The sequence below is a fragment of the Rhipicephalus microplus genome, chromosome 7 (genome assembly GCF_043290135.1).
Source record: "Rhipicephalus microplus isolate Deutch F79 chromosome 7, USDA_Rmic, whole genome shotgun sequence".
NCBI lineage: Eukaryota > Metazoa > Arthropoda > Arachnida > Ixodida > Ixodidae > Rhipicephalus > Rhipicephalus microplus.
The window spans coordinates 26510177-26654355 of NC_134706.1; the positions used below are offsets into that span (position 1 = coordinate 26510177).

The following is a 144179-nucleotide window of genomic DNA, read 5'->3' on the forward strand; positions in this document are numbered from 1 at the left end:
GACCCGCTTGTCCCCACGTGTTAGATTGCCAGGATGGCTTCAACTTTTTCGCCGGGGGTAATTGTAGTGAATAAGAAAGACGTTGATACCATCAGGTCAGCTATTATCAACACAAGAAAAAGGCACGAAATCGGCGATCAAGCACCGTCATCTGGGTCCGCCTGCGTTCCTTTAAGCCGCGTTCACACTGAGCATTCCGGCCGCCGAAAGTGCTCCGAATGCGGTTCGGCGGCGGCGAGATCCGCCGAAAGGGCCCTCTCCACGCCGATCGCTCTCGGACCGATTTTTGCGGCGTCTGCCGCCGAATCGGTCACCGCGGACCAATAGGAGCGCTAGTCCAGGAATTTTGAAAAATGGCGGCCAAGCCCTACTCACTTGTTATGCCGTAGTGCACGTAACTGAATGTTGAAATCAACGGGAGTTTAACCTACTCTGTGCCTACTTCGCGTCCGTATTTCGTGAAAGAGGTGACCGAGCTTGCTGTTGGCGTGACCCAGCTTGTTGCGGTATTGCAGAGCAAAACGAACCCACCAACGCCACTGGCGTCGGTGGTTTTTCTGCTCTTCGCGCATTACAAGAAAGCCACTTGCCAGCAAAGTAAGCAGTACTGTCTTTTCTTGCTTCTTGCGTACGAGAATCGTCGAAGTATACACCACCGGATAGCATAGTGGCGTTTGCGAGCCGTGACAACAACCGGGTGACAGCGCATCCATCCCGCGTTCGCCCCTAGTAGATGGCATATTCGGCGGCGCGGGGCGCGTCCACTGTGAACGACGCTGCATTTCGGCGGCAGGGGAATTTCGGTCGCTGTAGAAAGCGGATGTTTCGGTGTGAACTAGGCTTTAGAGCTACCACCCGCTTGCTCAGTCCTTCAATGAACCCCCTTTACATTATTATTATTATTATTATTATTATTATTATTATTATTATTATTATTGGTACTTTCCTTTTATCTCATGTTTCGACCACCCCTCCCCCCCCCGAAAGAAATACTGGGTGCGCTAATGAGACCAACACTCCAAAATCCTCATGACGCTACCCCTCGTTTCACATTAGATAGAGAGCACACGATGTTTGCCAATCAACACAAACTTTATTACGACATCTCCAGCGTTAAATTAAGCACGCAGCGTTAATTAAGCCTCTGGTCTTGTCGAAGAAGTTGACGGTATGAATTGGGAGTACTCGGGCCCAGTAACAGTGTAGATGGTCATTTATGCAGATCATTTTTCCGAGAAGCCCGTCCTCCCAGGACCGATCGTTCCCTTGAATTGACTCTGAGAACCTCATCCTGGACGACTGCGGATCATCGTCCCCAAGGTGATCAGGGATCATAACACGGACGTCTTATTGGAGGTCGTCCCTCCACGGATGAGCTGTTCTCCTGTATTTACAAAGAGGACCTCCATGACGTTCGCATGGGACGACACTGCGACTGGATCCACGATGATACCTCCGGTGAAAATGGTGTCGTTCAGGACGACTCCGCGAGCCCTTACGCCCCGTTCCTTTTTCGACGAATGCTTCAGCGACGCTGCCTGGCGATGATGACACAGCTAATACGTTAAGTGTCACTTGAGAGCTGTGGTGGAGTCGTCGGAAGCTTGATTTTTGAAGAGGCACGCGGGAAAGAGATGGTGTTTTTGTCGCTGTCCCAGGAACATTGAACCGATGCCGCCCGTTGTGCTCATCCTCTTGTGGCCGCGTCGCGAAAAGAGTGGTGAGCTGTGGAAGGCTTGCTCGGGCTTTGAAGGACGACAAGATGCTTGTGCGTCCGCTGCTGGTGCGACCATATACGGACGTCTTTGACTTCAACTTCGTCCTCCTTCGGTGGTGCTTCGAAGAAGGTACGGTTGACATGTCCCCGGGCGTTTGCGCGACCGGGGCTACAAGGTGCAGTTTAGGCGAGATGCTTTCGGGAGCATTTGGGGCACTGGCAGCCAGGGCTACAATTGGCAGCGTGAAACAGAATTCACGGCGAGTGGAGCGTGCAGCTCGAGCATCGACAGAGCAACGAAAAGCTCGGTCTACGAATGACGTCAGTACGCGCGTGCACATGCGAGCTCGTGGCACGCCTGGGATGCCAGCTCGGCTTTCTCTTCTTCGGGAGACGCGAGCACGCTTTTCGTTGCTCTGTTCTGACCTCTAAAGCAAAGCCTTTTTAATTACCCGCGTGAGTATACCTGCAAAACGCGAGTGTGCGTGAAATAACCATAGAGTGTCACTCCATAGAATGCTAAGTATATCTAATAGATGGACATTCGCGGTTTACTGGGATACTGTTGCAAAATACCCACTGCGCATGTGCGACGCGCATGTGCGACGCAAAAAGACAAGACAAGGTCGCGCATGCACACGCGAGCTTGTCTTGTCTTGTCGTCTAAAAGATCTTGGCTCATACCCACACTGGGGGATCGGCCACACTGTACCTCATAATAGAAATTTTTATACAACGCTTGCTAAAAAGAGAGAAATTAGATAAGAACAATAATAATGTTCTTTTAAAAAAGGTGGAAAAGTTTAGAAAAATTCGGTGAACCAGAATATATAAAACAAATTCGCAAAAATGAAGAAGGGAGAGAAAGAATTCGATATATCTGGTAGTACCACTAGCAGCGTATCCTTCCGCGAGCTCGTGGCATGCCTGTGATGCCAGCTCGGCTTTCCCTTCTTCGGGCGACGGAAGGCGTCATTTTCTACCTAAGTTTCAAACGCTGAAAAAAGTTCAATTTTCAATGTCAAGCCGAATAAAGCTGAAATGGTCCCATTGTACAAATATCTGACCACAGAACAAGGTCATTGGTCGTAGTACCGATGGGCGCAAATCAAGCGGCTTGTTGCATCACGGCTCGCGAGTGGAAGGGGGGATGAAAAAAAAAACGCTTGTTACCGAGAAAAAAAATTGAAATGAGGGTTAGAAGCACGTGGGTGGGGCCCCTAGTCCAGGGCTCCACTGACCTCAGCAGCCCGCCGCGCCTGGTCTAGGGGCGCCATTTGGGCCTCCATTTCCTCGCTGGCGAGCAAGGTCTCCCACTGCTCCATTGTGCACCAATGTTGTCACTCACATGTCTTCATTAAAAATAAAGTGCTCGAACAAATTCGCTTTTTTTTTGTTAAATATTACATCAATAAAAGCATGCGCTGAAATTTTGTCAGCTTGTTTGTGAACACCCAAGGATTAATTCACATAACGCAAATTATAAAACGAGATTTGCTGGAATTGGCTCTTAGATGCCAGCACGAAGCTGCATCTGATAAGATATCATTGCCCACTCTTCGTCTTCTTCTCGAGCGCTGAGAAGTGCTGCCCGTATCGTCATCGGCACGCGCCACGTCCGGTGCAGAGCCCAGCCTTCGATTGCCACGAGCCGATGTGAAAGAGGACGTCCCCGTCAACGGAACTCGGTTGACCGAAGGGAGCGAGTGCTCTGATCGACGCACCAGTACACGAGTGCGGGCGACCAGCCGTCTACATTCCACCCTAGACTTCAGCTCCCGAGAGAGGGGTCCCAACCCTTGACTCTCCGACGCATCCAAACCTCCTAGATCCACCATGCCCGCCAAAAGGACCCCGGCGCCTCGCCGAGTCGTCAGGAATCCCGTGGACGAAGAGTACGCCGAGCGGCACTTCATGTTTCGCGCCGCGGCCCTGCTTGGGGTGTTCCTCATTGTCACCTTGGTGGTGACCGTCGGCGTAACTGTCTACATGACCTTCATCAAACCCGGCTCGTACGCCAAGTTCCGGTAAGGGCGAAAGGCGAGGACTCCGAGATGCCCGCGTGCGAACCACCTAGCGGTCAACTCACGAAAACCCTTGCTTCGCTGCTGGTCGGCCATATTGGTTCCTGACTTTTCATCTACGCAACACTCCTTTCGACAAACGTGCCATCGTGCTCGGTGCGTTTTCTGCGCGGGACTTGGACGAAGCGACGATGTTGTGACAGAAAGCAAGACTTTTTGTGCAAGTCTCACTCATGTCACGCGACGAGACGGCGACGTCGTGAGGTCGTCGTGCCCGCGAGACTGGTTCGAAGGTTTTGTCTGTTCGGAGTCACGCACATTTCGCCGACTCGTGTCGCGGCGCGGGTGTGTTTCGGCATGGACGCGGTGCATTAAAGGATGACTTGCGAGAAAATTGCGCTGCCTTGTCGCCGTTTTTTGTCCTTGCCCTCATGAAGAGAGTGTTACTGTAGACCTTTCCAAGGAGAGGCGGAGGACTGCAGACTGTAGCACGGCAATACAAAGGCTGATGTTGCTGCTCTCGCAGTGCATTTTTGGATGCCATGCATCTTTACCACAGTCCAAGGGGGATCATGGTGACACACGGGGAGTCTCTTTTGAAAATATGTATAGACTCTCTTACAAAGGACTCCAATCCTTCTCCCAATTCCAAAGTATTGTCAAGGCTGTGACGTCGCCATACCACAGCCATGGCCGGTGGATGAAAAAGCGCACGGACCCGTGCGCTCCTTCATCCAGCGGCCGTGCTACAGCCCAGAAAAGAGGCACGGGAGCACTGCTGGTATTATCACAGAACACCTAGTATAATCTCTTGGTTTTCATTTCTTGCGTCAGAACGAAACGTACTAGACCTCATACTTTCATTCAGTCTAGAATGGAGGCGCTTCTGTTCTTTACTGGCTCTCTGCATGATGGTTGTTGCATATGCAGGCGGATGATCTGCAGTCTAATATGTGTTTTTTTTAATGAGCCTGTGTCCCATGGCAGCTTTCCTCAGCCAACTACTGGTATTTGCTGTCTAACACCAGCACTGATTAGCGTTGTTTGCTGATGTTTGTGTTTTTGTTATAGACCATGAGTGGGTACATTTATACTTCCAGTTAAACTCTTCTTGGTTCCTGTTGGCTTATAAGTGGAACGATGCAGTCACGGTTTGTGAGTTAACGTGACCACTTGGTGTCCAGCTGGAACCATTTGATTTCCAGTTGTATTCCTGGTTACATAATTCCACCTTAGTTTCAAATTGGTGCCTAAAGGGAACTACACTCTCTGACAACAGCGGATACAAGGAAGCTAGTTCGTTGAATATATACGCAGTATATAGCGTCCTCAAGCAGTTCAGAATACGTGCCTTGAAAAAGATAGCAAATCGGCCTCGTATTGCAAAAAAGTATTTGCGTTTCTCTCAAAGAGAACAGTGTCACTGGGGCATCATCCCTACCATCAGCTTATGTGCAACAGCTTTCACCAAGATTTGCACATATGCGCATAAACTTGAAAGGTATGTTAAACGACTTCAGATGTACAATGAGGAGGAAGAGGAAATAACCTTATTATAAGAAACCAGCAGGTTTAGGTGGCCGGGTCTAAGCTTCCCATGAGGGGTCGTCTAGGGCTTGCCTCGACGCTGTCTCACGGGCATGATGAGTCGCCCAGGTTTGGTCGTAAAGAGCGGGGCTCCGCAGAGCCTCATGGAGCTTCGACGAAAGGGTCGTGGCGTTAGTGTGTCTGTACTGCTACGCTTCCGCACATGCTGTGGGATTGCCCGGCACAGTACAGATGTAAAATAACAAACGCATTGTTCTCTCCTGGAACTTCCCATCTTTATGGCGCGATTTGTGACGCCACCAATCTATCCACGTGACTTAGTGAGGAAACAAGTTCTTGATTGGTTAATATATTGTGATAAACACCATTTGCGAATCACCTCCTACGCTCCTTTGCCTTGCAATATCCAGACTATTCTGCTTTGTATTGCATGACTGTCATGCATGGGCGTCTGGAGGGAGGTGCAAGGGTGGTGGTAGCCCGACTCTTGTTATTTTGGATAATATTTTTCTATGCAGTAGCAGTAACCTAAACAGTTTGGTTAGTACACTCGTGACTCGTACGTTCGTGAAAGATAGCCTTCAGGATTGCTGATATGACCACGCGTTATATGGTCATGTCATGGAAATTAGGTTACGTACTTGCGGTGAGTGTCCCCCACCCTTATGTTGTTTGCCTATGTCCCCCCCCCCCCTCCTTGAAAAAAAAATCTCCGGATGCTTTTGCTGTTGAGCGCAACCAACTGATTGTGCTGTGCCAGCCAAGCAAAATCATCATAGGCTGAACGTTTAGCGTAAGCACTGGAATTGTCCACGGGGACAGTGGCATACACCCTAGCTGGGGGATTGGCCAAGAACCGGGTAGTTTTCAGAAGAAATTGTTAATTTGTTTATTTGAATGTCGTCCAGTTTAAAATGAAAGAAGTAGTAATGTAACAAAATTGCAAATACTATTAATAGATGAGTACAAACATAGGTAGTAAGGCGACAAGTATGACCCGCGCGTTTGTCAGGTGCAGTTCATCCTGACCTCGGTTTCACGTTTCTATAATCCACTTTCCCCGAATTACGCTGGTCACACGCGTAAACACCGTAACTACGAACGATTACCGAAATTTATCTAGAGCAGGAGCGCGCTTTTCTGCCATGCGCGGGTAAAATGCGCACGTATTCGTCGTCTTATACCGCGTAGCAACGCCGTTGCTCTTAGAAACGACGCCAGCGCCATCGCTACCGCCACTAGTCAACAATGGCGGACGAAAACATTTACTGCGGTAGTTGGAAGGCAAGTAAACTCAATTTCTCGCTTTCAGGGCCATTTATAAAGCGGCAAGTAGTCAAAAAGCGTAGAACACTTGTTCACCTTTCTTAACGAGTTGTTCACGACTTGCATGCGCCCTTTTGTTAGGCTTCAGCGCTCTTACATTCTAGGACCTTCCATCGCCGCAGTGACATTTTAGCACTCTCTCTTGGGAGCAGGGTGGTTTGTTTACATCCTTGCGTGGTCTCAGTGTTTGGTGCCTGTCTCGGCCTCACGTCTTATCCATAACGAGCGCTCCCGATTAGATTGGATAGCGAGTCGCCGAGAGAATGGTGCAGAGGGGAGCGTTTTGGCCGTTCCTTTTCCTGGGCAGCTCCCCCGATATTGTTTTTGTTTACTATTTTTTTCCTCCTGCACAGCTGATGTAGATGCGCTGCTAGCGTTCCGGAAAATACCCGGCGCCGAACGAGCTCGTATCACTTTATGAGTACTGCCTCATTTGTGTCTCTCCATTTGCTCTGGTGCTGGTTTTGTTTGTTTTCCTATCCTCTAGTTTCGTTGAGCGGTCAGAGCTGCAGCTAAGTGCTGACGGCAAGCCTACCGTTTCATTTTGTTGTTGTTGTTGTTGTTGTTTGATGTATTCGCTTTCGTTGTTCGCGAGACGGTGTCACTCTCAAAGAAAAGGGTTTCTTTCACGAAGAGAAATGTGTGCTACCGGTTCCTTGGCACGGGACGGCTGTCGCGTCATAAAATCCGGCCTGTGGTTTCGCTTGCCGTCAGCGCGCGACGAAGGGGGATTAAGCAGCGCTAAAAGCATAAAAAAAATGCGGCAGACTCTGCTTTAGTTTACGATTTGTAGGAATCGTCGGCAGTTGTTGACCAGACTTGATGTCCGCTGAAAGTAGCCTAGATTGCTTGTACGGACTATATAAAAAGTAATAGTTCATTTGCGAAAAATCGAAGGTGCGGGTTGGACCGGCAACCGCTTTTCGATGGGGCTATTTGCAAAGAATGCACGTGTACTAAGATTTAAGCGAACGTTGAGGACCCCCCCCCCCCCTCCGCTGCCGATGTATTTGATATTTAAATCTACAGTCCCCCACTCGTTTATCGCGTCGTGGTTTTTACATGTGAATCCCGAGTTCTTATTATGTATTTGCTTTCCATGGGAAGTAGTAATACATTAATGCGTGTTATAGTCTACATCAAAGCGAGTGCATTATCAGTTATCAGTAAAAAGAAGATTGGTTGATTTTATTTTTCTTTAGTCCACTGTCTGTTTGCTACTGCTAGTCTAAGTGCGCAGTGTAGCCAGCTGTTTGTTGAATAACTGCTGGCTGCCATTGCGATGTGTCTGTGAATTTCTTTCAGCGTGAAGGAAAGAAGTGGGAATTCTAGGGCTTGTTTTCATTTGTCAGACACAATATCAATGAGAAATAACACACAGTGATTACAGAAAAAGCATAGGGGATGTTATCCGTCGTAAATGTAATGTAAATGTCAAGAAAGAAAAGTGGACATAAAGATAACTTGCTGCAGACAGGGACCGAAGCTGCGAACTTCGAATAACGCGTTCGATGCTCTACGGTCTGAGCTACTGTGGCAGCCATCTCCCTGTTCACTTTATGGGGTACATATGTGCATTTAAACGTGATAGCATCTGTTAGCGCCACCAGCACCAACAGGCAGAAAAGGAGCGGCTGCATTTGTCGTTATGGTTGCTGGTGGCCCGTAAGGTTGGTGGGGAGATGGCTGCCACGGTAGCTCGGTTGGCAGAGCATCGAACACGTTATTCGAAGGCAACAAGTTCGGTTCCTGCCCTCGACAAGTTATCTTTTGGTCCACTTTTCTTTCATTTACTACCAATAACAACCCAAATACTTTCCTTGCCATCATTGTCTATTTGTACTGATTAATATTACTTTGAGCATGCAACTTTGCTTAAGTTTTAATGTTTCTTTTTTTATTGCAGATAACAAAATGCATATCACTTGCGGCGGGCACGGAAGTTACAGAGGTGGAAGGGTAATTTTGTGTTTTTTCATTCTGCCTTGTTCTTGTTGTTGTTTCTGCTGTTATTGTTATGGTCAATTTCTAAGATGTGGGAACCTTCAACACGTTCAAGCATTGCAAGCCAAAGAAGTGGTTGGTGCACATAGATCGTACGTTAATGGAGGTGCTTGCAATGTTTTCAACCACTGAGCATTGCTAAAAGACACTTCGAGTTTTATACGTAAGGCCTCTGCATTTTTACCCACTGTGGTAACTTAGACGGCTGCCGCGTCAAACTGCTGAGCTCATTCTATACAGGGGGGTAACAGGGCTTCGACGAAGGCGAAATTGCGAGGGAACCCATGTTCTCGAACTCGGGCGTGCATTAACAAATCATGGGATTCTGGAATCAAGGGTGGAGTCCAGATATGAGCAGCCCGTAAAATAAGCTTTAGGTACAGATGAAGTGGACATGGCCATTGCAAGGCTTTTGCTGGGCATGCCCATGTGTCTGGAGCCGTAAGCTTCCTAAGTATGAGAATAGCCTACTAGTTTGTTGTGGTGTTGTACGTTTCATTACTTATGAATACGCTCAAACCTTTATATAACGAACCCAGATATAACGAATCATTGGTTATGTTGAAGTAAATTCAGAACAGTCTGCAATAGCTATAGTGTTTGAAATACCATACTTTTATAACAATTTTTTGGATGTAATGAGCCTATTTTTGGGTAATATTCAACCTCGTTATACTGAGGTTTAAGTGTATTCCAGATAATGAAAAGTTCTGAAAACACGATAAACTCGGCTACTGTTAGTGACTTTTTTTCGAGCCACTGCTACCGTGGCTAGACTCTCTGACGCAGCAAAATGAGTTTGGCAAACATGCTCGCCAGCAAGTGCGCTTTGTAGCGAGTGTCATTAAACATTTTCATGTGACAACGTGCGAATGACACTGGCGACCAAGGGCACACCCCCAAAGTGCATTAAAAGATGGCCACTGTGACAGAACAGGTCTTTTAGGTGTTGGATAATCTGAAACCGGTTCATCCCTGATTTGCCCAGCACCGTTTTCACATTGGACGAAAGTGGCGACCTGTCGTGGACTATCCCAGACCATGCAGCCCAGATGCCTTTTTTCAGCTGCGAGACTTACGAGGTCAGTGGGGATTACATCAGCAGTTTGGAATTGATGTTTTGTGTGTGTGTTATAAAATGAAAGCTGGCCGTGTGCTAGGTGGCATGCGGCACGGTTTTATTTGGATTAGACTATTTTATGTGTTCTGCAATGGAAAGGCTTCTCCTAGCGGTCCGATATTTACCTGCTTGATTCGATTTCATGTTATGCCCGCTGGTTTGTTTTCGTCCTCTTCTAACAGTCTCTGGCTGCATTTTCCATACGTCTGCATCCATTCTGTCACTTTAAGTGACCTCGGGATATCTCTCCTTTTTATGACGTGAGCCTCTCTGATCCATTTCTTTTCTTTCATTGCCATTATCAACTGTCCTGGTTCGTTAGCTGATCCACTGTGCATATTAAGAGGACAATAAAAGATGCCATGCTGATATTGCCCAAAATCAATGTTCTACGGAAGGGTACAACTTGTTATCAAATTGTATAGTTACGCATCACTTACACTACTCCCAAAAAATATTCTGCATGAATTATCTTTTTCTTTCTGAACGAACATGCATTGCTTGATTTGCAAGGCAGTCGATAAGAAAGTATTACTACATGAAGCTTATTCATAAGAGTATAGCGGAGGCTCTTTGTAGGTCTCAATTGAGGTGTACGAATTGGCACATCCTGAATGAAAACTGAGTGCTCTTGTGTATGAGTTTCACAATTTAGGACACGTATAGTTACCACTCATTGACAGCATACTTAATGACGTGCTGATTGATTGATTGATACATGGGGGTTTAACATTCCAAAACCGCCATATGATTATGAGAGACGCCGTAGGAGGAGGCTCCGGAAATTTCGACCTACTGGGGTTCTTTAACATGCACCCAAATCTGAGCACACGGGCCTACAACATTCCCACCTCCATCAAAAATGCAGCCACTGCAGCCGGTATTTGATCCCGTGACCTGCTGGTCAGCAGCCGAGTACCTTAGCCGCTAGACCATAGTGGCAAGGCTTAACCACGTGCTGAAAAAAAAAGAAAGAAAATTAGGATTTTGGTAAAGTAATTCATGGTGTGGATGGTTTAAAGTCAATCCTCACTGTATCACATTTGTACACTGATAATGGTGCCTCTAAATATATATAAAACACTGTAAGTTACACGGAAAGCACGCTGTTTCGTTGTTGACATGCCAAAATGATATTCCGGAGACAGATATTCTATCAATGTTTTGCTTAATAATTAATTTTTATACTAATTGTATTATAAGTCAAACAACATTTCCTTTTTTCTTGGACAATGTGCTCGTCATGGCTGTAAAACAAGAGAACGTACTGTTATAACTTTTTCACTCGCACAAAACCTTCTGCAGGCATTGCAAGGTTATGACGTTTTCTCTTGTGTGCAGTGCTAAGTTCTTCGGTACTTCCGGCTTCTCCTTTTTTTTGGCTCAATGAAAAATTCATGATCACAGAGTCTTGTTGGAGCCAACGTTTCAACTACACTCAAACCTCATAACATAGTTGTATAGTACATGAAAATAGGCTAGTTATAATCCAAATCTTGTGATAAAGGCATATTACTAACACTATATGTATTGCAAGACTATGCTTCATGTACACTAAAACCTCGATATAACGAACACTCATGTAACAAATTATCGGTTACAACAAAGTTAATACAAGACAGTCTTGTAAAAAATACAATGTTAGAAATATACGTTTGTTACAAATTTATGGATATAATGAAGTTCTTATTATTTGTGCAGATGTGACTGTTAAAATGAGGTCTAAGTGCACGTCCTTATATCCAAGTTCGTCATATTGAGGTATGGGTGTGTTGGGTTTGTGTTCTTCAAGGCTGCAGCTTGAAAAAGACAAGTCCGCCCGTGGAAATGTCGGCTCCAGTTACAACCCATGTTCGCATGTTTCATCTCGTCGAGCTTCCACGTTCCTCTGACCTCCTGCTTTCTTTCTGGATTTCTCTCCCTCCTAGGTTTTTCTTGGGAACCCTCACTACATACGGTTCTTTGGCACATTTGCCGGACACATGATCGAGTTTCGGGTAAGCTTATCTCAAATTGACTTGCACAACTGCTTTTTCGAGCTGCATTAATAGTTCCTCCAGTTAAGTGAACAGATTTGCTAACCCACAACATCGGCGGCGGTGTGATCCTTGCTTGTAGGTGGCGCATGCCGACGAAGATGGCATCAACCTCATCTACGAAGGATGGTGCGTGTTGCAGTGCGTCAAGGCAAGTGTGTATTGCATTGTAAGGATTGATTTGAAGTGCTGTCCTTTCGGCCAATACTTTTCAGCTAGGGTGGACTAGATATTGCGAAGTGATGCTGCTTTTGTATGGCGTAAAGCTAAAAAATTTTGTGCACCAACCTTTTTTGTTGCATGGAGAAGAAAAAAATGTTAAGATGCACAAACACATTCAGACAAGAAATGTGTTAGTTAAAAGTTACGTCAATGTGCTTGCATGGGGTATACCAAAGCCACATGGGCACATAAAATGACATTCGCTAGTTAAGGCATTGAGTTCCTGAATGATTTTTTTTTACTGCAAAGCTACCATGCATCTCAATTTAGTGGCATTTAACCGGATGAAGTTGATAACAGCAACTTTTAAAGTGAGCAGTTTTAGCATAATTGGCCTAGTGTGCGACCGATGGCTGCGCTGCGTGACACCTGTATGACATTGGCTCAGGGATTCGTGCACCTTTGAGGCCCGGCGTTGTATATGCCACTGTTGTGGTAAAACACGACAAAGAAGCAGTTCAGTTGGTTATCTTGTGTGTGGCGTCTACTGACGCTGTTTGAACAACCGCGAATCTCCGCTTTTAACGTTCATTTTAAAAGCATACCACTTAGTTCCTTAAAACTGTGGCCGCTTGTCTCTGTGGTGAGTGCTGCGCAAATGGTAAAGTACTGCTTTGTGTCCCCTGTACAATCACCCGCCTGCCAATAGGGCGTTAGCTTTCACAACTATCCTAAAGACCCAAAGCTCACGCACGGTATTTTGACGTTTCCATGGTCTCTCCACGCAGTCACTCTGTTGGTGATGCACAAGCAGTCATTTTGAATATTTGTAAAGACGTGCAAGCGGCCATTTGGGAAGTTTTCGTGCCTAACATCATCGCAAATAGCCAGATGGCTGGGCGAGGTCACCAGATTTAGTACTGTAGCCTGATGTCAAGATAGTGTCGATGTCGATCGGTGTGTCATGGTAAAATTGACTTTATCACCAGAATAAAATGTCTCATCAGCATTTGCTGAGCTTCACATTTGCTCAGTCTCCTTATACAGGAGACTTGAATGGCGGTGTAAAAATTTTCTCCGAAAAATGGTGTCTGTACCCCATCGAGGCATTAGGAAATTAATGCCATGTTTCGTGCTCATGTGGCACAGGTATGACATGTTGTGCGGCAATGCTTGCATTTCCGATTAAGTTGCTTTCAATGGATGGCGCTTGGACCTCTTCGGTTTGGCTTCTTCTAATGTTGTTTCACCAAGGCCTGTTGTCAAAGTATTGTGAGTAGTGGCACCAATGCTTTCACATTTAGCTGTGCCTGTTGGTAAGGTTACACTGCCGCCATGAAGAAGGCACTTTTTCGTCTTTCGCCTTGAGCTGAATTGCCTGCGGCCAGCTCGTATGCTCGATCGGAAGCTCCAGTGGGACTGCCGGAGGACACCTTTCCGTTTTTCGGAAGATGCCTTTGTCCCCAGAGCACTGCACAGAAACAGTGTGTGCAAGTGAGTTAACCTGCCAATTCTGCAGCTTGTTATGTGGACATTTCACTGGTCGTACGATTTGGCTAGTTGGCTGAGAAACAGTATAGCAAGGTAAAATAAAACGTGGGTTTGCACCACATTGTATGACGTACTTTCCTTTGCTTCTCGATTGCAAGAGACCTCGCAGCTTTCAGTCGTGCTCGTTCAACGAGAGAACTGGTGTCCGTTTTCCGGTGCAGCTTGCACAGAAAGAGGTCGGCTGGGACGAGCCGTTCTCCTACCTGCCCGCCCTGAACGAGGGATACTTTTCGGACACCGTCATCACCGCTGAAGGCGGAAAAGAGGTGAGTCTTGTCATGGAGGGGTCTGCAATTTTTAACACACACAGTCATTCATTTAAATGTGTACCAGTGTGGTGCAGAAGCTCATTTGCTAACATGGTGGTGAATCCAAGAGCAACCGCAGGGCTCTGCTATTGGGCTAGATGGTTCTTGTTTTAAACAGGGTGAGTAAAAACAAAAGGGGACAAGTAAATTATTAAGTGCGACTTATGTGCATTGACTTGTACGACTACGTTGGCCTTCCGAACTACATAAATCATACACTGCACACACACACACACACACATAAGACATAAAAAACCCTGACATTTTGAAGGCAGTTTTTCTTTTTTTTAATGAACTTTTGGTAGGACTTTTTTCATTTCTTCAATTCTATGTCATCCAGGCAGACTTCGGCCAAAGGGTCACCTCTAAAAGCTTCTGCAACTAACTTTGTTTTGCTGTGCTTTCAGGACCATAAGCATTTCAGGACACAAACTAAAGGCTTCACCTGCGCAGTGTTCTAAATCAACTGGACAGAAGTGATTTCACTGTTGAGGAGGTATTGGGACCATGGCGCTTCTTAATTCAATTCCAAAAGGAAATGAAAGCGCTGTTGCGTTTTCTCAAAGACACTAGCCTGTTTCATCGTTTGTGATGTGAAACGGGAAACTGTTACGCGTCAGCCCAGTCAGTGATTTTTTTGTTCTACTTTATAACTTTCCTTCCCTCTCTCACCCTCCCCATTGCAGGGTAGCCTTCCGGGCTCAGCCCTGGTTAAGCTCCCCGCCTTTCTCCTTATTCTCTTTCTCTCTCTCTGTGCCTGACCTTTGACTAAGCAGTAGTGTCATGATGATATCACTGTGTGATGTCACGTTGCCTGATGTCTCATGATGATGCACAAATTTTGGCAATCTGTGAGATCAAGATGACATTTATGACGACATCGTCACGTGACGACAATCTGACGGCATTGCTCGTGTTAATGCCCTCGATGGGGGATTCCAGTCAACCTTTGCGTTTGATGAGACATATAAGGCTCTTGTCTGAATACTTCAGAAGTGTTTAGCAAACGCTAAATTACAGTTGCATTCGACTGTGCAGCCAACTGACTACAATAGACCATTTTCATAGTTCGCAAGTGTGCTTCCTTGCGCAACATATTCGACTTGCTAATAGGGGCACCTATTGTGCCTAAAGTGTAGACGAGGTACTAGTTGCCCCTTCTGGGACTTGTCTATAATGCACATTTACATCAAGAAAACCGAGTCCGCATTTCGCAAGTCGTACTGCAAACTACGCCCCAATATGCTGTTTGCAGTGAGCGGCTGTAGCTGCCATTAGTCGGGCGAACTTCACAAGCAGGAAAACTAGCTTCTCAATTATGAAAAAGGTTTGTTGAACAGCGCTTAGCTTTTTTTCCACTGCAGTTTTCCGTTCACCTGACCCTTCTGCGGCTAAGCTGTCCAGCTGTGGAGTGGGCCGAAGGCAAGCCCAGCCCTCTGGACGGGTTGCCCGATGATGTCGTCGCAGCCGCCTTGCACTGTATCTACGCCGACTGCCTACCACCGACGCTGACCGAGGAGACGGCAAGGGCGTGCGTCTCACTACTGAGCCCACCGGCTGCCACCGGATTTGAGCGGCTTGTCCACCTCTGCGAGCTCTTCCTTCGCAACATGGCCGTCAAGCAGCGTGAGTAGAATAGTTCGCGCCGTTGAAACACTTCGTATGGGTTGCAGCAGTCTCGTGCTCTCTCCGTAACCTCAAGGTCACTGTGGCTAGCATTCCTCAGTCAAAAAATTTTGTCTTCTGCAAGAGCTGCGACATGGAAAAAATGTTGGAGTGCATCTCTTTATGACGCGGCTTTCAACATGGGAAACCTCAGAATCTTTTATGCTTTCTATACACCACTTACAGAAATGTTGAGGAATCGATAATAACTTGCATAGTGTTTCTGATATTGTATGGTAATGTTACAAAATTATTTGGACGGCATATGGAGCAAATAACAAATGGATTTGGATGTGAAGTCTTGACGAAACGTCTCAGTTTGAGATGGTTCGCCTCTGCTGTAAGGTGATTGTGGTGCTCAGCTGCTGGTCCGAAAGTTGCGGGTTCTGTCCCGTCTGCGGCGATCACGTTTCGATGGATGTGATGGAGGTTTGCGTCCAGTGCATCCGAGAATGTCAAACACTAGATGTTCAAAGTTTCCTGAGGCCTCCGCTACAGTGACCCTCATAAGCAGGTCATTGTTTTGGTTCAAAAAACTTTAAATATTACTCTTTTGTAGGCTCATTCATGCCTGCGACTAGCACCGGTGGCATGCCAATTTGCGACTGGCGACCGCCAAGCGATTCAAGTTGACCGTTTTTCACACCTGTATGTAACTTATACTCAGAATCGCTGCCTGCTCGCATTGGTGCTGTCCTGTAAAGTAAGCTTGTGTCCTGTTTCTGCTCGTCTTATTGCTGAGGACAATTGAGACTAGACACTGACCACGGTAACAACAAAAAGCAAGATGTTTCGACTCCTGTACAGAAGCCTCGTTCACAGAATCGGCTTTCTTTTTGCTTTTATGGTGGTCAGCGTGTTGTTTTAATTGTCTTCATGTCTGTTCTTGACCAGGTGAGTTTCCAACCAACTTAACTCCTGGCATCTGATTGATCCAGAGGTTTGTGACAGCATAGTCAAGGAGCGATCTATCGAGCCAAAGCAGTTGCTTTGCGACCAGAGCAGGCATTTGTGACCAATTTCGTTATGCGACTGGTGCTAGTCGCAGGTGTGAACGAGCCTGATCAGTTTGAGGCAGGCGTGTTGCTTTAGCAAAGGCCAGCGCAGTGCCTTCATCTCATCGTCTCGCGCAGGAGTGATGTCGCTCGTCAACGACATGCACCAGTGCGCCGCGACGGTGGCAGAATGCTTCAGCGCTCCCTCGGGAAACGGAAGCGAGGGAGAGGGCGGGGAAGGCTGCGCCTCGCCCACGGCGAGCCCGGCGCGGCTCTGCTACGTCGTGGGTCAGGCCCTGAGGGAGTGTGCCGTGGCAGCGGCCAAGCTGCTGCTCCTGTGCGGCGTGTTCTCTCGGCACAAGCACCTGCTCTCTCGGGAGGAGCGGCAGGACCTCATCAAGCACTGCGTCTCAAGGTGCGTTCGCGTCGTTCACTTGTTTCTCGCGCCTCAATGATGACATAACGAAAGCAAAAACAAAAAGGGGCAGCTACGCACTTTATTCGGTTGCAGCCTGATAACACAAGCCCTGCCCCCATAGCTGCAATATGCTTGCCATTTATATGTGTCGCAGTTTAGTGTTTCCGTTGTAATCGTCGATGCTTTTTCGCTTCCATTGTAAATATTACACATATTAATACTAACTGAGAGGGCGTCATTTCTACTTAAGATAATACATTGCTCAAATTAAGATGTCTGTCATTGCTGAAGTTTACCAGGAAGTTCCAAGTCTTTTTTTTTTTTTTTTTTTGGCTGAAAAAGCGATGGTTTGGACGGGTGTCTGTATGTGAGAAATCATTCACCTGAAATGTGTGAAATGTGCCAGACGTCATGAAAATGAGCAAATGCGGTTAAAGTGAATTGCTTTAATCAGTGTGTCTAGCATTTGTGGAAGTCATATTGATGCAATTTATAAGTATTTAGCTTATAAGCGCCTCTACCACTTGGGTGTACTAGTTAATAAACTTTCCTTCTTAAATGGGGTATGTTCACAAATACTCTAATAAGAGAATAGCAAAGTTTTTAACGCATTAATTAATCTCATCTTAAAGATGCGGAGAGAAATGTGTTTGCACAGCTGTTCACCCTTCACCACGGTCGCAAGCTTTAAAGCAACTTTTCTGCCAGCACCGTCGCTGGTGCAGAAGAAAATGTTTTCGCCACATCTAATCAATCCTCTGACAATGATGACACACTTTTTTGTTTTCAGGCTGCCCACTTTTATGAATCAGCTGCAAAAGCTTTTGGAAGCCGTGAAGAGGACGTTTGGGAACCTGTCGTTTGCGGAGAGGACCGTCATCGCCGCGTACGTCGTCCCTGAAGTGAGTCGCTCACTTGCCCTTGTGCCTGTCAACGCAGGTTGGGTATGGTGCTTTCTTTGGTTTGCAAAGCATCGTTCGCATGAAGCTCCTCGCACACTGAATGTGCGCTCAAACCTTATTATAACAAAGCTGCGCCTTAAAGTTCGCTATATCCGAAAATTCGTTATACTGGTATATTCCTAACACTATATCAACTGCAAGACTGTTCATCATTCACTTGCATAAAGCCCCTCGCACTCTGAATGCGCACTCAAACCTCGTTATAACAAAGCTGTGCCTCAAAGTGTGCTATATCTGAAAATTCATTATACAGGTATATTCCTAACACTCTATCAACTGCAAGACTGTTCTTCATTCACTTCTTTATAACCATGATTTCGTTTCACTCAAACCTCCATATTCTCATGGGTTCGTGATGGGGACGAAGGAAGCAGACTGAGTGTTCAGGTTATACTGCTTATTGGGCCGAACTTGTGGCCATGCAAAAGGAAAGTCGGATTACAGCAAGCCACTGGCACTGATAACGGCGAATCGACTGAGAAGTGATGACGCGCGTCGGCATTTATGCATGTGTCGTCGAATATTCCAGCGCTATCGCTAGCAGCGACGTAAGTTCCAGAAGAATCTGTTCTCCTTGTGAGCATAACCGCATCCAAAGTTATCTCAATAGTCCATGGACGTGGCTGCACAAGGAAGCACATATACGTGTAATGTGGCGATAAGGAAACTTTAGAAAGGAGCGTGGCAGTATAACGAAATATTTGTTATAGCGAAGTAAATGCAGAATATTCTTGTAATAGACAGTATTAAGAATACACCTGTATGTAATGAATCTTTGGATATAATGAACTTACTTTTGTGTAAGGTACGACTTTGTTTAATAACGTTTGATTGGTATATCTGAGTTTGTTACATTGATTTTTCAGTGCACCTCCGAGATGTGTTGTCTGGTCATATTTAACTTGTGGTACTAATTATTTCCGTGTGTCCTCCAGATTGTGGATGTGCAAGAAGCAAACGAACGCATCTTGAAGGTGGGACTTCCGGTACAGAATCAGATTCTGACATTTACTCGTCTCTCTCTCTCGGTGTCCTACTGAACTCCGACGTGTGTGTCGCCATGTTGTCAATGTTTTTGGAGGAAAAGTGTGCTGTAGGGTCAATACATTGCTATGAAAAAACATAAATAGTGTTTGGAATTAGTGCAAAGCTCTCCACCCCATAATCCACGATGGCCAGGTTCTTCGTTTGAAACTTTGTAAATCTCATCGATGAGAACAATGAGTTAGTTACGTATTGTCCGAGTCTTGAAATTCAAATTTAGCGCTGGCCTCGGTGTTCGGTTCCAACAGTTGTGACTGCATTTGAGGCCGAGCTAGGTGTAGGCAAGAACGCTGATGCAACGCGGGCTTCAGTTCACACTAAAGCTTGCCAAGGGTTCGAAACCTGGAATACCCCTCTTCCCCCCCCCCCCCCCCCCCCCAATGTCGTTTCTCGTAGTAGGCCTTAGGTTTTCCCCCATAACACCACGTAATTTGACATACCATTTCTTTTTTCTTGTATAACAAGCCCTAAATGTATAGAAGCTTGACAGTAATGCAAGGAAGGCAGCTTCATGCTAATAAACGAATATCTTACCTTTGATCTCAATATTTTTCTTGCTTAGTTGTCGATGTCACAGATTATACGGGGATTTTGAGCGAACTTTAATTGGCTTAAATTATTATGAGTGGTTTGGGGCCTTTTAAAGTGTCTGAAGACTTAAGAACCAATTTAGCGCAAAATAGTTAAAACACATGGTTTGCAGGGGCAGGTTAGAAGTGAGAAAAAAATCAAGTACAGTCGAGCCCGTTTATAACGAACCCCTGAGCATGACGGGGCATCTGTTCGCTGTATACCGAAGTTAGTAGTAAATGAAACACTGCTTTTAAAAAAGGTTGGGAGTGAAAACAAACTTTTTTTGCCCCAAAAATTCCGTAATGCACGTCTTTCAAAGAGCAGAAACGATAAGGGCGGTCTCGAGTTCATTTAAAACGGCAGGCTGCTCATTCGCCGAGGCCCATGGCATAAGTTGCATGAGGCGCTGGCTCCAAGGCTTTGTCGTTCTCGCAATCCGATTCCTCCAAATCGCTCTCGCCACGTACTTCATTCACAATGCCCCAATCCGTACACAGTTCCGCAGTGTCGTCATCATCATCGGCCGTAATTAAATCATCGCAACAGATGTCCTACCCGTTCTCCCAGGTCGGAGTCAACGACGCGCTGCCACAAATCGCCGCCGCAGTAGTCCTGTTCGGAAGCTTCATGCTCGGCATCGGGCTCGACGATCGACGAAGTCGACTTCGCGAAAATAGTTTCGCGCACATGTAGCCGTCACCAGCACCCACGAAATATTCACCACCTCCACAACTGAATACCGAGACGCCCGAAGCGGCAAGTTGGCTGCCAGGTCGTCAACAGCTATGAGCCAGCGCTCCGCAGCGCGGCACCTAACACACAGCTTACCCTCAAGCCAAGCGGTCACAGTTCCGACGTGTTTTTATTTTATTTTTTTTGAGCGGCAGGAAAAAGCGTGCTAGTCCTCCCGTCGGCCATCATGACCACACATGCACACCAAGAGCGAGCAAAACGCGCACACGCGTGTAACAGCTCTGGGCACGTTTCCAGTCGGAAAACCAAACTAATTTAAGCCAGCGTGGCGGGTGTTGCGGTGGAGATGGGCGAAGGGGTTGTGATCAAGAGAGGAGAGCAGACTTGCGAGAGAAGGGCAAGGAGTTGCGATAAAACACGGAGGAATGAAAGATTCCTTCCTCCGTGCGATAAAGAGAGGGGAGAATGCGGCGGGAGGGCGACCTTAAAAATCAAAACACACGGGAAGGTGGGTAGCTTGCTTGAAAGGTCGGCGAAACTCGCACGTAGAAAAACTTAGAGTGCCAGCACGTGCAGAAGTCAAAGCATGGCCGCCTCGTTCGGTGCGCGCGGCGGCATTCGAAGAATCGGCGGCCGTGATCAAGAAATCGTTTTGTTGCGCCGGCAGGTTTGCGTGGCCTCGCGAACTGTGATAATTCGCGATTCGTTTCGCGCAAATTAACAGCCGTTTTTGCGCTCCCTAGTGGGAAGTGAGCGAGAACAAGTCCTAAACATGAAAAAAAAATCGCAAATTATCAGAGTCGGTGGGGAAGCATACGTGCGTGCACTAGACGCAGACTATCGGATACAGTCGGTGGTCGACGATGTTGGCATATGGTCTGGTCACTCCAGACCGGTGACGCCAACGACAGTACCAGCAATCAAAAACAGGGTACGTGGCGACCGGTCTTCGAAAGATCGGCGACAGTGTGAAAACACGGGCCTCGTCTGGTGATGCGGGGTGCTCAGAGTAGCTGGGGGACAAAGGACGGAGGGGTGCGTAACAAAAAGCGGTTGTGGAGAGCAGCAACTAGAGGGGCGCGGAGGCAGAATCGGCGGTTAACAATAGGAATGTATGGGCACCTCGCCGATGCCTGATTGGTGGTCGAAATCGGTTTCCCGGGAAGTCGGCAGACCGCTGATTCTGTTCGCTGTAACCGATCAGCGGTGCTCGAAGACATTCGTTGTAAGTGCGATTTTGTGCCATTGAACCAATGTATATTTTGACAGTCACGCCGACATTGTTTGTTTTAAGCGAAAGTTCGTCTTAAGTGGGGCCGTTATATGTGGGCTCGACTGTATGTGAAAGATTTTTTAGTTTGAAGTCAGCAGATTCATGCATCGCAGATCGAGTCTTCCCTGGAGTCCCTGTTCCAGCTCATTGCCGAGGCCAAGCGAGCGCTGGACCTGATCATAAGCCGAATGACCAACGACAAGATGACTACAGAACCGTATGTCGCCGACCTGCCCGTTGGCGAGCTGCTTAACCGGAACCTCAGAAACGTGAGTGTACCTAAATCTAAGGGTGTGCAGAAGCTCCTGAAGAAGAATTGTTCAAGTAGCAACGTATTCGTATATTTATGTTCATTCCTGCATATTAGTACAGTCAAAGCCTGATATATCGAACTTAAAGGGGATCGCGAAATAGGTAGGTATCATATTGATAATTTGAAAACAAAATATGCATATTTAAGGTCTAAATAAAGCATTTCAGGCTTGTAAATCGTTACAAGCGCTAACATAACTATTCCCTCACAGTGTAATGAAGAACAATGTGTGGACTGCAAGTTACCGCACTTTATTTTCATGAAATTAGTCCTCAAACTTGTCTTACTTCTTGCGCGCCATCATGTTGCAATCGTCTTCAGTATCATTGAGGCTTTCCAAATCAGCTAATTCAGCTCCTTCAACCACAACAGCGTTGATTGATGCAGAACGCCGATGCAAGCTTTGTAGCATGACCAAAGGTTGGCAGTCGGCAGCAGTGAAGGCGTGGGCATATTCATAAACGCACTGGTGCACTCTTGCAGCACCAGCAACGGCAGCCACGATCTCTACGTCAATGCACTCACAAACAGCTACGCCATCTTGTGCACCGATGAAGTTGCTCACTGTCCTAGATGGTGCCCGCAAACGCTGACAAGTCGTACAATTCGCTGAGGCACCATACGTCATCGTCAGCCGTCATGATGCACTCGAAGTCGTCACCTGGCCCGCAAGGAAAGTTTACGACGGTGCTTTACCTGACATTGCTCCAAGCGCCAGTCATAATTTTTATCGCTACGTGCGGGTCAAGGTTCTGTTCAACTACCGAATGAGGATTTATCAGGAATGAGGTGACAAGTACAGAAGTCCACAAGGTGTCGTATGGTCGACGTATGGTAGGCATGTTTGCAATATCGATTTTACTTGTGGCTGTGTAGCTGGCAGCCGCTGCTTTCAGCTGCTTTGATGGGAAAAACTAGAAAAAAAGAGCGTGGCCTCCGCCACATGCGCTTTAGAACTAAAAAACATAATATATGTCACAAAGTTGTACATTTCGAAGACCATGATTTTCAGGCTCACATGTCATTGTGCGTTAACAAAAAAGAAAAGGAATGTGAACATAGCAACGAGATCGCAGAGTCACTTCACATTCTCATTTTGGTATCCTCGGCAATCAGTATTTTGAAAAACACTATGCCGGCTCATTAAAACCTGCAGATCGCACATCAAACATACCAGAGCACTCGCAAGCGCTGTGCAACAGACTAGATCAGTGTGATGGAATAATACTGCCTTTTTGTCACCTGTGCATCAAAAGGGATCGGAACTTGTATGAACATGGCGGAACGTTTGATATAGCAGATGTCCCGCTGTGCGGGAGCTCAACATACAGGGCACGGTTCCATACTTTTGCATGGAGTATCTAAGGGGGTTTTTCAACTGTTCGATATAGCCAATAGTTCGATATATTCGAGTTTGATATATTTGGGATCGACTGTATTTGATTGTGGTTCATGGTCTGTGTTTAAATGGGAGCTGTGGAGGGCCGCTTGTAATTGTGATGAATTGTGTGCGTTTGCAACTGTAATGTCCAATGTTAGCATCTCTGAAACTAAAAGCGCACACAATAATGCAGTGAGTTTTTAAATGGAAAAATATGTTAAATAGGAGCGTATTTGAAGATACGTGCCTAATCCTTTTGCCTCCCCTTTTTTTACCATTAAACTTGCATAATTTCTAACCGCTGATAGTTTATAATGTTTCAAATGAAGGGTCGAATGCGAAATTATTAGGATGTGCATACAAAATTCCTAATAGATGTGAAAAATTTTAACGTGGGAAGTCTGTATTTCTCCTACCTTAGTGAAGGTTCACAGAGAATTTTGGTTTAATATAATAAAAATACTGGAATTTAGGCAACGTAATTGCAATTCATAATTGCAATAAACTCAAACTCAATTCTCGTAATTCGAAAAAAAAAACTTGGGCAAAATTTTATGCAGATTTTGAAAAAGAAGGGGCACATTACAAAGTAATATTATGGCGATATATGCGTTTTAAGAAAAACGAATTTTAAAGTTAAAATTGAATGTTGTTTTTTGAAAGTAGGTGCAATGAAATTTGCTCACAAAAAAGTGCAATCCTTCTTGCAGCGGCCACTGCTACTGTGAGGAGTTTCGCTCAGGCATTTCGCTCACAGACAAGGCCATGAAATGCTTGCCAAACTTTGTCCACTCCATCCGGCAGAGCCTTGTGCCCACTGAAAGCTAGGTCGAAATTCGACAGGACTTATCGCAGTAGCGTTGAGAGACATACATAACAGTGCCACTGCCGCTGTGGCTCTTGTGGCCGTGTTTGGGCCACGTACCGTCGTACATACCGGCAGTGTCGTCCCCGCTAACTTCCCTCGCAAAGAGCTTGCTCAGTCTTGCAAGATTGGCGCACATGGCATCCATTTCTGCCTCATGGAATTTTCGGCTGATGGCTGTGTGACTTACAATGCGTTGGTTTTGCAAGCAAGGAACTGTCGCAAATCGGACCGCCTGCTCATCGTCCATTCCTACAGAGTGCGCTGCCACAACAGCGTTCACGTCGACAGCGTAGCTATCACACAAGCTATGGCTTTCTTCATCCTTAATGGAGATACACACACGAGAAAGGCGTTGTTCAGCTGCGCTTCTCCACGAGACACAGACCCTGCAAGTAGGCTTCACGGCACACACAGGTGCGCAGCGGCTATTGGCGGTTCCTCGATCCATACTGCTTGATTTAAAAGCCAGTTGCAGTTCTCTAAAAATGCAGCAATTGTGTGCTTCTTTTAATCAGTTCTCACGCTGCAGCAGCGCGGAAAACCGGTGTTATTTCAAAAGCGAGGCTTGGCGCTTTGCTTCATCTGATCGACAGTGGCGAGGGGCGGCGCACTATCAGCGGCAAGTTGCTCAAAGACTGCACACTTTCAGCCTTTCAACAGCCACCTCGTGCTATTTAGATGCAATTTTAAAAGCATTTCCAGTGAATTCACCACACATATTTATTTGTTGTTTTTTTTCAGAACAGTAGAGGTATTAATCTAAAAAAAAAACAGGTGAAAACAAAACATCGGTAATTTTTTTGATAAACTCTCGTTCTTCAACCCCCATCTCCCCTTAAAGGACTGTCTACCGCTCGGAAAAATTTTTCTGATTGTGGTGCAAATGAAAAGATCGTTCATCGCATCAGTGGCAACCAGCATGCTTTTGGGCCAGAAATAAAGAATTATAATTTTTACTTGATGTTGAAAGTCAATAAAAAGTGACCACTCGCATCACCCAACAGGGAAGGTGGTCAATCTTCACAATCTATTGGTAGGACCAGAAATCCTCCCCGGTAAACTAATTTTGCTTAAAAACAAAAAACGTTTAACTTTACATTGTATTTTATGCACTTGAGGCAGCTTTAGGTTGCGCCAAAGACCAATTTTCGCCTTTTTTTTTTCTTGCCTGCTCAAATAGGCGTCCAGTGGCACTGCCAGCAGTGTGTTCGCTTGCCTGCATGCCTACCTGCAAACGGCGGAGAAACACGACTATGGCGTCCGCCATCACTCATGAGAACAAAAAAGTGTGTGTGCCTGAAACGAACACCAAGATATTTTATTATTAAGCAAACTTGATGAAGCTTGCAAAAACTGCACACAGTTTCAGTTTTTTACTTTCACCGGCACCGACCAGTGTTGTGGGCATTCATCCCATCGATGGAAGGAGACTGTGATGCAGGGTTCTTGTTGCTGATTTGTTTTTCTCCCGGGCTGAGCCTCAGAGAGTTTTTCTAATAAGGACAAAGCCGTTCGGTTTCCAAGAAACACACAAAAAGTTTAATTGAAAAGTAAAAAGGCAAAGATTCCTCACAAAACAAAACACTTAATAAACAGTTGACTGGACATGACGAAACACATCTGTAAACACCCAACAAAAACGTTCAAAGTCAGTAACTAAACCAAACGTTCGAAAGGGGCTGAGTGATGGGAGTAGCGCAAGATATCTGTTCGGTCTCACCCACACGCTGAATTCCGCCGACGATGAGCAAACCGGAACGCGGTGATTCCGGCTTCAGGACGCGGGCAGGACGGGGATGAAGGAACGCTGGCTGCTGACGACACGTCGAGAAACCAGGCCGGAACGTGGTGGCTCTGGCTTTAGGAGTGTGGACCCGTCTGTGACGAGAGAACGCAGGCTGGTGGTGACGCGTCAGAGAACCAGGGTCGACCTAGTCAAGCAGCTGGGCGCACAGCTCGGGCCCGGAGCCCGACGGCTGTAGCTCGCCTGCCGGAACCAAAGTCCGCAGGCCCTGGAAAGGAGTTCAGGACCGGATGGCCACGGTCCTTTGGAGCGGGAACACGACGGCAGGAGGCCCCGGCCGGTTGAAGACCTGCAGGCTCGGGTCCTACGCCCGACGGCCCATCTTCAGCGCCCGGTCCGGTGACGACCTTCCGCTTGCCCCGTCTTCTTCGAACTCTCCTTGCTCTGGTCTGCTCAGGCTCCTGCTTCCGCTCTGGCCCACTTGTCTCGTTCTCATTGGAGATACTGCTGTCTCGTGGTGTCAAGCCATTGGGCCTTGAAATCTCCGTGTTCGCTGCCCATTGGATGTTTTACCTTTTGTTTACTTCACGTCCTGCCACGCATCCTCGTGCTCGACGCTCTTTAACGTCGTCATTCTTGTTTAAGCAGCCCCGCACGTGCACTCTGGTATTTCTCCTTTTGTTTTTTTGTTTTTTTCCGTGACGCGCACTTTTCGAAGGCGCGCACTTTGAACGCGCACCACACATCACATACGCCCCCCTTTCATTCAAGTTTTTTTTTTTTTTTTAGAAAAAAAAAACTGCCGATGAGTGCGCGTTCTGCACTACGTCACAATTACACCACATATTTGCACCACGCAGTCCAACACATCACCGGGCTACAGTTCGCTACATCGTCCAAATGTCCACACTTAAACTTTAGATTCACCCAATTGCATTTAAAAGTTCTGAAACCCGGAATAAACCTTTTTACTACAAAATCGACTATGGACAAAGCTACTTGTGTCCGCATCTAAAAGTCGAAGTCCAGAAAGAGCTACCGGTTTTCTAACCCTACACTCAGGTTATCGCGTCCCAAACCAGACGCACTGCCCTTCTCGCACGTTTCGAAAGTAACTGTGGCAAACATGCTTTTATGCACTTTCGCTGAAACGCGTGTCTGCGCCCCCGCCGGCCACATGAACGCTTACCGGTCACAGAGGAACAGGGCGCGGTCTCGAGCCGTCGGCGTCGACACGAAACGCACTGAGACATGAATGTCCAAATGCCACAATCTCTCACACAAATGCTTTCTTTTAGTTCACCATCTAATGAACACAAGCTCGGGGTGCCCTCAGCAAGCCCAAACGCTCCGACAAGCGTGTGAGGTTCCTGGATTCTTGAGAAGGGATGCCGTTGTGCTCGGTCATTATACAGCTCATCTTGAGTGGACTTAATTATAGGTTCAAAACCAATCACGTTCTCAGGTTCAAGACCCTGTCTGGCATTCTCCATACCTACTATCGAGCCCACCTCCGATTCGATACTGTTTATTTTGAAGAGTGCTTCAGCACTCCCATCGTGTTTTCTCGGACAAATAGCAGTTACGCTATCCTGTGAACTAGAATCCCCTCTCTCTCTGAGTGAGATATACGTATGGTCTAGGACCATTGACGTGGTGCCTGCTGCTACCTCTGTCGGTACAAAACAATCAGTGGCCACTATATCAGAGCCTTCATGGCATTCGCTGCCATCTTCCCAATGACGTTCTAGCGCTCCTTCCATGGAGCTATTGAGAGGTAGCCCTACCCCTTCCCGAAATGTGCTCGGCCTCTGAGACGTTCTGATACACACCTCATTCTGAATGGAGCGTCTTTGTTCCCTGCTATCGAAGCTTTGCTCCACAACATTTTCCACAGCTTCTAGGTCGCCCATATCCAGGCGCTCTTCTTCATAGGTGCTTGGCCTCTCAGAGGTCCCCAAGCAGCTAACGGAAGTAATATGTTCCCAGCCAGAGAAGCTTTCCGTCGCTTCAACAAACTCCTCATGACTCCTGCCTTCTTGGCTGTCCACCTCTCTGCCTTCCTCTATCTGAGCTTCTCGCTCCGAAGTAAGGCTGTCGCGAGGCTCGAGGCCAACCTTGCAGGAATCGACTTCCCTCCAGCAAACGCTGCTATCGGAGCAAACATTCACCGCTTGCTCGACCTTCTGCATCGCCAGCTGCCCCCTTTTCGCCATCGCAAGCTCGAGTCGCCGCTCGAAGTCCACCCTCTCTAATTGGAGCTGCTGCTTCAGTATGCGTGTCTGACGCTCTAGCAACACTTTATTTTCACGCGTTACGCGCTCTAGCTCCTCCTTCTTAGCTCTAAGCACCAATTCAAGCTTTTCCTTCGCCGCCTTTCGTTCTGCAGCCCGTTGCTCACGCTCCCTCTCCATCCGCTCCTCGTACCATACTCTAAACTCCGCTCCCGTCAGTCCCATTTTATCCGCCAACTCAATTAACTCCCACGTGTTCGTCATCGTGTTAACCGCGTCAAAAAATCTACTGGAAAAACAAACGACTTTGTCCTGTCGCGGACGCCAGTTTGTGATGCATGGTTCTTTGTTGCTGATTTGTTTTTCTCCCGGGCTGAGCCTCAGAGAGTTTTTCTAATAAGGACAAAGCCGTTCGGTTTCCAAGAAACACACAAAAAGTTTAATTGAAAAGTAAAAAGGCAAAGATTCCTCACAAAACAAAACACTTAATAAACAGTTGACTGGACATGACGAAACACATCTGTAAACACCCAACAAAAACGTTCAAAGTCAGTAACTAAACCAAACGTTCGAAAGGGGCTGAGTGATGGGAGTAGCGCAAGATATCTGTTCGGTCTCACCCACACGCTGAATTCCGCCGACGATGAGCAAACCGGAACGCGGTGATTCCGGCTTCAGGACGCGGGCAGGACGGGGATGAAGGAACGCTGGCTGCTGACGACACGTCGAGAAACCAGGCCGGAACGTGGTGGCTCTGGCTTTAGGAGTGTGGACCCGTCTGTGACGAGAGAACGCAGGCTGGTGGTGACGCGTCAGAGAACCAGGGTCGACCTAGTCAAGCAGCTGGGCGCACAGCTCGGGCCCGGAGCCCGACGGCTGTAGCTCGCCTGCCGGAACCAAAGTCCGCAGGCCCTGGAAAGGAGTTCAGGACCGGATGGCCACGGTCCTTTGGAGCGGGAACACGACGGCAGGAGGCCCCGGCCGGTTGAAGACCTGCAGGCTCGGGTCCTACGCCCGACGGCCCATCTTCAGCGCCCGGTCCGGTGACGACCTTCCGCTTGCCCCGTCTTCTTCGAACTCTCCTTGCTCTGGTCTGCTCAGGCTCCTGCTTCCGCTCTGGCCCACTTGTCTCGTTCTCATTGGAGATACTGCTGTCTCGTGGTGTCAAGCCATTGGGCCTTGAAATCTCCGTGTTCGCTGCCCATTGGATGTTTTACCTTTTGTTTACTTCACGTCCTGCCACGCATCCTCGTGCTCGACGCTCTTTAACGTCGTCATTCTTGTTTAAGCAGCCCCGCACGTGCACTCTGGTATTTCTCCTTTTGTTTTTTTGTTTTTTTCCGTGACGCGCACTTTTCGAAGGCGCGCACTTTGAACGCGCACCACACATCACAGAGACATAACACAGACAGAAAAATTCTGTTTTAAAAATTTCTACGCACTTTCCAAAGAAACTGCTGCAAGGTTACACACTTCACATGGTACGCTTTTTATTGCGACACAAAACAGGAGAGCAACGAAGGACGGTAGACAGTCCCTTTAATATTAAGCTCAGGAGGTCGACTTGTAACCGTGCCGACTTGTAAGTTCATGATGATAGTGTTCAACGTAAGGGTCCCTGATACTAAATGTGCACATAAGTAGTGCTGCAAGTTTCTGAAGAGAAAAAAAATAAATTATTCATAAGGTGACATATTTGAATATGTGCTCTGAATCTTGTATTCTGCTGTTGTTATGTGGTTCAAGGATCAGTTTTTCATTGGTAGCTAAGGATAGCGGCTCGTAATCACTATGAGACGAGTGCACTTGTGACCTTAGTGTCATCGAGTTGTCAAGGAAAGGTCTCGAAATGAGGCTTGTGCAAATGGTGAATTTTTGGTTCGAAGCGAACTGTGATTTTGATCGAATAAATTCGAATCAAGTTTGAATGGTATATATGTATGACATATAAAAAAGGGGAATATTTATTATGACCCAACTAACCTGCACAATATTTCTTTTGAGTGCAAAATAACAAAAACAAAAACGCCGACCAAGGTGAAATACACAAAACTTAAAAAGACGTTTCGGCTCCCCACACGGGAGCCTTGTTCACAGTGACCGCAAATGGCGTAGTGCGCTCTTCTTACGCATATTTCAACACGTGTTGCAGACATCGCGCGTACACAGGGGGGAGTGTCCCAATATTTCTGTTCAACGTATGCGCAGTCGTTTGAATGGCCAGAGATTCCATGTGCAATCGTGGTAGCACTATGTTTGTCCCCGACCAGACGGGATTCCGTCGGACTCTTGACAATATTTCTTTTAAATTGAAATGAGGGCTCTATGCAAATGCCTTTTTTTTTTGTTCAAAGCAAGTCGAAACAACCTTGAGCAGTAGTTTGGGTAGGTGAGTCATAACCTGTAAGATACCTCACGTTTCAAAATTTATTATACTTAGAGCATATAAGCTGTCAGAATAAGCTTATTAAAATGAAGAATTGATTTTAGCATGACATGTTCTTTAAAAGGGGCTCTGCAACACTTCTTCTTGTAGCCATGGAGCCAGTAAACATTCTTATTGCCTCACAAATTTACCGCAGCTGTCACACCTGTCCCGTTTATTAGGGAGGCGATCGCCGGGCTAATTCCAAGAGCCGAAGTATCGGCCCCCCGAACCGCACCACGAAAGCGTGGACAATTTAGGAGTGGTCCTTATTGGTGCGCCAGCGGACGCCGGCTGTGGCCCAAAGAACAAGACAGAGCCGAGAGTTGATAAACAAACAAAATTATATTCTCATTAACTGCAGATCAAAAACAATACACACGTATGCACACTCCACAATAGTTACATACAATACGTCACCAAACAGACAATGTACTACACAGTACAATCAACCACACTTGAAACAACGGACACAGACAACAATACGCACTACAATGCAGTCGCATGCATTGAACAACCAAGACACTTAAAGACTAAAGAGATATAAAACCTATTCAGTCCAAAGTCCTTGGAACAAAAGTCTGAATGATACTCTTCCGAGAATCACTCACTCAAAGTCCAGCGTTGTTGTCGTTCCGTAGTTCTCGAAGTTTCTCTTCCAGGAAACCTCGCGTCCTCAAATGGCCACTCTTCAAACTTCAACTTCTTCGCCGGAAATCCGTCGGCTTCACACACGCAGCTGTTGCCCGCGTCTTCGCTCGATAGCGGTAAACCCACGCTCTTGCCTGTAGCTCGAGCCGTCCCTACGGACCAAAAACTTCGCCGACTACACGGCGGACTCTCTACGCACTCTGGCGCTCACTTCCGTCTCCTCCTGTTCTGTCACTACGGGCAGAACCTTCGCCGACTACACGGCGGAATTCCTACGCGCTCCGGCGCTAACTTCCGTCTCCTCCTGATTTCTCGTCTCGGCCGCTCGGTTAAATACCTTGCGCGCGACATTCCAGATGTTTCTTGTCGTTTCGTCGGCGCGATGCGCAGCGAAGGCTGGGGAGAGGCGAGACGGTTTGTCTGCCCTCCGCGTCGGATGACTCAGCTCGGTCTGACCCCGCCCCGTTCGTTCTGGAAAAAACGCGGGCTTGCTCGGCCGCCGCTGTGGGGTGAGGAGGTTCATCGCTTCGCCGCTTCCGAGAGGAGAGGCGTCGCGCGCCCGGGGAGCCCTGGATGCTTGTTTTTTCTTCTTTTTTTTTTCTTTTTGACCTCGCGGCGTTTCTTCGGCCCGTTGTCGCAAGAATTTGGCGGCGCGCTCATTTTTAGCGCTCGTTCTGTGACAGCAGCAAAGTTTCTAGAATCAGTCCAGTACGAGCGTAGTTTCAAAAATTTATCGCACGCTGCAATTGCATTCTCGCTTCTCGCCCGGACGAAATAGGTGGAAGCTAAGCAGGGAGGAATGGCACAATAAATGAAAATACGTCACACACACCTCGGAACCTTGACCTTTTTTTTTTTTTTTTCAAATACGTGGTTTTTTACACAAGTACTCTAGGACAAGCGGTAACCTCCCGTGGCGGCCCCGGTAACGACGAGGGCGCCATGCTCAAAATCAGCGAACGGCTGTGACCAGAGCTGTATATTCCTTCTTGGCTGTGACAAGCGATTTTTGAACTTGTAGCGTCATTTGCCGAGGGAAGAAAGCAATTTCGAGCTTCGAAAATTTATTGTGAATTGCAGACCGCGTGCTGCACTATAACATTTGTCTCGCGTGTTCTCGGTAGCCTCGACTACCGATCGGCAGCGTTTCCTGACCATGTTCAGTAAGTGTTGCAGGGCCCCTTTAAGTTTGAAGGGGTTCTTTGCGGCAAAACGAATTTCCCCTGAATGAGTGCTTTCACGGCTTAGCATTCTTACATTGCAGTGAAACCACCTTTACAGGCAGTTACATGCGGTTTAATATACATTTATTCGTTCATTGCGAATACTTCGAAAATATTCAATAATTTAAATTCGAATCGAAGCGAATTTGAATAAGCAACTATTCGTTCAAATATTCGAAGCATTCGAATATTCGCACAAGCCTACTCGAAATATAATCTATTGAAAAATGCTAGCTGACGCTCTCATGGGATGTTCGTGTTACACAGCCTCGGGAATATTTCCGCCAAAGAAGATAAAAATAACCACACTTAAGACTGAGGAAATCTCCGTACCTTTAGTGGTGTCACTTGTATCTGCAGACGAAGACCCATAGGTGTTATGATTAGATTTCAAGATGTGACTGATGCACTCCTAAATGCAAAATGTTTTTTTTTTCAATTTCATTTTGTTAATTGTAAATATAGTCTTTTTCTGCTAATTTTTCTTTCATCTTTTCTCCCGTGCAGTCCCTAAACGTACGAGAGTTGGTGAAGTTGCGGAGCTTCTACGAAAAGGTTTTCATGACTTTCATCACTCTCATGCGGAAAAAGTGAGTGTGTCTTACGAGTTCTTGCGCGGCGTGTTTCCAAATGACTTTTAGGGCGGTACTCTCGAGCGATTGCCCCCAGGGACACGATCGCGTTTATCGGATTTCTAGCTACTTGGCCACTGAATGTGCCACAAACTGTGGTGTTCGTGCCGTGCCGCGTGTGCCATCAGCAGCAAACTTCAGTTCGCCTCTTGCCCAGCCACGTGAAGTTTTGCGACATTGCTCGGAAATGTCGCCCACTAAGGGTTGCCTCACGAATCTGTTTCTGCAAAATTTTCTCGAATTCGCCAAGACCAAATGAAGTTATGGGGCTTTGTTGCACACTTGAAGGGCTTCCTATATTCTTTTGTCAGATGAGCGTAACAAAAGGTACAAGGGGAGGAGGGATGACCAGAGGGAGAAAAGATATGCCACGTGGGCTTTGTGACCTTGAGTACGCATCATAAAATTTGATCGCCCTCCCTCCCCTGTGCAATTCCAGTGGGCCTAGTGTTACTACTACGTGATCTTAGCCAGCTGTAGAGTGTACCCTGTGGCACGTAGCGCATCAGGTCCAAATGTCTTACTCGGCTCTCCCAAGCCACCTTCGTTGTGGCCTGAAAACATCTCTTAATCTAGCCATTCGTTCATTCACTACTTTGTTTTCTTTTCAGGGAAAGCTTCTGTGACATGGGAGGCGGCAGCAAGATTAGATCTGTGGCGAAAAACTTGGAACAATTCATCGATGAGGTGGGAGTCCGTCTTCACCATCCTTTGTATCGCTTATGAACTTGCCTAGTAACTCGCGCCCTTGCTCCTCGGTAAAACGCTCTTTTTAAGATCAATTGTAAGCGTGTGTCTATGTCCTGCATTAGTTTATGCCCGAGATCTCTGGTTAGCGAACATTCGTTTTGCTTGTCCAAAAAATAAAAGAAAAAAAAAACTAGAACACTATACTGTGACACTATTTGGCCAACGGTGAAAGCTGGGGAAGTCCATAATCACACACACTACACAGCGCGGCAAATTTGCCTACTCTAATTACAGTCTACGCCCATTACATTCATTTTGCTAAACAACCAGATTGCGACAGCAATATTTGTGTGTGCACATACGCAGGCACATGTGCACTCACGTACACACACTAACACACGCACACAGACTATCACTTTCCAAGTAGTTTGTGTGCCTTTGCCCTCGGGCTGCTACCCTTATTGTAAACACCTCAAATTTTCTTTCCCAAACAATGCTGCTTTTTTGTCTTGAATCAAAGATGCCGACGCCACCGACACTAGAATTTCACCGAAACGAGCTCTTTATTGCTGTCGCATTGAAATCTGACCGCTCTCCAGACCAACGTTTGCTGCTGTCAGAGCATTCATATGACAGAAACACTGTTAGCAAGTGAAGAGCATATAAAATTAGGAAATCAGTTTCGCTACAGCAGAGTCACAGTGTTTTTATTTATTGACATCTATGTACATGTGTATATCAAGTGTAATAAATAAACAAGGCTCCGCAGCAGTAGCACGCGGACCGCAGTCGCTCCCCAGTGAGCGCCATCCGTCGCATCAAACGGAAACAGCTCAGCCGGCGAACACAATATGGATGTGGTGCCAGGCACAGTGTCATCACCTAACGCATTCTTGTACCGCGGTCCAGACATTACACGCAAGTTCGCACCCGAGCACAGTCACTGGTTGCACAAACACACAAAAAAAAATGGACGAAGCGAGCCACTTGTAAACATCACTGGATTAGCTTGGCTCGCCCGTGCCAAAGATCCGTTTGATACCAACAATGTTGCCAAAGAACTTAAACTTGAATTAAGACTGTTCTAGCCGATAGTCCACTATAGCAGGGTTCACTGTGAGCGGAGTGGATGTCATTTAAGGGAGAAGGTGGGGATCGAAGGCGAAATTCTGTAGTTTTCGTTGTACAGCAATGAAATTTGGCATAATTATTGCAAATTGCGTTGAATAATAAATGACAAAGTTTCATTTAGCTATCTCTAGTAGTTTTGGAATTATGAATTTTTTATGCATCACTGTACTACCCAACTTACCCAAAGCCTGGTATGACAACAAAATATGGTATAAGCCCATAGTTTCTCTTATATACCAGCCATTGGGATGGTTGATGTTGTGACATTCTGCAAAAATTTTTATGACTTAGTTTCTGTTGTACAAAGAACATTTTATACACCTTTCTAAGTGCAGTCGTTATCACAATGTGAAATTAGCTGACGAGTAATAACAATGAGACAGTAATTAACAAATATGGAAACTTCACGACACAGGAAATTCATTGAGGAACACAGTGCATCAAAATCAAAACCACATCAAAATCCGTCGAACCATAGTCATGCAAACATCGTGGCAAGTAGGACAGTCGGGTCAAAACACAATTCTCAGAAAACTGGCATAAAGTTGAATAGTCAGTAAAATCCCATCAAAATGCCCCGGGACTGTAATATCTTGTGTTGTTGCTTGCGAGGGGCTTCTTACGTCTCTGCTGTGTCATTTTTTCTGCACTGCATTTTTTTCTTTTTCTTTGTTTGTCCTTTTCTTGAGCTCTTTGAAGGGCGAGGCTGGCATGTTTGATGCCCACAGACTTGCACATTTCAGTGTAGGCTCGCAAATTGCCGAAATTGTACCGTGCAACTGCTTTATGTACAGCAGTTTCCACTGCGAACAACGAAGTATGCTTATCCTTTGAAGTGAGTGACGAGATCACTGAATGTAAGCTTTCCGCTGCATTCTGCGTTTTGTTGCCTTTGCATCGCTCCAGCAGTTGTTGGTCAGAGAGACGTTGGTATACCAGCAACAGAGCCTCCGCTACACATTTTGACAGGCTATACTTGTGAGGTGGTGCTGGCTCCATTTTGGCCTGTGCTGAACGATGTTTGCACCAGCTATCAGGGCCAGGTGGGCTGAGCTCATGGCGAGGCTCATGGTCGGTGGATGTGACATGGTAAAAAGTGGCCATCACGGCCCTTTGCATGTCACTGACGCTTGCGTGTTTTCGGAAGGCTAACCCGTAGTAGCTGGTCAGTTTTTTAATCAGCTCCTGTGTCGGTCCACCCCTCCCACCCAATGGCTCCCCTTTCTTTGCTCGTGCCACCATTGTGCAAAGAGCGGTGCCCATTCTCTTCTGCACATGGTTAATTAACACAGTCTTCTTTGGTCAGTGGCATAAAGCCGTACACCTCATCTTTGCACAAAGCAAGATAGGTTCGGCTGTCACCATCGCATATAATGTTGGTGTAGCGGAGGCCATACGTGCTGACAGAGCGCCTGAAAAGTGTTGGAGTAGCCTCCACTTCCATCTGTGTGGAGCCAACATCAGTATTTTTCTGACATTGATGCTTCTCAGCCGAACTGATGAAGTTGGGGTCACTCTCTGCTGGTTTTTGACAACACCCAAGGCAGAAGTTGGAGAGGACTGTGCAATCCAGCACAAGCCCCGTATAAAATTCAATAATGCAGCCCAGCACGATGTGCGAGCTGTGGCCACTTGTAAGTCACGTGCCATCATACACAACTGTGATGTTGTTTCGGCTTGATGGCTGCATCTTGCTGTACACGTCTTTTATTGCATGCACGGCATCTGCAAAGATGTTTTGTGCAGCTTCCTCTGCGCCTGGTTTGAATGTTGTTTTTAGGTGTTTTTGATAGGTTTTGTAGTGAATGCCCCTATGCGAGACATTCATTGTAGCCCAGAAGTCATTCAGGGCAGTGGGTCCTTTTCCAGTGGACTTTATTGCTTGCATGGCTCTTAGGTTGACTTCAAAAGCCCTTTGTTAGGATTTTCTGCTGGATGATCAAGGAGAATGAACAGGGCCACAGGAAGCACACAAAAGCACCAGTTTTACTGCCAGGCCCAGTTTTGTCCCATGCTGCACTGACAATGTCTCCTGACAACATTTTGGGCAGAGTGCAGGCCCTATTAGAGAATTCATAGCGGAAACTTGAACTAGGGTCAACTCATCATCTTTTGGCGCCATTGTTTGCTCCGTCTGCTGCGGGAACCCGAACTTGCGCTCCATTGCCGACACCTCGCAAAGCGCATCGCGGACACTGCTGGCTTGCTTATCGGCGGCTTCCAAGGACACGAAACGAGGTTCCAAATGTAATTGAACGGTACGCTTACGCTGAGAAAAACGATCGCCGACATCCTGGACAGCAGGCACCACGTCGTCGTCCGCCGAAGCGAGATCGAAACTTCTCTCGCGTTCACACCGCACCGCGACGCCGCGGCTACTTGATGGCCCCGGGTCATAGGCCTCACTGCCGACCACCAACTCATCATCATTCCGAAGGGCTGGCACAATGTTGTCATCTGCCGCCACGGAAACGAGACATCTGTCGCGCTGGAACCCTGCTGCGATGTCGCGGCTAGTCAACGGCTCCGCGTAATAGGCCTCACTGCCGAGCAGCGGCATCGAGCAGGTGTCGGTTTCTGACGACGCATGGCTTAGTGGCGACGCGGTCCTCGGTTCGTCTGAATCAATCACTGTTGACTGCTTCGTTTTCCAACAGGGGGCTTGCGTTTACACTTCTCGTACGTGTACTTTGTCCGGTACCTGGTTTTGTGCTTCCGGCCCGCGTGACGATCCATTGCGTGCGCTACATAAGAGTATTAGCGGCCGTACCGCAGTAGCAGATTCGGAAACTATTGTGGGCCAGCGTGTGCACAGCAGGCGTGCGCAAAACAGACGACCAGCGCAAGCGAGCGTGTCCCAGCAGCCACTCACAGAGCGCGCTCAGTACCACATGACAGAAGCGACCAATCAGTGCGCGTCCAAAGTGTCGCGGACGCCTTCGCATTTTTTTCAATTTGTGCGTTTATCTTCGTTCGTACACACGTGGTTTCACCGAGAGAAGTACGGCTGTGAAACAAACTTTCCAGTGACACCCAACTTTCCGCGAGCGTCGGCGAAGGCACGGGGTTATCGCGCTCGAAAATGGACCATTTTCGCGCAGATTTCAGCTAGCCATTGCGATCCGCGGTCAGAAAACATTTTTTAAGCTTGTTTTGGGATTGTTTTCGGCGGAAATATTTTTAGATATGATAGAAATGGTCATGCATAATCTAAATCTGCCCTTATCCGAAATTCGTTTTTTGCAAGAATTTTGCAATTTGATCCCCGCATCTCCCCTTAAAATACATGGTAACCAAACAAACCTACGGATGTTGTCTATCGTAAACGGAAGTCTGTTGTTGCTGGATCTGTTGTAACGGGCGTCGACTGTAATACGTGTTTGGCGTGGTGTACAGGGATAATAAACGAGCACTGATTGGAAATCTTTAGGTGTCTTTTAATCTAAATGTGATGACAAACAATGCTGATAATAAGGAATAAAGTAAAGATTGGTTGTTTACTAGGCTAGTTGTTCATTGCAGCTTGTGTAACAGCGGCTTAAACTGGAGAAGGATGAGGACACAGATAGAACGTAAGGAGCACCGGGCATTCTTTGCACTCCCTCTCTGTCGTCGTCCTTTCTATGTTTTGTGCGCTGCTACTCTCGTCGAATACAGACGGTCTGTTACCGCCAGAATACATCGCACGTCTGGACAACTCGCAGATTCCCATGCTGTTGCTTCGGATCGAGGAACTGCGGTCGGCCGTGCTTGAGAAGCAGAGCTGCAAGGAGTGGAAGTTTCTCTTCAAGTTGGGAACGTCCAAAGTGGTGAGTTTCGAACGCTCACTGCTTGTTTTCGTGTAGCAAAATTTGTTTGTGTCTTGACGGAGGAAAAAATTCAAGGCAGCTTCACACTGGTGTCAGGCTTGAAGGAGCAGCTTGTTTCTCTTTATTTTTCCCTCTTCTCTCTCTCTTTGTTTTTCGCTATCTCTTTTCTGTCTCTCTTTCTTTCTACTTCTTTCATTTGCTCTCTGTTGGCTTATTTCCTGCATTTTCTGTCTTTCTTCCTCTTCCTTTCCTGTCTTCCTCTCTCAAGTTCTCACTTTTTCTTTTTCTCTCTTTTTCTCTTTTGTTCACTCTGTATCTTTTTGTATTTCCTTTTCTTTCTGCGTGCCAGGCACATGTGTTTGGGGATGTAGCAAAAGACCAAGAAAGGGCGTGCCGTGTGAGGTATTGTATTGCATGCGCTAGGCTCGCTTGTGCCGGGTGGTCGTTAGTTAACGCACAGTAACATCATTGCTAGACGCAGTTATTTGTCCACACCACTAGCAAGCTTAAACAGCTCCATTGTTAAAAGAAAAAAAAATGTGCAGTACAGAAAAGGAAACGTCTGATCCAGTAGCGTGCACCTCTACTTGTTTGATCTTCATGGTGAAAACAGCGCGAAAAACGCGGGACAAAGAACGGCTTAAGACAGGCGCTGAAAAACGTGCTGATGTATGTTCCAAACAAACCACCACAAAATATCTCATGCTTTTGTCTGAGAGGTGAAGCGCACAGATAAGGATACAGTGAAAGTTCGTTTATTCATATTTCGCATGACCAAAAAAAAAGGTGTCCAAATAATTGGAAGTGCTGACTCATTGAGAGCATCTTGTCTCTTGCATCAATATTCTATTATTTTTTTACATAATTATTCAAGTAACTTTCTTCTTTTGCATAAGATTTGTGTATAGAAGGCACACTTTTCATCATCCTGCTAGTACATCTCTCACATGCAACTGCAGCTCTTTGTTTTAATTAATTCGAGACATGCTTTGCACCTCTTCCTTTTAATGTCCTGTCTTGTACTTGTTTCTCGTATTCTTGTGTTTTTTGCACTTTGAGGTGTAATGATGAGCAGCCGGTGCAGATGAAACTGCAGTTGCTGTCGGCGCAATAATCGATGGCAGACGTGAGAGAATAGGAGTATAGGGGTCAATGAAGGATAAGTTAGCGGAATACTGACTAACTCGAGCCAATTTGTTGGTAATCACGTGATCTCATTAGAGTAGGAAAATTTTCTGGAATGAGGACTCTGTGAATATAACACTGCACAGACGCTTGGTAGCGTTATCCTTCGATTTGAAAGCACTCGAACACATATCTTGTACCTGCACAGCATATGCAAGTGAATGGCAGGGACTGGCATCCTTTTTCGAGCGATTTAATGGTAGGTCATTGAGTTTGTGGCAAGTTGTTAGTAGAACTGTGCGAATCCGAATATTGTAGTGTGAGTGTGAATACAAAATTTTTTAATATCTCTTGATTATAATATCTTTGAGATATACAGTAAAACCTCGCTAATTCGAACTCTGATAATTCGAAATTTAGATTAATTCGAAGAACTTCTACGGTCCCATGTTTCTCATTGCAAATTTTGCCGTATTATTTTAACAGCCCGCGGGGTTTCATTCGGATAATTTGTAATTCCCGCTGGTAGCAACGGACGTGAAACAGCCTTCCGGCGATGCTTATCTTGGAGGTCATAATAGTTTGAGTTCCGGAAACGGGTTAAAATGCAATTTTCGTTTTGTGTTTTCCACGTGCGCGTTTTTCCACATTTTATCGTTTTTCGTGCATTCCATTTTGTGTTTTTCACGTAGCTTGCATGCTTCCGACCATTAGTCGTGTTTACTTCGCCTCCTACGCCTGCTTGTGTCGCGCGCGAAGTCCTGACCGCTTTTTAGACACACGATGCCGAAATACAAGATGCTGACGCTGCGGGAGAAGGTGTCCCTGATCGAGGAGGCTGAGAAGTCAGCGTGCACGAAGACCCAACTTGCCGAAAAGCACAAAATGCCCTTGTCGATGCTCTCGACCATTTTTGAAGAACAAAGAAAAGTTGCTTGAGGCATATGGGAAAGAACATTTGTCAAAATGATCAAGGATTCGCTTCCCAACATACTTGGACGTTGAGGTCACTTTGATGAAATGGCTGCAGCACGGAAACGCAGCTCATCTTCCCGTGAACGGCACCATCCTTCGAGAGAAGGCCGATGACCTGGCACTGCGCCTTGGCCATGAAGGTTTCAAGTGCAGTAATGGTTGGTTCGCCCGATTTAAAGAGCGAAATAACTTTACATACTTGACCGTGTGCGGGGAAAGCGGCAGCGCCAACACGGACGTCGTTGACGACTGGCAGATGCGTACGCTGGCACTGCTGCTTCAGGAGTTTGGCGAGGACGATGTCTACAACTTGGACGAGACAGCCTTCTTCTACGAGATGCTTCCCACGAAAACATTTGCTGCCAAGGACACTACTGTCTCTGGGAGAAAGTAGCCCAAGGAGAGAATATCTATTTTGTTCGGTGCGAACATGTCTGGAAGTGACAAGCTTCCACTGCTCGTAATTGGCCGATCGAGTAAGCCTAGGTGCTTTAAGAACGTGCGCCTTCCTCCGAGGGATGTTGTCACATGCAGGCATTAAAAGAAGGCCTAGATGACGGCGGCGATATTTGATGAATACGTGCTGTTCCTCGACTGGAAGTTTGCGGCCAAAGGCCAGGAAGTGCTCTTTGTTATTGATAATTGCCCGGCCCACGAGGACATCAGAAACCTCGAAGCCGTCAAGACCGTCTTCCTCTCGGAAAGTACTACGGCCATATCACAGCCGATGGATCAAGGGGTGATCCTGCAAACGAGGAAGATTTACCGCCACCACCTATTGAAGCGGTTCTGCTTTGCTACGACAATGAGAAGCAATACCACATCAATCTGCTTGGTGCTATTTGTGTAACTGCCTTTGCCTGGAAGAAGTTGGAGCCAAAGGTGATCAAGCGCTGTTTTGAACACGCCAGGTTCTGCAAACAAGGTGGCGAAGATCTTGATGAAGATTGCAGCTTGTCCAGCCTAGACGACGAGGGAGACTCTTATGTGCACCCGGATCACTGACTCCGGCGATGGCGAGGGACTAGGCTTCGTGGAGTATTCCAGTGTTGAGGCGGGTGTACAAACGTCATACGCTGATGTGAACGAGGACGTCACCGACAGTGGGCAAGTCGGCGATAAGGGTGACAATAACAAGCCCACCTGCGCGCCCGCTTTGGCCTCAGTTGTTGATGCCGTGAACATCTTCAGCAGCTTTGTCGAGTGCAGCGGTGGTGACAGTGAAATGCTGAGTATTGCGAGCAGGTTTGAGAACATGGCACTTGGGGCAGGGAACTACCGCAATAAGCAATCCGTATCACCGATTATTTCAAATAACCTCATTCTTGCAAAAAAAAAGAATGTGGTTTTAACTTGTAGTGCTTGTTTGCTTTTTTTCTTCATTTTGGTCAATTTGGAAATTTCCTTAATTTGAAGAATTCTCGCGGTCCGGCGGGCTTCGAATTATCGAGGTTTTACTGTACTTTGTTGCGCAATTGCAAAAAAAAGTTGGAGAGTATTTCTAAGCATATTCTTATGAGATAACAACATGAAACTGTTCCTTCTCATAAGGTGGACGAAGCATTGAGGGGGTAATATTTCCTAGTTGTCATATCAAGAAAGAGGCAATGAAGAGGCTGAATTCTATTTATGTACATCATTTGATGCAACCAAAGTGTTGCCTACAGTACTTTACACGTGAAAGTTAAAGATTATGTTTTGTCAGCCTCGTCTTTTTCAACTTCTGTAGAAGCCGAACTGGTGTGAAAAACTAGGTTGTGTCTTCGAGTTGGGAGTTCCAAATCTGCCTCGGAGGTGGCAACATACAAGAACATTTGAAATTTTGGATGCTAAAAATTTTCGTCGTCCGACTTTTCGGACTTCCTGCCCAAATTTCAGGTTGAAAACGGCCCTCTGACACAGCTGATATCTCTATGTTGGAACCAGTGATTTCTTGAGCCAATAAATTTGTGACCTTAGAGGAACTTGGAAAGCAGCTTTGCCGCAATACAGGAGTGTGATGAGGTGAAACATTTGAAAAAAAAAAATTTGGAGACATTTTTAATTGGACGTGGACGGTCTTTGGAAAGTTCGCCTAAAGTAATGTGCAACAGTCTCGGCAGAAAACGGCACTTTCAGATAGGTGGAGAGGCGCTGGAAGTTGTAAAGGAATATGTCCAGGTAATAACCGCTGAGCCAAACCATGAAAGTGAAATAAGTAGAAGAATAAGGATGGGGTGGATCACATTCGGCAAGCATTCTCAAATTATGAATGGTAATCTACCACTAATCCTCAAGAGGAAGATATGTGACAGCTGCACCTTGCCGGTATTTGCCTATGTAGCAGAAATCTGGAGGCTTGCTAAGAGGGTTCAGCTAAGGTTGAGGACGACGCAGCGAGCGATGGAAACGAAGATGATAGATGTAACCTTAACAGACAAGAAGAGAGCAGAGTGAGTCAGGGAACAAATCGGGGTTAAAGATATCACAGTTGAAATCAAGAAGAAGAAATGGACATGGGTTGTATAACTGCTGGTTATTAGGGTAACCAAATGGATTCCCAGAGAAGGCAAATGCACGAGTGGAACAGAGAATGTTAGGTGGGCCGATGAGATTAAAAAGTTTGCAGGTCTAACGTGGGAGCAGAGAGAACAAGACGGTTTGATTGGCGGAAACCATGGGAGAGGCCTTTGCCCTGCAGTGAGTGTAGTCAGGCTGATGATGATGATGGGCTTTGGAAATTTCGACCGTAGCAGAGCTTCGAAGGCAGCTTTGCCGCGATACGAAAATGTGATAAGACGAAGCACACAAAAAAATTTAAAGGGGTCATTTTCAATCGGATGTTGACTGCATTTGTCTTTGGTAAGTTACAATGGTTCGAAGGCTAAAAATTGCAGTACGAATCAAGTCGAACAGCAAGCACTTTTTGAATATTCGTACATCCCAAGTTGTTAGCCTCATGCCACCAGTGCGATTGTGGCCATAAGAGTGGTCACAGACTTTCCACAAGCCTCTGGACTGGTTCCACAGTTATGGCATTGAACCAACTTGACAAGACTGTGCATACTCATCTCCCTCATCATCGCCATTCGTCACTTTTTCTCCGTTCCCCTCCTTCGGTATTGTGCAGCAGGCAAGAGCGTACAATTACTCGAGCTCACTTCTCTGCCTCTCTGTAAATATTCAACTTTCCCTCTCTGACTCGTATGGTCACTGTTGTGATGAATGTTAAAAAAAAAAAACTGCAGGCATGGGTACTGAACAAACTGGTAAGCCACCGCGAGACGCTTCATCTGGTGATGACGCGTCTCTGCGACCTGGTGGCGCGAGACCAGTTCACTGCGGCACTCGTCGAGCTGGGAATAGTCGTGCCGACTGGAGAGGTGCACCAGAATGGTGTCACCGGAGACGAAGATGACCACGTCGTCAACGGCTCACCCGCCGGCACGATGACGGAGGTCGGGGGCGTCGTCTGTGGCGAAAACGCCGCCGGACTTGCCGCAGCCTCCGCCGAGCCCGATCGACCGCAGAGCGAGCCGATTGAGTCCCTGTGCCAGCCGCCGCCTGCCAGGAACAGCCGGTTGGCCGAGGACAGCTTGCGGCTTTTCCTGGACGGCAAGGACACAGACATGTCCTTTGAAATCGTTTCAGCACCGGGTGAGACTGTTTTCATTGGAGCCTGGATGCTCCCAATGCAAAAATTACGAATTTTCTGTTATAGCAAAGTAATTAAACAATAACCTTTTCATTGTCGCATGCTACAAAATTATGCGTATTACAATTTTTTACATAAAGAAGTCATTTTCGTGTGATATTTGACTTTGTTATGTGGTTTGGACTATATTTATAACTAAGCAATCAGTATCAGTTGCTGTGCACTTAATAGAGGGGCTGCGGCACAGCCACTGAACCATTTGCAGCTTTCAGTTAAGAATAGTACATGGTCCATTGGGCGTGCAGATACGTCAAAAATGTACTGTGGATGAATATTTCAGTGCAAAATGCGCACAAGAAGTCGCCAGCCGTAAACTCTGCCCACCGCCTGTGACTGTCATTTTGCCTTGGCGTGTATGACGTGATGGGCCGCATGGAGAAGAGCCAACGTCTACTATAAAGTGTCGTTTGCTGCAAATAGGTCAACTTGAATGCTAAGCAGTTAGTAAAGCTAAACTAGCTTGACTGCACGTGCAGCTGATCACAGCAAAATCTTTTGCTGGAATGCAGATGCTCGCAAGCAAGCAGCTTGTTACACTATCGATGACAAGACTGTCCAGTGCTGCCCGACATTCGGGCCACTTGAACATTTATAAAAATATTAAAACTTAAATAAGTGCTCGACCAAATCCACTAAAATTTAACCAGTTTGTTTCTGAATGCACAAAGGTAAACCCACACAACACGGATTATGATCGAAAATTTGGTGTCTGGTCCCTTTGATGAAAAGTTATGTATACATAATTAGTATTCAAGCCAACGTAATTTGAATACATCATTAAATGTTATGGGAAAAGTAGTGTCTCATGTGAAGTGTGTTGCGCACCTCTACAAACAAAAGCCTCCACAAGTGTACACAATGCATTGGAAGCCGTTTAAAAACATGTGGTACGTGACGCGCCTCTGAAGTTTATGTGTATATGCGTACACGTGGCACCTGAAGGGGTTATGTACCAGGCATACCTGCATATAAAATTAAGTTTTTTGAAATGTCAATGTACGAAAAATTCTTGAATGTACACTCGTACCTCATTATAACAAAGTTGCATCTTACAAGAAAATAACTTTGTTATATTAGAATTAGTTATAAAAGTTATTCCTGACACTATCTATTGCAAGACTATTTTTCATTTACTTTATTATATCCGTGTTTGTTATATTGAAGTTTGACTGTATACCGGAGTGCACACTTGGTCAACATAAGGCTTCCCTCCCGATCGCTCATTCTTCCCAAAAGGCTACGGTGGCGATACAAGTCCGGAGCCGGTCAACGACACCGTTTCGGGCATGCATTGGCAGATTGGAGCCCACCGCGTCGTCGTAGCCACCCGCTGCAACTGGTTCAAGAAGGCACTCCTCAGTGGCATGCGGGAATCCATTGACCGGTCAGTGGCTGCACCTTGTGAAAAATGTTAAAGGGGCTGACAACTGCTTAGAACGCGGGATCGTGGAAAACATACGTTCAGGACAGGATTGTGACACCGTGAATTATAGTTAGATTCAAGCATCTTTCTCGCAGTCTGAGTAGGATTTAATTTTTAAATCCTGTTTAAAGTAATGAAGAAACAGTATGTTGGGCAATCTACTGGAAGAGCCTTGAAGCTAGATTATGGGGTAGTTCACTTTACCGTACGTCATTTGACTCTTTCATGTCCACCAGAGTGAGAGTTAAAATTAGAGCAGGTATATTGTTTCCATCCCTGCCCTGTACTGTGCTGCTTAAGAGGTAAAGGGAGTTGACTCTAAAAAGCAGCGCTACATCTGCGCAGCGAGCTACAGTGCAGCAACACAAGCCACTGCAGTGCGTACTGCCCGTTCCTTGTAGCACGTGTTGTGTGTATGGACCTCACATTCGAGAAAGTGGGAAATACTCTGACCATAATTTTCTCGTAACATTTTCCGCACTACCACTCCATGAGCAGGCACTCTGATCGGTAAGCTTTCCATGGCACTAAATAAAGCAGGCACCATTAAAATTGGTTGTTGGTTCTTGTAACGTGAGTCAGTCAGCGCTCGTCGAAGTGGCTGTTCTTGCCTTGGAACGTATTTTTTTCACTGCGCGCAGTCATCATGCACACAAGCAGTCAAATTGAAATCAAGTGCGCAATTATAGAACAGTGGTTTTCGGAGAGTGCGTTTAGACATTGGTGTGAACACGAGTGCATTGCAGACGAAAGTGGAGTCGGGTGTGAGAGTCGGTGACGTGCCAGTAGACGTAAAGAAAGACGAGCACGAATGTGACGTGAGCTCTGGCTAATGTGTGCAAGCACGGGGACAGAAAGTGAGGATCAACCATTTGAAAGCGGAGATTAGTTTGAGTGAATGTATGTAGTAGCACTAAATTTGTATTTTTGAAAAATACGTAAGGAGGAGCATGCTCTCCGGGACAATAGCATCGCGCAGTTTCTCTTGACAATCATATCGCGAATGTTGGTGCCGGGAAATCGTCTGAAACGGGACTGCATCAACATGGTTTTAATATAGTGTGAAAGAACATCATAAATCGAGGGTCAGCTTGTCTCAGTCTATGCCCTATGGTACATACGGATGCACTCAAGCTCTCAGATTCACATGGACATACGCGCTTACCGCGCACATACCATCCTGTACACATGCTCATTACTGCCTATTCTGCGCTTGACGTCTTGTCTTTATGTGTGTGCACTTTGAAACTTTCGTCACAAAGAAATTCATTCAAACAAGGCCATCTAGCCATATTTTATCCGACAGAACTGCCGTGTTGTGTCGGAGCACACAGACATGCGCGATGGTTTGCGCCTTGAACATAATGTCAGAGTTTGTTGTTTCTATTAGAGCTTACTATTCCTGCTGTTTCTCGCATTTACTATTTCTGCTGTCATCATCCTTGCTTTTCACCTTAGGAAGAGATGGCTTCCGCGTCGACTTCAACCCAATGCGGCTCTCACTTGGCAAAGCTTGTCACCACCGCTTCCCTGGGGGAGGGGGGGGGGCACTGACAGTGAGCTTCTTCGATTCACCAAGTCCCGCACTAGTCGCCTGCAATCCATGGATGCCTCGGCTCACAGGTTGCTACGTAATATTCCATCATTATCATGTGATCCAAACTTCCCGAGCCAGAAATACAAAATCTGTAAAAGTGCAAGAAGTCGACACAAAGCAACAAAAGAGCAAAAGTGCGTCGAAAATTTCCAGTGATTATGTTAAAATGGCTGCACGCGTGACGCACCGCCATGCGTACCGCACCGCCATACGTACCGCATCATCGTCTGCCGTCTGCCAGAAAGAAATTGTTCGGACAGTATGGGCCGTCCGCAAGTGGCCAGACACTCGAAAAACAAGCCTGCATGCAAGCGGTTCTGGACCAGTGGGCTTAGCTTCTGGTTTGTCCCTGAAATAAAGGAATGCGATGCCGGCGTCTGTAACGTGTAAATCGAAAAAGCTCTTTAAGGGGCCCCCGATTCTGACAGACATGTTGCGCCATCTTGTGGGGTCAAATGAAACATCGGGTTGGCGGCGATTTCAAACCTAGGATTCTACAAAGCGTGCGTTATGCAGCACTTTATGCGGGATCTTAGGTTTTGCTTCTGTGAGCTAAAAGGTCACACTGGTGGCCTAGCAAGCATGTGCATGTTAGTTCAGGCGCTGCAATTGGTACAGCTGTCTTTATTAAGACATGTGTGTGTGCCCCAGATTAACTAACACAACCCCTGAGCTTTCATTGTATGTCTCTGATTTCAAAGTGCAAGCAAACGCAGGCGCATTACAGTTCCAAAAAGGACAGACACAGCAGATTCGCTGGTCTAAGTCTTTTGTAGATTATCGACAGTTGGATGCATACAATTAGTGTGTCCCTCTGTCGCCATTTGCCCTCGTCTTATCCCGATGCAGGAAAATAACGGTGCACGACACGCACCCAGAAGTGTTCCACCTCTTCCTCGAGTACCTGTACCGCGGCTGCCTCGACTCGCGGCAACTCACCACCGAGCAGCTCGTCGAACTCATGCAGCTCGGCGACCGATACGAGGTGAGTTCGGCGATGGCTCACAGCGAGCCACGATTCTGCCGAGCTGGTGCAGTTCTCGCTGAGCATGCCTAAGCGTCATGAAGCACGAAGGTTTTGAAATGAGGTGCCATTTGGCTGCTTCATAAACGTAAACTCCCTGTGCTAAGTCCTTAGTTGAGGGCGTGTAGCGGCTGCTATCTGACAGAACTCGTATGACTAGAACAAAAATGTGATTGTGCGTGTGATAGACAGTCTCAAGCATTGGAGCTCACTCAAACTCACTTGAAAAATATATTTTGCGCCTAGGGCTCACTCGAACTTAGTATGTATTACAAAAAACTTCCCTCGACCAGAACGACTCAAACTTGGACTTTCTGCACTTTCTCACACTCACTCATGGCTTGTTATGAGTCAACACAACACGAGTCAGTTTGTACGCTCCGAAGTAGAATGCAGTAGCCAGAGTTCCTCTTGTCCGTAGTGCATGCCTACACGGTCGTTATTATGTGTTCAGGTGTGCATGTGCATGCGTGGCACTTTTTCTTTTGCGCTCTCGTCAGTGCACGCGTGCACATAATGTTCACGTACCATTGCCAATGGCTCATAGCCAAGTAAGGCCGATCGTAGCGAGTTTGAACTGGCTTGTAGCCAGCCAGCTGTGCCATTACTGGTGTGGTAAGGTTGTCATTGAATCAGCCTGGCTGTGGCAAAGCATTAGAGTATCTTGATTGAGGAACTGCTAGCCACTTCCTGACTGCAAAATTCTGTGCAACTCTATAAAGTCCGTCAACGACACCCGCAGTATCTGCTACCTTGCTGTACCGGTTACAACCTAAGAAAAACGTTCGCTCTATGCACAAGATTGCGGTCAAGTTGCGTTAGCTGATTTTCATTCAAATTTTAAGTACTTTTTTTTTCAGCTAATGTGTATATTACACATGCAGAGGGTTAAAAGTTTGTTGTTACTACCTAAATTATTACTTTTGGCCTAGCAGCAATTTAAGAATCTCCGACGAAATTGACCAAGGCATTCCAAGGACACGAAAGTGCACCAGAATGGGCAAGTCAACTATCTGGAAAGCTTGAAAAGTGCTTGAGGTCGCAGATATGTGTGGGCGTTATCGGACAGAGCATTTTTGCAAGTACTCGGTGGGAGGGACGGCTATGGCTGTGGGTGGAGCGGTCACTATTTTTTTTTTCAGGTTAAACCGAGTATAACTGCCACTGCACGAATCATGCAGGCTGTAGACAGGTTGCTCGGCAGTACTACGCCTTGGCGGTGGTCCAATCGTCTGTCCTTCGAATCCGGTGCACCGTGCCAATCACAGAGGAACAGTCTGTGCAACTGCCATTTTTATCGTCCTCGCTACCATATACCGTCTTCCGATTCTGTTCCTCTTGCTCCCTCAACACTTCCTCGGCATGATGTGGCAGGCTGGAACGACAGCACACGAGACAACCTCTCTACCTTGTTTCACTGGGGTTCCATTCTCCCCACAAAAACCCTGCCACCTTACTTGTGTCATTCTGTAAGTACTAATGTTATAGTCACATTAAGTACAAGTCACGGTAGCTCAGATGCAAAAGTGTTCCGCTGGTGATGGAAAATCGCCAATTCGGTTCATGCTTCGCTACTGTGTTCCAGTGGCTGTGGTGCTCAACCATGGACCTGAGGGTCATGGGATTGGATCCCAACCGCGGCGACCGCACCTTGTTGGAGTGAAAAGCTAGAGGCCTGTCTGCTTACATTTAGGTGCATGTTAAAGCAGCCCAGGTGGTCAAACTTTCCGGAGCTCTCCACTACAGCGTCTCTTATAATCATATCGTTTTTTAGGATTGTGAAATACCCAACAATTGTATGGTTGAGTTCAGTTGCCAACCATATTTCAGTTTAGTTCATCGTTCACTTCGCTTTTCCTCTTCAGTGGGTATGGTGCTCGAATGCCCTCTGTCCCTTTCGTTTTCATTGCTCTGATGATTTAAACCGTCCTGCCCCCCGCCCACTGCCAACCTGAATTTGCACAGTGTTTGCACATTGTACTACCATTGCTTATTCATCACCCTTCAAGTGAAGCTGCAGCAATTTGTCTCTTTACTCGTCTGCAATCTTGCCGTCCTGTAATCCAACAGGTTGACTTGCTGAAGCAGATCGCGGAAGACGCTCTTCGTGACCATTTGGACGAAGACTCGGCCCTCTTCCTTCTCAACTTGGCCGACCAGCTCAATGCCAGAAATCTCAGGGTAAGCGTAGCAGGGCACATCAGTGTTCACAGGCACAGCGGCGTTTACGGAGACATCGATGCTTACAAACATGAACGCAGTTACACTTGCAGTTAACGAGACTCTAGCACGACGTTGTTGCTTCACGATCTTGAGCAAGCTTTTTCGACATGAGGCAGACGAGGACGAACGAGCAAGAAACGATAAGACGCAAACGAGCACTGACCATTTGTTTCTTACTGTTTCTCAGTCTTCTGTCCTGGTTTGTTACGCGGTAGAAGAAACTTGCTTCATTTACGGACACAATGATAATATATAGACATGTCAGCGTTATAGGGAGCTGTCCAGCCACACAGCCATAAATAGAGTAACATTCACAGGTGTAAAAAGATACCCATGCACCTGGGCTTAGGACCACATTACAGAGCTGTGAAGTCAGTTGATAGTTTGTGCACATGCTGTCATCTTTCTCGTCCCTATCGTTACAACCCTGTGGCCTCACTTGCAACATTGATTAGTTCTGTCACTGTAGCATGTTCTCGTTGTCGTTAAGAAACGCCCTTAGGTTGAAGCTTCAGGTTTTTTTCAAGTGCTGATATACTTGCGCTTTTCCTTCAGAATTCGGCGCTGGAGTTTGTCGCCATCAACAAGGACGTCGTGAAAAGCGATGGCTACTCGGAGCTTCCGGACGACCTGCAGACCGAAATCATGGAGACCATTACCTGGTTCGAGCTCAGGTGCGGGATCATTCTCGTTTGTTTCCAGCGGCATTGGTGACAGTTCTTGGTGATGTGAATGCAATAATCGGCCCGCGTTGCAGCCACCGCTGTTCACCATCGGTGAGCACTGGAAATGACGAGCTGGCTCTTTGTACTATACAATTAAAGTGAGAGCCAAATAAAACCAACAGACAATGGAGCCAAGCAAAATCACATGTGGTAAGAGTTTAGTAGTAATGATGGCAGTAATAACCTATGCTTTGCGTTGGTGTTCTTCTGTGGCCTTTTGATAATTATGCAGCTCTTACTCTCCATAACGTACCTACAGTCCAAAAAATTAAGAAGATGCATGAAAAAAATGAGCGCATGTTGTGTCGAGTGCAACTTTCTTGGCGAGTAGTCTTTTTCCGCTCTCCAGAGTGCAATCTTGCTCACGTTTTCTGATACAGTGAAATTTCGGCATAACGAACTTCAGGGGGCCGCAGCAATTCGTTCGTTATTTCGAAAGGTCGTTATAGCAGAAGCCCAAAAATTAGCCATAAATACTTATTTTCCACCAACCAAAACGACTTACCTTTAAAACGGAACTCGTTTTTTGCGAGAAAAAAACAATTGTACAAGTGAACACTAAAAGAATGCACGTTTACATTAAAAAAGTCTGCATTTTTTTTTTTTTACGCGTGGAGCACAAACTTTGCAGCACGGAGGCCTCCAGCTCATCCACATTCCTGTGGTGCAATTCGGTGGTGCGATTCACTTTCTCGCTTAGCGAAAACTGCTTCCGCTTTTTGGTCGCAAGCAGAGTTTAACTCATTGTAGTAGTACAGCAGCGCGAACGCCGACTTCCTTTGCGGACGTGATACGTAATCACCGAAAAGAGATGAACACGACTGACAAGGCCTCCTGGAGCACATGTAGAAGTTGCAAAGATCAGAAAAACCCCAAGCATATGGCTGTCATCGCCTTGTCCGAAGAAAAGAAACAGCAAAAAAATAAAATTTCTTGCGTTTCGTTTTCTGCTCCCTCGCTGTCTCAGATTTTCGGCGCCCATGCTTCCTGCTCTGCAACTCCCACTCTGCCACATAGCCCTTTCCCCTCCCGTGTTGCCCTCGCCTCGGCGCTTATAAACCTGCAGCGTCGGCGTTTCAGCAAAAAGAAAGAAAAGAAAGTCGTCCTTTTGTGTTTTTTTCTCTCCGCACCGTCGCGCATGTTCAGAGAAACAAGGCGTCCGTTCATTGTGACGTCTGCTTGCGTACCGCTCCGCTGGTCGCTGTGGATTTCAGAACATGAGTTCCCTGTTCTAGGGCGCTGTTAATATAATGCGGAACTAAATTAGTGCTCGTTATTCTGAAAAGCTCAGTATTCTGAAGTGGGTAGTAGTGAAATAATTTTACTTTGAAACTATTAGCAGTTGGCACGGGATTTTTTATAAGTTCATTAATCTGAAAAGTTTGTTAATGTAGTGTTTGTTCTACCGAGAGTTCACTGTAGAATGTTCTGTCATGGAATGTTCTATTGCACCTCATGGAATTGGTCAAGGCTTGCTGATGGTCAGACGTGCGAACAGCAACGAGAAAAGGCAGTGCAATCAGTCATTTTGTCGTCTGCTGGGCAAAGCGCTGTGCCGCGTCCACCTCTCGTCTTCGTCTGTGTTTCTCACGCTGTTAGCCCCGATGAACCTGCACCAACTCTCTCAGTTTTTCATCTCATTTAGCGAATGGCCACAGAACGGATGGAGACGCCATTTCATCCAGTATAAATAAATTGTAAAAGTTATTGCGCTCTTCAGTTTCAAGCTTTGAAAAGCAATGCCCTCCAACCTTGACATTCTGTTATAATGATTCCAGACTTCTTCAGGTATTGAAAACATTTTGGAACTTTCACAACAGACGACCAAAATGTGACATATTTTTTCGGGGCATTCGTTCTTCGCATACTGGCTGTTTGCTTCCTCTTGTCCTCTCACCGCGTCACGTTCCATTCTGTCACAAAACGTGTGCAAGTCTGCACCCCTGGGTTCTTTACAAAGAACACAGTGCTTACTGACATGGTATCCCCTGTCCCTCTCTCTTCCATGTAGGAGTTCCCAGCGACCCGAAGACGTGATACCGTTTGGGTGCCAGTTCGAGCCTGCCAGTCCCAGCTCGGCGTCGTCCAGCCTACTTGACATTGACGAGTTTGCCTCGGCACTCAGCATTTCTGGGAAGGAGACGGACGCCACACAGGTCAGTTGTCGGGTCGCAGCAGGGACCGTATACCGTAAACATGGCATTGTGTCTTGGAGAAGCACTACATGTGGCGCGAAATTACAGCATACAGGTTTTTTTTCAGAAAGTAAAAACAATTTTAAAAACAAGAGGGTTCATTCTCAATTCTAGTACACCAACATTGTAGGCTTTAAAATGTGGCCCTTGTGCGTGCAGCGTTTCTAGCAGTTCCCTGGAATCGAGAAACTGAAATACTCATCAGCTCCTTCACTACAACCTCGTGAGTGACCTGGGTCATGCAGAAATCAAGAGCACCCTCCCTCTTAGCGCCTCGTTTCCGGCTAGTGCGTGTGCCAGCCCCATGCGACTCGAGCATACGGCCTGCTATAACGAGCCACTGTGCGTGCTGATCCTCATTAGCCACTAGCGACAGCCATCGAGTTTCCTGAAATTAATTAGAAGGGACTCTGCCACTGCGACCGTTCAGCGACCATGGGAAGGGTGGGTAGTACACCGATTTGCCTAGTCTTTGTACTTGCAGACGGTGAATCGCACTTGTGGCTTCGCTTATTGCCGTGTTTCGATTTTGTTTCGAAAGAAAGAATGAACCCTTTTTAGCTTTGTGACCCGATTTGAAATGGTAAGCCTGAAAGATTAAGGTGGCGAAGCGCAGCCGCTGAACATTTGCTGATTTTGTTTTGTGAGAAGACAGCTCCAATGCACACGAACCCACATGGAGCCAGAAGTGCGAGAATCAGACAAATTCGTGTACTACCCATTATTCCCATGCTCGCTGAAGCGCCATGCGTTGTAGCTCCCATAGACACTAGCACCAGAGTTTCCTCGGTGACAGCCCCCTCTCCACATTGAACTCGCTGCTGTCTGGCGCTTGTTTACCACAAGAGAAATGCTCGCACGCCTGCGACGAGAGGTCATGCTCTGCCATTGCAGGTGACTTCTTACTCGAAAGCTTTACTGGTTTTACCTTTCTGTGGTAACCGTCGCACTGCAGGCCAGTGTACTCGATTAGTCTTGCGGAGTTACCCTAATGACCCACAATTCTGTGTTTGTCTCTTCTGATGGAGTCCGTTCTCCTGCCCCACTCGTTCTTACCGCCGCGTAGTTGAGTGTGTTCTCAGGCGCGATCACGAACTTTGCACATTGATGCGGTTTGAGGTTGCTTGAAGCCAACATGACCTAACCATTACTTCTCAGATGCACAAGGGCGGGACATTTTCCCAAATAGTTGGAGTGCGGCAACTTCTGGCTGCTATGTGGTTGCGCTTCTCTGCAGGTTTTTATGTTATTCTGCCGTAGCGTTATCTCTGAAAGCAGCAAGAACGACCTGCGTAGCATATGTAAGCCACCGCTGCTGCTGCCTGCGTAGCTCCACATCACATCATACGAGTTCACCATCATTTAGCTAAAACCACAGGAGTTTGTTTACCAGCGATGCTATTTTGAAACATGTGCGAAATACAGTAGCACATGTGGAAGTAACGTAACGTTACTGCCATTTGATGCTTTAATGCACGCTAAAGCACTCGGCGGAAATCATCCCTAAGGACCCTGAAACGGTTTTGACGATTTTTTACAAAAACATTTGGCCGGTAGACCAAGTCCTAAGGGTAATTTAGAGACTGATTTCAGCTCTCTGCGTAAACTTTGTAATTTATTACAACGCTTTGAAGCTGCGACTCTCTCCAGATCACAGATCGCTGCGACTCAGCCAAACGCATTTTCAACCGCCCAAACACCAAGCGACACGATCTGCCCCTCTGACGTTATCATTTCCAGCTGATCTGATTAGCTGTGGAACGCGTAGCACAGACTGCCAGTATCGGATCAGCGGCGGGGTTCACGCGTATGTGGTCTCACACCACATCATGATGCAGGCGCCGTGAAGGCGGAGCTTTGCTCCGTGCGCTCAAAGGAAGACTTGAGGGCAGTTGAGGGTGGAAGGTGGAGCGGAGGAGGAGGGTACTCTTTTAGTACTTGTAGCTTCGTTGATAATTTGTGTTTCGATTGAACTCTAGTGGGGATGATTTGCTCCAGTAGTGGTATAATCAAAAACGGAATGTGAAAAAACGGTTTCAGGTACCCTTTAAGCTAAGCTCCAAAGCTGTTTCACTTGAGTGTGCTTCTTTAGAGTTTAAAGCATGCAAACGCACTCATTGCTTGCTTAGAAATGAACATTTGCTACAAGAACAGACCAACGCTTAATTACATATCTATAAGTAACGGGAGCGAAAGTAAGCTCACTGTTAGGTTTTTCACATTCCGCAGGCGGACCAGGGAGTCGCGCACTCCAGCGCCTGGAGCTCTCTGGAGGAGCTCCCGCTCACACAGGACTCGGCGCAGCTCGAGGTCTGCGTCGAGCAGCTGCGCGACGTCGTCGGTGAGGCGGTGCCTCGCGAGGCGCTCGTGCAGGTCAGCCTCGCAGCCGACTACGACGTCAACCGAGCCCTCAACTTCTTCTTCGCCTGAAAATGTTGAAAAAGAGATGAGGCGAGGATGGGCCGTACAGCAGCGTTTGAGGAAAGCGAAAGTTTGGGGAAAGTTGGAATGGTGCGCCCCACAGGGGGTGCTGGTAATTAGTCGGCACGAGAGGAGATAGTTTCCGCTAGCTCGGATCGCGGTGATCGGCGATGTTTTTCTTCAATCCACGAAAGAGGGGCGTTGTAATGGCGCTTTTACGCTAGCACAACAGATCGACACTATATGCACTCTAGATAGCCCGGCAGATAGCCCGCCTGCCTTAAAATGAGTGCAGGGCATTTTAGCAGTGCTGCAAAGGTAGTGAACGCTTACACTGTTAACGCACAAATGCGGTTGTTCGATTGAACTAGCGCCAAGGTTGTTTTTGTTGTTAAATTTTCATTGCAGGTGTCATGAATTTCAAAGAGGCGTGTTAATGCTTTTGTCGAAGAATCCAGTGCTGCTGGTTGCTTCACGCTTTGTTTTCGTGTTTGTGCACATTTTGTTGTCTGTTGACGGTATCGTTGATGGAATGTAACGTAAGGACAAAGCAGATGCGGTGCAAAGAGGAAAGGAACAAAGCATAGAAGCGTACCGACAGGCATGGTCGTTTTTACGCTTCGTCCACGTTTTTTTTTTTTTTCTGCGCCTTATCCGTTTTTTGCCTTAAGCATGAATCATCTAGCTCAGCAACAAGCCCTTTCGGACGCTATAGTTTGTCACAGGAAGCCTGCCTAGATATTGGGTTTTGGAAAAGCCAGTGCCCTTTATCCCCAGTTGCAGGATCTGAAATTTTGAAATTTTCAAGGCTCCCAACTGTTCAACCTCATGGCATATCTCCAAGTAGAACCATTTGACTCTTTTATTACCTCTGAAAGTGGTAAAACTTATTATGGATACATGCTCTTGATATCGCAGCATTTCTTAGAAAAGCACTGCCCTATTCGAGACGAGCGCGCACTTTTTTTGTGTTAACAAGTGCTGTGCCAAGCAACGGGCGCGACGACGCTCGTGGGATTGTAAGTTATCGGGACTCGATAGTGAGGTGTGTGGGGGTTTTGTAGAGCATAATGCCAAGACAAGGACTGCAAAAGCGACCAAAACTCTTAGCACTAGAAATACTAGATAGTTTTGAGTCTCTCTCTTTACGGGGCACCAAAGAGGAAACCCATCGTCCTCGTATTGGTAAATTATTTTTTCGCATTTCTGAAATCACCATGCTTGTTGTGAAAGGATGCACAGTACGTGAGAAAACGTGCAAAAAAGTAATGGTAGTGGGCGACGCCACCTTGAAATTCTTGTACCAAATGCTGCAATGTCATAGATTATGACGGTGTCTACTAGGGCCTACAGAGTTCCTAATCAATACAGATGAAGTGCATTATCCTCTGAGAGGGATATAGACTTGACATGCCAATTTTAGGAAATATCTTCGAGCCAATGGTACGAAAACATGAAAGATCCTCAGCGAACATTGTTGAGAGCCTAACTCGAATCCATGACTTCGTTGGTGGAGATTTGACCATGACGTGCGGAAATTAGATTTTTACTTATATTTTCTCCTTTGTTAATTAATCCTGTGGTAGAGGCATTGTGTTTGTATCTGTGGTTTTGACATGTGAACCTAAGCACGGGTATTTAAGTGTTATTGTGATCCTCAGTGAACACTGTTGGGAGCCTAACTCGGAAATGCTTGGTAAAGCCACGCACACTTGAAGTCTTTGTATTAGCTTTTGTTTTCAGGCCTGCTTTAGCAAGTTGTTCTGTTCTAGAACAAAATGCGTTCATAATTAGGCGTTGATTGCCAGCTCCACTGGCTGTTGCTGGCTCCCGCGTTAAAATTACAAAATTTGCAGGGTGTGGTTGCATGAATATGCTGCTCTCGCATCGTCACTGTAATGTGCGCCTCTGACAAGTGATGTTTACTGTGCGCAAGACACACTGCACAGTTTCCTCTCTGTAATCTTTCTCTGTGTTCGTTCCCGTCGTGGCAAAGACGCAGGTCAGACGAACGATTGAAAAGACATTCTTGTTCAGGGTTCCACTTACGCGGAACCCGCATTTGTGTCGCGTTGTGTCTTCGAGTGATGGTGTAGTGCGATACGAGTGGTCACGACGTGGCTGCGACTGGTAGTTGCGCATGACTCGGACCGTAACGAAGATCGTACATTCCGCGAGTGCCAGCTGCGAGCATCGTTGTTGTTGCCAATTTCCGAGAATCGCCGTGGCCGCTGCCTCGTCTTTCGCATTTTACGGTCGCACCCTCTCTCGTAGCGAGAGAATGGTCGACGGGACAAGAAAACGTCGGAAATACAAAAATGGTGTGAGTGTCTTTCAAATCTGCTGCGCTCTCAGTAAGCAGCATCGCGTGCTTTCGGGTGCAAGCCCTCTTGTTACGTGTCTACTTGAAAACCCGAGCTTTCTGGGCGATGTCTTAACTTTGCTCTTTGTGTGGAAGCGTTTGTTGGCACATACGCGCACAATTGTATGGAATCACGGAGATGGTGGACACCTAGTAAATAGTGTGTCAGTGTTAACGGGCGCAAGACTGTGGATTGTGGGTTATGGTTGCTGATTTAGGCCCAGTTTTGTCATCAGTACTCCAATGCATCGATTAAGCAAACCTCGTTATTGCAAGTTATAGCTTGAACAACAGCAGTCTCCCACAGTGTTGACTAGGAAACTGCTTCAATATTTTGACGTCTCGTAAACCGGGTATGAAGTGTGACAGTGCTAATAATAATACCTTCGACTAAGGCATTTGCGACTTTCATATGTGATCCTCCTGCATATTCTTGTTGACGTGTTTAAGAAACAGGAAAGCTGTGGCTGAAAATGCAATTGTGTCCTAAGGACACGTTTTTGTCACTAGTCCAGTTATCCTGAACCGAGTGTGAACAGCATTTGTCGTCTAGGCTCTGCCAGGCATCGTAGTCAATTGGAAAACCTGACAATAGTGACAACAGGTCTTAGGAAAGTGATTCATGTATGTGTGAATGTGCGAATCATCTGCCAAAAAGGTTTACTGCACGAGCCTTCCGTCTTTTTGTGGTGTAGCCCTTAATGAAGCCTGCGAGATATGATATAGAGTCTCATACAAGTCACTTCATAAGCATCATTCTTGTTGCCACGTTTGCTCGCGTCGTGTTATGTTCAGTTTCGTCGGCGTGACTTTCTAGCTTGCTTCAGTGTACAGTCGTTTGCGTGCGTTTTCGGTCTCCAACTTCATTCATAACCAAGGGTCGTCATTAGGCTGGCCTGCGCGACTCGACGTGTACCGCACTGCATTGAGACACTACTGAAGTCTGTCTGCTTCTACTTCACCCTTGTTCTCGCGCCCTCGTCTCAATGCACTGGCATAGTTAAAGCGGTCAAATCGCGTCGATTCCAAATCGGGCGGACCGTTGAGATTTCCCGACATTTTCTTCGACTTGAGGGAAGTGGAGAGAAATGTGGTCCAAGCAGAATTCCGAGTCGTCACAAACAGTGACATACAATCTCTTTGGACTGTGGTTTTCGAAAGTATTGCGAAACGACGTGCCACGGGGGCCACTGAATGCAGCTGATTCGTGTCCGTGTTGCCTATGTTTTGATGGAGCCTGCCGGCACTCCTTGCAGCCCCAAATGTGCATTTTAAAAGACTCTACTACTAAGTACAAGCACTTTCTCGTCCACCTTGACTATGCTGCTTGACACTCACACACATAAGTTGCAACTGAGCCTTGCTTGTCACTTCATCGCTTTCGTATGTGCTAAAGCTTGCGTATAGCTGAAAACCATTCAGGCTCATTTGCACTACCAGGACTAACAAGTTAGCTCAGGAAATTGTCGTCAGTCGAGTGTAACTAATAGGTCTACCAAGCATTTTTGGTTTTAGCGTGCTTTATCTAGTCACTACACTCTCATTCTTTTTTTATTTCCCGCACTCTTCTCCTAGTGATCCCTGTTAAGAGCTTATGTTGCTTGTACGTTAAACGGCATTTGTTGGCATAACGTAACTTCACTAGAATACATTAATGGCGACACCTGACAGCTCTGGCAGTGTGTGCAGCTGTGGCCCCAGTCAACGTTGACTCAGGCTACTGTCATTACTTGAAAAGCTTTCGGTGCAGCAATGCCTTCGACCCATTCGAAGATTTTTCTCAGGCACACTGTTGCATGATGTGTGCCAATATCTGCCGCATTGACAGTGTTCTGAAACACTAGATTTTTGTATAGGTGTCTATAGCTTTGTTCGTTATCTCTAGGTAATGGAAGACGTATTCGAGTTGATATATGACCGTTGCATTCGATAGTGTATCGTCACGTTACGTGTGCCGGTGCATTCGTGACAGCGATAGAGGTCAGAAGCAAAAAGTTGGGTTGTTAGAAGCCATTATAGCTGTGTTTTGCTGAGGCGGCGGTGAAAAGTGTATTCAACGTGATATTTAATTGTTGCCTGTATTTGCTTACTCATATCGTGACATCGCATTTGTCTATGTCTTTAGGACAGCGTTGCAGGTGATGACCGTTGTAGATTTGTGTTGTTGCATCCATGTTTGTTTTTTCCAAGTGATAGAAACCACATTTCACATGAGGGCACTTTTGCTACACATATTCAATATTTGTTATAAGTGCATTATCACGTGTGTCACTGGGCTAAAGAAAAACGTGTATTTATTTTGCTGTACGTTCAAACCTCATTATAACAAAGTTGCACCTTATATGAAAATAAGTTCGTTATACTTGAAGATTCGTTGTAAAGGTATACTATTAACACTATATATCTAATGCAAGACAATTTTTCATTTACCTTGTGTTAACCGATAATTCATTATTGAAATGTAAAAGAGAAACTGCTGACAGAAGTGCATGCACCGAGTTCTAGTGCGCTTGTTTTGCAAGTGAAAAAAAAAACGTTCGTACAGGGCATATGCCGTTTCTACAGAGTGCTGTGACGTGACAGCCGCTCCAAAGAAAAACAAGGAACAAGCTCTACTCCTTGAAGAGTGGATATGTATCACCCTTGGCATTAACCTTTCCCGTGCCGCCCTCACGATAGTCTCCTTAAGGTTTCATGGGCGATTTGTTTTCTGCATTTGCAACGCATTACAAGTTTCGGGTGGCAACAAGTTTTCTCGTTCGTCGAAATGCAGCGATATTTGACCCGGGCGACAAACACGAGAGACAACTCCGCATGTATTAGGCTTGTCAAACAAGGACAGCTCGAAAGTAGTGCTCACTTGTGTTTCTGTCTCCGAAAGTTACGGAGGACCACCTCCCTCCACTTCGTCAGGAAAGAATTCTTGCTATAACGGCTAAATGACAGAAAAAGTTTGTTTCTCTTTTTTTTTTTTCATACTCTTCCATTTGTACGTGGCTTTGCAAGCGAAGATTGGTTGATTCACGAATTATCGGCTCTGCGCTGCCACGTGTTGGTAGGGTCCAGTAAACCCCGTCGACTGCATCCAGGGAAAATTGTGCTAAACTTTTCTCATTTGTTGCTTGAAAAAGCCATGCCACCTTTACTAAATGTTTTTGTCTGTGTCACAACATAGTGAATCGTGTTAGAGCTCTGTTAATATTAAAGTGAAGTTCCAGGACGTTTAAGTGAGATCAGTGAACAATAAGCGTTTCTTTTAACCAAAGGGATTTGCATAGCATTTCTATCTGCCAGTTGCGCTTCCCTGTCACATTTCGTGTACTCTTTTACAGCCTACGCTACTAAACCAAAGATATCAGTTTTATTTTTATTGCTGTCTCAATGGGAGGTTTTGTTTTGTTATTCATGCTGTGTCATGCTTCTTGAAATCGAAGCTTGTTTTTTTTTCTCTCTCTCTCTCTCTCTCTCTTTCGAGGGCATTGAAAATGAAGCTGGGTCTCTCAAAAACCTGTGGGCCCTATTCTTTGTACAGTTGGTTTTAATGTAACTAAGAACTTATGATGTCACAACTTATTTCCAGTTTTCTTTGTGTACATTCCTGATGTTGGCGCTGTTTCGAGCAGCTTGAATTGAAATGTCTCTGTTTATGGTAAACACGCTTTATCGGGCTTGTACTAAGTCGTGGATTTGCGTCCAGTTGGTCGTAATAGCCATGTATCAGCTGTTTGTTCTTCAGTTTCATCCCCTTCAAACCTGTCACGCAGTCGTCAACTGGCAAGAAAGTGTGAACCTTGTTGTGGAGTGATTAGATGTTAATAACTCGTGCTATGATTGTCTATGTTCCAATCTCATATTTGATCATATTTTGAGCTCCCAGATCGAGATGTCTGAGGAGACTGTGAGCCTTATAGCGAAAAAGGTAACCTGACAACATGATGGGCACTGTAGGCTGAACTCTTCCATTTCATGGGCTCAGTGCTTGTGCCATTGTACTGCTTGTTTACTTTCATCACTTTAATCTTTCATGCTCACTCCAAGAAAACTAGCATTTTGGTTGTGAACATTGACGTCATGTAGCCCTGTACAATGGTATGACCTCAATGGAGTGACTTGCACCTAAAAATTTTAACTATAACCAACACCTTGCATAGACACACTACTCAGCGGCCCAACACTTTTTCAAAACCTGCTTTTAGCTCAGGCTTGGCCCATTTTTTGGCCTAACGTTAGGCGTAACAAACCTTGGGCACAGAGTAAGTTGGGCTTAGCGAAACAGTCGGCTTAACAAGTTATTTAAGCATGGTAGCAGTTTGTTAATATGAATTGAGTTTCTCAGCTAAATGTAGCTGTTATGTGTACAAGTGGGCCGATATCATTCATTGTAACCTATCGTGACTTCAGTGGATTACAGTTACTCAATTTTCCTAATGCTTAGTCCTGTAACCTTAATTTGAAAGGCAAGGGTAAGTTTTCGGCGTGCGAATGCAGGAGGCTGGACCTATCACGTGGAAGTGCTCAGCAGATGAAACTTGGGGCTCTACAGCTCTTCCAATGCTCTCGTTTAGCAACTCTCCTATGTCATGGCGCGAAACAGCAATGCTAATGGGTCCTGACGGTTAATAACTTGACAAGAGAATGACAGCTTGCCAGTTTGCATTTGTGTAAATGCGCTAGATGATCATGAAAGGCATACACTTATACGTTGCTCTCTTGTGTCCATCTAGACTTTTAGCATTGTTGTTTTTGTTTTTAATTCTGCACACATTTCTGTGCAGCGCTTTGGTGTACACGCTTGAAACTCTGATCTTTCAGTGATTTGATGGACGTGTTGCCAAGTCGATGTGGATGTTGCCTTGTAAGATGTCTCTCATTATGAACAAAAGCAAGCCTGTTAAGCTTTTATGTAATATGGCTTTACGATTAGTGCTATACGCATATCATGCACGCATCGACAAAAGAGCTTACCTTCACATGCGACGCATGTTTAGTGCATCTCCACAATAATCACCGAAGCGCGCTTTCCCTCTGTTTTGTTCTCGTTCAGAGACTGTCAATGCATTCACTATGAAGCACAGCTTATCTGAGATCAACATTTTTTTTGTTTGCAGGCTTTCTTCGTTTGCTCATTTGAAATTTTAAGTTTGTGCCCTTTGATAAGAGATCCGTTCCTTTTAACACAACACAAACCTTTAGGGTCATGTTCGTCCACTTTCCGCGGACCTTGGCAAGAACCTCACGCGCTGTCCAATGTTAGGACGGTGTCCGCCATTCTTAACAAAATCTCGGACGCTAGACAATCTGGTGACAATACAGCATGGTTGAAATTCTTGTTGATGACATTTCGATTGTCAGTTTCACGGTAGAGAATTGTTGGAGGGGCCTTTGTGCTTTTTCACTCATTTTGAGATGCGGAATGGGTTACTTGAACTGTCTAAAAGCTCTTTGTGTACACATGTTAAAGAAATGACAACCTTTCATCAAACTAGTAAAAGGGCAAAACAATTCTTTAATTGTTGTGCTGGTTCTAGCTGTGAGGTGAAATGTACACGAAACTTGTGCTAAGCTTGTTGGGCACTCCCTCCACACCTAAAAACTTTGTTTTAGCACTGTGGCCCTTGCTGCATTGAATCTGATAAAGCTTTAAGAAAAATCTAATGAGCGGAATTGTGCTGTAACTCTGTGAGCAGCTGCTACATCATCACAGGTACTGATGGCTTGTAACGAAAGGCAATTGAACTGTATGAATATATATTAGCATACCAGTCTCATCATTTATGCTAAACACAACGATGTGCTAAAAAATCTTTCCGCAAGATTTGCAGTTACAGTGCTTGTTATCATTATTACATTTATTGTGCTACAATGCTTACATAGCCTTAACTGTGGGCATTACGTGGGCTGGAGACGTATAAACCGTATTCACATTTGCCAACGTTTCTTGGTTGTCAACAGCAGTGCTTTTAAAGTATAACAGCGATATTAATGAGCTTTAAATCTTGGTATTTTGCTAAACCCCCTTTTCCTGTTACTATCGTTGATATTATTTCAAAAATTGAAAAACACCCAAATTAGGATCGCACTACACTGTACTTTGAGATTATCTTATTATGCAAGTGTGATAGTGCCTGAATATTTAATATAAAAAGAAAAAAAGTAGGATAGACCCTGGTATTGTAACTGTGCAGTGTAATAATCTGTGAAGGAAATCCTTAAATTGGGCTTTAAGTTTGCATCCTTGCATCTCAGTGTTTTATCGGTATCATAAGTTCATTGTCTGCCATTCAGCACCTTTTGGTAAACACTCATCCTGACCAAATTAGAAAGAGCGGTGGGCCCTATGATCACCCATAGAGTGGGAACATAATAACTAGGAGCCAGGCTTAGGAGTTCTGCATAAAAGCTTGTGTACTGGAACTTATATGCAAATCACCAAGTTGGAAATGTGATAGCCATTATAACCGTGTGACGTTAGGTCACTCGCATGGGTGAATCTCAACGAATCGCCCAAAAACTCGTGGCTGAATTGGATAGAGCGGCCGAATATTTGGTTGAGTCTGAAATTTTGCGAAGTCGGTGTGGTGGCTGTTGGCACCATACTTGTAGGTGCCACCGAAACCTGAAAGACCTGGGAAGGTCTTGGCAAGAGTTACATTTTTCAGGACTTTGTTTATAGGAATAATGAGCAGTTGTTTCACTGCATAGAGAACTTTTCCTGAACTACAATATTTCCCTTCTTTGACAATAACGCAGACTTGGGACAGTTACTAGTCACTAACAAAAGCATTACTAGGAACCAGTTACTTTCTCAGGCAACTTCAAACTGTGAGGCCTACTTTTTGTGCTATAGCAACAGCGTTACTCTATCGCAGTTGACAAATGCAAACGACTGTCGAAAAAGTAATGACTTTTCGTGAATGAAGTAACAAAGTTGTACAGTGCTAAATATTCACCTGTCACAGAAACGTAGTGATCGCTCATTGCTATAAACCTAAATTCAAACAAACAACATATAATCGGTCTGTGGCATTTTAATTGCTGTATTAACAATGAACATCTCTTGATCAGCTGTGACCCTTAACTGTACTATTAGACCTCATCACAAAGAATTAGACGTGAAAATAATTGTTATAACCAAAAATTTGTCATGAACATATATATACTTAGCGTTGCGATTGATGGCGAGACCTTTCTTCATTTGGTACTTTGTGATATCCAGATTAGCTATATCAAGATTTATTCGTAAGAAGTCACCCTGAATCAAAACTTGTAACTGTGACGGGGTAACTTTTTCTATTTCATTTGAATCGGACTGCTATACCGCTTTTATTTTTACTTTTTTCTCTCTCCCTCTGGTAATCGGTACGGGACTGCTGCAATACATTTGCAAATGTGTCTTTCAGTCTGTGACTATAGAATCGCTAGGCTTGACACTTCTTTAGGGGCAGATCTGACGCATTGGTGAGTTTCTTCTTGGCACGTCACTTATGATATTCAATGTTATTATCACCAACTAAAATAGAGCGAAGGGAACAGGTGCTGGTGCTCATTACAGTATCACTATGTTGCTGCGTGTTATGTTTAAGCCTAGTCGCAGCACCGCGACTAGGCTAGCTGTCGTTACATTCCCAAGTCATTGAGGTGCGTTGTTGAGTTGGAATTCTTTAGTGGCAAATGGTTCTATACATTATGTTTTACACTTAGAATCGAGCTGCTTTTCTTAGCAAGTGCTACATTTATGTGATTAAAGAAGTCTGTGATTACTTTTTCTTTTTCTTTTTTTCTCCCAGTTTTGTAGGGTCGCCCCGTAGGTACACTTACCTATTTGATTTACTCCTTCTTTGTAGAGTGTTTCTCGTGCCCACCTCTGTGAAATGTCGATACGTAGACAGCAGGCATGTACCGACAATTGTGCTGTGTTGTTGCCTTTGTACCTGTGTTTGACTGTTTGTTTCCTACCTGTATTTAAGTGTATTCAGGCTTGTTCATTAACGCTTGTTGTGTTACGCTGTTACATTTCACACGCTGGTTCGAGTACGGGCGCATCGCTTTATAGGGATAATCACAATGGGGATCTTGAAGCGCCAGTGGACGGACATGTTTTGTGAAATCGGTGACACCAATACTGTTCCGGTGGTAAACGAAACGAAGTAGGGCAAAAAAAAAGTGTGTAATACGGCCATTGGGCTTAACATCATTATCAAGGCTAAACCAGGCCTGCTGCATGACTGCTCTAGACAAGCTTGATCCATGCTGTCCAGTCTGCTTAATCTGGCACCGTTTTATCGAGCGCTTTGGTCGTATTTTACGTTGGCCATTCTAGTTCTTGTACGCCATGTGATTTTTACGTTTTGGCAAGAATCCCACTTCCCTTTCTAATTTGTTCCTCTAAAGAATGCCGCACGTTCTTTTTTAGTTTTTGTACGGCACTTCACTTGTTGCATGCGGTGAGAAATGATGACCAAACGTCGTGACCTCTTTCTTCGTTACGGCAGTGGACGAAATCTGCTTTTTCTTTTACCCCTGCGTGTTGTCTTTCTTTTACTGAAGAAGATGTTGGGTCTATCACACATTTTATACCTCTATATACATACACACATATGCATATGCATATATATATATATATATATATATATATATATAATATGTTGCTGTTGTTGCTGTAGTTTATTGACATGCTGTTGCTGACGGCTTCTCGCGCGCTTTCAGGTATGCCGCTTGTGTAGCCACTTTTGCACCGTGTATGTACGTCTGTAGTGAGTGTTGATTATAGTGCGTCTGGCCGATTTGGCAGTGAGCTTGCCTTGGTTTCTCGCACGTCGTTTTCAGAAGTTTGGTGGTCTGCCGTTACTCTTACTTAACTTAACAACAGCTAGCCGTCGGTCTAGGGAGCCTTTGGACCACTGTAACCCGATGTTGGCCAGTTAAGTTTTGCGAATGCCCACTTACTGTTCAGAATCAGTTTGTTTTTGTGTGTAAGAAATCGTTAAATGGTAATCGACATGCTGCATTCGATACGCTTGTCATACAGGCAGAGTTAGCGTCACTTTGTCCGTACACTGATATGGAGGAAAGACAGACAATAGTGTTTTGCAGTTGAGGCAATCGATTGACGAATCGGTAGGAACAACTTGAACTATATTTATTTTACGCAACACTGTCTAAATAGAGATGTGGTGTCGGTTATACAGAGTAACCCATTACGGTGGTCTCATGGTTACAGTGCTCCACTGATGACCTAAAGGTCACCTTATGGAATCCCGGTCGAAGCGGTCACAGTTTCAATGAAGGCCCTTACACTTAGTTAGGTGCATGTCAAATAACTACAAGTGGCTGAAATTCATGGAGCCCTCCACTATGACAACCTTTGTAATCAAATTGTGGGTTCGTGATGTTAAACCTAGCTATTATTATTATTTATAGAGTACTTTGAGTGATAATATTGCAAATTAAGTAAATTTTTATAGTAGTATCGACATTTTCAATCATCGTGAAGCGAGCCACAGATTACAGTAGCTGCATGGGCGTTAAGGAGGCAGCCACTGCAAAGCACAGACATGTGCATCGCTATGGCGGCATTGTGTGCGAGGTGCGCCTGTGTCTAAGCGCGAAATTTTAAAAAAAAAGAAAACCTGCATTTTGATTTTCAGTAATTTTGCAATGCCATGAGTGAATTAATAGGCATATTCAGATATGCATCAGCAGTAACCATGCCGAAAAGCCACGCCATTTGTAATGCTTCCCGTCTAAATTTTTTTTTTTTTTTCAAACACAAATTGCAGATCAACGCAGGCCATGTTGTGGTTCTGCAAAATGACATACATTAATTGGGACACTGTGTGCCATTCATGATGTCCATGTGTTGGCACACCGGCCAAGGTGTGCGTGTTTTTCTTAGCTCACGTTTCAGTGGTCCATAAGCTTCTCATCATCACACTGACATGGGACGCACCCCAAAAAACTTTTTGGAGCATCGCCCCAGATATGGTGGCTGAACGAGGTCGAGCTGCCTTTATACTGCTAGCACATCCGCTAGTGGGTGTTTTTGTGGAGGCACGGTGGTGCCTTCGGGTATGACTTGTAGCCAATGTGGTTTTGTTTTGATGCAGGGGAATCACACCATATGCCCGTGCGCTTTGATTTAAGTAAGCATAGAAAAAACCTAAAGTGGCCTAAATTATTCCAGAGTTTGCCATTGTGGCATGTCTCATAATGATATAATGGTTTTTGCATGCAATATTCTATCATCGTTCTCGTGGGCTTTCATTTTAGATGTTATTTTGTTAAATGGTGTAAAGCAGTGAAGGTGCTCCATCACCTACACTTCAGCAACATCCAAAACAATGACGAGGCCAATATTTAACACTGGCTTTGTCTAATTTGGCCTAAAAGTTTAGCATGTATAAACATTTACTTCTGCTTTTCATTTCTAGGCTGTGCGACTAGTTGTGGAGCATTTCGTTTGCTAACAGTTTGTTTGGGATTCACTAGTGTTTCTTGGCGAGGTCAGCAAGAGAAAATTAGCTGCTAGCTTGGTTTCACCTTACCAAAATTGAACCATAGCTTAGTAGTGTTGCATTTTTTGGCTTGAATTCACTGACGGAAGGAAAAGCAGACTTTCCGTGCTTGCGCGATCACCGTTGACCGTATTTTCACGTCACTGCTTCATGCAGCCCGCACCTAGGTGGCGCCACCGTACCTAGCACTGCAAGCCACAGTTCGTCCTGGATAAGTTTGTGTGATGCTGTTCTTATTTTGGAGTTTCTCGCCTCTATATTGTGCACCTATGCTTTGAATGGTACCAACGCACGTGAGGCCATACTGAAGTTGTCTTGTCTCTGTATCTTTCTAGAACACCGAGAGTCATTTATACGGCCACACCTCCCTTCAGCAGGGTTGATCTGTTTAGCCAACAACCCCTTTTGTGAGGAATATGGCAAATAAACGTACTGTGAAACTTTTGTCACCGAGAGCCTCGTGTTTTCTTTTGCATACGTGTCCCTATGTGCATTGCGGCCCGGAAAAAATTAGAGGACCCTAAAGCTTCGCCTTTAGGAGTTGATGGCAACAGCGGCATCCTATTCGTAGTGCATACTTCAAACACTTAGTGTATGAAACCTTTTCGAATTTGCTATGCTCCCACTATGTGGCCTTGAGGAAATAGGGGCAGTAGTGCCTTTTGTAGTGGGGTGCCTGCTTTCAACCGCGGAGCCATTAGGACAATCGCATATTCTGATGCCCGTTGGCAATGCACGCTTGTGCAAGGCATTACTGCATTACTTCATGTAGCATTGTGAACCATCTATACAGGAGGCATGTGTTTGTGAAGCATAAAGGCCGATTTCACTGCATTTCTAGGCAGAGGAAGTTCTTCTCGCTGTTTTCACAAGCAGAGACGTGGCCGTGCGGTAGAACATTCCACTTGCCATGCGAAAAACCCTGGTTCGGTCCCCACTCTACTCTAACATTTTTTTTGCCATTTATTTATTTTATTTGCATTGTTCTCGGTTTTTCGGTCACGCATAAGATGATTTTTCGCTCAAAACCAACGGTGCCGCCGCAGGAATTTCTGCGAAACGAGCTCTTCAACGCCGTCACGTTGAAATTAGACGTGTTGAAAATCTGCATATATGCCAGTTGAATGACTGTTGCTAATCTCACAAGTACATTCTAAAAAAAAATTAGTTATTTGGGGAGTATTTTCACCATGCAAATATAATAATAATCTGGCTCTGTCTAGTTTTTTTTCTTGAAAACCCAGCTATTCCACTTTTCTATCAAGAATGCCCTCACACAGGTAGTGCTGGTCGTTCGTACCCTGAAAGTGCCGAAACTACAGTGATATGACAAGGAAACCTCGCGGGGTAGGTGACTGTCATAGTCCGGTTACAAATACTCCCCAAATACACAATTTATTTTTAGAGTGTGCAGCACGAGTGAGGCACGCCAAAGACCAAAAGGAACGGCGACCAAATGCGTGCTCCAGCTCACACGAATGAAAGATTTTTTATTGTTAATAAGCCACATCGTACAAGTGGAAACACTCACGCAAGTACAAACTAACAGATTGATGTACCGACCCCCCATCAAAACACGCACACCACAGTTTTAATCCCCTTGAGGATGGTAAATAAATTTTATAAGCTCACAAAAAAGTGAGTACTTCTTTTTTGCATAAACAGACAACACAATAGTACTGAAAAAATTTGATTGCAAAGATTTCCAAAAAAAAATTATATTTCTCTGCACTGCACCAAAGACTCTCTTTGCACACGCCTTTGCTGTCCATCACTCACTCTCAAAGAGAACAGGCTCTTACAATCGATGTGTTCTTTACTTTCCAGCATGAAAATTTTCTTAAAAAGACGATCACAATAAAGAAAAAAATATTACACGATTACAAAAGAAAACCTCACCGCACGCAAGAAGCCTTGCTACTGTCACTAAAGGCATTTCCAAAATCACTTGCAGTGAAGCTCAACCCTCCGATTCACAATTTTCCTTTTCAGGCGCGACTTAAAGCCCCACACCCGCAGCAGAAAATAGCATTTATAAAATGGACTGCTAGCAGAAAAAAACGGAAGCCAGTGCTTTGTGCTCGTGGGCAGCCCCTAGCGATATGGGCATAGCACGAGCACATGTAATATGCACACACATCATATATAAGCAGTCTGGACTGCAGCAGCATTCCACATCATCTACGCACTTCACTAAAAAAAAGCTCTGGATTAACCAATTTCGTCGTTCATCATTTACACGATTCTGAACTTGACAAAGTTTGTCCTCTCCTTAGCCCCTTCTGGCTTGAATTACGATCTACTGTCTGCAAATTCGCCAAGTTTGCACAATGTAACGCTAAGGCTTTGTATTTACATTCCATTAAGAAATGAAGGTATGTGTTTCTTAAGTGCCTTAGAGAAATTTATTATAATTAGCATGCAATTATGATTATATAGTAATTCATGATTCATTATCATGTAAAAAGAGTAAAATCATAGGCGAGATGCATACACGATTTGTTTTTGTTGTGTATAGAGCAACAAGAAATATTTTTTATATTGTTAGTGAAACAGAGAACACCGGCCGAGCCGTTCACTATCATAACGCCTTCAACTGAGTGGGCGGCTGGAGCTGTGTGCAGCTAATTAGGTTGAGACGATGTTTGTAAGGGAAACCTAATTATTCCTATGCAGAATGTATCTTGCTGTTTCGTGGCAAAGTGGCAAAAACATGCTACATCCGCACATGTGGATGTTGCACTTAAAGGGTTGAAATGGTTCAAGGACACTCCAAAGGCAAGACTGTAGATACAGCACATATATTTTTTCACTGATGCTACTCATCATCACCCTCTCCTATTGTTTTTTTTTTCCTACTTTTGCCCATTTCTTTACTCCTGTCCTACTCTTGCCCATATATACCACATGATGCGGACAGAAGCGTAGCCAGAAACTTTTTCAGGGGTGAGAGGGCTCAGGCCCAGTGCGCCAACCCCCTGGCAACGCCCCTTTGGAGGGATGGTGGATGACTGCCGCTCTATCTCGGTTGGTAGAGCTTCGGACGCATCATGTGAATGCGCAGGTTAAGCCCCTGCTAGCAGCAAGCCAACATTTCATCCACTTCATTTTCATTATATTTATTACACTATCCTTGGCTTGCTTGTGTAATAATTCTAATTTGTGTTGTTTTTAACGAACAAAAACTATCCCCTAAGATCCCCTTTTCTTGTTCAGGGGTGTAAGTCGCATCTCCTAGCGAGGGTGCCAAGTCACAAAGGGCTAAGTACGAGAGAGGCAGCCAATTGCTACTGCTAAGAACAACCAATCATAGTGCACAGGTGGTCCATAATGTCCAGAACCTCAATGCCAAGCACTGCAACTGCATTCTGACGAATTTTACTCGCCGTCTTGCAGTACCTCTACAACACAGCACTTGTGCACTGCTAACATCCCCAGCATGGCAATGGCGCACTTGGTGCCACAAATACATCAGACAAAACAAAGCAGCAGGGCGAAATCCAGGGTTCACAAAACACAAATTGCCCCCGGGGATGAGGCAAGTGAAAAGCAAAAACACATGGTCGGTAAACAGCAAATTCAAAAATCAACATTCACTTTCACGTGGCTACGAGATGCAGTTGGTCAGGAGCACGTGTGGGTCATTTTATGCGGGATGCGTTTTCCGCAACAGCAGCACTGACACTGATATTTTCAGCTGTCCCTTAATTTCAGATGAAAGGCCAAGCCTTCGAGAGCCTAAAGAATGTATTGGTAAGCACGAGTGCACCCTGAAAAATTAATTACGTTATGTTCTTGAAAGCCAGCTTCGGTTCCTACTGTATCCTGACCTCGCGATACAAGCTTTTCCTCGCATGCTCCCAGAAGATATCGCAATGTTTCAACGGCTGCTTCAGTTTGGGGCTCCATTGATGATGCACATGTGGCCGGTTTGAACGTTTCTGGTGCCTGGTGCGACTGCTACTAGCCATACAGGTGAATGAAACTGCCAGAATCGATACTGCAGCCTGACGTCATGATAGTGTTGCCATCTCAGTGTGCAACATGAGTAAACCGACCTTAATATAAAGAAAAAGAAATTGGCATTTACCAACTTGGCACATATTCAGAGCCTTCTCTGTATACGGGAGATTTGTTTGACAGAGTAAACTCGCCTTCGAAAATATATGCTGGTACGTTAAAGGGGTACAATCGCAACTTTCTGACGTTCAGTTGCCTCAATAAAATTGTCAACATGTGCTCTCTTCAGGTACGAGACGGTTTCCAGGCGTCCAGTTTTTCTCCGCATTGATTTTAAAGAGTGGTACTCCATATCGCACCTTTGATGGCGAGCCACTGTGTGTTCGCGATGTTTGCGTCTTAAGGTTCTTTTATGACCAGCAAAAAGTGTGATTACGATATCTGTGGGCAGAGCTGGCTGCTCTTTTTCAGGTTGTAACAGATTATAACAGAAGAGAAAATGATGATTTATGCTGTTCCCTTTTTTTTTCAATTTTGGGCAGAAACGTTGAGGCTTATATGTCTGTGTGACACAGAAAATTTCTTGGTTTTTCAGTTTATGCTGCTTTGCTGCGACAAAGCTTCAAAGCTTTCCCGAAACTGGCCACATGGAGTCTGGCTTATTTAAATAGCCGCGCTGCGCTTATTTTAGAAACAAAAACGGGTCGAATTTCTCGCACCAGTGTTGCAAAGCTAGAAAAACAGCAGAGTTTGTGGGGGAGCCTAGATTGCTAGCAAAGTTTTAATTGACAAGGTATTAATTAGTGCAATCTTGATTACCACTGTCCTATATAGTGTGGTCTAATTTAGCAAGGTTCTCTCTCCCTTCTTCTTCACGCATGTGTTTAGGAAAAGTGGTTAACGATTTAGAGTACTTCGTACTTTACTATGGGAGAGCTGAAAGCCGTCCCGTGAGCCTCACATCTGATGAGGCCGCATCGACGAAAATTTAGGCACTGCCCCATTCTGACACGAGGCCAACGTTTGAGGATATCCACAGGTCGACCTCAGTCTATTTTGTGTGTTTAGAAGAAGTGGTTAACGATTCAGAGTACTAGGTACTCTACTATGGGAGAGCATAAAGCAGTCCCAGCACAAACTAACAAGGAAAATATTTTTGGCGATACAACCTGGAGTAAGACGAAAACCATTGCGTCTATCAGTGTGCCGTTCTCGGTCTGTTTTAGGTTGTGCCATCCTATGCTTTCTTCAGAAGACCGGCATGTTGAAAAAACGCCTGTATTCCATATCCACTTAGTCAACCTCAATAGGTGTCCTGGCTACACACCTCCTTACCTGCCAAATCACTGGGATACATAGACACGCGTTGAAAAACTATCCGCATTTCCCAAACATACATCACCAACAGCAAACTGCCTTCATGTATGGTCAGTCCTAGAATGAAGGACTGTGTAGGCAGGCCAAGTTATTGCAATTCATGCACTAGGTCCATTTTAGCTTTCTGGTAACCCTAAACGAAAAGCTTGAGTGGCTCTGCGGTTGAAGAACGATGCCACCTTAACAAGGCATACAGATGGTCAACCAGCGAAGCTGAAATGTGCAGCGTCAGTATTCAATTTGTTTAATACTGATGGCTCGCTAAAATCTTTCACAATCATCGGTTACGTCTCTCCACGAATCTTGGTGTTTTCTACCCATGTATTCTCCCCTTCATGTTTAGTGGACCAGCGGTGACTGGTTAGGCTTGCTCAATTTCTGTGAGACATGCGCACCAGGTGTTATTGTGCACACGGGAAAAACGAATTCGGTTTAATCTAGCCAAATAAAGCTTCCCTCCAAAAGCAATTACAGGGGCCTGTGCAAGGTGCTACAGAACCGCACGACGTCGCAGAAGCCCGTGCAGGATGACCAGCACCTTGCCCTCAGTTTTTTTTTCACTTCTTGCTTCTTCTTTCGGTCTTTCACAGGATCCTGCCACGGTGAAAGTGGCCATTTTGCGGCTTTGGCAGGGTAATGAACCAATAAAGCTCGATAGAGCTCGATAGTCCTCATTTGCCGTACCTCTGCCACGATACTAGACCTACACATTTACAAACTCGTGTCTACGATCTTTATAGGAACTGTCCCCATCCTACAGCGATTCTTTGAGAATGTCCCGCAGGAAGCCGCGACAGCCACTGCAAATTGCATATTGAGAGCTAAAAGCTCATGTCACTTCATAGAACATTACGTGTTGCTCATCCGCGATGTCAGAATGACCGCAAAATTTGCCCAAGAATGTTCCTGACCAAAACCAGCGACACAAATGTGTGACAAATGGGAAAAGTCGGTTATCTGAAGCACTCGAGAAGCGCTTGACGTCACGAAGATGAATAAGCACTATTGAATGGAGCATATAAATATGCGAATTTTCAGCAGGAGGGTCAGCGATAAGCGTATGTGGAGCTGACATTTCTCACGTCGCAACCGACTATAACTGTGGCCAAGAAACAAAAGAGGGGAAGGGGGGGACTGCACATTACTTCACGGGGAAACTAAACTGTTCCCAAGTATCGTGAAACAGGTGCCAACAAACGCTGCAAGAGCTCTGATAGAAGCTGCAACAACTCCCGCAGCTACAGAAAAAAAAATACAAAACTCATCCTCTGCTAACAGTAGTATAAACTACCAGTCAACCAACGTTTCTCACACATCTCGAAACATTAGCCAATGATTGGGTGGCGTAGCCGAGCATTCAGGCTGAACGAACGCCAAGCACAGTGATTACAATGGCACACACCAGTCTACACACACATGTTGAGGGAAATTATTACGGCGAGGATTAAACATAAAAAAAAAACGAAACTGCCTCTGCCTCTGACAGCAAGGTGCAGCAGGCTACGCGTGTCGAGACAGCAGCAAACTTACACCAAATTGCAGCAGTACACAGCTTTTGCAGGTGCCGTCACCACAGTGAAAACTGCTCTGCCTATACTCAAAGCTATCGCATGTGAAAACTTCAACGATTCAATAACAGCGCCCTCGAAAGGTTGTCAAACTACACTATTGCGATTCTGTCAATTTCTGAAAGCAAGGAAACACCATCTGAATGAATTCGGTCTCCAAACAGTGACGCAAAAAGTGCAGAACTCACATTTGGATTGGCTACACAAGCAAAGAAAAAGGCCAAAAGTCGGCCTCGGCACCAGCCTTCAGGAAGTGCCATGTACCTGTACACAAGGCAGGTGTATGCAGTGCTGGTGCTTGAAAAGAGGCACGCAACTTCGGACCCACTCCACTTAGCTACGGCACACACACCAAAGATCTGCCTACTGCGAATCCAGGATGTCCCCCACCTTGAGGTACTGCCGTATGCACAGCCAGCAGTCCCGACCAAGGTCGACTAACTGCGTCTGACCATCATCGCGCCTGTGGCAAGACACGCTTTCCTTCACCACCCCGGCCATGCGCATGAACTCGTCCAGCTCGGAAAAGCTCTTGAGGCTGTTCTTGATCCGCAAAATGGCCTCACCTTCGTCAACGGATGTGAGCTCCTGCACTTTCGTCACCAGTGCGGGGTTGAAGTGCACCAGCTCAGCAGCTGCAGCACAGTACTTGCGCCTTGACCCTGCGACAAAGTGGGCCGCACGCGTCACTAGCGCAAAGTTGCGCCGCACCACATCCGCGACAGTGAACCAGTCGGCACCAAGCTCGCGACGCTTGCTCAGGCGCATGCTAAGGAGTGTATAGTTTGTGGAGAAGGTGGGTGACAGCTTCCGCACAAGCAGGACAGCCGACTTGTAGTCGTCCGGGTAGAAGGAAAGATCACAGAGTGTCCGGCTGTGCTGGAGCATGTCAGCTAGCATGCCAGTCTCAGTCTCGTCAAAGCATAGACCCCCAATGAACAGCCTGCGTATGCTCTTGTTAATAGACAGTGCCCGCACCAGCGCCCGCTCAGGGCGGTCAACGGCGTTCCAGTTCCCAGAGTCGAAGAAGAAGGTCAGCTCCAGCTCGCGGAGCACGGTAGTGCCCGTGATGTACTGCGCGATCAGGGAGCTCACCCGGTTGTTGAACAGCTCCTGGCTCACCCTCAGACAGAGCGAGGTGACATGACTGCACGAGGGAAGCAGGCACAGCGTGGTGTGCAGTGGATCGAAGTCGTGCAAGATGGTCGAGTCAACGCTAATACAAGACAACTCCTTGCACTCTGTGAGTGTTGCCACAGGGTCCTGTATGACATGATGGATACCAAGAAAAAATCGCTCTCGCATGCCAGTCTCCCGGAGGGCCCGACATATCTCTGCCACGTCCTTGCGCCGGAGACGCTCGACGGTGATCTTCTTCAGGGTGGCATTGGAGGCGAGCGCCTTGAAGAAGGACCGGCACTCGTCCGAATTGAAGCAGGACAGGTCCAATGTGAGCTCATCGAGCGTCTTGTTCTCAGTTAGGGCCACCAGCCAGGGACGAATTCGGCTGGAGACGTTGCCGAAGTTCTCCATGTGCTGCATACTCGAGTTGATGCAGCACTGTGGGGCACGCTCATACCAGACACAGCCTACCATGTGGAACCTCCTGAGCGTCTTGTTCTGGCCTAGTAACCTGGTAATGAGCTGGATGTTCTCGTTGTCAAGGGAAAAGCGGATCAGGTTGAGCTCGGAGAGGGTCCGATTGTGAAAGAGCGCCCGAATGATGAGCCTTAGCTCGATGACGTTCTTCAGGTATCGTGACGTCACGCTCAGCGTGAGCAGCGTTTGGTTCTCGCGCAGGTAGTCTGCGAACATGAAGCCGCACCGGGATGAGACCGGGCTCAGTATGCAGGTGTTGAGGGACAGCGTTGTGATGGTACTGTTTCGCTTGAGTCCCTGGAGGATGACCACCGCGTCTTCGCGCTCGATGTGCAGGTGACTCATGGTAAGAGTCGTGAGGGACTCGGTGCTCGCCAGAAACTCGGCGAGGCCGTCTAGGAAGGTGCGGTCGAAGTGCACCTGTCGGCATTCCAGCTCACGGAGGCGTTTAAGGTGCGGCAGCGCGGCTGAGAAGCTCTGCGAGGCGTACGTGTTCATGGTCAGTAGGCACAGCTTGAGCTTCCTAATGCTGGGGCTCTTCCGCAGCGCATCGCATATGAGTTGGTGATGGCCCTTGAATATGTAACCGTTCAAGTCCACCGAAACGATGCAGCGGTGAAGCGTGAGCAAGCGATGCAACAGAGTGGCAGCCTCGTGCTTCTGCTCCGGCATCTCCAGGGGAACGTAGGCGCCGTGCATTTCAACCAGGGACAGCTGACCCGGCGTGAGCTCCCTCAGTTCGAGGCCCACTTGCCAGAAGAACTCGTTCCACAGGTTCAGGTCTTTGAAGATGTCGCAGAGGCGATCCTCGCCGCTTGTGCACCGGGTCCGGTAGTTGATACTCGAGCCGGAGAAAAAGCTCTTGGCCAAACGCAAGTTGGCAGAAAGGACGCTCGCCTTTTTCCGAGGACCTCCCCATATGTCCAGCATAAACTCGCGCTTACGCTTGGGCATGGCGACTGGATCGACACACTGCTTCCGTTCCGCGGATGGGTCAAAACCGCTTGCGCGCGCACGCACGGACTGGTGGTAGCGCGTGAGGCCGCTACGGAACCATTGATGCCGCGATGTGACTCCGTACACTCCGGTATCTCAAAACGTGCTGCGATGAGGACTTGGTCGAGGTAGGTCTGTCAATTTGACGCCACTGACACGCGGAATGACGAAACACGGACAACAAACCGACGCAGCACGGACATTTTTTGTGGCGACGCGACCGATGCTTCGGACGCGGCCATGATTGATAAGCGCCTGTTGCCAGCAGCTGTAGCCATCGTGGGCCAAGCCAGAAACGGCCACGCGAACAACATTCGCAATGCCTGTCAAAATTGTTTGGCCATTTAGAGAGCGCCAACTTTTTTGTTTGGCCCCGGTTTTTGCAGTTATTTAGGGCCGCGTCCACTCTCGCTCAGTCAACACACTTGCGTGTAGAAGTTTTTTTTTATTATTATTCTAATAAACCACGCAACGTTAGAACTGCGTGTGAACCATGCAGCGAGACAGACGTGCGATTTTTCGTGCGATGCGGCATGCGTTGTCGCATGGTGCGGCGTGCCGCATGCGACGTTTTGGGACACACGTGGGGCGAAGAAGCTATCAGCAGCAGGCTCCACCCACCTGCGGCGCCTCGGCATGCAGGGTCGAACGACTCCTCGTAATGAGGCTCAAAACAAACAACATTACACAGCCACGTGCTGTTCCTCCCCCCCCCCCAAAATAATTAATAAATCGCATTCGTGAACGACAAGCACGTCGTAACCACGGCAACAGCTGATTATTCACGACTCCGACAGGGAGGCCTAGCATGGCGGGCGCCGGCTGTCGCCTACGCCGTTCACACGCGAGCTCATCGTCGAGCGCTTGTTTTCGACAACACTATCAAGCATTGCGCTCGTATGTAATGCGTTAGCATACATTATTACTTTATCGATGCCATCGATGTGAAGAGCAAAGGTGGAAGCGAAGCGAGCCAGCGCAGAGACGCCGGTAGCTGTGTTTACCTGCGAAATGACCTTGCATCGCTGCTGTTGCGAAGCGCGCCTCCGACGACGTTACGAAGGGCGCCACGAAATTCACCGCTGCAACCACTGTTTCGAAAGACGGCGACGCCAGCGCGGTCCCGAAGGCGCCACTGCTCCGATCTCCGTCGACACGGTCACCTGCCGTTTGGTAGCGTAGGTTTCTCAGCTCGCGACTGCTTCTGCGCAGAGCTGATACACGAGCGGACGAGACGACAGCGAGTTAAACAAGGTTTATGTACAGCATATATACAGAGGCGTTACAAATTCGGCACTGGGGCCGACAGCTTAGAGACCCGAAGAGCCGAGCTCTCCTCTCTAACACATAGGTCTGCTAACACATAGCTCAACTGCTACCACATAGCTCAACTCTCTGACATACATATCAACTGCTAACACATAGCTCAACTGCTCGCGACGCGCCGCAGGGCTTCTTTTATATGCACCGGGTGGATTCTTTGAATAACCAAATGTCCAACCAGAAGCGCCGCTCGTCGTCAGGGGAGAATCCTCCAATGGGGTCGCCGCTGGGCCGCGTCATTCTTTTTCATCGAATCTGGAGAGGCTGCGCTGCAGGTGGCTGCACCCAAGGACGAGTGACGTCGCCGCGCATTGCGTCAGACTCGCCAGACAGGAAGGCGCCTATTGCTTGCCTGACGGGCTCGCTAGCTGAGGTGACTCACTGTGCGTGCGCGGCAGAGAGGCACCACCGCGTGATGATGCCGTTGAGTTGTTCGCGTCAGGCGGGCTCGCGTGCTGGCCTTGACACAGATTGCCTTTTTCAGAGGCATGGACGTTCACTGCGGACTCGCAGGCATAACAGCACTCCCGCGGCCAGACAATGCGCCGGAAAGACGAGCTGCTTCCACGTTGCTCGGATGTCAGGCGCGCTCGTTCGCCAGGTCCCTCCAGGTGCGCCTCCAGGGCCATGGGGAGAATGCAGCTCCAGACTCCGTTCCGGGAACACATCCTATTCTTGAGTACGGATCCCAGCTCCATTGGCGTGTCGCCACAACTTGTCGACCAGCTTCGCTCGTCTCTTCTGGCGATCTTTGGTTTCAGCACTTGTCGATGGTTCTGCAACTTGTCAAGAACGGTTCGACAACAGACAACACACGACACAAGCAAGTGCCCTCGGTCACCCGACAGAACACCAGACAAAGTATAGTACAACATATACCTAGCTACGTGTCTATCGGAATTTCGTTCCCTCTACATCAAGAGGCACATGTGGGACACAAGACTCTTAAATTGAGAACTGAATTTTTTTACACGTACAACAACATAACGAAATAGAATAGAACATAAAGTTGGCTCCTTGAGCTCATTCTGGACGAGAGCGCTCAGCTAAGGCCGTGATGAAGACAAAATTTTCCCCCGAATTGCCAGCGAGAAACCGGAAGGTGGAGAAGGTACTAACTAAACGCACGGCTCGATGCGTCTGCATTAGCATTTAGCTTTTTTTTTTTTTTGTAGCAAACGTCAAAATGTGCTGTTGGTGTATCATGCTCCACCTCAGTAACCGGCACATTTAGGCGACGATACCTATGCGGTACTAAGGGCTGCTCGTACTTGCGACGTTGCACATCTGTGTAACTACAATATGGGAGTCCAGATATCTCATGAAAAGAAACATTCCTTCTCAGGTCCTCCTGTCACGGGTCCCGTTAATTAGGATCGTCGGGTTAATTCCAAGGGCCGAAGTATCGGCCCCCCGAACCGCACCACGAAAGCGTGGATAATTCAGAAGTGGTCCTATTTGGCGCGCCAGCGGACGCCGGCTGTGGCCCAAAGAACAATTCAGAGCCGACAGTTGATAAACAAAACAAAATCATATTCTCAATTATGGCAGATCAAAACGATACACAAGTATGCACACTCTACAATAGTTGAATACAATATGTCACCAATCAAACAGTGTACTACACAGTACAATCAGCCACACTCGAAACAACGGACACAGACAACAATACGCACTACAACGCAGTCGCATGCATCGAACAACCATGACACTTAAAGACTAAAGAGTTAGAAAACTTATTCAGTCCAAAGTTCTTGGAACAGAAGTCTGGATGATACTCTTCCGAGAATCACTCACTCAAAGTCCAGCGTTGTTGTCGTTCCGCTGCCCCCGAAGTTTCTCTTCCCGGAAACCTCGCGACTTCAATTGGCCGCTCTCCAAGCTTCAAACTTCTTCGCCGGAAACACGTTGGCTTCCCACACGCAGCTGTTGCCACGCGTCTTCGCTCGATAGCGGTAGACACACACTCTCGCCTGTAGCTCGAGTCTTCACTCCTCAGGTGGAAATCCTCTTCTTCTCCACTTCCTTCTTCTCCTCCTTTGTCACGGAAGACAAGAGGCTTCGCCCATAAGGCGGTACACCCTACGCACTCTGGCGCATACTTTCTTCTTCTCCTGCTTTGTCACTAAGGACAAAACCTTCACCGACAGACGCGGCGGGATACCCTACGCACTCTGGCGTTAACTTCCTTCTTCTGCTGATCTCCCATCTCCGCTGCTCGGTTATATACCTTCCACGCGATATTCCAGAAAGTTCTCATCATTTTGTTGGCGCGATACGCAGCGAAGGCTGGGGAGAGGGCGAGACGGTTCGAAGGCCGTCCGCGACGGATGACGCAACCCGGCATCACCACGCCCCTTTCCATCTAGAACGTTCCAGGGCTTGCTCGGGCGCCGATGAGAGGAGGTTCGTCGGCGAAGCCACGCTTCCGATGGGAGAGGAACGCGCGCCCGGGGAGTCTTTGGATGCTTGTTTTCTTTTTTTATTTATTTATCGTTGACCTCTCGGCGCTTCGTCGCGAGAATTGGGCGGCGCGCCCTTTTTGAGCGCTCGTTTCGTGACACCTCCTTCTGGACTTCACTTAACCTAGGCCCTAGGTTCAATTGCTCCAAGTTTACCTCCGATCCCCTTTCGATTACGTCACTAAAACTCAAAATTTCTGCTCCTTGTTCCTCTTAAGCATTCAACAGCAGATTTACGACCGCTTGACGTTGAACGTATGGTTTCATCAAGTTACTGTGGTAAACTTTGTTCGGCCGCCTTCCTAATTTCACTTCATAATGGGTATCAGAAAGCTTCATGGGTGCCTTCCACTTGTCCGCGGATTTCCCCGCTCTCTGGCAAGTGTCGCATGAGCGTACAAAGTCTTCGATATCCTTCCAGCATTTCGGCCAATAAAACTCAAGGGAAACTCCAGCCTTGGTCTTTTTTTTCCGAGATGCCCTGCCCACGCGTTTTCATGCACCAGTTCCAATAGTTGGTGACGATACTTTTGTGGCACCAACAGCTGCTCATACTTGCGACCTTGCGCATTTGTGTAGCTCCGATACAAAAGCCCTGCTTTCTCAAAAAAGTAAACATTCTTTTTCTTTTTTCCCAAGTTTACGCTTTACATTAGCGCTTTTATCGAGAGGTCCTCACGCTGCTCTCCAATGAGCGTTTCTCGATCAACCCTCGACAGCTCACTCCAACTTTCCGCTAGAGGCGAGAGCGTTGCACCCCTCTCGCTCTGACTCAATGGCGCCATGTCGTCTCCCCCTGCTACGGAAACCGCGCCGGTCGCTTCGGTGACGGGCCGCTCGAGTGACTGCTCAAACGACGCGCACGGAGAATTTCGTGTTTGAGGTTCCGTCGACTCGCCGCCAAGGTCACACAGATCTGCTGCTTTTGAACTTGTTTCACCACATAGAACAAGATCAAGCTCCCGCGAAAGCTTCCGCGCTTGCGATTACGTGAGGGCCATGTACGCTAAGTTGGGGAAAAACGATTTACCCTGTTCTTTGAGAAGCTGCTCTGAGTTGTTAGAGAAAAGATCAGGAAAGCTATCGGGAAGCGCGACAGACACAGCCGCTTCGGTGCGAAGCTTACCGAACGGGCCTTCAATGACAACCGTCGTGATTGGTAAGCAAGCACTCTGCTCCTCGGCGACTTGCCTGATCCACGCGCATTCTCCTTTAAAGTCATCCGGAGACACCAATGATAGATGGACAACGTCCATGGTTGCCGCTGAGTCACGAAGTGCTCGACACGTTTTCCCATTGACACTAATTTCTTTGAGATACGGCTCTAACAACCGCATGTTTTCTCGGATTGTTGCAAAAGCAAACTTTTGCTTACAGTTTATCGCGATGTGCCCTTCCTTTTTGCAGTTGTAGCAGATTCGCGGCTTCCGTTTCTTTTCCGATTCTCGGGTAGTTGCAAACTTTTGATTACAGTTTATCGCAATGTGCCCTTCCTTTCTGCTGTTGTAGCAGATTCGCGGCTTCCGTTGATCAGGTTTCTTTGAAAAGCCCTCTTTCCTTTCATCCTTTTCAACGCGCACTGCCCTGCTATGCAACTTTCGGCGAGTATAATACTCCTCAGCTAACTCTGCTGCCTTGTTTAGCTGTACTTCACCAAGTTTGTCCTGCAGCCAAAGTTTGACATCCTCTTCGATGCAGCGGTAGAATTGCTCCAATGCAATGCATTCTACCACTTTATCGCGGTCGTCATAAACACCTTCGCCCTTGAGCCATTCAAATAAATCGGCTTTAAGACGAAACACGAAGTCAACGTGTGACTCATTCCCCTTTTTAGCATACCGGAACCTTTGCCCGAAAGCCTCGGGTGACAACTTATAACGTCTCAAGAGCACTTCCTTAACCTCGTAATAGCTCTCAAACGCTTCCCTCGACAAGCAAGTTATCGCGTCGGACACTTCGCCGGGAAGAAGAGCTAACAGGTTCCGCGCCCAAAGAGACCACTCCAGAGCATTTCGCTCACAGACGTGTTCAAACTTGACGAGATACTTCGCCATGTCCTCGCCAACTACGAACGGTGGCAATTGGTCCCGAATTCTATAACCGCTGACCTGAATCGTCGGAAAAGCTACGCTGGGCGCCTGCGAACACTAAAGGATTACCAATTATATTCGTTTCAACTCGAGGCGCTCCTGTCTCTCGGCCTCCTCGCGGCGTTTTCGCCTTTCAGCTTCTTCACAAACTTCTCGCCTTTCAGCTTCTTCACGTTCGCAAGCTTCTCGCCTTTCAGCCTCCTCGTGGCGTGCTTTGATATCCACCCAGGCCTCATCGACTTCCTCAGCCGACACTCCCTAATCCTTCATGATCTCAAGGATCGCTTGCTTTCGTTTCGCACGGCCCAAAGTAATGCCGAGTTCCACACAAATTTCGATGAGTTCCTTCACTTTAAGGTTCTCCATCGTTCACACTAGCCTCTTGCTGTTTGCCCCTGTTAAGAATTTACTTGCCGTACCCACTATAAGTCTACTGGCAAGACGCGCAAGCAATTTTTAACACTCCCGTGTTTACCCCCTCCGCATTAACTTTGGTTTCAATGCACTTCAACTTTGCTTGAAATTATCAAAGCTCACTCTAATGCTTCACACAGCCCTTCTCTAAACTACTATCACCTGAGCTAGAGTAGTCTGGTGAACTGAGGGGAAAACATCAGGTACTCACCGCATCGATGTTACTGACGCCGGCCGATCCCGTTGCTGCCAACCACTGTTGCGAAGCGCGCCTCCGACGACGTTACGAAGGGCGCCACGAAATTCACCGCTGCAACCACTGTTTCGAAAGACGGCGATGCCAACACGGTCCCGAAGGCGCCACTGCTCCGACTCCGTCGACACGGTCACCTGCCGTTTGGTAGCGTAGGTTTCTCAGCTCGCGACTGCTTCTGCGCAGAGCTGATAGACGAGCGGGCGAGACGACGGCGAGTTAAACAAGGTTTATGTACAGCATATATACAGAGGCGTTACAAATTCGGCACTGGGGCCGACAGCTTAGAGACGCGAAGAGCCGAGCTCTCCTCTCTAACACATAGGTCTGCTACCACATAGCTCAACTCCTAACACATAGCTCAACTGCTACCACATAGCTCAACTCTCTGACACACATGTCAACTGCTAACACATAGCTCAACTGCTCGCGACGCGCCGCAAGGCTTCTTTTATATGCACCGGGTGGATTCTTTGAATAACCAAATGTCCAACCAGTAGCGCCGCTGGTCGTGAGGTCAGAATCCTCCAATGGGGTCGCCGCTGGGCCGCGTCATTCTCATCGAATCTGGAGTAGAACGTGTAGAACGCTACGATCGATCAACTGGTAACCATGAAGCACAAAACCTCTACACAACGTATTGGTCTTCGAAAACACCTGAAATGACTGTTTTTTTAGTATATTGGTTTGGCATCTGACATCCCAGAAACAGGAGTGGGACCAGGATTTTATTACTGGGGGGGGGGGGGGTATATAGCGAATGAATTCTTTGAAGAGGGGAAGGAACGCGGGTAATTCTTGCGTTTTGTTTTGGCTACGTTTCCTTTCGGAGGACAAGTGAACATTCTGGGTGGCTCCAGCACCCCCCGTGCCCTCCACTAGCACCGCCCCTGCACAGAAATTAGACCAAATTAAGCTACATGAAAAATAATTTATGACCGTGCACTATCCACTGAGATTTATCACTGCAGTGAATGAAGCGCCTTCTTCGTTGTGCAAGTTTGTACTTGCATAATCCAGTCTGGGGCGGCGCCAGGTTTTTTGCACTAAAAGATTGGAAGCGCACGCGCGAAATGAGTTCATCCAGACGCGGAGGGGGGGGGGGGGGTGCGGCAGGAAAGCTGGAAGTTCATGTATTCTCATTCGACTATGTTTTTAGAGGGAACGGGTGGGGGGGGGGGGGGTCCAGCTTTCATAATTGTACACTTACTTGCAGCAATGAATGCAGAAGGAAACAAATCACTTCGCTCTTATATTCCATGCATATCCATGGTAGCTATAGTGATGGCGGTGAAAATTTCATTCCTGCTGATTGTCGGCGTACCGTGTAATAAATTTTTCCCGTGTAAGTGCAGCACCAGCCCACACAGCTTAGCGGATAAACAAAAAAAGCGATATTTGCCTAAAACGTACTAGCGGGCGAGTTCATTACGTCATACGGTTGTGCACACTGGATGAGACAACGAATGCGCACACAAGGAGACAACACAAGCGCTAACCTTCAACTGACTTTACGATATCCACCCGTATAAATAAAAACGCTTTCTTTTGACGTGCGCGCGCGCGTGTGTGTGTGTTTCACCCAATTTGCACTGCCATACGCTGCAATATTCGTAATGTCCATGAACTATATAGGTGGCGCACTGTGCGATTCAAGCTAGCGCCCGGAGGAGGGTCAACCATATAGTGAACTAGAACATGTATGTTTTAGTTCACTATAGTTATGGGATCTCTGAATGACTCACGCTCTCAGAACGAATGGACTCAGTAGACACGGTCAGGGCGCACTCATGCTTACTGGTCCATTTCGGACCCATTTAAGCCTGATGAAGCTTATCAGTATTAAGCAAATGCACAATAAGTGAATTTTGAGTGCGAGATGGCTTAGCCGCAGTTGGATGCCTCAGTAATACCACATTACGCCAATCCAGATTTAGACAGATGAAGCTAAGCTGAGCAACTGAATTTCGTGTAACTTAAGATTGCCTAGCCAGTGGGACAAATGAGTATGTCTAAATAAGACCACGCGGACTATATCACGTGATTAGATCTGTCGTGACATGCAAATTTGCTACGCAAGTTAATCAAATGGCCCTTGCAGCTCTATGAATGGGTCATATATGTCATGACCTAAGTGGCTTGCATGATAGAATTTTGGTGTTATGAATATTTCTTTATGTCACAATGCGTCACTACCATGTCATGCCAGTTATGGTCTACATCAAGTTAACAAAACGGAGTTAGAGCTCCATGACCGGGTCATAAAATGCCATGATCTACATGGCAGGCATGACATGATTTTCGTCTAATGACAACTCATTTAAGGTCATCACATACTAACACCATGGCATGCAAAGTTTGTACACATTGAGTTAATAAAACAGCCGTTAAAGTAAGCTCCATGACCGAGTGATGTGCGTCACGGCGCACATGACATGTGTGACAAGACATTCGTGTTATGACCAGTCTGTTGTGTTGGTAATTCACTCTTATAATACCGTGTACATTTTAGTACACATAGAGTTAATGAAACTGACGTTAGAGCTTCATGACCTCACCTAAAGAAACTGATATTTTTCACAGCTTCTAATAATAAAGCTCATAGTGGTGAAATAACGACAGCCGCATTTTCAGAGTATAATTTGTTAGTTCGAACTTGTGCGAGCACGTGTCTGCTTTGCATAAGCAGATGACGAAATGCTGATGCCGTGACCTGACGTCAGGTATACAATAGTATCCAAAGCTACCACTTTAAAATATGCAAGTTTTCAAAGCTTGCTCACAAGCACATTTTTCACATTTTCGAACCTCTTGTGTGCTTGATCATTAATTGTAAGCAGAAAACAAAAATGACATCGAAAATTTTTGTCCAAGCAACCGCACCCTGTAAAGGTGATTGTCACTATAAATAAATCGGATAAAACATCCATGTGTGTGAGGCATTGGGACTTGAACCAGCACCACCTAAAGAACTTTTTTGCTCGAACATGCACCCCAAGGCTCCGGGGAGAGTGTGCTGACCACTGAGCTAAAAACATTTTGCGCTTGAGATAAAAGAGGGCCTCCTTACCCCAATCATTTAAATCATAATCACGTAATCGTTTCTACAATGTGGTTACATGCCCCGCTGCTGGAACCCCTGATGGCGGGTGACTACATCCCCCAGCAGTGTCGCCTAGAATGATTCGCCTATCCATCCCCTCACTGCAGCCTTCCCAAGCGGTCCGAGACCACCTGGCGTCGCCAAGTTGTTCTCTGGCATCGCTTTCAGACCCGCACTTTTTCCGTTTCCCCTCATGCATTCGTACATCCACCCAGGTGTCATCAATCTACGCTGCTGCCTCTGCGGCGGCGCTTCCTCGCAGAACAACGTTCTCTGGGACTGTTCGGAGTACAGCGGCTGTAGTTCGGAGTAGGGCGTTCCCACTGACCACTGAGTGGAGGTCAGTGGGCGTTCCGCATTGAGGCACCCAGTAGACAAATGGATGGATGGATATGGCTGTACCCTTTATATCGCGCGGTGGCTAGCGCCACCTAGCCGTAATACTTAATGAACCAAAAACTATATTTATTTTTTTTCCTTAAAAAGTGAGTTTGAGGATTCGTACTTTGCAGTGAAGAGTTTAATTTTCACTCGTGCCTTGACTTTAGCCACCAATCAGATAACCTCCTTCTAGTTAAGTCTACCCGCTTGAAGTCTATTTTGCCCTCCCGGTCCCTAAACCCGAGTGCTTTGAAAAACTCTGCGCCATCATCCTGAACTATAGGGTGAAGCCCTTTACAGAACATTATCAAGTGTTCGGCAGTTTCTTCTTCCTCTCCACACGCACTGCATACCGTGTCTACCCCTTCGTATTTGGCCCGATATGTCTTGGTTCGCAGTACTCCCGTCCTGGCCTCAAACAGTAGAGAACTACCCCGAGTATTATCATAGATCCTTTCCTTGGCAATTTCCTGCTAAAAAGTTCGATAGATCTCTAGTGCGGACTTCTTAATCATGCCCATTTTCCACATGTCAGTCTCCGTTTCCTTCACTTTTTTCTTAACCGATAGTTCTTTTTGGTTTGGCCACCTGCTGTTTTTCAAGTATTTACCAGTCAACTTCCAGGTTCGCTTCCTCCATTTTGTATCGACAATCTTCATGTACAAATAACTGAAAACCTTCCTAGCCCAACGCTCCTTCTTCATTTCTCTCAATCGCTTCTCAAAGACCTTATGCGAAATTGCTGCCATCTGTCGGCCATCGTGTGCATACCGCCATGTCTGAGGCTCAGCGCGGTGCAGTACGCACAGTGCGCGTGTTGTACTATCGGCATCATATGAAACGCGAACAGCGGCACAAGCCTTATCAATGGTATAGTGCGCGCCGTCCACCAGTCATTGACACAGACAGGCCCGCACATCCGGTGTGGCAGCACTGCGTGATCCCCCTATAGTGCAATATTTCTGCTTGTGTTCACTTATGGTATTTGAAATGAACAAAATAAAAAAAAATACAGAGGTTTAACTGCTGCAGCCTACGGCGAGTATTGTAGCACGGTTGGTAATCACGGAGTCCATCATCACGGTATGCCTGGCAAATTTTATTTATAGTAGACAAAGGTCGGTTCATAATATTGGTAATTTCACGCTGTTTCACTTCGTGCCGGTAAAGCGAAACAATGTGCACTCTTTCTTCCGAAAAAAAAAAAAAACGCTCGGCATTTCCAGATAAAGTGAAGCCTTTTTGGGTCGGTCTCTGAAAGAAAGTGAAGCAGCGCTGGCGAACGAGATACGATGATCGTTTGGAAATTAACCGCAAACCGATTATATTTATCTTTTTGTTTTATCGTGCCAAGACACCGATTGCACTGCGGCGCTGAAGTGAAAGCAAGGCATTGCGAGTGATACGATCAAAAGCGCTAGGTGCGCCCACGATGGCCACCATTATCGCCTCACGAAAACTAGAGCAGAAACAGAGATAACGCGCTCTGGGGGGATCGCGCAGTGCTGCCAAACCGGATGTGCACGCCTGTCAATGGTGATGACTGGACGGCCAATACTATACTGTTTCTAATGCTTGAAACACGCGCTCCGCCGTTCGGGTTTCATTTGACGCCGATAGTACGTAAGTCGCATCGACGTGAGGCGTGTATTGGCTGATAATCGGGATGCTGACGACTCAATGCGTCCCTTGCTGCACACAGAGAGGAACTCAGAACGCTCATGAAAAAAAGGTGAGCCGTAAACTTTCCCTCTTGTCGTTTTTTTTTTTTTTTTTTTTTTTGAGCTGATGAAGTTTCCAGCATGTGCTCCGGCTAATGGTCCCGTAACATTTGTTTGCGTTCGCCTTTCTAAGCAAATAATACGTGCACGAGCATATTTGTACTCGTGTTCGCTCAAACTGCTGCACACTGAAGCAAGGCGATTTTGGCAACGTTTTCACGAGCAGCCGTTTAACAAGTGAAGGTGACTCGAACGCTACGCTCAGAAGGCACCTTCACGCAATGAGCTTCATCGCGGCTAACTACGTGTGCTGGCTTTCCGGTGACTGTGCAGTTTTGTTTACCTTTCGGTATAACGGCGCATGATGAATTACAAGGAAGTGCTCGTCATCGGTTCATTCCGAGAAGGGAGCGACGGTACTAAAGGATCTTTGTATCACGTTTCGTTTTCGGTTCTCGAGTGTAACAAGCTGCCGTTCAGCAGGACGACTTGTACATGACTTCGCACGTTTTTTAAAAGAATTCGAGGGGCTCGGAACATTCACCGAAAAGCGGACACGTGCAGTTAACCACGCGTGCCTGCTTCAACAAATGATAGCACGCGAGATGTCGATGATTCAAGGGTTCAAATGGTCGCAAATTTATGAAACTGTTTTTAATGACACAGTCAATGCATATGAAATATTTTGGCAACATCGAATGTCCAAATCCTAATGAGAATACCAATATACATCAAGTCACGAGTGAGGATCTGATATTTTATATAGGCAAGGAATGCGGAATATTCACCATACTTCAGCAGCACTCATAAAATGGCATAAATACACAGTTAGGAGTTCGCAATATGAAATCATGAATGGTAATCTGCCGCCAACCCTCAGGAGGAAGGCGTACCATAACGGGTGCATCTTGTCCGTACTTATACCTACGGAGCAAAAACCTAGAGGCTTGCAAAGAGGGTTCAGCCTAAATTGAGGACGACGCAGCGAGCGATTGAAAGCAAAGTGATACCCGTAACCTTAAGAAAAAAAAAGAGGGCAGAGTCGTTCAGGGAACCAACTGCGGTTAAGGATATCATAGTTGAAATCAAGAACAAATGAACATGGGCCCCGCACGTAGGAAGGATAATCGCTGGTCTTTAAAGGTAACTAAATGGATTCCCAGAGAAGGCAAAAGCATGAAGGAGAGACAAGTTAGGTGGGCAGATGAGATTTAAAAGTTCGCAGGGATAAAGTGGCGACGGAAGGCGCTGGACCGGGTTGATTAGCGGATCATAAGAGAGGCCTTTGCCCTGCAGTGGGCGCAAATAGGCAGATGATGAATATTGGCACGCGAAAACAGCGAGTTTCAATTCATACAACAGCGGACACACTGCGCATAGCTATGCCACACGAGCAAAGTCCGCACTGTACTCTTCAATCCACGACGTCGTCTATCTTGAGGTAGCGCCGAATGTGAAGCCAGCAGTCGCCATCAATGTCCACCAACTGCTTCTGACCGTCGTCGCGCGCGTGGCAGACCACACTGTACTTGACCACACCCGCTGCGCGCATGAAGCCGTCCAACTCGGGCAAAGTCTTGGCGATCTTGCTGATTCGCGACGCGGCCTCGTTTTCGTCGACGCGTGCGAGCGCCTGCACTTTGGCCACCAACGCGGGGTTCCAGTGGATCTGTTCGAGAGCGGCCGCGCAGTATCTCAGCTTCCTTCCGGCCACGAAGTGCGCCGCTCGCGACACCAGCGACGCGTTGCGTCGCACGGCGTCGTCGACACTGAACAAGTCGGCGCGCAACACCACATGCCTGGGCAGCTCTATGCGGACGAGCGTGTAGTTCCTCGAGACGATCGGCGACAGCTTTTGCACCAGCCAGATGGTCGAGTCGTAGTCGTCCGGGTAGAAGGTCAGCTCGCAGAGCGTCCGACTTGCCTGCAACTTGTCCACCAGCATCTGAACCTCGGCCTCGTTGAAGCGGAGCCCAGTCATGCACAGCTGGCGCAAGCTCTCGTTGGCACACAGTGCTTGCATCAGCGCCCTCTCGACGCGGTCCGCGGGGTACGAGGTTATAGAGGCCAAAGTCAACTTCAGTTCCTTCAGCACCGTCGTGGCCGTAATGTACTGCGCAATCAGGGCGCATACGTCGCGGTTAAACAACGGTTGCCACACGGCGAGGATCAGAGAGGTCACGTGGCTGCACGAAGGCAACAGGCACAAGGCTGTGCGCAGCTGGTCGGGACGGCAGAGCACGATCGAATCGATGGTGACCCGGGACAGCTCCTTGCACTCTTTCAGCGTCACGGCGGGGCTCCTGACGACGTGATGCCTGCCGAAGAGGAAGCGTTCCCGCACCCCTGCCTCCCGTAGGGCCCGACATATCCCGGCCACGTCCTCGTGCCGGATGCTGTCCACGGTGATGTTCTTCAGAGATGCGTTCGACTTCACCGCCTGGAAGAGAGACCTGCATTCGTCCAGACTGAAGCATGCCAACTCCATGGTCAGCTTCTTCAGCGTCCCGTTCGTGCCGAGGGCTGCTAGCCAGGGAGTGATCCTGAGGCACTTGTCTTTGTATTCGGTCGTTCCTGCGCCTCCGTAAAAGAAGGAGTCCACCATGCTTAGGCCACTCAGCGACCGGTTTTCGCCGATTAGCTCGGCGACGAGGCGGCTGCTAGCCTCGTCCAACATAAAGCCAATGAGCTCGAGCTCGGAGATGGTGGCCGGGCGGAACAGTGCGCGGAGGACCTGATGCAGAGCGGCGAAGTCGTCCGGGTAGTACGACTTCACGATCAGCTTGCGCATCGTCCGGTTCTCTCTCAGGTAGTCGGTGAACGCGCCGTTGCTTGGAGCCACCAACGCGCTCACTATAGTCATGTTGAGCGAGAGCGTCCTAATCGCCGCGTTCCGCCTCAGTCCTTCCAAAATGAGTGTCCCGTCCCTACCCGAGAGGGATTGTGCACTGAGCTTTAGCGTCCTCAGTGATTTGGCGTTTGCCAGGAACTTCGAGAGGCCCGCGCACATAGACTGCTTCAGGTCTATCAACCGGCACTCGAACTCTTGCAGGCGGGTCTGGAGTGGCAGCGTCGCGCTGAAGCTCAGCAGCCCACTCGAGGTCGTCAATGGCAGGGAAAGCGCGAGCTTGCGAAGGCTGGAACTCTGTGGCAACGCGTCGCATAGTTTCCGGTCGTATTCAAATATAGAGCTGTTCAGGGCCACGGAAACCAGACAGCGATGGTAAACAAGCAGACGGTGCAGAAGCATTGCAGCCTCGTGCTTACGTTGCGCCAACTCCAGGGGAACGAATGCATCATCCACTTCAACGAGAGACAGTTCGGCCGGGGAAAGCTCCCTAAGTTCGAGGCCCACCTGCCAGAAGTATTCGTTCCAGATGGATATGTCCTTGAACACGCCGCACGGGCGACCCTCGCGTTTCGTGCACGGACTTCTGTAGTTTAAGCTGGAGCCGGAGAAATAGCTTTTCTCCAAGCCAGAATCCGTCGCGGGTGCTCTCCGTCTTCTCCTTGAACGACGACGCGGCATGGCCGTAGCACGCCGGGACACGATGACGGTTCAACTGAGCACTGGTCTCCCTCCTTCCGTTATGCAGAACGGGCGAAGCCGTGGCACCACAACAGCGGAACACCGCCACCAACAAACAACATGTAGACGCGCGCGACGGGGGAGAGCCGTGTGCGCATGTCCGACTCCGCCTATTTCCTCAACGCCTGCCAGCGATATTGAACGGTGTCACCGCCTGACGGCTACCGGCTGAACCACGTTTGGTGGGAGTGGCTTGGCGGCTTCTGGAGCAGCCGTACAGTGTTAAACACAAACTCCGGTAAAAAAAAAAAAAAAAAAAAAAAAAAAAAAAAAAAAAAAAACTGGGACGCGTTGAGCGCTTCGCGTCGGACTCAACAACGCTCGTGTTTTGCTTGCGTACCAGCGCGGTGCTCAACACTGCACTCGTGCAAAATGGGAGACGTGCACTGCGCGTCCCATTCCGCCCGACCCCGTACACTTTGGAATCCACAGTCTCCTTCAATTTTTGTGCGCTGTCTGTCATTATCATAGATGCGCCTGCAATGTAAAACCCCTTACTTTAGGGGTATAAATAAATAAATTGGCGCTTTCGCAAGGGAGGTATTCACCTAGATATAAAAAAGAAAAGACATACTACGATACACAAGAAGCCAATTAATCAGCTAACGGTGAGAAGGAAGGTACGGGAATTCAGAGTTTCTCTTTAGAACAGATTCGAGGCTCTAAACGAGGTGACCGACGTTAGCATTGACGCAATGAAGAATAATCTTACTAGTGTCAACGAAGAGTGTGCAATGGAAGTCGGAGGTACAGTCACTAGACAGGACACTGGCAAACTATCTCAGGAGACAAAAAATCTCATTAAGAGACGACAACCCACGATAGCTTCAAATGTAACCAACAAAATAAAGATATAGTGGAGCTTTCGATCAACAGGCGTAAGGTAGCCGAGATCAGAAGGTACAACGTGGAGAAAATTGAGCAGGCTGTAAAAAGCGGCAGAATCCTAAAAGCTGCGAGCGCAGAGAGGTGCATAGGCAAAAATCGGATGCATTAAGTAATAAGGAAGGCAATGTCATAACCAATGTGTATAGGATAGTCGAGAAGGCGGAGAAGTGTTACAGAGAGCTGTACAGAAGCCAAAAGAACCGGGATGATATCGGGAGAGACAAGAATAAACCAGAGGAATTCGACATCCTACCAGTAACGACAGGGGAAGTTAAAGAAAGCCCCACAAGGCTTCTCTTCTTTCTTTTTTCGCGGGTGTTACTAGCGTTCAGATTCCACATTGGAATCTGACATCTGAACGCTAGATAACACTCACGCGAAATTAAAAAAAAAAAATCTTTTTACCAGTTAGAAACGCGCGGACAGTTTATCTTGAAGAATTTCGGGGAAAACTCGAGGCACAGGACTCGTTGTTTCGGAAGGGGAGTTGACCGGTGCTTTTACTTGACGGCTCTACAATGTCCATTTGAGTTCGAGATGGTGGCCAGTAGCATCAGCGAAGTCAGCATTTGTATAGGGTTTACCTCAAAGACGTAGCCATTTCTAATGATGCACGATTAGAAATGAAGTGTCCCCGCTTTCGCCAACGCACGATCTGGGTTAATTATAAGACAAGGGCATGCCGCTTCCAACAAGAGTGCTTAATTCGGGTCAGCATATTAGGTAACATGATGTCGAATAGAACTCTCCAAGGCTTCGGGTTTTTTTAAGGGAACCAGTAACGCAAAGGCAGTACAATGTCCGGGACAAATGCTACTACTTCAGGACAGCTCACCTGCATTGAAACAATCCACTCACAATGGCGGTGCCTTCCGGTGCCTCCCTCAGACGTGCTCACGAGAGGTTGGCAGGACTCTCCACCTCCCCACCCCCTTCTCCTCCCCCCTAGTCATATAAAGGGGGATTCGTTTACTATGACCGACAAGGTCATGGTTATTCGTTAGTGTAATCATCATCACCATTGATCATCATCGTTATTTACCAACCCCAGCGCTGCTAAACTTCCTGCAAGCGAATGAGAAGCAGTTATACTCACCAATTCTCAGTACTGCACACTCTGCAGCAAAAAAATTAACTTCAATGAGAATTGGCAGTTCGATCATTGCAAGTGACCCCTCTTTGAGATTGATCTTTTGATTGTCGTATTTGAATTTCCCGACAAGTGTAGCGGCGCTGTCCGCAAGACAAACTCTGAAACCTCAAGTCGTTCCATGAGCTGAAATCAAGAACAAGGTTGCTGATCGTGGAAAATGCCGCTTTAAAGCACGAGCTTCGTGGAATGCTGCGGACTTGAGAGCCACAAATGTTTTTTTTTTTTATGCTGGCCTTAGATACGCAAAGTAAATAAGGGATCACCAATAATATACCGTTAACTATATCGAATATTTGTTGGAAGCCGTTCCCATTAAAGTATGAATCCGCTTGCTCAATTATGATTACGTTGCTGTAGAAAATTACTCTGACAATAAAAATGCTCAGAAACTGGAGAGACAATTTATTTACAAAAATGCCTCTAGCTATCACCTTCACGCCAACTGAGGGACTGTGTTGCACATATCTGCCTTTGACGACTAACTTTGCGCCGTCCAGTGGGCCAAGGAAGCCGCCAGGACTCGATAACTTTTAGTCGTCACTTATGCACGATCTTTTTTTCATTCATTAAATGCAAAGCATTCCTTTGCGTACTGGAAGTACTTTTTCTATCTATCTATCTATCTATCTATCTATCTATCTATCTATCTATCTATCTATCTATCTATCTATCTATCTATCTATCTATCTATCTATCTATCTATCTATCTATCTATCTATCTATCTATCTATCTATCTATCTATCTATCTATCTATCTATCTATCTATCTATCTATCTATCTATCTATCTATCTATCTATCTATCTATCTATCTATCTATCTATCTATCTATCTATCTATCTATCTATCTATCTATCTATCTATCCGCTTACGTCTGGGTGCTCTCGTGATCAACCTATTAACTTGGTGTGATTCAAAATTAGTATAAGAGGGTAAGGCGGTTTGACGAATATGAAGCGCTGGTCAAGACGTGAATATCACCTACGTTGTCTAACACTTCCCACCAGACAGTGGCACATACCCGCGGGCGAGAACATGCCACTGGTACCCGCGGGAACGTGTCATGGACAGTTCATATATACACACAAACAACCTAACACACATGAGTAATTTCACCGCGTTAGCGTTAAGAAAAAGCTGGCATTGGCAGCGTTCACCCGATAAGTGCGAAGATCAAAGGTTTGGGTCCCAGGAGGAATCGAACCCAAGCATTCTGCGTGGCAATCATTTCTACCCGCTTGAAATCTATTTTGCCCTCTCTGTTTCTAAACCACAGAGAGTCTCGGAGCTCCTCTTCAAATAGACCCTAATATTTCTGAAATGTCAATTGTGGATGCAGTGCTGGCTATCCAATTTTATAAACATTACATATTCGCTCCTATGATACAGTCGGCACGTCGGGTGGACGTCGATTGTAGTGAGGTACCACGCACAGAATTTGATTGGTGTAGAAGTGTCCAGGGCTACCAGGCATGTAGCTAGCACCAGTGCGTCATATCAGCTTATCGCTTCTGGTGTTTCTAATACTCATGTTCCTGTGGCATCTTTGCGCAAGTCCAAACAACTGGTTCATAAAAATATCCAACTATTCAATATATGTCGCTGCGTGCAACTTTTATACATACATTTAGCGTCATTTCATGACAACACGGTCACTTCCCTTCCGCATGCTTCGCATAACGTCGATTCGCAAGGTACGTGGGATCTGCCGATTTTTTTTTGTTGTTTTGCATGTGTTCCTAATTTGTCTGTGCAGATACCGTATTGTTCAGTGTTTTGCGAACTTGGATCACTTGATGAGACTTCTGTGCTGTTTTGGCATACAAGCCAAAGAGTGCGCGAGCTTATTGAGGCTGCGCATATTCGCAAGATGTCCGAGTCATGCGTCAATGTTCCCTCTGTGACCATACACGATAAAGAGTTGTTCTTTCTAGGTTTTGCATGATGTGCGTGCTTTCCTGATGTTGCCCAGGTTTTGATGATTCGGCCCCTAGTGCCTTTTTCTCCTCCTCATTTGCCCTTCCTTGCTTCGTATCCTTTCCTGTATATATTGCCTAGGTCTTGCAATAAAGCTTCAGTTGATAGTCTGCACTTGTCTGTCCTTCTTTCACTACTTGTCTGTACGTTTCTCTACTTTTGCGCAGTACACTTATGGATCAATAGGTAAAAGCTTTCTCTTCCTTTTATTTGTACTTTACAAAAACGAGAAACCCTACGTTTTAGCCAGTATGGTTGATTCGACGAGTTGGTGGCACATCACTGTTTTGAAATGAGAGCATACATAGCGCGTGAGCACCTGACTTGCGTCAGCCAATCATCGATAGCTCTGTCCGATAAGGAGCTAGCATTTTTAGACGATAGCAGATGCCATAGGAGTTAAGTAATCACTCGAAAGCACAGTAGGCGTTGGTATAGGGTGGGGCTGACGCACATAGATCTTTTATCGGTTCTGTTGTTTTGTTCCATGATTTAGTCTTATCGTATGTGATATGACACCGTTTCATCTGTCAGTATATGTTTCATAGTTTTCCGAATAAACTTTCAGTTGGTAGTAAGCGCTTGTCCCCCTGTCTTTCTGTCCGCGTCTAAGCAGTGAACTCTCATTTAAAAACATCCTACGTTTCAGATTCCATGCGGGCCTTTCTTGCCAAAGAGCAGGCTTTTCTTTTTTTTTCCTTGTGGTAGGGCTTTGTCCTCAGTCGAAGTGGACGCTCGGCAGCGTGCACCTGTAGACCCGGTTGGCGTTTCCGAGCGGCTACCGAATGCACCCCGATTCCACAAAAAGGCTCCTTTCGGTGGTACGCCTCTAATAGTTCGACAACGCGGGGTTTGACAAATCGGAGGGTCGCGCTCAACGAGCCACACATCTCAGCCCAACTTGCGGACATGGTTTTTTTCCGCGGTCGCAGCCTTTCCGAAAATCGTTCTTCGTTTTCGTCCCCGTACCGACAGAAGGGTTGCAACGGCACTGAGCAAATGATCACTCGTGCTTTCTTTGAACTTCCTGTATACTTCTGTGTGCGCCGAAAAGCGACCGAGCGAGAAGAATCGTAAATTGCCACCGCTTTCAGTCGCTGCTGCAAAGGGACGCTCGCTTCTGCCTCGTGGAAACGGTGGTTAGAAGAGGAAGAGTTCCTGCAGCCCACTGGGGAGCACGGCGCAGGGCCTGACCTCGGAACTGCGTAGGGAATCCACACCCGTACACTCGCTTGTGAGGCTTAGCGTCGCATTTTCATGGAAAAGCACCTGCGGGGCTGACAGGCGCTGTGCGGTATGCGACATTTGCGAAGAACGCTCTGAGGAGCCTTTCTTCGGAAGGTCGCATCCCATTTTCTGTTCCTTATTCTCTCGCTAAGCCCCCGTAGAATAAACACTCCTGGCACAGGGTACGATACTAACGGTTTTTCTATGTTGAAGGAGGCTGAAAAAAAATAACGAAAACATGATGTACCGTATCTTTCGCATCATGTGTCGCAATGCGCACTGCAGTCATTCATTTTAGTTGGTCGTACTAACCAAGGCATGCGAACATAGCTATAGGTGCAGATGCAGGTCCTAAACTGCTCTCTCGCACCGAACCTGGCGGATTGGCCAAGGATCGCGTAGCTTAGAATATATATATATATATATATATATATATATATATATATATATATATATATATATATATATATATATATATATATATATATATATATATATATATATATATATATATATATATATATCAAATCGTTCGGAACTTCAGCGCTTTTCATTGGACTCATTTAGCAAAAATATACCTGCAAGAGTCGTCTGGCTCCCTCAACAGTAGTCGCGTGCTCCTTCAGTTAAACAAGTGGTGACTAGTGTTGCGTAATGGGCACCTCTATTCCAATTTCATTCCGAAAAATCACGAATTGCCGTAATAATTCCATTCTCTTCGATTGCTCCAAAAAAAAAAAAACTTCTATTCCTATTCTGGGAACGGCCAGGCAGACCGTTCCCAAAATAAGAATGGTTCTCGTCCCCCTCCGTTCCCAGAATAGGAATGGTTCTCGTCCCCCTCAATTCCCTCCTGTCGTTTGTGCCGTTAAGCACTTTCTTCGTCTACCACGTAGCACCAATCAGTCCAATCAAGTACTTTGTTGAAGCAGGCCTTTTTTTTTCTAAGAGCGCATGTTTAAACAAATGACGTATTAATATTGTTTAAGCTTAAATGCGTTAAATTAATAATGCCGACTTGGCAAATCGTCGCGTAGGGGTTCGGGGAGACACCACCTTGCATGGTTACGTGAGATGATCACCTGCTTTGGCCAGCTGCCCGAACCAATGCTTTCAATTCATAGTCTATTCTATGTCTAGAATAGAATATAGACATGGAATAGACACAGTCTATTCTACGTCTCTCTGTACGGTTCATATTGTACAACAGTTCATCACACAAGCACAGTTGACCGCGTACGAATGTGTGCTACACCGATCTGCAGACATTTGCGAAAAAATGTCACGTAAAGGTGTGTATACAGGGGCGGGGGGGGGGGAGGCAGTATCTCATAAAAGAAGGGGGTGGGGGTGGGTTGGGGTGTAATAGGGTAATATGGGCGAGATTGCGCACAAGCTGGTATACGAAAGCTCGGAGTAAACACATCCATCGCACCGTCGTCAATACGCATCACAACTTTGAGAATAACTTTTTTCGAATATGCGTCCGAGTCGCCGACGGTGGCAGAAGCAAAAAAAAAAAGTAAAAGATGGGGAGACAGCAGGCGGCTGAGGTGACACCGAGAGGGGAAAAAATCACAAGGCGTAAGTAGGGCATGCCGCCACCGCATAGTTCCGCAGGACTGTTATGTGGGGTTTGACGTCCCACAACCATCACAACGGATACCATGGCACATAGAGTCGCGGTCACGCGAAGAATGGAGAAAACCTTCGGAGCAACACAGTCTATATATACTGTTATGTGTGGTTTAACGTCCCACAACCATCACAACGGATACCATGGCACATAGAGCCGCGGTTACGCGAAGAATGGAGAAAACCTTCGGAGCAACACAGTCTATATATATGAAGACAGAATTATAGTGTATAGGTGCGTTGCTTATAAATGTACCTTGTGCTCGTAATCAGCCAAACTTTTTTTTTAAGTTACCGCTTTATTGTTCAATTCGAAGGTCTAACTTTCTAATGTTTGTAGTGTGAAAAACAGCACGTCGACGAAAATGTGCTCTATTTTCGAAAAAAAAAAAGACGCATTTCTATTCCCATTCTATTCCTCTGAGAATTGCCGCCGTTCTATTCCCATTTCATTCCGGGGTCGCGAAAATGTGGAATGAAACTCCGCAACACTATCGTAGTGACACAAAATAACCTGAGTAATATACCTGCTTGGATACACATACATCATCTCAAAGATATCAATGGCTACATTAAACACATTAACACATTTAACCTGAATTTTGAAGTATACGGCTGGCACATCTGCGCGCAAAATGCCCTACGTCATCTGTTTTTTCTTGGTTACCATCATCCTTGCGAGCGCTTTGTCCTCGGATACTTTCTTTACTTATGTGGTTATAAAAGGCATAAGAAGAAAAAAAGTGAGCCCCGTAACTGTCTGCATCTGGTGCGACACATCAACAGTAGCTCACAAGAGATGTGGGTAAGGAGGAATTTAAAAGATAGGATTAAAAGGTATAAATAGAGAAAGAGATGCGCAGGGACAGTGAGCGACGGAAGTAAAGAGAAGATAGGAAAGCTGAAACACGGTCGCAGGAGTCCGAGGATGGGGCACCACTGGCGAGAGCTCTTGTCGGCAACAGGAGATGGCGTAGGGCTAATCCAGTCGGCCAGAGCTACGCTGTCGTCGTTGTCGGGGACCGGCGGCAGGAGAAGGCGTATAGGACCAACCCAGTCGGCCGGAGCTGCACTGTCGTCGGAGAACGCGAGGGCACAACCGGTCGGCACGGAATCCAGCGAGTTCGATACTTTCATTAACGAAAAGAGAAATCCCCTTCTTTGTGGATTTGCACAGGACTACGATGTCGACGTCCTTGCCTCGGGTAGACCATGGTTTAAGAGGCAAAGCTCGTTAAAGAGTTGTCCGTTAACGGCGTTCTGCGCTGCCAAGTTGCCGCCGCTGACGATGATGCTGATGATGATGATAAAGAACAAGCGCGTTCCAGATTACACATTCTCTTTCTGCCGTCATGGCACAGCACATGCAGGGTATACCCACGAGTCGCCATGACGGTGACGAAGGAGATATGACCAGGGATGACAGGCCTGTGAAGCGGATGGCGTCTCGATATGCTCCACGAGGCGTTTCGTACGAATGCAAACACCCGCAGCAACCAGGGGAACGTGTCATTGCAAACTATATACTGGCTAAACTCGATACCACAAAACATTGATATTGAAGGCCAAACGAAATTCGCAACTCTACGTAACATACCATTTATTACACTTAACCTGTACACCGCTTTGTCACTCATTTACATCCGTGAATGGTCCATGTCACGGGTGATTTAAGGTAACACCGAACAATTCCCCATGCTTCCACTCATCATCATTCGCTTCGTGTGTATGCCAGTTTTTTGTTTTTGATTTCTGGGGCGGGGGAGGGGGCGGGTGGCACCCACCACCTGGATACTTTGTAGTTGGGGTGGCGGAAAGGCATATGGTCATTTCATGCTCTCTACGCCATGGCAAGAAAAAAAGCATTGGTGAGGCGGGGTGGGCGGGGGGTTCAAACCTGGTGTGCGCACACTGCCCACTGCGCTAGCGGCACGTTGAAAAAGGTATATAACATGTAATTATAATATTCATACACTTCAGACCCGAAGAAAAAAAAATCTGACAACAACAGAGGTCCCGCTATTCACCAGGTACAGTCATTTACGAAGCAGGTTGCATATCACGGAAGTGGCTGAGTTAAACACATGCAGAACTCATTCTTGGGTCTAACATCAGCCCTGAGTGTCCCATTACTGGCTTCTGTTCACCAAATTTATCAAGAGAAATTATTATGCTGCGACACTTATCATCATGCGCAGGCTTTTAGACACTACAACTAATTGAAAACAAGCTGCACCAGTACAGTGCCATAGAATTGTTCAGTGTCAAAACATACCCACAGTAAAGTGTCTGACGGACCCACCTGCTTGTACTTAAGGGTTGGCACTATGAAAGATATTAATTAAAATAAAACAAAATCGTTGCCTCCCCGCCCCAGTCGAAACAGTCATTCAACACTCGACACTGCCGGCATCAAGCACACACGAATTATCATTCTCGTACAACGCCGTCTAACTGTGGCTAGATTGCCCAACAGCTATTTATTGGTACATTCAGAAAACGAGAACAGACATGAAAACATCCAATTTTCAGATAAAGGATTCAAGAAAAAAGAACTGCTGATGGCATCCGTCAGGCAGGAGATATCAGCTTCGCAAGCAATCATTGTATGGTATGAGTAGGATGTAACTTGAACGCACAAAATGACAAGCGTGATGCGGATATTTACGACGCCTGAAGGAGAATGCACCTACTGGTTATCCAGGATGTCGCCCACCTTGAGGTACCGTCGGATGCACAACCAGCAGTCCCTATTGATGTCCACCAGCTGCTTCTGTCCGTCATTGCGTCTGTGGCAACTGACGCCATACTTGACGACTCCAGCCAGGCGCATAAAGTCATCCAACTCATAAAAGCTCTTGAGGCTGTTCTTGATCCGTGACAGGGCTTCGCCCTCGTCGACGGATGCGAGTTTTCGAATAAAATCCACAAGTCCGGGGTTCGAGTGGACAAGCTCGGCAGCCGCTGCTAAGTACCTGTGTCTCGTGCCCGTGACGAAGTGCGCCGCGCGCGCCACTAACGAGACATTGCGGTGCAAGACGTCGTCCATGATGAACAAGTCGTGATGGTCAACCTGGCGCAAGTACCCGTTCAGTTCGAGGATCGTGTAATTCGAGGAAAAGTTGGGCGATAGCTTCTGGAAAAGTGAAACAGTCGACTGCCGGTCTCTTGGGTAGTAGGAAAAGTAGCACACTGTTCGAGTTGACTGTAGCGTCTCTGCCAGCACCTGAGTCTCGCTCTCGTTGAAGCTGATGCCATCGATGCACAACCGACGTATGCTTTTGTTGATGGCTAGCGCTCGCACCAGCACACTTTCGACATGGTTCGCGTGGTCCCAGATTTGGTAAAATATGGTCAGTGACAGCTCCCTCAGCACTGTCGTTGTTGCAATGTACTGCGAAATCAGGGCATTCATTACATTCCAGTCAAACAACTCCTCCCATACAGTGATCGACAGTGACGTCACGTGGGCGCACGAAGGTAATACGCGCAGCGTGGTACAGAAGCTGTCGCTGTGGCTGAGGACATTTGAGGAAACGGCGAACTTTGACAGGTCCTTGCATTCCGTGAGTTCCACGCCGGGATCATTGACGTAGCAAAGACTGCTGAAGAAAAACCGTTCTCGCACGCCAGTCTCTCGCATGGCCCGACTTATCTCGGCCGCGGACAACGGTTGGATACGCTCCACGGTGATGTTCTTTAGAGTCGCATTAAACTTTAGCGCCTCGAAGAGAGACCTGCACTGCTCCACGCTGAAGCAAGATAGCTCCATGGTCAGCTTCTCCAGCGTCTTGTTCTCGCTGAAGGCCGTTAGCCAAGGACTGAATATGGCCGGTGTGGGTGGGTATGCATCAGTGTATAGGCTGCACCTCACCAAGTGGGAGTCCCTCAGCGACTGGTTTATACTGAGAAACAAAGCCACGAGGCAGCTGTTACCTTCATTCACCTTGAAGTTTTCGAGCCTCACCTCGGAGAGAGTGGTTGTGTAGAAGAGTGAGCAGATGATCAGGCGTAGCTCTCTTTGGTCAAAATTGGCGTACTCATCGGCAGTCAAAGTCAAGTTTCGAAGAGTTCGGTTCTCGCGTATGTATTCAGCGAACTCGTTCCCGTACGAGTTCCTCCTCATGTGCAGGGAAAGCGTTGTGATGCTCGCGTTCCGCATGAGTCCTTGGAAAATAATCCTCCCCCCTGAGGCGTCAAGCAAATGCCTCCTGAGTGTGAACGTTTTCAGTGATCCAGCGTTCACCAGGAACTCCGAGAGGACCTCGCAAAAAGTCTCCTCTAAATATATAAGGCAGTCGAGTTCTTCCAAATTCTTCAGACGTGGCAGCGCCATGGCGAAGCTCCTCAACACCCGAGGGTTCATACTCAAAAACCACAGTCGGAGCTTTCGAAGGTTGCGACTTTTGACCAACGCGTTGCATATGAGTCGGTGATGGGTCATCAATAAGCAATCGCCGAGGTGCACGGCAACCAAACAGCGGTGGTATCTGAGCAGGTGCTGCAGAAGGGTGGTGACCTTGCGCTGGTGTTGCTGCCCCTCCAGAGTGAACATATCCTCGCGGCTTGTTTCTATGAGACTCAGCTGACCAGGATGAAATTCCCGGAGCTTGAGACCCACCGGCCAGAAGAACGCGTTCCAGAAGCGGAGGTTCTTGAATATGTCACAGGGGCGACCCTCGGCGCTCGTGCATGGAGCCCGGTAGTTTAGGCCGCAGCCGGACATTGAACGTAGCTCAAAACCGGACGCCGCTATCCTCCGTCTCTTCTGATGACCACCCGGCATAGTGGCAAGCTCACGCTGGGGCACGACGACTGATGGACAGAACACTGGTATTCGTTGCTCTCTTCAATGCGACCAACTGCTCTTCCGCCGCAACGACTAAGAAAGTCTGCTGAGCTCACAGACGCAACGCGCGATGACGAGTGGGAGGTGCTGCGAGAGCATGCGCGACTCCACCCACTGTCGGCGGCACTTGCCGAAGAAGCTGGCGCCGATACTGCAGAGGGTGAAGAAATCGCCAGGCGTCAAGATCAAGTTATATAAAAAAAATAACAAGCTCCAACGGAGGAGGCGAAACTCAACCAGCAAAAATAACGCCACTGGTAGCGCGCTGCAGTGGCGTTGCAACGAACGCGACTAGCGCTTCTCTAGGAACGCATGTCCTAATGCATCCACGTACCCTACGATTCGTCCAGGAGACGCCCGCGTTCCAGGACGGCTGAGGTGTCTGGAGCACGTGATCTGGAGAATGCCGTGGACTGCTGCGTTCACTGGGGCTTTTGTAAAAGATGGACGCATAATAAACAACAAACTGGGGCTCTTCGGTTTGAGCCTTGAACGCTTGCCTCCTGTTTTCTGTTTAGGGGCAAAGCTCCTTGTTTAGAAAAAGTTTATTTACAGCATGTACAGAACACAAAGGCTTCATACCATTCCAGTAACAGGGCACATATACATCGGCACATCTATATTTCACGACTAACATCACTACGTTACAGTGAAGACATTTGCTCTAATATACATGATTATGTTGGCATACATGTACACAAATATTCAATGTGATATCACGATACAAGGGTATAACGATACAATAGATCCAAATGAAACACAATTTGTAACAAATGAAATCATATATAACAACTCAACGGGCGCTGCTTAGCACCAAGTCGGTCGAAAAATGAGTTTTATCCTTTCGTGTTCCACCTTCACGAAAGGGCACGACCAATGCCGCAGAAACTCTTGCTCCCCGAGGAACAAAAGCTCTTCGGAGAGGAACGCGAGGATCTCTTGTCTCATTCTCCCCAGTATCGGCCACAAGGCACGCCGGCGGCAATTGGCAGCTACGGCCTCACATCGGTTTCTCCAAAGGCTGAACAGCCCCGCAACTATTAAGAGAGCGGAGAAGCGGCTACGCGGAAATCGGCCGTTGGACACGAAAGTTCGCACACCCTGTCCCCGAAAACCAGCATTAACCGCACGCTAAAAAAGGCGGGAAACCACACATTCAAACGTCGCATGTCGATTGGTCTCTACCATGACGCAGTTGGGGCAAGTGGAAGTGCGAACAACCTGCCATCGTTGCAACCGATCTCGCGTGGGGAGCAAGCCCCAGCCCAACCTCCAGACAAAGTCTCTGAGATGCCCTGGCAACACTGCGGCAGTTATTGGTTTCCAAGCGCGGTTCAATACAGATTGACGATGCTGGGGCACCAAGGGCCGTAGAAGGGCGGCCATTGTGTCCACCACTTTAGAATCGGCCACCTCTATCTCTGGGCACGTAGCTTCCAAACGTCGGTGAAATGCCAGAAGGGCTCGATACAAAGATGGTAATTCAGTTGATTGGGGACCTTTGTTTATTTGGCTATCCGGCAAGAAGACACGTAGTGATGGCCCCAGATGGTAGCGAGCCAGTGTCTGAGCGGGCATGTCATCATTGCTCAGTATTCGCAATAGAGTGCGGAGGCACAATGTAGAAGCCGCGACGGAAACGTCAGGGAATGCAAAACCGCCTTGATCTCGCGGCTGAGCTAACGCTGGACGCGATAACAACTCTGTGCCACCAGACCAAAAAAATGAACTGATGCAACTTTGCACTTTCCTGCAGACGTGGAGCGGTGGTTTAACAGAATGGCAAAGGTACCAAAATTTTCCTAGGTACACCGTTTGAGTTAAGTATCGGCGTTCCAAGAGAGGGAATTCGAAGTGCCTGGCTGCTTTGAAATCATTTAGAAGAGTTTGTACAACGGATGACCAGACGCTATCCTGTATACCAAATACAGTGAAAGTAACTCCGAGTATTGAAATATCAGGAGACCACTGTAAAGGCGACGTGATGTTGATACGACCGCTGGGGTTGCCAATGAAAAAATACTGGCTTTTAGAAAAGTTTAACTTTGCACCGGAGATAATACCAAAATCATGGAATGTATCAAGAGCATGCTGCAGCGACTGTTCATTATGTACATATAGAGTGATATCATCTGCATATGCAGCGACCTTTACTTGAGTGTTACCGGGTAGAGGTAAGCCACGAATCTGCGGATGATGTTCAACGGCCCTTAAGAAGGGCTCTAATGCAAGGATAAATAACACTGGGGAGAGGGGACACCCTTGACGGACCCCACGCGTGACTCTAAATGCGTGACTCTCACGGGAATCTAAGTAAAGGGTACTTTCTAAATTAGTGTACATCGCGCTGATAAGGTCAATGAACTTATCCGGGAATCCGTATGCATGTAAAACATTTAGTATGTAGCCATGTTCTATGAAATCAAAAGCTTTCTCTTGATCTAATGAAACCAACAGTCCTTGCGCACATCGGCTAATAGTGTATTGAATGATGTCCCGCGTTAACCACGTATGGGTGTGTATTTCTCGGCCCGGAACAGAACAGACCTGGTGGGGAGCGATTAATGTTGCAAGAAATGGACTGATTCGGCGCACCAAAATGTTAGCCAAGAGCTTGTAATCTACATTGAGCAGGGTAATAGGGCGCCAATCTTCTGGTCGCGTGGACATTGGGTCTTTCTTGGGAACTAGTGTTATACGGCCTTTGTGGAAAGAAGTTGGAAGTGTAATATCTTGGAAACACCTGCGAATGACGCGTGACATAGTTGGACCAATGATAGGCCAGAACTGTACATAAAACTCTGCAGGAAGTCGTCAGGCCCTGGGGCCGATCCCTTTTTCATTGCGTCTAATGCGCCCTTGATTTCGTCATCGGATGGCGGTGATAGGAGGACGTCATTTGACATGTTGGAATCATGAGGTAAATCTGTCAGCAGAGGATGCGAAGAAACGGATCCTGGGTAACAGACATTAGCACCAGATTTAGCCATTGACTCAAAGTGTTGAGTGAATTCCTGAAAGTCGCGCGTACCCGCAGCAGCTGGGGTGATAGAGTTCAGCGAGTGGGCAGGCGAGCCTGGTGGACAAAGCAGAGCTCTGCGTGCATACCTTAGCACCTCAGGGTGCGCACAGGGTGCACGTCTACAGCGCCAAGCTGCCGCCGAGAGTGAAGAAGCGCGCATAATACGCTGGTACCGTTCAACGAGCTCCTCTTGCCATGCCCGCATTACAGTGGAAGGACTGGGATCTCGATTGGCAATGCGTATCTTCTGGATTAACAATGACGCATCTTTTGACATACGGGTGCAAAGTCCTCTGCCCGACGCACTGCAATGATGCCGCCACTGTTCTTTGAGGCGATCCCAATCAGCTACATCCGCCCCAATGAGCGATGCGCGTAACGCTCGGGATAATTTCTCCGTAGCCTGAGAGGCCTGGAGGACGCGGCAATCGAGACGCCATGGTCTGTGAACCGTTGGCGTCCCCGCTGGCAGGTGGAGAGAGAACATAACCGGCCGATGGTCGCTAATGTATACTGGTGTCGGTGGCAATGACATTACCCCGGTGTCGTGAACGTAGGTAATGAGACTGGGGGATGCATACACACGATCAATTCGGCTGCTCGACGCTGCTCGACGCCAAGTATAGGCATAATTACTGCCATGTACACTTTGATGAATGTCACTCAATGCCAATTGCTGCACTAGACGTTCGAGTTCTCTGGCATTCCAGTTTGACCGGCCGCGACCCGGACCTCGAACGTCTGCGTGTGAGTCTAAGACACAATTGAAATCCCCTAAAAGTACCACATGTCGGGAATTTAAAAGAAACGCATCAAGAGATTGGAAGAACGCGTTTGAGTTCTCGCGTGCCGCTGGGGCATACACGGCAACAAATCTTATTCTTAACGAGAAAAAGGTGCAGTCGAACGCCAGCACGCGTCCGAAGGCATCGAAGGAAACATGATGGTCACGTAAAAGACCTCGGTTAAAAATAACGACTCCGACGCCAGTCGAATGCGTGCTGGCGTACGAAAAGAAACAATCAATATTGAACGCGCGCTTGAAAGCGAGTACATCAGAAAGCTTGAAAAAATTTGTTTCTTGCACGAACAGCAAATCACAATGCACTGAACGTGCGAAAGCCAATACCTCAGCCTGTTTTTGTGGATTTCGGAAACCTTGAACGTTAAAAGTAATAACTTTTAGAGTAAGAGCCATGGGGAAAGTGAAAACATTCTATAGGATCACGCAAATGCAGGGGTACCTTTATCAGGTGCGGGAGCCAATGCCCCGCAAGTGGCAGAGTCATTTTTTCCGGCCAGGCGATCCACCGGAGGCTCGGGGCTTCCGGGATCGCGTCGAAGTCCGCAGGGGACTTCTGTCTCTGGTGGGGGCTTCTAAGTCACGAGTAGTCATCCGGTGGCGTTTGGTGTCCGGGTTTTTGAGCGAGGATGGTACAAAGACGTCTCCACTGTCCTGGCTTATGTCACTGGAGCTGGCGTCTTCGTCAATTTGTAGGGGCGCCTCACTCGTGGTGCTGTTGGAGTCCTCGTAGATGCAGGCGTCGTCGTCTTGAGGTGTAGACTCCTCGATGACACCTGAACTTGTTGTCGACAGAGCAGCAACGCGAGGAGCCTCAGATGCAATATTCCCATCCGAGACGCCGTCTTCACGAGGCGCTTCGTCTGACGAGGGCTTGGCCTGCGATTCCTCAGAAATGGCCACGGGACGCGGGGAACTTAAGTTTTCAGTACCTGGAGGGATTACCAGGCCCGGAATCGTTGGAAACGCAGTGGGCGTCTGGTGCAGCGCCGCGATTGGCACACCTTGGTCGTGGTCGGTTACCACGGCTCGCGTTGACGAATCGTCGCACTTGTTCTTAGATGGCGTTCCTGGTTGAAGTGGGGGGAAATCCTTGGATGCCGCCTCGGAATACGATGGCCTGATGGTGCAGGCCACGGTGGCATGCGGGTCCCCACAACGGCGACACGGCAGCGAGCAGCCTTTCCCGTCGTGGCCATAAACGCCGCACCTTCCACAAAACGGAGCTGTGCAGTTCATGCGGAAGTGACCACTGTCTCCACATCGACGACACACTCGCTGGATGCCTTTATAGTCACAGGTTACTCGATGGCCCGCGACTTTGAGGTAGTTGGGCACCGGTGACGAAGCCTTCATTTCCATGCGGACGTATCGCGTCCCAGTGGTCACGGTTGGGCGCGATCCCATGAGTCCTCTGGTGATGTGCAGCACCTTCCCGCAGGGAGAGAGTGCTTGTGCGAGGACTTCGCTGGGTACGCGGCACGGCAGGAACAGGACGGTCACTTGGGTCACTTGGGGTCCCAGGGGTACGATGGCGACGCGCTCTCCTCGGATGATGAGGTGCGACGCGTCTACGATTTGGGCCAGTGCGGCCTCACTGTTGACGGTAACTTGGTAGTTCCGGCCTCCAAAGTGCTTAACGCAGTATACTTCTTCGATTCCTACTATTGAAGACGTCGCGTCAACGACGTCTTCGGGACTAGTCCCCTCGGGGACGACTACGTCGAAGGCTAGCGCCTTCTTCGGGGGCTGGCTTGCCATGACGGGCGTCCGCCAGCCCAGAGACGCCGTGAGACGCTAACGACAACTTGAGACGCAAGACGCTCCTTGTTTAGAAAAAGTTTATTTACAGCATGTACAGAACACAAAGGCTTCATACAATTCCAGTAACGGGGCACATATACATCGGCACATCTATATTTCACGACTAACATCACTACGTTACAGTGAAGACATTTGCTCTAATATACATGATTATGTTGGCATACATGTACACAAATATTCAATGTGATATCACGATACAAGGGTATAACGATACAATTGATCCAAATGAAACACAAATTGTAACAAATGAAATCATATATAACAACTCAACGGGCGCTGCTTAGCACCAAGTCGGTCGAAAAATGAGTTGTATCCTTTCGTGTTCCACCTTCACGAAAGGGCACGACCAATGCCGCAGAAACTCTTGCTCCCCGAGGAAGAAAAGCTCTTCGGAGAGGAACGCGAGGATCTCTCGTCTCATTCTCCCCAGTATCGGCCACAAGGCACGCCGGCGGCAATTGGCAGCTACGGCCTCACATCGGTTTCTCCAAAGGCTGAACAGCCCCGCAACTATTAAGAGAGCGGAGAAGCGGCTACGCGGAAATCGGCCGTTGGACACGAAAGTTCGCACACCCTGTCCCCGAAAACCAGTATTAACCGCACGCCAAAAAAGGCGGGAAACCACACATTCAAACGTCGCATGTCGATTGGTCTCTACCATGACGCAGTTGGGGCAAGTGGAAGTGCGAACTACCTGCCATCGCTGCAACCGATCTCGCGTGGGGAGCAAGCCCCAGCCCAACCTCCAGACAAAGTCTCTGAGGTGCCCTGGCAACACTGCGGCAGTTATTGGTTTCCAAGCGCGGTTCAATACAGATTGACGATGCTGGGGCACCAAGGGCCGTAGAAGGGCGGCCATTGTGTCCACCACTTTAGAATCGGCCACCTCTATCTCTGGGCACGTAGCTTCCAAACGTCGGTGAAATGCCAGAAGGGCTCGATACAAAGATGGTAATTCAGTTGATTGGGGACCTTTGTTTATTTGGCTATCCGGCAAGAAGACACGTAGTGATGGCCCCAGATGGTAGCGAGCCAGTGTCTGAGCGGGCATGTCATCATTGCTTAGTATTCGCAATAGGGTGCGGAGGCACAATGTAGAAGCCGCGACGGAAACGTCAGGGAATGCAAAACCGCCTTGATCTCGCGGCTGAGCTAACGCTGGACGCGATAACAATTCTGTGCCACCAGACCAAAGAAATGAACTGATGCAGCTTTGCACTTTCCTGCAGACGTGGAGCGGTGGTTTAACAGAATGGCAAAGGTACCAAAATTTTCCTAGGTACACCGTTTGAGTTAAGTATCGGCGTTCCAAGAGAGGGAATTCGAAGTGCCTGGCTGCTTTGATATCATTTAGAAGAGTTTGTACAACGGATGACCAGATGCTATCCTGTATACCAAATACAGTGAAAGTAACTCCGAGTATTGAGATATCAGGAGACCACTGTAAAGGCGACGTGATGTTGATACGACCACTGGGGTTGCCAATGAAAAAATACTGGCTTTTAGAAAAGTTTAACTTTGCACCGGAGATAATACCAAAATCATGAAACGTATCAAGAGCATGCTGCAGCGACTGTTCATTGTGTACATATAGAGTTATATCATCTGCATATGCAGCGACCTTTACTTGAGTGTTACCGGGTAGAGGTAAGCCACGAATCTGCGGGTGATGTTCAACGGCCTTTAAGAAGGGCTCTAATGCAAGGATAAATAACACTGGGGAGAGGGGACACCCTTGACGGACCCCACGCGTGACTCTAAATGCGTGACTCTCACGGGAATCTAAGTAAAGGGTACTTTCTAAATTAGTGTACATCGCGCTGATAAGGTCAATGAACTTATCCGGGAATCCGTATGCACGTAAAACATTTAGTATGTAGCCATGTTCTATGAAATCAAAAGCTTTCTCTTGATCTAATGAAACCAACAGCCCTTGCGCACATCGGCTAATAGTGTATTGAATGATGTCCCGCGTTAACCACGTATGGGTGTGTATTTCTCGGCCCGGAACAGAACAGACCTGGTGGGGAGCGATTAATGTTGCAAGAAATGGACTGATTCGGTGCACCAAAATGTTAGCCAAGAGCTTGTAATCTACATTGAGCAAGGTAATAGGGCGCCAATCTTCTGGCCGCGTGGACATTGGGTCTTTCTTGGGAACTAGTGTTATACGGCCTTTGTGGAAAGAAGTTGGAAGTGTAATATCTTGGAAACACCTGCGAATGACGCGTGACATAGTTGGACCAATGATAGGCCAGAACTGTACATAAAACTCTGCAGGAAGTCCGTCAGGCCCTGGGGCCGATCCCTTTTTCATTGCGTCTAATGCGCCCTTGATTTCGTCATCGGATGGCGGTGATAGGAGGACGTCATTTGACATGTTGGAATCATGAGGTAAATCTGTCAGCAGAGGATGCGAAGAAACGGATCCTGGGTAACAGACATTAGCACCAGATTTAGCCATTGACTCAAAGTGTTGAGTGAATTCCTGAAAGTCGCGCGTACCCGTAGCAGCTGGGGTGATAGAATTCAGCGAGTGGGCAGGCGAGCCTGGTGGACGAAGCAGAGCTCTGCGTGCATACCTTAGCACCTCAGGGTGTGCACAGGGTGCACGTCTACAGCGCCACGCTGCCGCCGAGAGGGAAGAAGCGCGCATAATACGCTGGTACCGTTCAACGAGCTCCTCTTGCCATGCCCGCATTACAGTGGAAGGACTGGGATCTCGATTGGCAATGCGTATCTTCTGGATTAACAATGACGCATCTTTTGACATACGGGTGCAAAGTCCTCTGCCCGACGCACTGCAATGATGCCGCCACTGTTCTTTGAGGCGATCCCAATCAGCTACATCCGCCCCAATGAGCGATGCGCGTAACGCTCGGGATAATTTCTCCGTAGCCTGAGAGTCCTGGAGGACGCGGCAATCGAGACGCCATGGTCTGTGAACCGTTGGCGTCCCCGCTGGCAGGCGAAGAGAGAACATAACCGGCCGATGGTCGCTAATGTATACTGGTGTCGGTGGCAATGACATTACCCCGGTGTCGTGAACGTAGGTAATGAGACTGGGGGATGCATACACGCGATCAATTCGGCTGCTCGACGCTGCTCGACGCCAAGTATAGGCATAATTACTGCCATGTACACTTTGATGAATGTCACTCAATGCCAATTGCTGCACTAGACGTTCGAGTTCTCTGGCATTCCAGTTTGACCGGCCGCGACCCGGACCTCGAACGTCTGCGTGTGAGTCTAAGACACAATTGAAATCCCCTAAAAGTACCACATGTCGGGAATTTAAAAGAAACGCATCAAGAGATTGGAAGAACGCGTTTGAGTTCTCGCGTGCCGCTGGGGCATACACGGCAACAAATCTTATTCTTAACGAGAAAAAGGTGCAGTCGAACGCCAGCACGCGTCCGAAGGCATCGAAGGAAACATGATGGTCACGTAAAAGACTTCGGTTAAAAATAACGACTCCGACGCCAGTCGAATGCGTGCTGGCGTACGAAAAGAAACAATCAATATTGAACGCGCGCTTGAAAGCGAGTACATCAGAAAGCTTGAAAAAATTTGTTTCTTGCACAAACAGCAAATCACAATGCACTGAACGTGCGAAAGCCAATACCTCAGCCTGTTTTTGTGGATTTCGGAAACCTTGAACGTTAAAAGTAATAACTTTTAGAGTAAGAGCCATGGGGAAAGTGAAAACATTCTATAGGATCACGCAAATGCAGGGGTACCTTTATCAGGTGCGGGAGCCAATGCCCCGCAAGTGGCAGAGTCATTTTTTCCGGCCAGGCGATCCACCGGAGGCTCGGGGCTTCCGGGATCGCGTCGAAGTCCGCAGGGGACTTCTGTCTCTGGTGGGGGCTTCTAAGTCACGAGTAGTCATCCGGTGGCGTTTGGTGTCCGGGTTTTTGAGCGAGGATGGTACAAAGACGTCTCCACTGTCCTGGCTTATGTCACTGGAGCTGGCGTCTTCGTCAATTTGTAGGGGCGCCTCACTCGTGGTGCTGTTGGAGTCCTCGTAGATGCAGGCGTCGTCGTCTTGAGGTGTAGACTCCTCGATGACACCTGAACTTGTTGTCGACTGAGCAGCAACGCGAGGAGCCTCAGATGCAATATTCCCATCCGAGACGCCGTCTTCACGAGGCGCTTCGTCTGACGAGGGCTTGGCCTGCGACTCCTCAGAAATGGCCACGGGACGCGGGGAACTTAAGTTTTCAGTACCTGGAGGGATTACCAGGCCCGGAATCGTTGGAAACGCAGTGGGCGTCTGGTGCAGCGTCGCGATTGGCACGCCTTGGTCGTGGTCGGTTACCACGGCTCGCGTTGACGAATCGTCGCACTTGTTCTTAGATGGCGTTCCTGGTTGAAGTGGAGGGAAATCCTTGGATGCCGCCTCGGAATACGATGGCCTGATGGTGCAGGCCACGGTGGCATGCGGGTCCCCACAACGGCGACACGGCAGTGAGCAGCCTTTCCCGTCGTGGCCATAAACGCCGCACCTTCCACAAAATGGAGCTGTGCAGTTCATGCGGAAGTGACCACTGTCTCCACATCGACGACACACTCGCTGGATGCCTTTGTAGTCACAGGTTACTCGATGGCCCGCGACTTTGAGGTAGTTGGGCACCGGTGACGAAGCCTTCATTTCCATGCGGACGTATCGCGTCCCAGTGGTCACGGTTGGGCGCGATCCCATGAGTCCTCTGGTGATGTGCAGCACCTTCCCGTAGGGAGAGAGTGCTTGTGCGAGGACTTCGCTGGGTACGCGGCACGGCAGGAACAGGACGGTCACTTGGGTCACTTGGGGTCCCAGGGGTACGATGGCGACGCGCTCTCCTCGGATGATGAGGTGCGACGCGTCTACGATTTGGGCCAGTGCGGCCTCACTGTTGACGGTAACTTGGTAGTTCCGGCCTCCAAAGTGCTGAACGCAGTATACTTCTTCGATTCCTACTATTGAAGACGTCGCGTCAACGACGTCTTCGGGACTAGTCCCCTCTGGGACGACTACGTCGAAGGCTAGCGCCTTCTTCGGGGGCTGGCTTGCCATGACGGGCGTCCGCCAGCCCAGAGACGCCGTGAGACGCTAACGACAACTTGAGACGCTAAGACGCTCCTTATGGCGTGGCTTGTGCGTCCCTGGTAGAACGTAACCATCAGTGGCACATACCCGAAGTAGGTATAACATTTCACCTCCAAGGTGGTGCCGGTGAGAGATTTCTTTTGTGCGTTGTTTAACAATAAAAAATAGTGCTCAATGTACATGCCAATGGCTGCTAATGGGGAATGAGAGACAGGAGCATTCGACTTTTTGTCAACGCGCGCGCTGCGATCCCCATTAGCAGCCATTGGCATGTACATTGTGCACTATCGGACAAGAAAGGGTTGCTACATTATACTCGCTGGGTGTAACCTCCTTAGTTTTAGAAAGGTTTAGCGAGCGTTGAGTCGCAGGGCTATGAATAAATTGAAATATAATATATACCATGAACGAATTCGAGGTGGTTAAAGAGGGGAAGCAGATATGAAGCGCAAGCCGTAAGAAATCAAAAGCTGAATCCTCCTGTTTCTCATTTCACATTAGCAGCCACTGGCATGTACATTGAGCACTATCTGACAGGAAAAGGTTGCTGCGTTATACTCGCTGGGCGTAACCTCCTTGGTTTAGAAATGTTTAGCGAGCATTGGGCCGCAGTGCCATGAATACAGTGAACTAGTATATACCATGAACTCAAGGTGGTTGAAGGTGGGAAGTAGACCCGAAGCGCAAGCCGTAAGAAAGTGTGCGTGTGCCACCTCTCGTTTAGTCCTTGGAATGTCCACTGAATGGCGGTGCTTCTATATGGGGAATATATGATAAAAAGATGCGAGATGGTGGGACTTGGAGTGTTGAATAGATGGATGAACGGACACACAGACAGATGCATGGATGGACGCATGAATGGACGCAGGGGCGGATGCATGAACGAACGCAGGGACGGGCGCACGCACAGACGTATGGACGGTCACACAGACGGCCGCATGGACGGACGAATGCTTCGCCCCACTCTCCATCATTCACTCCGGGGATATGCTGCCATTTTTTTTTCTGCACGTGCATACATACACAATGAAATCGGTCAGCACTATCGTTTCGAGCGGCGAAAGTTTCCGTTACCGCACCCTATAGAATAAAACGGTCGCCTGCGCTATCCTTCGGTCTCCTGCAGACAGAAGCATATCACTGAACGACAGTTTATGCAACATTCACGAGCGGGCTGAATCCAAAATGCCCCCGAAGCGGCATCTCGCGATGCAACTTAGAACATATGTTCCGTTATTACCCCCAGTTGAGTGTGGATGGCGGTATCCAACCACTCCAAAGGACTAGGATACACTCCTCACAAGTACCCTGCGGGACTTAGAGCCGTTCATATGACCCGGCCGTCGAGATTAAACTCCCAGTCACGTCGTGGACGCAGCCCACAGACGAGGCCCCTGATGATGTCATCACCAAGACGAAATAAAGTTATTCAGTCAGTCAGTACACGGGAGCAGTTACACGACAGCTTGTGCTTGTGGGCAGCCAATGGAGGCGTGTGCTTCAGCAGCCACGTTAATTTTGCGTTCGTGCGTGCGTGCGTGCATGTGTGTGTGTGTGTGTGTGTGTGTGTGTGTGTGTGTGTGTGTGTGTGTGTGTGGGTGGGTGGGTGGGTGGGTGGGTGGGTGGGTAAGTGGGTGTGTTTTTTTGTCAGAAGCAGACCAATCTAACAGTAGAGGTCAGTGTCTTCTAGACCAGTTTTCCGCGCACTATATGCTCTTCTTACTTATGCCTAAGATATACGACGCAGATGTTTTGTTGAAACATTCAACAGTGCACGAAAGTCTTGGACAGAAAATGAGAAGAAAGTAACGAACGTGGCCAAACGCGCTACGCGTCCACCTTCTGTGTACATACCATGACTGCAGCGAAACGAGAACAAAGAAAAAAAATTGGCAGATCCTACGTACAGTGGCAATCGATGATATGCGAAGAGGAATTGAGAAATGTGGATATGACACTTTAAAATCAGCCCAGATAAAGTTACGAGGTGGAGGTAAATGATGTCGTACATGACATTCTTGTCATGACTACCATATTTGGACGTCTCGTTTACCTTCGTGGCTATTCACGTCACGTGATGCCAAGTTTCGTATATGCGGAGCTCGCGAAACGGCCAAGAGCACGCTAAGAGCGTGGAATGTTAAATGTTACATGACACGCTTCTCGGGATAATCATGTTTGCACTTGTCATATATTTCGTCATCCATTGTGTAACTGACACCTAATTGGGTATATATGGTGCTGGCAAAACGGCCGCGAGCGCATCATGAAGGGCCCAATATACTCAAACGTAGGGTTGACACGCGTAAACGCTGGGGACAGTGACGCTACGTTAGCAAAACGCGAGCACTCTATAGTCTGGCACGAGGCGCGACCAGCGTCCGTCGGTGCGACTCGACAAAGACCGGCGCGCAATGCGACATTTCGCGCCAATGCGTTACCCAGACAAAACAGGGTCTCCTTAATTTCGTGACAGAGGGACGCCGGAATGCTCTGAAACGCGCATGTGTCAAAGCAACGCAGGGCGGCGCACCCCTGCGAGCATATGGCAGGACCGGTGCCAGGCGTGGAAACGCCGACGTGACGCGACGAAATGAACGCCGGCGAGCACGCGCAACGCGTCACGTCGAAATGTATTGGCGCCTTGACTTTGGCATGTAGTCATGTTCTCACATGACACGCATCTCATGATTATTATGTTTGCACCAGTCACATACCTTCGTCATCCATTGGCGTGACGTAATACCAATTTTGGCGTATATGTGAAGCGAGGGAAACGGCCGCGAGCGCATCATCTTGTTACATGACACGCATGTCGTGATTATCATTTTAGGATGTGTCATTTACCTATGTCATCTGTGGGCGTCGCATAATACCGAGTTTGGTACATGGGAAGCTTGCGAAACGGCCGCGAGCGCAGCATGAGCGTAGCATGCAGTCATGTTGTTACATGACACGCATCTCATGGTTATCATGTTTGCACCAGCACCATACCTTCGCCATTGATTTATGCCCGTTATACCGAATTTGGTATAAGTGAAGCTAGCGAAACAGCTGCCAGCGCATCATGAGCGTGGCATGTAGTCATGTGGTGACACGCATCTTAAGATTATCATGATTGCAGTAGTCGCATACTTCCTTCATCTATTCGCGTACTGTAATGCCGAAATTTGTATTTGTGACCCTAGCGGAATGGCCGCGAGTGCACCATGAGCGTGGCATGTAGTCATGTTGTTACATGACATGCATGTCATAATTTTCATGTTAGGTTCTGTCGCTTATGTTCCCAATACAATCATGCTATACCATACCAGTTTTCCAACATGCCATGTGAACGAAACCGCCGCAAGAGCTGCAGCATCATTAATTGTAAATCATGACATTCAGGACATACATAACATGATTTTCATGTTACTACTAGTCAAATATATTCTTCATACAATTATGTTACGCCATACCAAGTTTGGTATTGATACCATTATCAAAACTGCCAGGAGGCCACCGCGGTGGTTTAGTGGCTAAGGTACTCGGCTGCGGACCCGCAAGTCGCGGGATCGAATCCCGGCTGTGGCGTCTGCATTTCCGATGGAGGCGGAAATGTTGTAGGCCCGTGTGCTCAGATTCGGGTGCACGTTAAAGAACCCCAAATGGTCGAAATTTCCGGAGCCCTCCACTACGGCTTCTCTTATAATCTTATGGTGGTTTTGGGACGTTGAACCCCGCATATCAATCAATCAATACTGCCAGGAGAGCTAAAGTCGTAGGTGGATAGATAGATAGATAGATAGATAGATAGATAGATAGATAGATAGATAGATAGATAGATAGATAGATAGATAGATAGATCGATAGATAGATAGATACGTTTCTAGTCACCGAAGTGCGCTAAAAATGCTTCGCAAAATCACGGGGTATCTAAGGAGGGAATGTTGATTAGTGGGGCGAAGCGTCCCTCTGGCCGTCTGTCGGTCCGTCCGTGTGGCTGCCTGTCTCTGTGCCTGTCCATCTGCCCATCTGTCTGTCTGTCCATCCGTCTGGCCGGTTGCGTCTGACGCAGGACTAGGTTACATCAAGAGGTGCTGCGCCCCTAAATCACGCGCGACTGGTTGCCTCGGAAACCGAAACGGCGTCAGTTCCATCTTCTGTCGCCAGACACCATAAGCATGACGTGGACCTTAAGTCCTGGTGGATCTCTGGCATTGTGACGTTATCTGGTCGCCTCAAGGAGCGGAGTTCCACCTCCTAAACGTTTTTGCTCTGTGGGAGAGGGAAAGGACGAATAAAGAGGGGAGGCATTTTAATATTTTACAATAAGAATCTCTTAACCATGGCCGTCCAAAGTGCGGATGAACAGCGGCTGAGCTCAACTTGACGGTCTCCACGTGGGATTAGCCATGTGGTGCGGGGTCTCCCGTGCATTTTCTGGACAAAATAAAGTTCTAATCAATAAATGAATCAATGTAAACCTCTCCCCTGCGTCAAGCCATGTCGGGTAGCATTGGAGTTGAAACTATTTATTTGTTTGTTTGTTTACTTAGCTTGTATGGCTATATTGTAGTGGTGAACAAGCTAGGCAATCACCAGTGGAACCACCTTTTTGTGCGAAGCGCGAACGGTGTGCTCCTGGACTGACTCTCAAGTTTTCACCGAGCTACACTGGCCCTTACCACGTCATCCAGTGCCCCTCCTCTATGACCGATATGATTGAGCCGCTCAATCCCCACGGACGAGCGCCGTCTTGGCCGTGTGATCGTTCACGTCAGTCGCCTCAAGCCCTACTACGACCCTCTTGTTGTCTTGTTCCTTTAAGTCACCAGGATGGCTCTTCTTCATCGCCGGGGTATTGTGGGGGTAAATTAGTTAGGCAATCACCAGTGGGACCATCTCTTGGTGCCAAGCGCGAACGGTGTGCAAGACCTGGGGACGCTGAGCCTGTTCGAGCATTTCTAATTGTACCGGCTGTCTCTCTACTAGCAGGAGTCATTAATAAACTCCCTCACAATACACACACAAACGAAGACCCAGAGAAAAACCGTAGGAGGGGACAGGCTGACAAGTGCCACATCAAACATCACAACGCCCTCCTGCTCCTTTGGGAAGTGGAGACAGAGGAAATGAGGATTGGAGGAAAGAAAGAAAATGTGAAAGAGTAAGTAAACGAAAATACCACCCACTTAAACACAAATAAGTAGTCACATGCATAGGCCGGTAAAAAATTATGAAGCTCATCTGAGACTCACTCATGAAATACATTTTGTGCTTAGGACTCACTTAGACTAAGACTTGCCGAAATATTCCTGAGCCGTACCCACTCGGCCTTACGCTCAGGATAATTTTCTACAACAGCAATCACTCGGACTCAAACTCGCCAAATATTTATTCACCTGGAATCACTCAGACTCACGACTCGATCTGAGTCTGAGTGAGTCAACTCACGAGCCCGCAAGTCCAGAATTAGCTTATTAGATAATGTGGTAGGTATTTTCTAACACCATTAGATCATCGGTCAGGCATCTCTCCTCCATTGGTTACAAAATTACAGGTAATCTCTTCCCACGTTTATTTTAGACGCATACTACTATTGTTGCTTTTTGTGTGGAAGTTTGATTTACCTTGCCTTAACTGTCTGCTAATTTTTAACACGAGTGATTTGCAATTCGAAGAGCCTTTCTGTAAAGCCGACCAAATATTTAAATATTGCGCGCCAGCGGCGACATTTCTGTGCGTCAGCGCCGTGTGACGGAGCCGAGTCACGAACACGCGTGATACAGTAAGCGCGTGCCCACAAAACGGGCTCAGCTGGTTCCGACAGCATGAGCACGCATGACGGATTGTTTCGGTGGTATTATCTTTTCCGAAGATGAACCGTTGCAGCCTTCAATCGACGAAACAACATTAGGACATGAGACAGTCAGTTCACGTGGGCGCACGAAGGCTAGACGCAGTCCAGGTTACTAGAGCAGTCCAGGTTACTAAGGGCACTTGAGTCGACGACGACGCTTGACAGGTCCTTGCACCCCGTGAGTTCTGCGATGGGATCCAGGACGTAGCAAGGACTACCCAATAATAAGCGTACTCGCATGCCAGTCTCCAGCATGGTCCGACTTATCCCGGCAGCGGTTACAGGTGCGATACGCTCCACAGTGATGTTATTTAGGGACATTCAACTTTAGCTCCTCGAAGAGAAAGCTGCGCTGGTGCACGGCGAATAAATAAATATCTATAATATCTTCACCAGTGTCTTTTTTATGTGGATGACAGCCAGCCAAGAACGCGTTATGACAGACTCAGGAGAGTAGTGATCACTGTATAGGCTGCACTTTACCACGTGGACGCCCCTTATCGACTGGTTTCTACTGCACATCAAGGTCAAGAGGTAGCTGTTTTCTTCATTCGTCCCGAAGCCGATAAGGTTCACCTCAGAGAGGGTGGTGCTGCAGAAGAGTGAGCGGAAGATCAGACGCAGCCCAACTTGGCCAAAGTGGGCGTCCTCCGTAGTCAAACTCAATGTTCAAACAGTTTCGTTCTTGCATGTGTAATCGGCGAACTCTTTCCAGTACGAGTCGACGCTCGTCTGCGAGAAAAGCGTCGTGATATTCGTGTTCACCGTGAGGGCAGGGAAAATAATTCTCTCCTGTAGTCTACCAGTTATGCGTCCTCAGTGTCAACGTTATCAGCGATCCAGCGCTTGGCAGGAACTCTGAGAGGCCCTCGCACGAAATCCGCTACGGCACTCGAGTTCTTACAAATGGTTGAGGAGTGCACAGTAGCAACACGACGGACCTCTTCAACGACCGCGGGTTCATGTTCGGCCGCTACGGTCTGAGCTTTCGAAGGCTGGGACTCTCGGTTAACGCGTCGCATTTCAGTGCGCGGTGCTCCATGAACAAGCATATGGTCAGGTGAACGGTAACTGAAAAGAAGTGGAATTTCAGCCGGTGCTTCAGAAGGCTGGCAGTATTGCTCTTGTGTTTCGGGCCCTCGGAGGCAATGCGGGGGCTGCTTATTTCTACGAGACTCGGCTGACCCGGAGAAAGTTCTTTGGCCCCAAGACCCATCTCGACAGAACGATGAACTCAATCCGCAAGCGAAAGTTCTTCAAGATGTCGCATGGGTGGCCCTCGCTTCTTGTGTCAGGAGCCTGGTGGTTTATGCAGGAGCCGGACAAAAACTTTCCTCACAACCGGATAAAGCTGTCGTCCGTTTTTTTTCTATGTACCGGTTGGCATAGTGGCCCGCTCACGTAGGGGCACGACGACTGGTCGACAAAGCATTGGGATCTGTTCGAGGCTGTGACCAACCGTGGGTGCACGGACTGTCCGCTACGAGTCAACGCTGCTTATCTCGGCGCAAGACGATATGAAGCGGGCTCTGCGACGCTACTCTTCTCCCTTTCAACTGCGTGTGGAACACGGTGTAAGATGCAGTTCGCAAATTCAACGCACGATGACGATTGGCAAGTGCAGTGTGCGCATGCGCGAACCCGCCCGCAGTCTGCAGTGCTGGTGCGGTGCCCAAAAGAAAACCGGCCCCGAGTAAATGCTGAATGTCAAAGACGATATTTCTCAATGGGAACCCTTTCACTGCTTGAAGCCAGCTCAGCTTGCCTTTGAACACGTAGTTATTCTCAATTCCTTATTTGTTTAACTATTTTGCTCATTTGGATATACAAACAGTCTGGTAGATCCCACGTGCCTTGGGAATGGACGTTATGCGGAAATGTGGGATGGAAGGTGACTGTGTGGTAATTTTTAAACTTTGCAGTGTGACTCTGAAGATATGTGCAAATTTACGTAATCATATACGTTGAAAACCTCCATGTTTTTATGTAAAAGTTTTTGCAGTTGCGTAACGATTACGACAAAAACAGGAATTTAGTAACACCAGATGGGGTAAGCTGATACGATGGACTGGTGTTCGCGAGGATGGTATACGCCTGCACGCTGCTGCTCACAATTAATTTTCAGCGGATAACTACAACGGACGTTAACCCGGTTTTACGGTGGTATTGTACGGGTACACGTGGCCGCGCCAGTTTGTATTAGTTTAGCTGGATTTGGTTTACGCCCGTGATCAGGCTGTCAGCAATGCTCTGCGCAGATAGTGCTTATGTGTAAAGAGGCTTCAGTTGTTGGGTAGATGATTTTGTCAAGTTTGTGTGCGAGATGCGAACCCTGAAGCTTACTTCAGAGATTACGCGACAGGGAGTCATAAGACTGCAAAAATCGACGCGTTCAAATAAGGCGCATCCCAAAAAGGACCGGTTGATCGATGGCCGACACCCTATAGCAGTGCCAATGTGTGTCGCTGTAATCTGAGTTTCCCTTTACCGCCAACAAGTTCGGACAAATGAAGTTTCATCTAGGACATACAGTCTGCTGGCTTCGTCAACGTCACGACTGCGTGACAACATGTCGTGTTTGTAAAGTTGAATAGCCAGCACTGTAGTCACAATTGACTTCCCAGTGTTTTGATTTCATTTCTCTCTCTCTCTCAAGAGCACCACAGTCTATTTGTAGAGTCTTTGTGAGATGTGGCGTGCCTCTGTGGTGAAATACTTGATTGGCACGCAAAATCCTGGTGATTGAGTCATTCTGAGACCCGTACCCTTATTCTTTGCATTCGTTGGGCAACGCTGCCAATGCCAGCTTTTTTTTACTCGAGTGTGTTCTCGAAATTACTGTGTAAATATAGACTGTCCATCACATGTTGCATATACCCGCATACATACTCGAGCGTATGTATGTGCCGCTGTTTTGCGGAAAGTGTTTGACGACGTACGCGACAGGATCGTGACATTATCGAAGTTATGACCAGCGAGTCATATTCGCTAAACCATCTTACCTTCGCATACTGATCTTAGTTTACACGAGCTTAAGGTGGTTATCACGAGAAGACCTAGACGAAGGCAGATAGATAGATAGATAGATAGATAGATAGATAGATAGATAGATAGATAGATAGATAGATAGACAGATAGATAGATAGATAGATAGATAGATAGATAGATAGATAGATAGATAGATATATAGATAGATAGATAGATAGATAGATAGATAGATAGATAGATAGATAGATAGATAGATAGATAGATAGATAGATAGATAGATAGATAGATAGGTGCTCAAAGCACCTACAGTACGCAAAGAAATGCTTCGCGTTCGAAACACGCAGACACAAAGGAAATGGGGACGGAAGGGTCTGGCAACTGCCACTTCATAAAGCGGGTCATCTACCTGCTCCTTCAGGAAGGGCAAACACGAAGGAAAGGAAGCTTGAGTAAAATAAATGGAAGAAAAAGTGTAAAGAAAAACAAAAACACAACATACTTAAACACAAATGAGTATTGACACGGAAAACGTTTGTAAATGCGAGGCGTAATTGTTTTTCTTCAAGAGAGTTTGTAGCTAGGCTCGATGGGGGGAGGGGGGGCGTGAGGGTCGATTACACCGTACAGAGCATCCCACCACAAACATGCAATCATCAAGAAGGAACAGACGCGTGCATACTGTGTGGAAGAGACGCAAAACGATGAAGCTCGTTTCAACTGAAGACAGAGATATCTACCGGTTGTACGTAACTGAACTATAGTGAGGTAGACGATGCGTGGCGAAAATGCAGAGATACGGAAGAAAATAGTGTGATAAGTGACAAATGAAGTCAGTCTGTTAGGCGAAGAGAGCTGGTGGTGTTCGTTCTATTTCTTTCTACATATATAAAAACATCGTTGAAGCCTCAAAGCATTAGGTGTGCTTTAACAAAAAAAAAACTTTTTTTCGCTTGGCCGGGCGAACTTTACCGCTGCGTTAAATTGGGACGCTGATGGCATCCATCTGTGCTCTAGCCAACCGGTCGAGCTGCAGCCTATAGGCCAGATGTTTCCTTCCTCCATGGTATAGGCCGACTCACGTGTGCCGAGAGGCATCTTTGCGGGTCGCGGAATCTCATCGCGCATATTGATGTGTCAACTCTACACCGGAGAGGGTCAGTGTTCCGCTTAGCCGACTCAACGCTCAGTTGGATCGTGCGGTAGATGTGTCAACAGGGAGAGGGGTGCTGGTGGCTCAATTGAAACGCTTTTAGAACATTGTCGAAGAATACTGCCGATAAGTATCTTAGAGACTTTGCAAATATTGGCGCCGGATGCGCTACCGCTTTCGAATTCACAAATATATCCTCACGAACAGGCGAACATTGGTTTGCTTTCCTAATCCGCAAATCACTTGATCCAAGTGACTACACATGTCGATGGAAGTGGCCATTTGCTGATTTCGTAATTTGTGATCATTTGTTATGACAATCGGAAATACTTTACGCGCCTTAAATGCAACATGAGTCCGAGGCAGTCCGAAAAGGAGGAGCCCACATCCAATATTCCTTTCTTAAGCAATCCCACAGTGCCTTGGGGGCGGGCGAAGAACTATGGGGAAAGTCGTACGCCAAGCGAACAGACCTTTCCGCCGCCTGCTGCACGTTGGCGCCGTGCGAGCACAAAACGAAAACAACAGTCCGCCGCTTGTTTATTAGAAAGGTCTGAACGTACCTTCATGCATACCTACGCATGAGATGCGTAATGAATAAAGCAGTCATTGTGGTTATCACTTGGCTTGTGTTCATAGAACGTAGCCGATCAGCAACATGCGAGTTGTTGCGTATCGATATATGCAGTGAAAAGGTGCTATCGTGAGGAATAGGAGCTGGAACCTTGAATTCATAGTTATTCAACGAAGAACTGCTCATAAGGCGCTATGGCATTGTGACGAGCGATAGCAGACGACGCTCGGTGCGTGTCTGCAACGAAGTAAATCAGCGCCGAGCTCGCGGGCGCTCGAGGAACGTGGAATAAAAAAAAAGCTCAGGCAGTCCTTTTCTGATCTTGAAAGAGTGTGGACGTCCTTCGTATAGGGTACCTCGGAACCCAGTATATTCGACGGCCACAACGGAACGTCACAGGCATTTATTACCGTCGCGGTTTGACGGGGCCGTGGACACTGCAGGCTGCAAAAAAGTGTTAAACCTAGAGTTTTTACAGTTCTTTATGGATAAGTCACGTGGTGAAAAATAATAAAAGTAAACACATTCTGACCATGTTTAAAGACGAAGGGATAGAACTAGTTGGCACTACGAATTAACTTACCGTGATAATTCGTGATTTCTTATTAAGATGCCTAAGTGTCACTGCGGAGCATCTTTTCTGGCAGTATACATTTCGCATTGTAATAAAACAACGTTGAATTTCCCAAATATTGTTCAATGAGGAATAGTGATGTACTAACGCTTCGCATTGAAGCAAAACAACACAAAAACAACTTGCGCACATCTTACCTTAGTAATAGTTTCCAGCTGCAAATTGATCGCCTCAAGAAGGTGCGACATATTTTCCTCTCGTATTTCGTCGTTTGTTAACTGAGTCATTCCCACTGCAAACTAACATTAATTCCAATGGTCTTCCACGGCGAAGAAAGCGAAGTATTGCAGTTATTCTATGCGGACGTTCTGCGAAGTCTGAAAGGAAGTCAGGAAGCGATACGAAATGAGGGTTGTGTTTTCTGAAATCTAAGTAACATTTCTACCGTATAGCGCAAAAAAAGGCAGTTTGCAGTAGGCCGAGAAAAGTACTATGAGGGGCATGCCAGTCGCTGTTTCGCTTGATGTGCAAGAGTGGCTAACTGAATTCCTTTTTCTTCTGTTCACATATATATATCGGTCAGACTGGATGGTCTATCAACACGCACCTCAGAGAGCATCAAAATTCATTGAACGGAGCCATCTCTTCCCACCTCCCATTTCCACTCACGCAGATGCAAACTCGTCTTCGAAGGCATGACAATGTTGGACAGTCCCCCTATAACCAGACGACGCGAGATATCTTGGAGACATATAAAGAACACCGCATCTTGTTTAAGTTACCCTTCGCTATCTTTTTAGTGCAAGAAACGTCACTTTGCCCCGCCGCGGTGGTCTAGTGGCTAAGGTACTCGGCTGCTGACCCGCAGGGCGCGGGTTCGAATTCCGTCTGCGGCGGCTGCATTTCCGATGGAGGCGGAAATGTTGTAGGCCCGTGTGCTCAGATTTGGGTGCACGTTAAAGAACCCCAGGAAGTCTAAATTTCCGGAGCCCTCAACTACGGCGTCTCTCATAATCATAGAGTGGTTTTGGGACGTTAAACCCTACATACCAACCAAGAAACGTCACTTTATTATTCAACTTTATGCACGCATCTTGGTCGTTTGCCTTTTTGTGCCTCCTCTCGACATGCGCGATAAACCCCCACATTCTTATATATTTATATGTAATAACGCGTGCTATATGATATTGTGCTTATTTCTATAGCACTCTTTAAATACCCGAACCTTGCAATTTACTCGCAGACAGCTTCAATGAACATTGATTTCCAATGCATCTGAGAATTCATGGACAGCTCTTGCACATTTCAGGCAACCAAGTTGTGTTCTTTGTTTATTTGTGCTGAAGGCGGATTGACGCTTGATAATAATATCAATTAACCGACGCTTCTGAACCTCTCATGAGGCTAAGCAGGGGGACAAGTGGAAATCGTAGACAGGCCGCGTCGCAGCTAAACACTGAAACTCGTGAGTGAATCACGCAGTAATATACCACACCTTGTTGCATTCACTTGATCCGCAGAAGCGCTGGCACGGCGCAAACGGGAAGCGTCACTTTCGCACTCTCGTGGCGGTGGCAGCAGCGGCGTACAAAGCTTTCCCCGTGAGCACTTGTGCGCCCGTTGGCAGCGCAAGTGTGCTTGAATAAGGTCCAATCACCTCTAATCCACGTATCTTTCCCTTTAACTAGCGTGGGGCATATTTGTCCATGGCAATACATATATATTGCCACCTACTTCGGAAATAAGCACCCAACGTTGAAAGTTGACTGATTTGGTGATAGTTAATGTTCACCTGTGAAGCAGCGCATGAAGACAAAGGGGACTGCGCCCTTTTCCGTTCCTTTTGTGTCTTGTCTCTGTGCGCTGCTTGACAAGTAAACATGAAGACAAACACTTGGCGGTTACTGACTGCTTTACGATTGGGTTTGAATATATTGCTACGATACTGAGGATGCGCGTGGAAGAATAGGAGAACGAGGTTGGCACGAGCAGTGATCGGCCAGATCCCTGGACTCTCGCATTGATCATCTCCTGTAAATAAAGGCATCCATCGCACCGTAACAAGATTGGTGGAAGGTGCGGGGTACAGCGGAGCGATCCAAGGCCAACGATCACGGAAGCGCTACCTCAAGAACTACGCCGAAGCCGCCGACTGGCTGGTCTACCACCGCTCTCTATGGATCCGATTGCTGACGGCGACACCACGCACTCTTCGTCTGGCGCTGCGTGGCCCCGGCACATGGTACCACGAAGCTTCTCAGGGAGGGTCGGAGAAGACGTTGACGAATGGCTGAAACACTTCAACCGTGTGAGTAAATACAACTGTTGGGATGCGGCCTCCCGGTTGTCCAACGTCGGATTGTTTCTTCAAGGGACGGCGTTGGTGTGGTTTGAAAACCACGAAGAAACAATAATGACCTGGGAAGCGTTTGAGAAAGAAATAGCGAGCTGCTTCGGGGACCCATTGATGAAGAAGAAGCGCGCTGAGCAAACTTTGATGCAGCGTGCTCAAGTCCCCGGTGAAACATGCACAACGTACATTGAAGAGATCCTGAAATTGTGCAAGTCTGTAGACCCACGCACGAAAGAAGACGACAAGGTAGGGCATCTTCTCAAAGGGGTTGCTGAGGATGTCTACAATTTCCTCATCGGCAAGGACACCTTGGCGTCTGTAGCGGACGTAATACAACACTGCCGCACGTTTGAGACACTGAAGGCTAGGCGCATCACTCCCAAATTTGGTAGACTTGCCAACGTCACCACCGTTGCAAGTGTCGACGTCCCTCCAACATCCCCCTGTGATCTTGCCTCAATGATCAGGCAAATCTTACGCGAAGAACTTGGACGACGTGATGCTGTCAACCCGCCGAGAGCACCTGCTATCAACACCTCCCCGCCATACGACGCAATGTGTGCTGCCGTTGATGCCACGCTATATGATGTGCCCCAATCAAGAGCACCAGAGCCCCCAACCGACAACTTACATCATCGCCGTGGTTTCCAGAACGCCTCCCGCCAACCACCTACAATGGTGTCTTCGTGGGACGATCATGGGCACATGGCGCCTCGTGGAAGGTTTGGCGATGTGCGTGAGGCCCCTGTGTGCTATAACTGCGGTTTCCGTGGACATGTGGCTCGATTCTGTGGTCAAAGGCGTCGCCCTCAGCAACGCTACTACGAGAGACCATCACCTTCTTCTCGACAAAACCGCTGGCGCGGTGGTATGCGTTCAATGCGGGACGCGTACGATGGGGACGGTTTCCAGCAAACGACCCACAGTGATACACATGTAGGACGCAATTTCCACCGGAATTTACGCAACGACTCGCCTTCCTCCGTGCGAAGCTTGACGCCCCCCACAACACGCCGGTTCCGTTCCCCATCTCCTGGTCGACGCGTCACCTCCCCGCCTCCGGGAAACTAGGTGGTGCGGCCAATGGAGGTGAGGTCGCCGAACATTTGTCACTACATCCGCCTATGCCTCCACCCGTTTTTATGACTCGAAATAGGGTCCCCGTGCTTATTGATGGACTTCCTACGATGGCTTTGATAGATACTGGAGCAGCTGTTTCAGTGATGAGTCTTAACTTCAAATTGCCTCACCCGTTACGCCGAAACTGCGGCGATTCCTGCGGCGACGGCCACTCAAGTTTCACAGTTCATGCTGTCACACGTTATATTACGCCATGGATCCCCCCGTGTCATCATCAGTGATCGCGGGCGGCAATTTGTTGCCGATGTAGTTGAAGACCTCCTTCGTCTTGCTTCGTGCCATTTTCGTCACACTACCCCGTATCACCCGCAGGCTAATGGTTTGACGGAACGAACAAATAGGACTCTCGTCAACATGATTTCCATGTATGTTGATTCTGGACACAAAACATGGGACGCGATTTTGCCATTTATAACTTTCGCCTACAACACTGCACAGCACGAAACAACGAGATACAGTCCATTTTATCTGCTCTACGCACGCCAACACCGCACAGCTCTTGACACTATTCTTCCTTTTTCCGAGACTGATGAACCTACTCTCGCCGAAACCATTTGCCGCGCAGAAGAGGCCCGGCGCATCGCCTGTCTTCGAACTTTCGTCTCACAGAAACGCTCCAAAAACCGTTACGACAGAAGTCACCGGCACGTATGGTTTGAGAAAGGGGATTTGGTGTGGCTTTGGACGCCGCTTCGCAAGCGCGGCCTCTGCCAAAAGTTTCTGGCCAACTACACCGGTCCGTTTGTTGTCTTGGAACGTCTAAGCGATGTCACGTACGTGATATCTCAGCTGTTATATACTGGCCGCCGCTCAAGCAAGACCAACGTCGTTCATGTTGCCCGTTTAAAACGCTATCATCATCGCAACGAAGCCTAACTCGCCCGGTGGGCATCGTCTGCAAAAGGGGAATTGCTACGATACTGAGGATGCGCGTGGAAGAAGAGGAGAACGAGGTTGGCACGAGCAGTGATCGGCCAGATCCCTGGACTCTCGCATTGATCATCTCCTGTAAATAAAGGCATCCATCGCACCGTAACAAGATACTGAACTCTTAACCTTTGTGATTTGTATCAGTATTAACTAAGCAAACAGTGATATGGTAGGCGCGCATACGTATGAAAGTGGTTGGGTCTGTGCATGGACTTCACAACCCAAGATGGCGACGCTCGTATCTCTTGCAGAAAATGATCTATAGGTCTGGTTCGCAGTGACAGGGAAACAAAAGAAAAGTAAAGCTACCCAAGTTTATTTCAAAGGGACCGAGAAGTGTTAGGAACGCGAGAACAGATCCTGGTCGTAATACCCTGAATCAGGTATAGATTCCATTACGGCGTGGCACATGCAAAATATACCCACTTTACGCCGTGACGATGGCAAAGAAGATGATGATCACGGACAGCGACTGCAGCCAGTGCAGCGAATCGCCTCTCGATATGCTTCACGATTCGTCTCGTATGACTGGAAACACCCAACAGCCACCAGAGCAACGTGTCATTGTTAACTGTACTAACTACATCCGATATCACAAAGCATTGATATTGAAGGCTAAACAAAACTCGCAACTCTACGCAACGTACCGATTATGTCAGTAAACATTGTATATGACTGTATACACCGCTTTCTCACTCATTTACTTGCGTGAATGGTCAATATCGCTGGTGATTGACGGTAACAGTGAACAAGCTTCCTACTTCGTCCACTCATTATAGTCACTTCGTGGGTATGCCGTGTTTTTTTTTTCTTTTCTTAGGGGCGAGGGATGGGGTGGCTGGCACCGCGTTTATACAATTTGGAAGTAGCGGGTGGTGTTGGAAAGGCATGTGGTCATTTTTCGCTCTCCACGCTATGGCCAGAAAACAAGATTTGGGTGGAAAGCTCAAGCCCGGTGTGCCCACCCTGGCTGTATACTGCGCACGCGGCACGTTGAAAAGAGTATATAACATGTAATTGTAATTTACATACATTTCAGGCCACCAAAAAATATTTTGACAACGAAAAAGAAATCGCGCTATTCGCCAGGTAGAGCCATCTACGAAGCACTTTTCATCGTACAAGTGGCTGGGTTAAATGCATGCCAAACTAATTTTTGTCTCTAACAACAGACCGAACCCCCGTATGCATAAATGCTCCCTGACTTGATGGTGGATGGATGGAAAAACTTTATTTCGTCAGAAAGCAACTGAGGATGATTCCGTGTTAGATCGCCATCAACCCAAGGTTGGCGGCGACCTGTGTGGCCCACTCCATGACCCTTAACTGGACGACTGGGTCTGAGCTGGTCAACATGGCCTCCCAGTGCTCAAGAGAGGGACCACGCATAATATCCACCAACGGCGGCACTATGCTACATTCCCAAAGTATGTGATCATATGTTGCCACAGCCTGACACCATTTGAATTGCGGCTTAATCTCCTCCGGGTACATTTTGTTCAACACGTAAGGGTTGGGAAAAGATCGCGTCTGCAGTTTTCTCCAGACGCATTCCTGCGCCTTAGTCAACCGCTTGTGCGGGGGCGGATAAAACCTCCGCTCTAGTTTATAATGATTCGTTATGTCATGAAAGGACACCAGCCCATCTCTCGCGGACCTCCCCGGAACTGGCGGCTCACCTACCCGGCTGACGAAACCTCGAGCATTCAGTGAGCCGCCTCGTTCCCAGGGTTCCCAGAGTGTGCTGGTACCCAGACAATTTCTATTTCTCTCATTTCTCGTCCCGTGGCACTATGCAGAAATCGTGCAGCGGTCGCCGATATTCTGCCCCTCGCCAGATTTCGGATGGCTGTCTTTGAATCACTGAAAATCAAATCTGACTGCGAATTAGTTATAGCTAGCGCTATTGCCGCTTCCTCTGCAGTTTCCGAGGAGCGGGTTTTGACCGATCCAGAAGCGATCAAGCGCCCCCGCCTGTCCACCACCACAATCACAAAAGCGTCTTTGTCCATATATTCCGCAACATCTGTATAGACTGCCGCTTTGTACTCGCCGTACTCAACGTGTAAAGCTCTGGCTCTTGCCTGCCTGCGCTGCGTATGGTGAATCGGATGCATATTTTTGGGCAAAGGTTTTATGTACAGGGCCTTATGTAACTCTCACCGCACCTGAATTTTAGTGTCCCCAGTGGGAGCCTCAGCTCCAATGCCAATCCTTTCCAATATAATCCTGCCCGCTTTGGTTGTCGAAAGCCTAGCGTGCTGCATCACCAGATGCGCCTCTCATAATTCATCCAGGGTGTTGTGTACCCCTAGTTTTAACAGCCTTTCTGTAGGCACGTTGTTAGGCAACCCAAGCGCTGCCTTGTAAGATTGCCGGATCATAGCCTCGACCTTACCTTTTTCTGCGGCATCCAACTTCATATGCTGAGCACAAACGCCTGTACCAGCTTACAGAGTTCTGTTTCTTTAACCCCGCTCTTTCGGTTAGCGATTCTTCTGATTAGCCTGACAGTAGCATTGACCGTGGTCTTAAGTTTTTCAAGGGCCACCCTATTCTTCCTGTTAGTTTGCAGATATAGGCCAAGAATTCTAATCGTTTGAGCTACAGCTACCGGCCTACCCCCTACCTTTACTTCTAACGGCGGTGGCGGAATATAGTGTATTGCATGTAGCCCTCTGGGTTTGTCCCGAACCACAAAGAGCTCGGACTTTGGCTGAGAGCATGAAAGTCCCGCCTCCCCTGCCAACTCTTCGACAATATTAACTCCCTGTTGCAGTGTTTCTTCCAGATGCGCGTCACTACCCCTGGTTACCCATAGAGTAATATCATCTGCATAAAATGTGTGTTTGAGTCCCGGTATCTCCTCCAGCCTCGGCGGTATTTTAATTAAGGTGATGTTAAACAGGAACGGTGACAAAACTGAACCCTGCGGCGTCCCTTTGCCTCCCAACGCGAATGAGTCCGATTTGATATCTCCTATTGAAATTTCTGCGGTTCGGCCCTCCAAGAATGATCTGATTAGCGAAATGTCCTGACCCCTGGGCCAATTTCCGATAGGTTATTCAATATTGCCTCATGCGAAACATTGTCGAAAGCTTTATTCAGGTCAAGCCCCAATACAGCTTTCGTGCCCGTGCCATGCCCGGGATTGACTACATCATGTTTTAACTGTATCATGACATCCTGTGTGGACAAATTGGCCCTGAAACCTATCATAGTTGGGGGAAAGATGGCCTTGTCCTCTGCATAATTCTGAAGCCTGTTGAGAACCACGTGCTCCATCAATTTGCCCACGCATAATGTCAGCGATATGGGGCGCAGGTTTTCCAAGCAGAGTTTCTTGCCTGGCTTCAGAATAAATATAATCTTAGCATGCTTCCATTGTGCTGGGATCTCCCCGGCCACCCAATACTCATTTATCAAGTCAGTGATCGCCCCGACCGATTTGAAATCTAGGTTTCTCAGCATTTTATTAGTAACTCCATCCGGACCTGCGGCAGACGTAGTACGCAGCTGCCCCATGGCAAACTCCACCTCCGCAATTGTGAACTCTTCATCTAGGTCTGAGTTTTCCACCCCCGAGTAGTGTGGTAAGCAACCGTCTACTCCATCAGTTATGTACCGATTCCAGAGTTCCTGTATAAACTCTCCAATTGTGCCTTCATATTGATGCATTAACCGAGTCATTTGCCCCCGTTGCGCCGATTTTGTTGCTGCCGGATCCAAATGATGCCTTAACAGCTGCCATGTCTTTTTGCATCCAAACTGTCCATTCATGCGATCACAAATCTGGCCCCACTGCTTGGCTTGCAACTCAATTGTATAATTTTCGATTTTACGTTCTAACTTGGCAGTCCTTCTGCGAAGGACGCCATTATGTTTTTGCTTCTTCCACCTTCTCAAGCGACTCGCGTGCGCTTCCCACATGTGTAATAGTCTCGAGTAAGCAGTAAACTCCTCCTGCTCGACTGGCATTTCTACCATGGTATTACTTACATCCTCCTTGAGCGCCTGTACCCATGCATCCAGGTCATTAATTTTCCCGTTTACAGTGTCTGCTCTGTTTTTCCTAAATCTGTCCCAATCTGTAATTCTATGCCCCCTCACTTTGTCTTTATGCTTCGCAGCGCTAAACGTCGTGGAAAGGACATAGTGATCACTTCCTAGCGCTTGTCGCGTGTTAATCCACTTTGCATTACTGATGCCTCTAACAAACGTAAGGTCTCGGGAGGTATCCATGCTTATGCTGTTGCCTATCCTCGTATGATCTTGTGGATTGTTTAACAGCGTCCATCGCAGATCCCGGGCAACTTGTCAAAGCCAATTGCGCTTTGGGCTGGCTCGAATTTAACCCCACTCCGGGTGAGGCGCATTGAAATCTCCTACCACTATAAGCGGAGCGCGAGCTGCTAACCGTTGAGTTTGAATCAGGAGTTGTGGCAAGCCCAATCCTTTATCTTTTGGAGAACTATACACATTAGGTAAAAACAGACTCTTCTCATACTTTCGTTTAGGCAAAATCTCAAGCAAGACATAGTCTTCCCTGCTGCTATCTACGGAATGCTGAATGGCAGGGATGTTGCGATGGACTAGCACGGCTGTGAAGACGCGTGATACGCCCCTTGAATCAGTTCCTGGCGCTCTAAATGCCTTAAATCCAGGTAATTTTACGGAACCACTAGCCTCCTGTAAGGCTATTATGTCTGGTTTACTGTCCAGATTTTGTACGTGCAACTGCAGGTTACCCCGCTTTTGACGAAAGCCCCTGCAGTTCCACTGCCAAACCTCAATTTGCTGGCGAGGTGCCATGATGAGGCACCAGGTTGACTAATGGCACTTGGCCACCCACGGGAGGCAGTCTTGCCTCCAATAGAGTATGAAGCTGCTGAAACATGCCCATGACCTGGGTTTGGGAATCCTTAAATTCAGTGGAGAGCATGCCGAGACGCTCCTATATTGTGTCTAATCTGGCTTCGATCTTTTCTACTCGAGCCTCCAACCTATCCTGTCTTTTCCCTTGTTTGCCTACTTTATCCGCAAGTGTTGTTACATCCGACTTAAGACTAATGACCTTAAAAACAGGCTGTGGCATGTCTACTGGTGACGTTTCGGCTAATCGTTTTGCGTTAGCTACCTCATCCCCCGGCAGCGGTCTCTTCACTGTCCCCCGATTCTCCACTTCCATAGCTGCACTCTCCTGTACGCGAGCAGACGCCTCTTGCGTCGCTTTCTGTAGGCCTTGCACTGCTGGTGCTTGTGTCCCCTGCCGTTGGTCGTTAAAAAGTGCGCGTTCCATCTCTGCAATTCTGTTTTCCATTCTTTTAATCAAGTCTCCCTGTCGCTGAACCAGCGCTGCTAACTCCCTCTCTCGAGCGGTTTCGTTCTGGGAGGCCGTGCTTGACAAGCTCACCTTTTTGTTGGTGTCGCGTGCGCAGCTGTTGGTACTGGATGCTCGTCCACCATAATGGCGCCCCCGCGCCCTGGCAATGACGGGAAGGAACTCGACCGGTCCCTGCTTTTGCTTCTGCCTTCTTTACCACCCGGTGACCGCTCCGTGGCCCTCGAGGAACGCTTATCGTTGCCAGCTTCGCTCTCTCTTTCGATGCTCTGCTGCCGGCCTGTCGGTGGCTTGCGAGCCAGGCGAAACTTGCAGTTCCGGCTCCCTGTGTGATGCGCACCATGGCACACGATGCACACCGGCGTGCACGTAGGTGGCTCTCCTTCTGGCGGGGCAGGATGGTCCTTCCCGCAACGGTGACATAGGTTGCTCTTCGGACGATAGCAAACGTCCACTCGATGTCCAACTCGTCTGCAGTTGTAGCAGGTCTCGACTAAATTTCTGTACGGGATCACAGCGTAAACACAGTTCCAGTAAGTAATCTGCCGGGATATGCGTTTTCCCCCGAACGTAATCTGAATCGCCTTTGACTTTCCCAGAGGTCTCGCGTCCAGAATGTCTATGCCTTCATTCTTCTTCAGGAATCCCGCCCGAACTTCTTCCACTGGGCATCCATCATAAGCATTATAAATCACTCCCCGCACGGAGTTCTCCAACGGCGCCACGAACGCCGAAACCGGCAGGTCACGATCCCCCAGCTTGAGCATCTTCATAGTCGCATATGCCCCACTGCGATTTATGCACGGTGTGCTCACCGTCAACGTGTTGTTTGTGCCATTAACCCGCACAATGTCTTCTTCCGCGGCAATCGCACTCGTTAGACGCGCTGCTGCTCTCAGTGCACATCCGAGTTCTCTCGCTGTCACAACACTCAAGTCCCAGTTCTGGGGCCTGTACACAATCTTGAAATCCGTGGCTGGCAACTTGAGAAACGGCCCGCGTTTCTTCCATACCGGCGCTTTCCCCCGCTTGACTTGCTGCGCTCCGTGCGTCTTGCGCCCGTCGCTGCCGGCCTGCGTCTCGCAGGGCTTACTCTTGGCGTTGTCGCCATGCCGAGTCTTCTTAAATCGGTCCTGTGCCTTCAGCACTGGAGCCCACTCTCCCGCTTCAAAATCTTCGGGTGTTATAGTCTCCCCTTCGACGTAGTACTCCATCTTCAGCCCAACAAGACCCACGGTCACCGGGCGCAAGTCAGACGCCGGGCGACGTTGCCCCGGCCAGGCTTGGCCTAGGAGATAGGCCTAGCCTTGCCACCGCGGGGTTGATAGGAAAATCTCGGAAACTCCAAAAACGGGGACAAACTTGCCTAAACGAGTGGTGTCCGTAGGTACAGGGCAACCTCCTGCAGACGAGCCCACTGACAACAAGTCCAGAAAAAAAGCGCGTCCGCCGATAGCCGGTCACCGGGCCGGAGCTCATGCGAAACACGTCCGCACAGCGTCTCACTCCAGCCGCCTCTCTTCTCCCTGACTTGAACTTGACTCGAAAGCACCTTCAATGCATCCCGTTTGAAACGCGTCGTTGCGTTTGTGCTGCCTTCGAGCCACCGCCTAAAGACAGCGCGTTCGAGACGCGTTTGTGCTGCATTGAAGTCAGTGGCAAGTCAAGTTCAAGTGACGCAGCGTTTCTGAATACGGGGGTAAGTGTACCATTACTAGCTTCTGTGCACCAAATATATTAAGAGAAGCGATTGTGCTGCGACACTTATTATCACGCGCACGTTTTAGACAATACAACTTAAATAACAACAAGGTGGAACAGTGCAGTGTCATAGAATTACACAGTAACATGCCATACCAACTGTTCATGCAGTGTCTGATGGACCCACCAGCTTGTACCAGAGGTTCTGCAGTATTAAATAAATTAATTAAATGCAACAAAATTTTTGTTTCCCCTGCCGTCACTCAACACCCAACGGTGGCGGTATCAATCACACACGTATGATCATGCTCGTAAAACGCCGTCTTACTGTGGCTAGCTAGCCCAACAGCTTCTTATTGGTACATTCAGAACACGACAACAGACTTGAACATATGTATTATCCAGATAATGGATTGCACAGCAAGGAACTCCTGCTTGCATCGGCCAGGCTTGACAATAACACTTGCCATATATAAGCTTCGCAAACAGTCATCGTATGGTATAGAGTGGGATGTAACTTGAATGCACCAAATGACAACCATAATGCAGATACCTACGACACTTGAAAATAATTATGTACCTATTGTTCATCCCGAATGTCGCCCACTTTAAGGTACTGCCGGATGCACAACCAGCAGTCCCTACCAATGTCCACCAGCTGCTTCTGTCCGTCGTCCCGCTTGTGGCAACTGACGCCGTACTTGACGACTCCAGCCAAGCGCATGAAGTCATCCAACTCAGAAAAGCTCTTGAGGCTGTTCTTGATCCGCGACCGGGCTTCACCTTCGTTGACGGATGCGAGTTTTCGAACAGATTCCACAAGTCCAGGGCTCGAGTGCACAAGCTCGGCAGCCGCTGCTAAGTACCTGTGCCTCGTTCCCGTCACGAAGTGGGCCGCACGCGCCACCAACGAGACGTTACGGTGCAAGACGTCGTCTATGATGAACGAGTCGTGGTTGTCAACCTGGGGTATGTACACGTTCAGTTCGAGGATCGTGTAGTTCGAGGAGACGTTGGGCGATAGCTTCTGCAAAAGTGAGATGGTCGACTTATAGTCACTTGGGTAGTACGAAAAGTAGCACAGTGTCCGAGTTAACTGCAGCATCTCTGTCAGCACCTGAGTCTCGCTCTCGTTGAAGCTGATACCACTGATGCGCAGCCGACGTATGCTTTTGTTGCTACCAAGCGCTCGCACCAGCACACTTTCGTCATGGTTAGCGTGGTCGCTGATTTGCTGAAATATGGTCAGCGACAGCTCCCTCAGCACGGTCGTTTGTTCAATGTACTGCAAAATCAGGGCATTCATTACATTCCGGTCAAAGAACTCCTTCCATACACTGATGGACAGTGACGTCACGCGGGCGCATGAAGGTAATACTCGCAGCGTGGTACGGAAGCTGTCGCTGTGGCTGAGGACAATTGACTCTGACACGTCCTCGCATTCCGTGAGTTCCACGCCGGGATCATTGACGTAGCAAGAACTGCTGAAGAAAAAGCGTTCTCGCACACCAGTCTCCCGCATAGCCCGACTTATCTCGGCCGCCCACGTGGGTCGGACAGAATCGACCGTGATGTTTTTTAGGGACGCATTAAACTTAACTGCCTCGAAAAGAGACCTGCACTGCTCCAGGCTGAAGCAAGATAGATCCATGGTCAGCTTCTCCAGCGTCTTGTTCTTGCGGAAGGCCGTTAGCCAAGGACGGAATGTGGCCGTTGTTGGTGGGTATGCATCAGTGTATAAGCTGCACCTTACCAAGTGGAAGTCCCTTAGCGACTGGTTTGTACTGAGAAAAAAGGCCATGAGACAGCTGTTACCTTCATTCATCTTGAAGTTCTCTAGCCTCACCTCGGAGATAGTGGTTGTGCGGAAGACTGAGCGGATGATCAGGCGTAGCTCTGTTTTGTCAAACTTGGCGTACTCGTCGGCAGTTAAAGTCAAGTTTCGAAGAGTTTGTGTCTCACGTAGGTATTTAGCTAACTCTTTCCCGTACGAGCCGCTGCTCATGTCCAGAGAAAGGCATGTGATGCTCGCGTTCCGAATGAGACCTTGGAAAATAATCTTCCCCACAGGGGCGTGAAGTAAATGCCTCCTGAGTGTGAACGTTTTCAGTGATCCAGCGTTCACCAGGAACTCCGAGAGGCCCTCGCAAATAGTCTCCTCTTCGTATATGTGGCACTCGAGTTCTTCCAAATTCTTCAGATGTGGCAAAGCCATGGCGAAGCTCCGCAACACCCGCGGGTTCGCACTCAAGAGCCCCAGTCTGAGCATTCGGAGGGACGGACTTTTGACCAACGCGTGGCATATGGATTGGTGGTGAGCCATCAATAAGCAATCGCCGAGGTGCACGGTAACCAAACAGCGGTGGTATCTGAGAAGGTGCTGAAGAAGGGTGGTGGCCTTGCGCCGGTGTTGCTGCCCCTCCAGGGTGAACATATCCTCGCGGCTTGTTTCTATGAGACTCAGCTGACCAGGATTAACTTCTCGGAGCTTGAGACCCACCGGCCAGAAGAACGCGTTCCAGAAGCGGAGGTTCTTGAAGATGTCACAGGGGCGACCCTCGGCACTCGTGCATGGAGCCAGGTAGTTTAGGCCACCGCCGAACAGTGAACTTTGCTCAAAACCGGACGCGGCTATGCTCCGTCCCTTCTGATGACCACCCGGCATTGTGGCAAGGTCACGCTGGGGCACGACGACTGATGGACAGAGCACTGGTATTCGTTGGTATCTTCAATGCGACCAATTGTTTTCCCCCGCAACGACTAGGATTGTATGCTGAACTCACAGACGCAACGCACGAACACGAGTGGGAAGTGCGGCGAGAGCATGTGCGACTCCAAACACTGTCGGCGGCAATTGCCGAAGTAGCTGGCGCCGACACTGAAGAGTATGAAGAAATCGCCAGGCGTCCAGATAAAGTTATATAAAATAAAAAATAACAAGCTCCAACGGAGCCCCACTAGCAAAAATAACGCCACTGGTAGCACGCGGCTGTGGCGTTGCATCGAACGCGACTAGCGCTTCTAGGAACGCATGTCGTAATGCATCAACGTACCCTACGATTCGGCCAGGAGACGCTAGCGTTCCAGGACGGCTGAGGTGTCTGGAGCACGTGATATGGACAATGTCATTGACTGCTCCACGCACTGGGGCTTTTGTAATAGATGGACGCATAATAAACAATAAACTGGGGCTCTTCTATTTGAGGCTTGAACGCTTGCCTCCTGTTTTCTTTTTTCAGCACGTGCGGACATATATAATGAAATCGGTCAGCACTATCGTTTCGAGCGGCGAAAGTTTCCGTTGCCGCTCCCTACACTAAAACGAGCACCTGCACTATCCTTCCGTCTCCTGCAGACAGATGATATCCCTCAGCGACAGTTTATGAAACATTCACGAGCGGGCTAAATCCGAGATGCCCTCGGTGCGGCATATCGCAATGCAAACGTATGGTGAGTTAATAGAGAGTTTTAGTACTGCGTACGCTGCGTACGTGGCGGCGTTGCGTACGCAAGGGCGCCACGTTCTGCATAGTCAGCATGCGCAGACCGTAACGCGCACGTATCGCATTACGTATGCAGCCGCTACGTACGCACGCATCAGATGCGTGCGTGCGTACGTATGAGGTGATCGCGCCGCTCTCGAACAAGTTCGCGACAGCGCGAGACTTCATTTTGCAAAATGGCGGCATCGAAGGCAAGCACCGATCAGCTCTGTGGCTTAAAATATGGCCCTAATCTGGCTATAACACCTCGATTGGCTCACATTGGCTGTTAACAACACGTGCTTCTGTTTTGATCTACCAGATGGCGCAACACGCTTCGCGCTCGTTACGTACGCGGGTACTACGGCGTACTAAAAGCCGATTAGTGGCAAGCAACACCACGTTACGCAAGGCGCTTGCGTGATGCGTACGTAGCACCATTCCGCAGTACTAAAACTCTCTATTACCCAAGTTGAGTGTGGACGGTGGGTCTCCAACCACTGAAAATGACTAGGATACACTCCTCACAAGTACCCAGCTGGCCTTAGGGTCATCCATATGACCTGGTCGTCCAGCTTAACTCCAGGTCCGTCGTGGATGCAGTCCGCAGACAAGGCCCCTGATTATGTCATCACCAGGACAAAATGAAGTTATTCAGTCAGTCAGTCTGCCCAAGCACGGTAGATGTTGCACGACAGCTTGCGTTTGTGGGCAGCCAATGGCGGCGTGTGCTCAAGAGGCCACGTTATTCTTGCGTGGTGCATATGTGTGTGTGTGTGTGTGGGCGTGGGTGTGTGTGTGTGTGTGTGTGTGTGTGTGTGTGTGTGTGTGTGTGTGTGTGCGTGAGCGGGTGGGTGGGATGGTGGGTGTGTTGCTTTGTCAAACACAGATTAATCTAACAGTAGAGCTCAGTGTCTGCAAGACAAGTCTTCCAAGTATATAGAGCTCTTCTTACAGATGAGCTAGCCTGAGATATACGACGCAGGTGTTTTGTTGAAACATTCAACAGCGGTCGAAAATCTTGGACAGAAAATGTGGAGCATGAAACAAACGCGACCGAACGCGCTACGCGTCACCCGTCTGTGTCCATACCATGACTGCAGCGAAACGGGAACAAAAAAAATTGGCAGATCATACGTACAGTGGCAATCGATGATATGCGAAGAACGATTGAGAAATATGGATATGCCACTTTGAAATTAGCACAATTAAGGTTACGAGATGGAGGTAAAGGATGTCGTACATGACATTCGTCTCATGACTATCATGTTCGGACGTCTAGTTTACCTTCGTCGTCTATTGACGCCACGTGATAACAAATTTAGTATAGGCGGAGCTGGCGAAATGGCTGCAGCGTGGTATGTTGTAATGATCTTACATGACACGCTTGTCGGGATTATTATGTTTGCACTAGTCATATATTTGTTCATCCATTGACGCAACGTAACACCAAATTTAGTATATGTGGAGCTGGCAAAACGGCAGCGAGTGCATCATGACAGCCCAATATACTCCAATGTAGCGTTGACGCACGTAAACGCTGGGCTCAGTGACGTCAGCAAAACGCGAGCACTCTATAGTCTGGCACCAGGTGCGACCAGCGTCTGTCGTTGCGACCCGATGGAGACCGGCGCGAATTGCGACTTTCGTGCCGATGCGTTTCCAAGACAAAACAGGGTCTCCTTAATTTCGTGACAGAGGGATGCCGGACGCTCTGAAACGCGCATGTGTCAAAGCAACGCAGGGCGGCGCACCGCTACAAGCATATGGAAGGACCGGCGCCAGGCGTGGAAACGCCGACGTGACGCGACTAAATGAACGCCAGCGAGCACGCGCACCGCGTCACGTCGAAATGTATTGGTGCCTTGAATGTGGCATGTAGTCATGTTCGCACATGACATGCATCTCATGATTATCATGTTTGCACCAGTCGCCTACCTTCGTCACCCATTGGCGTCACGTAATAGCAATTTTGGCATATATGTGAACTGAGCGAAACGGC

General features: G+C 47.6%; 3 protein-coding genes across 5 annotated transcripts; 1 reads left to right on the forward strand and 2 right to left on the reverse strand.

Annotated features, from left to right (window-relative positions):
* Positions 1–6501: 6501 nt before the first annotated feature.
* LOC119179323 (uncharacterized) lies at positions 6502–69247 on the forward strand. Of its 3 annotated transcripts, XM_075868867.1 has the most exons (21): positions 6502–6573; positions 8522–8574; positions 9608–9701; positions 11668–11736; positions 11858–11926; positions 13650–13754; positions 15161–15422; positions 16595–16871; positions 17665–17776; positions 21533–21688; positions 32766–32848; positions 33502–33577; positions 38416–38520; positions 43848–44256; positions 45551–45698; positions 48184–48319; positions 50429–50539; positions 51137–51255; positions 53318–53462; positions 55731–55874; positions 69134–69247. In XM_075868867.1, exons 1-21 carry the CDS (start codon positions 6538–6540, stop codon positions 69179–69181), a joined length of 2757 nt encoding a protein of 918 aa, XP_075724982.1. In that variant the 5' UTR covers positions 6502–6537; the 3' UTR covers positions 69182–69247. The 3 variants fall into 3 exon arrangements, with proteins under 3 accessions (XP_075724982.1, XP_075724981.1, XP_075724983.1); XM_075868866.1 differs by having other exon boundaries at positions 55731–69247; XM_075868868.1 differs by lacking the exon at positions 55731–55874.
* A 1021-nt stretch (positions 69248–70268) lies between these two features.
* On the reverse strand, positions 70269–78587 carry LOC119180265 (uncharacterized). Its single transcript, XM_037431417.2, has one exon. It carries the CDS (start codon positions 78254–78256, stop codon positions 76067–76069), a length of 2190 nt encoding a protein of 729 aa, XP_037287314.2. The 5' UTR covers positions 78257–78587; the 3' UTR covers positions 70269–76066.
* Positions 78588–90684: 12097 nt separating this feature from the next.
* On the reverse strand, positions 90685–93848 carry LOC119180130 (uncharacterized). The gene has a single exon (XM_037431273.2). It carries the CDS (start codon positions 93572–93574, stop codon positions 91460–91462), a length of 2115 nt encoding a protein of 704 aa, XP_037287170.2. The 5' UTR covers positions 93575–93848; the 3' UTR covers positions 90685–91459.
* Between the last annotated feature and the right edge of the window lie 50331 nt (positions 93849–144179).

Excerpts from the sequence above, each read along its gene's own strand:
- LOC119179323 (XM_075868866.1), top strand. The coding sequence starts at position 6,538 with ATGGCGGACGAAAACATTTACTGCGGTAGTTGGAAG. Across the intron at positions 11,737-11,857 it reads GACACATGATCGAGTTTCGG|GTGGCGCATGCCGACGAAGA; the intron begins GTAAGCTTATCT and ends CCTTGCTTGTAG. Across the intron at positions 51,256-53,317 it reads ATTACCTGGTTCGAGCTCAG|GAGTTCCCAGCGACCCGAAG; the intron begins GTGCGGGATCAT and ends TCTTCCATGTAG.
- LOC119180265 (XM_037431417.2), bottom strand. The coding sequence starts at position 78,256 with ATGCCCAAGCGTAAGCGCGAGTTTATGCTGGACATATGGGGAGGTCCT.
- LOC119180130 (XM_037431273.2), bottom strand. The coding sequence starts at position 93,574 with ATGCCGCGTCGTCGTTCAAGGAGAAGACGGAGAGCACCCGCGACGGAT.